Raw genomic sequence first — 144,179 nt, forward strand, 5'->3', positions numbered from 1 at the left:
GTGAAAAAGACCATGCATATTTTCATATCATGGGTATTTGATGGTTAGAATATGATATAATAAGGTTAAACATTACAAAACTGACCTCAGTGAATTCTTAGGTCAAGTATCCAGGTAGATAAATTTTTCCAAAAATTGCATTTCCAGTAGGGTGCGCGACAGGTCCACGATCCCTAACAGTGCAATTTTTTTCCCAAGTCAAAATCTAGCCAAATTCTCATTCTCTCAAAATTGGCATGTTAGGGAACAAGTCCGTGTCACGAACTTGGGTTAGATTTTAGTCTGATTTCAGTTTTTATGTAGGGATAATTTAGACTTTTTCCTAACTATTAGTTAATGAAACTGGATGTTTTCAGGACCTAATTCGACCCTATAAACTACCTTAAACCTCTATTTTCATTCATTATACCATAATTCATCTATTCAAATAATTCTCTCTTTGCAAAGGCTCTCAAAAACTCCATTGAAGTTCTTCAAGGAATTCTCTCAAGCTCTTCAAAAGTCCAAATTTCTTCAACTTTCTTTGATCTTCTCATTCAAGGTACGTGGATATTTCATCCGAGGGCACTTTTCACCCATGGAGCCTAACAAATTCTCATCTTTTTTGATAAATTCAAGTATGTATTTTTATGGGTTTTATGATCTCTATTTCAATTACATGAATTATGATTCAAATTATGACAATAAATCAATTTTAATATAAATTGATGGTTATTGCATTGAATTAAAGAATTTTTCTATGAATTTTCCTACATTGATCTTTAGAGTTCATAATATGGATTATGGGTATTTTCAATTATACATCCAATCGGTATTATTTTCATGAATTATGCATGGCTTAATATAAAGTATATGATTATGCATGTTTTTTAGTCAATTTCATAATCTACGTCAATTAATGGTGAATCCATGCTATATATTGTTTTCAAGTATGTTTTTCAAGGAAGTATGATCAGAAAAATCAAGGAATTTTCAATAAATGATTATAAATGACTCATGAAAGGTTTTGAATGATGTTTTAATGATGCTTTAAGCAAGCTAATGATAGGGTGACTTAAGACCCTAATGATACTCTTATGGAAGGATTCGTAATAATGGAAGACTTACACCCACACTACATGAATCACATGATAATGAGTACTCTTATGTGTAAGTTTTGTGATTGATTATCAAGGCCTATGAATACAACAACAATAATAACCCAGTGAAATCTCACAATATGGGGTCTCGGAAGGGTAAAGTTTACGCAGACCTTACTCCTATCAAGGTAGAACGGCTGTTTCCGAGAGATCCTCGGCTCAAAAGAAGCATAAAAAGAGGTCAGATAAAACTAAGAAGTTCAAAGTTATATGGAAAAAAAATAACGAATAACACAAATAACGAAGCGACACGGATAAAATAGAGTAATCAAAGTAAAGAAAGTAATAGAGAGATAATAATAGAAGTCAGAACACAAGAAATTATAGTGAGCTAATGCGCCTACTAATACGAAAGAATAACGAGACTATGTACTAGCCTTTTACCCTAATATGGGTCCTCTACACCCTCTTATCTAAGTTCATGTCCTTGTTAAGCTGTAACTGCGCTATTTCCTGTCTAATCACATTTCCCTAATATTTCTTTGACCTACACCTACCTCTTCTGAAACCATCCATAGACAACCTCTCACACCTCCGCACTGGGGCATCTGTGTCTCTCTTTTTCACATGCCCAAACCATCTTAGTTGTATTTCCCGCATCTTGTCTTCCACCGAGGCCACTCTTACCTTATCCCGAATAGCCTCATTTCTATTCATGTCACTCCTGGTATACCTACACATCCATCTAAACATTCTCATCTCGGCTACTTTCATCTTTTGAACTTGAGAGACCTTAACTGGCCAACACTCTGCCCCATATAACATAGACGGTCTAACCACCACTTTGTATAACTTGCCCTTAAGTTGTGATGGAACGTTCTTGTCATATAGCACACCAGAAGCGATCCTCCATTTCATTCATCCTGCCCCAATTCGATGTGTGACATCATCATCAATCTCCCAGCTCCCTTGCATGATAGACCCAAGGTACTTGACACTATTTTTCTTTTGGATGTCCTGGTTACCAAGCCTAACTTCCGCGCCAACCTCCTGAGGTGTCTCACTGAACTTGCACTCTAAGTACTCTGTCTTATTCCTACTCAGTTTAAACGTTTTAGACTCCAAAGTATGTCTTTAATCCTCCAGCTTGGCATTAACTCCACTACGAGTCTCATCGATTAGGACTATGTCGTCCGTGAAAAGCATATACCATAACCACCTCACTTTGAATTTTTCACATCAATCCATCCATCACCAAGAAAAATAAAAATGAACTAAGGGATGATCCTTGATGCAACCTCATCACAACTGGGAAGTGCTCTGAGTCCCCTCCGACTTTCCTTACCCTGATTTTGGCACCCTCTTATATGTCCTTGAACACCCTAATGTACGCCATAAGTACACTTTGGCCTCCAAACATCTCCATAGTATCTCGCGTGAAACTTTATCGTAAGCCTTTTCTAGATCGATGAATACCATATACAAGTCCCTCTTCCTCTCCCTATACTTCTCCACCAGTCTCCTCATAAGATGGATAGCTTCAGTAGTTGAGCATAACGATATAAATCTAAACTGGTTCTCTGAAATAGACACGCCTCTCCTAATCCTCATCTCCATCACTCTTTCCCATACTTTCATAGTATGTCTTAGAAACTTGATACCTCTATAGTTGTTACAGCTCTAGATATCCCCCTTGTTTTTGTATAGAGGTTTCATTATGCTTTACCTCCATTCTTTGGGCATCATTGCTATGTTAAAGATGACATTAAATAACCTAGTCAGCCACTTCAAACCTACCGAGAGCGCGCTCTTCTAAAATTCCCCAAGAATCTCGTCAGGTCCGGTCGCTCTTCCCCAGTGCATCCTACGCATAGCACTTTTAACCTCTTCGACCTTAATACTCCTGCAATACCTAAAATCGTGAATCCTCTCTGTATGTTCCAAATCTCCCAACACAATCTCTCTTTCCCTTTCTTCATTCAAGAGTTTATATAAGTACGACTGCCATCTCTGTTTAATGATGGTCTCCTATACCAATACTTTTTCATGCTCTTCCTTAATGCACTTCACATGATCCACATCGCGTGCCCTTCTCTCCCGTGCCCTAGCTAGCTTAAATAATTTTCTATCTCCGCCTTTCTTTTCTAGTTCAGTGTAAAGGCGTTCAAAAGCTGTCGTTTTTGCCGTCGAAACCGCCGACTTCTCCTCCTTCCTTTCTAACTTATAAAGTTCCCTATTCGTCCACTTCTCTACCTCATCCTTGCTTTCTATCATCTTGCCATATGCTATGTTCTTTTCTTCCACCTTTCCTTGCACTTCTCCATTCCACCACCATTCCACTCAATGCCGGCCACGGCTACTTGTTGAGACTCCCAACACTTTCCTTGCTACAATTCTAATACAACTCGCTGTCCTATCCCACATTGTTTTTGCATCCCCACTACTATCTCAGGCTCTCATATCCTTCAATTTCTCTCCCATCTTCATAGCGCTACCCATGGTCAAACTCCCCTATCTGACCTATCCTAGGTCGGTCATCCCCGACTCTCTTCTTCCTCATTATCTTGATCCCTAAATCCATCACCAAGATCTTATGTCGGGTCATAAGGTTGTCTATCAGAATGATCTTACATTCTTTGCACATACCTTTATCATCCTTCCTAAGGAGTAAAAAATCTATCTGAGTCTTAGCCACCACACTCCGGAAGGTTATCAAGTGGTCCTCCTTCTTTGGAAAACTCTAATTGGCTATCACCAACCCAAAAGCTCTTGTAAAATCCAAAAGTGAAACTCCTCTTTCATTTCTATCCCCGAAGCCAAAGCCTTCATGCACATCATCATACCCTTCCGAAATAGACCTGATATGCCTATTGAAATTCCCTCCCAAGAAAATCTTCTCAGTAGGCGGTATGCCTCCCACTAACTCATCCAAATCCTTCCAACAACTCCTCTTATCCTCCTCTCCTAAGATCGCTTGCGGCACATAAGCACTAATAATGTTCAATGTGATCCCTTTAACTACCACCTTAATTAACATCATCCTATCAGTGACTCTCCTAACCTCCACCACCTGATCCCTTAAATTACTGTCTACTAAAATACACTTCGATCTACTAGAGAACCAAAGCTTATACCCGTCTACCTCCTTAGCTTTAGAACTTACCCATTTGGTCTATTGTACACAAACTATATTAATCTTCCTCTTTTATAGAATCTTAACTAGCTCTATGGATTTTTTTGTCAGCGTCCCAATGTTTTAAGAACCTACTCTCAGTCAAGACGCTCCTCTAACCTACTTACCCTCGTCCCTGTCTCCGTCCCTTAGCGAGAACATGACCCTAGTCTATCATCACTATCCAAAGCCACAAAAATGCGTATGAACTAATAAATTATTCAAAGATTTAAAGTCAACAAAATTTAACTATAATTGTATGAGCAAATAATAGATATGGAAAGATATGGAAATCGGAGGTACCAACTCCAGTTAAAATAAACCTGATTGCCGCCAAAAAACACTTTTTACGTCGGAGTACTGTTCACTTTAGAGTTACTGTTCACATCCAAGTTACTATCCACAACGACCTTTGGGTAAAACCCAAAAATAATAGCATTTAATGAAGCAATATTTCATTGAGGAATTTCATCAAACACCTTTAAGGTACTGTCGAGGGTGCTCTTTCAACAAGAAGAAGAAGAATATCAAAGCGGATGCCAAGAGAAACAAATGGATCGAGAGACTGCAGTACCAGTCTTGAGATCTGAATTTGGAATAATGAGAGGGAACCCAATAATGGGACCAAAAGAAAATTTAAATGGGTTCCTAGAGACGTAAGTGTGGAAAACAAACTGCTATAAAAAGGGATGAGTTTTAAAAAATAACAATGATTTTGAATCAGTTATTTTCAATAAATCTTCTCTCACACTGAAAAGACCGAGAAATTAATAATTTACGCTTTGTCTATAAAGAGTTAATTTTCTTTACAAATTCTCTCTTTACTTTGTAATACTGTAGTCAGTACCTTTTTATATGGTTGTCTTCAAAATATTTCAAATTAAAAGTTAGGTCATTTATTGTGCTATAATTTTTTGAAATCTTTTCTTGATGTTTAAGTGATAGTGATCAACTAAGATTAGATGGGATGTATCAAGGCCTATAAATGACAAATGAAAAAAAATGAATGATGAATAATGAGTTATTCCTATGATGTATCTATGTTTTGAATGATATTCCATTTGGACTTGTCGTTAGCACAGAGTGGACTAGTGGCAATTACCCATGCTTATAGCTATGTGACACCATAGGAAAAGAGATTAGAGGAGAGTACCCAATTTCAAGAGAATAGAGGCGAGTACCCAATCTCAAGGACTAGAGGCGAGTACCTAGTTCTAATGATGATAATGCTTTTATGTCCTGGAAAGATATATTGCTCCCTTTTTCGATAGTGCATTGCATCGCAATTCCTGAAGGGGAGCCTTGGAGTAACTGGTAAAGTTGCTGCCATGTGACCAGGAGGTCACGGGTTCAAGCCTTGGAAACAGCCTCTGGCAGAAATGCAAGGCAAGGCTGCGTACAATAGACCCTTGTGGTCAGGCCCTTCCCCGGACCCCGCGCATAGCGGGAGCTTTAGTGCACCGGGCTGCCCTTTTTATTGCATCGCAATTCCATATTATAGCTCGCGTGGTCTTAATGTCGATTACGGTTATCGCCCAAATATGTATGGTCTGAAAAATATTTTAAATGGCTAACCTCTCTTTACTTTTATATAATAATCTTATGGTTTATTGTCCATTGATCTTTCTTATGTTTACTTATGATTTTACTATCTCTGCTATCATGCTATTTGAAATGGTCATTTGTGCAACATGGTTTTTCTTATGCATTGCATTGCCTACATATTTAGTACATTCAAATGTACTAAGTGTAATTCATTGCCTATATTATATCACAATGTAGGGACGGGCACTCCATCCTCTTCTTGTGGCTAGTTAGTGATGTATTGAAGCTCTATGGTGAGTCCTTACGCTTCGAGGGAAAACTGAGTCTATCTTTCTCTTTTTTCATTCTTATACTATGTTGGTAAATTGAGACTATTCCATATCAAGTCATTACTTACATTGAGGGTGAGCTAAGAACATGTCCAGTCCCCGTCTATGTAGTCATATAGAGGTATGTTACATATATGTATATGGAGTCTATGTTGTCTTACTTCATCCTAGTTACGCTATTTTTCTTCGAATTTTATGAGGTTTGCACTTATTTGTTACCTTATGTATGCTTATGATATGCTAAAAGAATTGGTTGGAGTTTCTTTGGAAATACTAATCGTCGTATCACATCTAAGCCATTGTTTGGATCGTGACACTGATCATTTGAGGACTGTCTTGCAAATTCTCAAGGACCGCCACATATTTGCTAAGTTTAGTTGCTTTCCTTGGCCAAATTGTCTCCGGTGAAGGTATTATGGTTGATCCTAAGAAGACTGAAGTGGTTGAGAATTGTCCTAGACCTTTGTCTCATTTTGATATTCAGAGTTTCTTGGGCTTAGCCGGTTATTATAGATAGTTTGTGGAAGGTTTCTCTTCCATTGCATCGCCCTTGACTACTTTTACTCAAAAGAAAGTAAATTTCCAATGGTCTGAGACATATGAGAAAAGCTTTCAAGAGTTGAAAGATAGGCTTTCTACCATTTTGGTATTGACTTTGTTGGAAGGTCCCGATAGGTTTGTTGATTATTGTGATGCTTCAAGAGTCGGTTTTGATTATGTTTGATTCAAAATAGTAAAATGATAGCTTATACTTCCAGGCAACTCAAGGTGCATGAAAAGAATTATCCAACTCATGACTTAGAGTTAGCGGCGATGGTTTTTGCTTAGAATATTTAGAGACACTACCTTTATGGTGTCCATGTTGATGTGTTCACTGATTATTAGAGTTTGCAATATGTGTTCACTCAAAAGAATTTGAATCTTTGACAAAGGAGATAACTTGAGTTGTTGAAGGACTATGACATGAGTGTATTGTACTATCTGCGTAAACCAAATGTGGTGGTGACGCTCTTAGTAGATTGTCCATGAATAGTATTGCCCATGTTAAGGATGCAAAGAAAGAGTTAGCCCGTGATATTCATAGATTAGCCCGTTTGGGTGTTTGATTGGTTGACTCTGAGGATGGTGGCGTTGTTATTCAAAATAGCTCTGAATCATCTCTTGTGGTTGAGGTTAAGGCCAAGAAATATAATGATCCCATTTTGATTGTGTTGAAGAAGGTGGTTGCCAAAAAAGTCGTTGAGGCTTTCTCCTAAGGGGGAGATGGTGTATTGATATATCAAGGGATTGTATATTCCTGATGTTGATGGCTTGAGGAAAATGATATTGTCTGAACCCAATATTTTGTGGCATTTCATTCATCCAAATTTTAGAAAAATGTATCGTGATTTGAGGAAAGTATATTGGTGGAATGACATGAAGAGAGATATTGTGGAGTTTCTGGCTAAATATCCTAATTGTCAATAAGTGAAGGTAGAGCATCAAAAACTAGGAGGTTTGGATGAAGATATTAAGATTACTACTTGGAAGTAGGAAGCCTTGAATATGTACTTCATTGTAGAGTTGCCTCATACCCATACATAATATGATTCGATTTGGGTGGTCGTTAATCGAATGACTCATTTTCTCCTCATTAAGACTTCTTATTCAGCTGAGGACTATGTTATATTGTATATTCGGGAGTTGGTTAAGCTTCATGGTGTCCTATTATCTATCATTTCAGACCGAGGTACTTAGTTTTTGAGATCTTTCCAAAAAGGTCTTGGTACTCAAGTTAAGCTTAGTACAGTTTTTCACCCTCAGCCTGACGGCCAAGCCGATCATACTATTCAAACCTTGGAGGACATATTGAGATCCTATTTCATTGAATTTAAAGTGAATTTGTATGATCAATTTCCACTGATAGAGTTCTCCAAAAATAATAGTTATAATTCCAATATTCAGATGGCTCCATTTGTGGCCTTATGGGGTAGGAGAAATAGGTATCCTATTGGTTAGTTTGAAGTTGGTGAAGTTGCCTCGATAGGACCCGAGTTTGTACATGAGGCTATGGAGAAGGTTAGATTAATTAGGGAAAGGCTTAAGACTTTCCAAAGTCGACAAAACTCCTATTCAGATGTAAGGAGAAGGGAACTTGAATTTGAGGTTGATGGTTGAGTTTACTTAATAATTTCACCTATGAAGGGTGTAATGCTTTTGGGAAAGAAATGGAATCTTAGTCCCTGCTATGTGTGTCCATATCATATTTTGAGGTAGATTGGAAAGGTGACATATGAGTTTGATTTGCCCTTTGAGTTGGCATTGGTGCATCCGGTGTTCCATGCGTCTTTATTGAGGAAGTTTGTTGGTAATCCTAGCTTCATTTTACCTTTAGAAAGCATTGGTGTGAAAGAGAGTCTTTCATATATAGAGGTTCCGATTGAGATCTTATACCGGCAAGTTAGAAAGCTGAGGAGCAAGAAAATAGCTTCAATTAAGGTGTTAGGGAAGAACCAAGAGGCTGAAGGTGCTACGTGGGAAGCTAGAGTTGATATGATGTCACGATATTCTCATATCCTTCCTTCCACTCCTAATTAAGGTATTAAGTTCCTTCATGATCCACTCTCTCTAATTCATGCGTTTTAGTCATTCTCGTATTTTCATATGCATACATGTTAATAAAATGAGTTTTTTAGTCATGTTTTAGCTTGGGATTAAATATTCCATGTTTTATGCATATTAAATAGGTTTTTACATTCATGTTAGGCTGATATGTCTCTTTTCTATTTTATTCATGCAAGTTTGAGTCCTATTCGAGGATGAATGATCCCAAAAAATAGATATTATAAGACCCTAGAAGTTGGAAAGTAGGAAAATAGAGGTTAAAAAGGGGATCACAAGAAATCGCAGCTTTTTGGGCATCAGGTGGACATCACAGAGCCCTTCACAGGACGTGAAGAAGACCTTGAGCGGTGAAGAGGCAGTGTGGTCCAGCCCTGGAGAATTTGGAAATTGGGTTAAATTCCACAAAAGGGTTCATGGATCATGTTGGACCTCACAAACCATAATCTCTTACGTGAACTGGATTGTCTAAGACTCTTGAGTAGGGTGAGGACCAGATGAGGATCAGGACCCATGGTGGGCACCATAAACCTTGGTAGCCCCTACGGGATTCAACCCTCCGACCAGACTAGCCCCTATTCACCATGAGAACTACCATGGACCGTACTAAGTTTCGTGGGTCATGATGGCCCTTCCGTACAGGTTCCCGATTCAGTTAAGCGTAGCGTGTTTTGGCCTTTTTCCTATTGACTCATAAATGAATATGGATGGTTTTGGGGGGTTTATTCTATCCTATTAACTACCCTATGCCCTCCTAACACTCTCATTCTCACCCTAACACCTAAACCCCAAAATCTTCTCTCTAAAGTTCTCCACAAGAGTCTTCTTCTTCCTCAAGCTAATTCCAAGAGAAATCAAGTCAAGAGGAAATTAGGGCTTCTAAAGTCTAAGGTATGTGGGAATTCATCCATGGTTCCTTTACCCATGGAGTCCTAAGGTTCTCTCCAAATTCTCTTTATGAATTCTTCTTGTAAAAGCCCTTGTTACATAAATTTAAATTGGTCTTCTTTATTATGATTTACCTTATGATTATTGACCTAATTATGCATAATTCATATTACATTGCATGATTTCAAGTTAAATTTCAATGACCCATGTCATATGATAATTTTAAGTATGTTTTTAATGAATCATGATCATGAATTTCACAGGATTTCAATGACTGTTATGACTGATTATCAAGGCCCATGAATGACTCTTGAAAGGTTATGAATGATGTTTCAATGATTTTTCAAGCAAGTAATTATAGGGTGAAAGTTAATTCTCACGCAATCATGTTAAAGAGGTAAAAGGACATTCTCACCAACTCATTAATTCTTATGAATCAATCATGTTAATAAGTTATTCTTATGATTAGTTTATGATGAGGATTGATGTTTTTATTTTTTTTTCTAATGATGTTAATGACTATGGTATATGACTTTCTGTTTGGATAATGGCTAAGCATCGAGAGGACTTTAAGGTGGAATTCAGTTTCGGTAGACAAAGTAGCTACCTAAGGAAATCCTAGTAGCAACCTTTAGTCCCTAACTACGTTACCCGCATAGATTAATGATGCCAATATGGCCTAGGTAGAGTATCCACATATAGCTCATGATGTTATGATGTTTTCACTGAGTCAATCTTGGCAAAGTAGCCTTTCCCTTCTCGATGTGGAAGCTACATCGAATTCCATGTTATAGCTCGTATGGTCTTATATGTAGGTTAAAAGTCCTATCCTACACCAAGGTATATGAAAAGGTATAAATTTCTCATGATGATGTTTTGATGCATTGCCCACATGACTATAATGTTTTAAGGTTTTCAAGGTTTTACTCATATTTTAAGATATTGCTCATGTATCGCATGTTCATAATTATTATGTCCTATTTTTATTGTTCATGCATGCTTCTTATATACTTAGTACATTTCATGTGTTAAAATATACTTTTGCCTACATTGTATCATAATGTAGAGGCCGACGATCATCGTGCACCTCCTATTCATGAGTAGAGTTGAGCTTGCTTACTCTTGTTGTGGTGAGTCCTCATGTTTCGAGGTCATAGTAACGGTTAAGGTCCTATCCCACACAAGTGATATTATATGGTATAAGTTCTCATGATGTTATGATGCATTGACCACTTGACTTTTATGATTGATATTCAAATATTTTCATGTTTTACCCATGTTCTTAAAATATTGGTCATGTATCTCATGATCATATTGCTTATGTCCTTATCATTTTTCATGCATACTTCTCACATAGTACATTTTATGTACTAACGCATACTATTTTGCCTACATTGTATCATAATGTAGGGTCCGACGATCACGCTCTTTCTGCTCGTGGATAAAGTCATATATTGGTATCATCACTTAATTGGTGAGTCCTCATTTATCTAGGGTATAACAAACATGAGTTTTATGTTCTTTTATTATGAATTTTCTTTCTTTCATTGGGTGAGCGAGGAACATGTCTTACACCCCCTATCTAGACTAAAGTAGAGGCATGTTTAAAACGTTCATTGAGTATGTAGCTCCGATTCTTTAGACGTGTTGCTTGACCTTTTTTTATATTTGAGATTTCAGTTTGAGACTTATCTTCCATTTATGCTTTGGATAATATCCTTGCCTACCTTATGTATGTGATGTATGCTAGTCTTAGTTGGAGTCCCATGGAATTCAGATTATCGTGTCACACCTAAGGACTAGCTTGGGGTATGACAAAGAATAACATCGAAACCAAAGAACTCACAACATATCGGATCAAGTACCTTGCTGAGTTTGTTGACGAATCGCCCTTCCTCTCCTAGAAGCCGCTAAACTATCCCTCATCTTATATCCAATCTCACCACACCCATAGAACCATCCTTGTCGGCCATGCACTCCCCTAGGTGATTCTTACCACATGTTTGACAAATGGGGAAAGGACGTCTATCCTTGTTGAAGTTAGGTACCGAATCACTAGAAAAAGATGAACTACTATCGGTTCAGGCCCTCTTAGATTCCCTAACACTTTCCTTAAGCTTCCCTTCTTCAATTTATTCATCATGCGTGATTAATCTTGATATATCCATCATTGCAGTTTTGCATTCTTTGGAAACCAAATCCGAAACTCCTAACACAAACTTGGTCATACGAGCTTTAGAGTTGGAAACCATGAATGGAGCATACTTGGACAATTATGTGAACTTCAAGGAATATTCCCTCACGCTCAAGTTCCTTTGTTTCAAGTTTATGAATTCTTGGATCTTAGCTTCTCTCAACTCCAAAGAGAAGAAACGGTCTAGAAAAGTATCCTTGAACTCCTCCCAATTAATGGGACCTGCATCCCTAGCTTTCTTACTCGTCTATTGACTAAACCAAATTTGAGTGACTCCCTTCAATTGGTAAGAACCCAAATCTGCCTTCTCCATCGAGGTCACCATCGTAATATCAATAATCTTTTGAATTCCTTTAATGAACTCGTGGAGATCCTCATCCAACTTGGACTCATGAAACTATGGGGGATTCATCCTAGTAAAGTCAAAAACTATTGTCACTTCCGTACCCATATTTGGGTTCACAAGAACAAAGACTTCCCTATTAACTTGAGCCGACATAGCTTGGGCAAGCACTTAGAACTCTGCCCAAAATTCCATATGAGTCACTTGTTCAGCCGATGGGTCAATCGGAGCTTGTTGCTCCTCCTCAATATTTCTTCTCACAGAAACTCTTTGTGGAGGCATGATTGTGTAATCGCAAAGAATAACCAATAGAAGGAAAAACCTTAGAGTTCAAGTCTATCGCACGATTAGGTCATGAAAGAAGTAAAGTTTCCTAAAATGCTTTATAGACTTTTATTCATAGATGTAGTGCACTTCACACTGATGAACAAGACTCTACTTGACGGCATGTTAGACTCCCTAAGAAACCTTAAACCTTATGCTCTGATACCAAGTTTTTACGATCCATGCTAAGCCCTAAGTGTGACATGGTGATCAGAATTTCAAATGACACCAACCGAGACTCTAAGCATATCATACATGAGTATATATAATGTAAATAAAGAAAGAAAGTTAAATGTCAAAATGCAGAATAATAGTCTCAAAATAAAGATCTCGATAAAAGAGAAATCAATCTCAAACTCAAATGGAAGGACAACCTAGAATCCATGACCATCTAACATGTCACTACTAGTCTAGAAGGGGGAATAAGACAAACTCCTAGCTCACCTAAAAATTTAGAAGTAAACTTCATAATCAATAGTGATCATTGAACATATAGATGTCTAGTCCTCGAATCATGAGGACTCACTAACAATAAGAGAATAGTGCTCAAACTCTAGCCATGAGTGGGAGGTGCAGATGAGTGTCACACCCTATATTATAATACAATATAGGTAAAAGTATACGTTAGTACATGGAATGAACTAAAGTATGTGAGAAACATGCATGAAAAATAATAATAGGACATAAACAATATTAACATGGGATGCATGATCAATATATTGAAATCATGAGTAAAACTTTAAAATATTTGAATATCATAATCATGTGGTCAATGCATCATAAAATATCATGAGAACTTTTACCATTTCATATACCTTTGTGAGAGATACCGTTAAATGGTATAAACCGTGTGAGCTACAACATGAAGTCTGGTGTTTACTTACACACCAAAAAGAGAGGGTCCATACTTGCCAAGCCTTAGTGGATCCACTAAGCTACTAAGAAATCAAGACTCAACTAAAGGGTGATCCTTTCTAAGGAATCAATCCTCTTCTAAAGGGTAATCCTTCTTCCTATGGTGGCATGTAGTTATGGAATAATGAAATTTCTGCTAACGGACTCATGCATCTACTAACGGGTGAGCCTCTATCCCAAGGTCCACTCGTTGCTACATCGACTCTCAACAAAATATCATATGTAATACATCATAAGCTTTGAAGATGGTAAGAATCTAGTAGTACCAAGTTCATCATAAATATTAAAAATCTTAAGAATAGCACCTTCAACATATCATGACATCATAACATATGCATAAACATACTTATCTAAAGCATCAAAATCATGATAAGCTTATTCATAGAAATTCATGGAAAACCTTCATGGTAGCAAACTTTACTTTGAAGTAACCTTTGCCTCATCAAAAATCCATAATTCATACTTCATCAATAAACATCATTTAAATCATAGTTTATAAGCTCATTATGCATGTATAACTTTGAATTATAAATTGGTAATCATAAAGTTATCATAATTCATGGGTCATTATAGAATACGTTGAAAACAGATAATTGAATTGAAATCATGTATGAATAGACCATTAATACTGAATAATAACATAATTGAGTTGACCCATCTACAATTGTTGGTGTCATAAGTATAAAGGCATATAATATAAAGTTTGAATCTGAATATATAACATAAGTCTCTAAATAGTACTAAAGACTGAAAAATAAAAGATAGAACTAGTGGCGATCCAGATACCGGGATCTCACCACTAATTTGAAGCTACAAAGACCACTAGAAGGATCAGCTGCAACGTATAACTCCTTGACATTGGATCTATATCAAAAAGGAATACAGAAGTAGAGGTGAGTACAATCCACATTTACTCGATATATTTAGCCGACCGAGTATAAGGAATTAATCGAATTAATAAAATAAACTAAGAATTACATCCACCTGCATACAGAAAAATCTAATTCCGACATCGGTGTCTCCCATTTATATAAAAAGGCATAATTAAAGTAAACACATAAGGACAGTTCATTATCACAATTAACTAGATAAGTCAAATAGTATAGATAGAAATGCAATTCAATGAAATATGATGATGCAATAATGTGGTGGTATAGTGGAATCAAGGTTGTTGCACAACCTGTTGTATACACCTGTTAAGCTAAATGTCATGACCCACCACTTGATCATCAGAAAGAATGGAGGATCTAGAGTCTTAGAGAGGTTAATTGAAGACTCTAGAACCTTGTAGAGAAGTCTTGAAAGCTTGAGAGTTCTCTAGGTGTCTAGAGAATTCTAGAATAGGAACTTGTTTGTAAATATGGAAGGACTTGTATAGTAATTTTTATTTACTCTTAAGCCCCTAAGGAGTAGTATAAATAGATGGTTCATTCATTTATAATACCATCAAGCAACAAGCAAGCTTCCAAAGTAATGTAGAAAGTCTTTTTCATAAAAGCTCTCTTGTATTTCTTGTAATCTAGTATTTTCTTAGCAATCTAGTCTAAAAGGCTTACTTAAGCTTGCAAGATCATGAAAGAATCGTGAGTAAGTTGTAACTGCAGCACGGAGGTCTTAGTGTCTATGAAAAAATAGTATCAGAGCACGATTTCTACTAAGGGGAAATGGCAAGTGAGGGAGACATGAATGCCACTAATGCTGCCAACGTCAAGCAACATGTTGGAAAGATCATTGCAAGGGAAGGAAGAACTCTAAGAGGAATGAGGAGATGTCACTTAAACGTACACCAAGTTAGGGCCTAATATCCTACTCACCCTAGGCCACTTAGATGAGTAACGGTGACCAAGGTGAGCAGCTCGTGGATATCATACCCGAAATGGAGTAGATTACAAGGGTAGATGCTGCAAGGCAGGCAGTAGAAATTTTGGGCAAGCGTTTGAACAAGTTCGATGGCAAGTTCAATACACTTGAATACTCCACCCTTGAGGATAATGACAACAACCAAAAATAGTTGGATGACCATAAGGTTGTTGAGTACAAGATGAAGGAGATGATTACTTCCTTGGAGTGTCGGCTCATAGATGTGTTAGGCACGATTGAGTTCATGAAGGCCGAGATAGAGGCACTCAAGGGAGAAATGGAAGCTAGGATATGCTCGACATCTAGTGGGTACTGGGAGGCCAAGATTGAGGCTCCCAAGCCTCCAATGTTCAAAGGCATCCACGATGCGCAAGAAGTGGAGAACTTCCTTTAGAACTTGGAGAATTACTTCAAATATAACAAAGTGAAGAATGATGAGACATGGATCAACACGGTCATACTATACCTCTCAAAGATAACTATGCTCTGATGGAAGTGCAAGGAGTCAGAGATAGGGAAGGGGCTATGCACCATTAGCACCTGAGTGCACTTCTAGGACGAGTTCAAGAAGGCCTTCTTCCCCAATAATTTCATGTATGAGTCCAAGCGCAAGTTCAAGGAACTAAAGCAAATGGGCAGCATAAGTGTCACAACCCAGACCAGGGGCCTAGTTGTGACACGGTGATCAGGAGCCCAAAAGATGTCAACTAAGCCTCTTAGCATACATTGCATTCGTAAGGTAAGATAAAACATTATAAAAACAAGCAGAAGAATAATCTCAAACATGGAAGTCTAAAAATAAAAATGAAATCTCAAGTCATATGTCCAAACAGACTACAACTCTATGTCTAAACATGCCTTTATCATACTAACATAGTTGGGGGCATAGAACAAGCCACTAGCTCCCCTAACAAGAAAAAAACATCACAAAATAGCAACATAGTCTAGGGGTAGAAAGAAAATAAATAAACTCGATAGGTAGTACCTGAAGCATGAGGACTTACCAAATCAAGTGAAATAGTCTTTTATCTATCCATGAGAATGTGTAGGGTGATCGATGAGCCCTACATTATAAGATAATTTAGGCAAACAAAAGAAGTATGTGTTATTACTTTGAATGTACTAAGTATGTGAGCAATGCAATACATGACATAAAATCAATGATGTAATGATCAAAGTTAGAACACATAATAAGTAAACTATTTATACGTGATAGTGAATCAAGAGTAAGGCTAATGTCATTTAAAATCATAATGCAATCTTATAAAGAGAACTTGTACAATGCATAGATAGTCATAAGTCATAATGAGAAATTTTCATAAGTAGTAGTAAAGATTTTAAATCATATTGAGAGTAATAAAACCATGGGTGAGAGAACATAATTTACTTTGTAAGACACATATTAGTCATAGTAAGAAATACCTTAAACATTGAAAGAGGGACCTTATACCTTTGTGAGAGCAACCGTTAACCAACATAAACCATGTGAGCTATAACTTGGAGTCCCAATGTTACCCCTACATCGGAGAAAGGGGGAGACTACTTGTCAAGGTAGACTATGTCATGCCTAAGTGGATCGACTAAGATATATGAAGGTTTGAGCCTCTACTACGGGTGACCCTTAAAGGAATCAAGACTCTTTCATGGGTGATCCTTAAAGGAATCGAGCCTCTTCTATAGGTGATCATTTATCCTGCAGTGGCATGTAGTTATGGGACAATGGGATCTTACTAAGGGTCTCTTGCCTCTACTACGGGAGAGAGCCTCTATCCCAAGGTCCACTCAGTGCTAGGTAAACTCTTAATGGAATAGACAAACCATAAGATATAAACTCAACATCATGTGAGAGGGGACATATCTATTACATGTCCACCATTCATAAGCATAATCATAGAATAGCTTCATAATCTTATCTCATGCAATGTGAGTGTAAACCTTTTATCATTAAACATTTATACTTAGGTGAGAAGAACCCACCATCATTCATTCTTGACTTGAATTTCATCATAAAACTTATTTCAAGCCTTTCATGTAACTTGCTTGAAAGCCTTATCAAATCATGCTCATAATATATATAGCTTATCATTGGAAAATATAGTCGCATGCTTGAATATATAGGGAATTATATTTAAATCATGTAATTGAATTGATACTGTACATAATCATGTGAAATCATATCAACTTAATCATAATTGGAGAGACTCATAAGGGAATTCATAAATTCATACTTAAAAATTAAGACAATACATGGGTTTAGGTAACACTTCATCGAAATCATGCAATTCCAACTTAAATCTTGCATAACTAAATAGAATTGAATAAATTTATAATCATAATTGAGTAACCCATACTCAATATCTTGAACCCTAGATATCATATAGGAGTAATTGAATGAAAATCCATGAAATCATGCAATTAAACTTGAATTATGCCTAATTGAATAGCTAAAATTTAATTAAAACTTAATTCATGCAATTGAAGATGAATTAATCAAAATCTCATAAAATTTATACTTGAAATCACTTAAAATGTTGAAGATAATTTGGGCTCCATGGGTATAAGATGCCCATGAATCAGACCCACATACCTTGGGTGGATTTCTTGATTGAAGTTTGAAAATTGATGGAAGAATTGGAAACCCTAGTTGATCTTTCAATGGAGACTTGTAGGAGAAGAGAGTCTTGAGAGGATTTTCTAGAGAGAGGGTTTATGATTTGAGAATTGGGTGAGAATGAGGGATTTAGAAGAGTTTAGGGTCGTTAATAGAGTGTAACTTAGTCCCAAAAATAGTCCAAATACATTAATGACTAGATTGGGAAAAGACCAAAGTGACCCCACATGAAATTCTGCCAAAACTCCTTGTACGGGACCCTATACTATTCGTATAGAGAACCACGAAATGTAGAAGGGTCCGTGAAAGGGAGCTGGAAAAGTTTCTCTGAACGGATGCTCACCATGGTACGTGAAGCCCACCACGGTCTGTGGTGAGGGCCATGAATAGGCGATTGCCTGGCAGGGCTTTACTAAAATACACATAACGTTTTAGTCTGAACTCAAAATGTGGCAAACTCAGTGGCATTGGAAAGTAAATTCAGACACCTTTGATTTTATAGGTTATGGGGTATCAGATTCTAGATATTAAAGGAGATATGATTTTTTAAATTTAACCCATGTAAAATCTTACATAATCGCATGGTTTGCGGTATTCGATTCATCCAGATGTGACCAATAAGTATCAGGATTTAAGATGGCTTTATCAGTGGCTCGGAATAAAGAAATACATTGTTGAGTATGTATCCAAATGCCAGAACTATCAGAGGTAAAGTATGAGCATCAAAGACCTTCAGGTTTACTACAAAGGTTGCCTAATCTTGAGTTGAAGTAGGAAAGGATAGTCATGGATTTCGTGGTGGGACTCCCTAAGACCTTGGGGAAGAATGACCCAATTTGGGTCATTGGAAAAATGTTGGCTAAATCATCCTACTTCATCCCAGTCATAGTAGATTACAACTCATAACAATTGGCTAGGATTTATGTCAAGAAGATAGTAAGGTTGTATGGGATGCCTCTTTCTATAATTTCAAGTTGTACCACTCAGTTTACTTCTAAGTTTAAGGGTAAGTTGTATGAGGCGTTGGGTACTCAAATCACTTTTAGCACAACCTTTCAACCATAGAATGATGGTCAATCGAAGAGGATGACTCAGGTATTGGAAGACAAGATGAGAGCGTGCGTGATTGACTTTGGGGGATATTAAGACCAATTCTTACCCTTATGTGAGTTTTTTTATAATAACAGGTATCACTCCAGTATTGATATGGCACTATTCTAGGAACTCTATTAGAGGAGATGCAGATCATCCATAGGATGGTGTGAGGTTGGGGATGTGGAACCTTTGGGTATCGATCTAATGAGGAAAGCTTAGAAAAGGTAAGGAACATCCAAACAAAGTTGTTGGTTGCTCAGAGTAGACAAAAGGAGTATGAAGACTGTATGGTAAGAGATATGACTTTTCATGTTGGAGAACAAGTGTTGCTGAAGGTATCACCAATGAAACGGGTCATGAGATTTGGTAAAAAGAGTAAGCTTAAACCCATTACATTGGTCCATTTGAGATTCTTAACAGTGTTGGGCTAGTGGCTTACATGTTAGCACTTCCAAACTTCCATCCTATTTGTATGGAGTTCACTCATTTTTAATGTGTCTATGTTCAATAAGTATAGTGAGGATGATGGTCATATCATCAAGTTGGATGCAATAGTACTAGACAAAGATCTTTAGTACGACGAGAAATCGGACACAATTCTTGATCGAGATGTCAAGAAGTTGAGAACAAAAGAGATAAAATTGATAAAGGTTAAGTGGAAGCACCATCCGATTGAGGAGGTTACTTGAAAAACTGAGAAGGACATGCGGAACAAGTACCCATACTTGTTTGAGGATTCAGGTACTACAATATTTCTAACTTAGCCTGGTTTTTCTTGTTGATCACTCAGAGACGAGCAATGGGTAAATTGGTATCTATTGTAATGACCCATTCTAGTCGTTATGGGTAGATCATTGGTGAAGGAAGTGGACAAGAAAACTTCTTGGGTAGTGACTTGAATTTTTTAGGCTAGTCCAGTCTCAAATGAAATCTGAGCAAGGTAAGGTCTAGGGCAATTAGGGAAGGTATTTGGGATAACATCTTTTCTTGGATTGGAATTTCTAGGAGCTAAGACATTAAGGAGTCCATAGGACCTTTCGAATCGAATTCGCGTAGGTAAAAATCCCAAAATCAAACTTGGCGTGAAAGGGTTGGTTTGGACCGTCAAAGGGTTGAAGGTATGTTGAAAATAGGGGATTTTGGAGAGGTTTATGAGTATATGATCCTATGTGAGTATCTATAGCGGGCGTTATCCTGCTATAGCGGGATAATTATTCAGGCGATATTGTGGGTATTCAGGCTCTATATCATTGTAGAGTGCTACGACGACGTCACTATAGCGGGATAGGATCTCTATAGCGGGGTATGTCAGATTTTACGCAGAAAAGTCTCAAACAATCTTATTTTCTGCAACTTCATTCTTGGAATTGAGAGGAGAGATTTAGGGAAGTTTTTATCTGTCTTTCCACCAAATTCTTCGGTAAAGATAAGTTTATTACTTTCACAATCTTGTAAATTAATTCTTAAACTTTAGAATCTAGAATATTATTCTTGGGAGAGGGTTTTGACTTGATTTAATGGTAGAAAAATTCCTATTTTGGGTAGAATAATCATAAATTGCTGGGGTTAGGATTTGAGTATAATCCAAATTTAATTAGGCTATTATCATTGATTTTTTGTATTATTTTTTTTATTTTAGACCAAGATTAAGCCAAGACACTTCAAAAGGAGAAAGTTCAAGTTCTTTAGTGTTTTCAAGGCTTGATTCGAGGTAGGTGATGGTTATGTATTTTCCAATGTATATAATGTTTGCATGTTAACTACTTATTAGTATTCCTTGCGCAATGTATGTAGAGAAAACATAAGGCAGGAATATGAAATGACACCATATTGATAAACTCATGCAATGAACCTATTTATTTTTACTTGTGGCTTCAAGTGCGATTGTTCATTTTGTATGTGATTTTACATGTGTTTGTGATTGGTGGTTGGCTCGGATACCAAGTATGGTACGAATATCTATATGATTTGCTCATGTACCACGCTAATAGAATTTACTAACAATAGTTGGCTCGAGTACCACGCCGATAGAACAGTTTATGTCTAGGTTCCATGAGAGGACCGGGTATGTGGATTTTGTGATCATGTGGCACATGTTTCATGCATTGGTTGTTTTAGGATATTGTGATTGGGAATATGTATTAAGTTATGACTATTGATAAACATGTTGTCTTGTATTACTATTTTGTGGTTACTTGTTTGCATCTTATCTTGGAACTGGCCATGTGATCCTTCTAGTACACTATGATTTTGTATTGATACTGCACTTGTTATTTCTTTATTGAGTATAAAGCATATTCAGTCGGTTGTTGAGAGACCTCAATTGTGAGACATCTACGATCTGAATCCAAGTGTGAGCTTTTTCGTTCAAGCTGTCGTGGATTCTGCTTAGTATTCTTTGTCTATCCTTTTGAACTCAAACATTTAGACATTAGTTTATTATTTTTTGGTTTGGGGTTTGCATCTCCTTTATTCTAGACTTTGTTTAAGTTTTGGTACTATTATTTTCAGGTTCTAGGGATATTTTCGCAATGTATTTTAATTTCATTGACTGAATTTATCAAAGCTCGGATCTTTTCCTTGTTTAAACCTATTTTATTCGTTTAAATTGCATGTTTTATTTTCTTAAAATGTTGTTGATGGGTTAAGTTAGGTTGCTATTGATTATCCTATCGGAAGGTTAGCGTGAGTGACCAAGGGTGGACCTACGTGGTTGCAAGCGGGTTCAGTTGAACCCACTTTGTTTGAAAATTTCTGTACATGTAAGGAAAATTATAGGGAAATTAACTATAATGAATACTTGAACCCATATGACATAAAACTTTGATGTGGAGCAATGGTCAGGGGTTTCAACTCCACGCCAGATGTGCGGGTTCGAAAATTCCTGCGGCATTTTTTCTTTTTTTCTACTTTTTTTGACTTTGCTACTTTTGATTCAGTATTAATTAATTGTCTTTGCTGCTTTTAGAAAAAAATAAAAAATTTATTAATCAGATTTGATATGCTTGCTCATAAATTTACTATATTTATATTTTTTTCCGTTTTTCTATTTCACCTTGTATATTTTATTTTTTTAATTACTCAAACTCAATAAATTTCTATAATCTTGTTACTTCAACAAACATTTTTTTTTGGTTAATTGAATTTTGGTACTCTCTTTCATTTATTTTTGCTAAAATGTGAAATGATTTCCGGTGAAATTATATATAGTCTATTAGTTTACTTTGATTTAGTTAAATAAACGTAAATAGGTTCTATGTAACTTTTTAATTTTTTTTCTATACTTTATTAAATAAAATAGTGTGGAGTTGTTAAAAAAAGGAGGTTACATTATTAACAAAAAAAAGAAAAGAGAAAAACAGGTAAATTGTTTGATGTGGTGATGCTGGTAATACTATTGCATATTACTATCGATCTCTATTTATTAATTGAACTCACTTATGTAAAGTGATGGGTCCGCTGTGACACTTATGATCTTAAATTGAAAATATGTAGATCTTGTATTATAAAACATAATAGGTGAAAAATTAAAATTTAAAAAATTATATTTAAAAAAAACATTTTTTAAATAAATGAAAAAAATAGAATAATTAAATTAAAATAGAGGAGGTAAGTCTTTCCAAAATTAATAATTAAAAATAAAACTGCGGTATACCTCCTCCAATCTAAAATAATTCATATTTTAGTCTCTAAGAGTTGATCCAAAACAATATGTGTTTCTCTTTGACGCATATGTACGACTGAAAATCTTAAAACAAAAATATAAGTTGGATTATTTTCATATTTAGAAAGTTGTTATTCTTTCTAAATGTATTAATAAAAAACGAAATGTTACGTAAACTAAAACCGATGTTACCTATCTTATAAGAGGGAGTCAACATGCCAAAGCAGGCACCAGGTCAATATGTTTGATTTGGCATGTAAGGATAGTTTGATTATTTTTTTAATAGTTTTTTTCATTTTAATTTGCTTATTTTATTTTTTTAGTTTTCTATATATGTAAAAATTGCATAAAAAATATTAACTCACGATAATTAATAACTTAAAATATTTAAGACATATAAAAAATTTGGTTGACTCTTGAAATTCTATTACTGCACAGCCCACATAAGTTTGGACTGAAGAAGTAATATGTATTATTTGAAAATGACGTAAAAAGTACTATAAATCTCAATAAATTAACAACTTAAAATATTTTTAAAAAATATATAAAAAATTTGGTTGACTCTTGAAATTATATATGTACCACATAAATTGGGACAAAGGTAGCAATATATATTATTTAAAAATAACAAAAAATATACTATAAATCACAATAATTAGCAAATTAAAATATTTAAAAGACACATTAAAATTTAATTAACTCTCAAAATTCTATTAGTGCCACATAAATTGAAAAAAATAAAGTAATATACATTATTTAAAATTGTGTAAAAGATAATATTAATCACCATAATTAATGATTTAAAACGTTTAAAAGACATATAAAACATTCGGTTGACTCTCAAAATTCTGTCAGTGCCGCATAAATTGGGATAGAAGAAATAACATGTATTATTTGAAAATGACATAAAAAGTAATATAAATCGCAATAAGTAACAACTTAAAACTTTAAAAAAAACATATAAAAAATTGATTGACTCTCGAATATTCTATCAGTGTCGCATAAATTGGGACAAAAGCAGTAACATATATTATTTAAAAATTATGTAAAAATATTATGAATCACAATAATTTATAATTTTAAAATATTCAAAAATTATATTAAAATTTAATTGACTTTCTAAATTTTATATGTGTCACATAAATTAAGATTAAAAAAAACATATATTAAATTTACTTAGCACATAATCTTGAATCTAATAGTACGAGAAGAAGACGTGTCATGAAGAGAGCTGTAGGAAAAATAATAAACACTCTTCCGGAAGATATAGGAAAAAGCAATCAGCCGCTGTCACCGACCTACACTCATCCCTATTCCCTGAGTCTAAGAGTCTTTTTTTTAGTTGTGTTTGACTGATCATAAAATTTAATAATTTTTTTATTATTTTGTTGAAATTTTTTGTCCAAAAAGTTATATAAATAAACATTTATGAATAAATTATATTTCATTAAAAATTCATTACAAATTTTTAAAAAATTATTTTAAAATATAGAAAGTTAAGGAATTTGAAAGGCAAACTTGATCATAATTTCATCATATCTCCCTTTCAAATATGTAGAAGTCAACTATTATATCTTACGTTAATTTTTTTGCATAATTATTAAATTTATAGATTTATTTAAACATCATATATTCAGATTGATAGGTTAAATTTAATATATATATATATATATATATATATATATATATATATATATATATATGTGTGTGTGTGTGTGTCATTTAATTTGATCTTAATTGATATCTACTCATTTCAACGTTAAATATGCACAAATAATTTTTAATTTAAAAATAATAAAAATATACACAAATAAATATTTAAATTTGTATAAAATTAAATAAGTAAACACGCAAATCACACATGACATAACACACGAAAATATCTTTTTGGGCGGGACTAACAAATGTTCCGCGTAGATCACAAAGGGAGTAAACACCTGTATTCTTAATGATTACGTATAATCAGAATAATGAACTCATTGATGACGTTATTTTAAAAGGAAAGCGGGCAATCAAATGTCTGTATTAGATTCTACGTACGATGAACAAGAAGATTACGTCCACGTAAATATATCTAATTACGTGTCTGCTAAAATAGTCAGAAAATACAACTTAAAATAGGGTGATGCAAGATGCACAAAAAACATTGACATAAATTAGTACGAAAACATTTTTTAGGGTTATTTTCGTAATTAAAAAGGGCTGAAAAGAGTGAATCAGTTAATTCATTTTATTTTTGTACTCAAAATGCCTTCTAAATTAAAATCATTAATTTAAATCACTAGAAAAGCCTCAATGTCAAACTTCTATTTCTCAAGAATTATTTCTCGGGAAGCGTTCCTTATTTCATTTATGAGAAAAAGTGTTTATCTTTTGTCTTTCATTTTTTATTCTTCCATTGTTTCTATTTTCAATATTTTCTCATCTCCCTCTATTTTTTTGTCTAAATCTCATCTCATTGTTGGGAGAGGAAGCACCACAACTAAAGTTTGATATGATGATAAATAGTGAAAATAAATTAGACACGAGAATTTTACGTGGAAACCCTCAAACAAATAGAGGGGAAAAACCACGGGGTAGAAGGATTTTACTATTTTGATATGGAGTACACCGCTCTCAAATACAAGGAGAAAACAACAATTAATATTCTCTCTTGTAAAAGGAACAACTACTAAAGAGGACACTCAAGAATACAATATTTATCTTGGTGTATAACTATCTTTGTATTCTTACTCTCTCTCTTTGTGAATTGTAGATGAGCTCTTGTTAGAAGGAATAAGCTTATATTTATAGAGTTATAAACTTTTTCCTATAAGGAAAGGACTAGCCAAATATATGGAAACTTTGTGTTTTCCTTTTAGGAAAAGAAAACCCAATTATACTAGGAGATTCTTTTCCTTTTCTGCTTACTTTTTCTGTCTATTTTTTTCTTCTTTGAATTGGACTTTACTTAGCAGCCTTTGTTGACTTTTCTTTTACTCATGACCAAGTATTTTTATGTGAATTTTAAGAGAAAAAATGAGGGTATATACTCTACTTGGCAAGAGTGTGCAAAAATGGTAATCGGCGCTAGTGAAAGCTTGTATCGAAAGTATGACAATTATGATGAAGTTGTTGAAGCTTTAAAAGATTGGAATCTCCGAATAGATAGAGTGAAATTATCCAAGGAATGTTTCGGGGAATCTCCATCTGCTACAGTAGTGGATGAAAAAAATTAGAACCTAATGAGCGAAATGTATTTATAAAAGGATAGTTCGATGCACTATCTTATCAATATTTTTGGCTGGGGTTTTAGTTGAAAAATTATTGAAATATTAATTTGCAATGCAAAGTATTAGGTCAATTTTTTCTGTTATTTTAGTTATGTTAAGTTAAGATTTTGTTATGTTTAACTTGTATGTATGTAAAATACTATGTTAACTACCTTTATATTTTCAATATATGTCTCACGAATTGCAACAATTAAGTCTTACGTTGTAATATTTTACTACTTTGAAGCGATAAATAAGCCTTAAGTTTCAACATATTATTCACGAACTGCAACACATGTTTCTTATGCTACAACAGATGATTTCGTTGATGATATATAAAATAATTATGTTTCAACATTTAACTCACGAGTTGCAATAAATGCGCATTATATCTCAACATATGAGATTTTTGTTGCAACATATGAGATACGACAATATAAGTAGTCATAGCATGTCACCAAAAAGGAACAGTTCACCAAAAAGGAGTTATCAACAAAATGTGCTACATCTATTCAACGACTGTAAAAATTTGATCTGGAGGTATGTTGTTGTTTCTAGGTTGTCTCTTTAGGTCTCCATTATAACTAACATAGCCTTTTGAGTCTTTAAAACTCAACTAATTCCATAAAAGTGAGGTATATCTGATGCGAAGTGATTCAGGGACAATTCCATATGATGGTACTTGCAGTCCATCACTTAGAAACTCAGCATATGCAGCAACAAAAAGTCCACAAACCCTACATTGTTTATCATCTATTTAAGAACTCATAACATCATGTAAATGAATAAAGGAGAGAAATGTGATACGTACAAACTATCACTTGCTTGCTGGACAATGCTATCAATGTATTTGATATCGAAGGGGAGAGATTTGTTATTGCCCTAGTAACATTCAAAGGCTGACTAGTCGGTTCGGTCTTTTTGCTCAAAAAAACCACTATATCGATGGAACATTGGCAACACTGTAGCCATCGTTTGAATCTCACTACAGCTTTTGATTCTCCTTGATGAGGAACTCGAATCATACACCTTAGTGCAACGTTCCTTCAATACAACGATTGTCAGGACCTAGTAAAACTGTCGATCACAATTTATCGGGACATACACCTCATCTGTTAGGTGTCAAGACAGTCTAGTGGCTATACGAAATTCTTTAATAATATCACAAACTCTCTTCTAATTATTAGCAACGCCATTGTCATTTTGAAAGTTTGTTTTGAAAAGACAATTTGTGGTGGTGTATTAATAGTGAAAATTATTCAGTTTCTTCGACTTCTTTCGCAAATAATACAAAAAAATATCCAAATATTGCACACATGCATAAGCAACAACATAACGTATCAGTTATTTGTAGGTATGCATCAGCAGATGTTAATTAAAAAATACGTGGGCATAGTTGTACCTCATAAGTCCAACACTTGCTGGATTGGAACATTATGTAGAACCAGTTCTTCGTGTTGGGGCTTGCAACGATAAAATTTAGCCGTTCGAATTCCAAACTCGAACAGTACATATAGTGCTCATCCTTTGCATTCCTGTAATTATATAAACATCAACTATATTTGTCCTGAAGGGGAGCCTTGGAGTAACTGGTAAAGTTGTTGCCATGTGATCAGGAGGTCACGGGTTCAAGCCTTGGAAACAGCCTCTGGCAGAAATGCAAGGTAAGGCTGCGTACAATAGACCCTTGTGGTCAGGCCCTTCCCCGGACCCCGCGCATAGCGGGAGCTTTTAGTGCACCGGGCTGCCCTTTTTTTCCAACTATATTTGTCCTGACATTTTATTTATAAGTTAAAAAAAAAGGTTACAACTTTTTCACAAAAATTTCTGAAAATCTGTAAGACCTTCTCAAGATTTAATTTCATTAACAAGGAAATCCATACCCATGAACCCGATTATTCATTATTTGTAAATACACAACGATTTGTATAATGTTCTTATTCACAAAATCATTAAAGTCCCTAAAAGAATAAAAGAATAGACTTATGGTCGATGACGATGCGGCGAGGTTGTGGTTGAACAAGAGGTGTCTTTTGAGTGTAGAGTGACAACGAAGACAAGTCGAGCTCGGAAATATTGTCATTATTTATTGGATATCCTTCGTCTTCTTCAGACCATATATCCTCAAAGTCAAATTCTTCTCCATCTGAAACACTTACATATGATTCTTGCTCCAGTTGATTAGACCTATTCAACTCTTCACGAAGCAAGTTTGAAAGATTTCATCCGAACTCTCCAAAACAATATCAGGGCCATCGCCATAGCCATCATTTGAAGCTTCATGTTGTTCGTTATCTGTGCATATCAAACTATCACTTTCAGCTAACCCAAAAACATCATTCAATATTCGATTTATTTCACTATTGCCATTACTAGAATCCATTTTGATAAAATTGTATTACTTGAATTTACAAATAGCCCAACATAAAACAAGGACGAATTTAGAGAGAGATCTGTGAAGTTTGGAATAATGCCAAAAAAATAAGAAAAGTCAACATGATATTGATTTTAGAAGAAAAGGTTAATAGTTTTGGAGCCAAAGGACATAATTGTCAATTAGCATTTTGTGCCTATTTGTGACAAATTTTTTCGTGCCATCTATATTTTCGGCTTAAAATAATAGTTCACTCAAAACTGGGCTTATCAAATGTCAGTATTAGATTCTAACTGAACAAGAAGACGACATTTCACGTGATATAATATCTGAGTTCAGACAATCTCAACCAAATGTGAGATATCCAATTCATATTTCCCAACACTTTATTAGGTTGTGCATTTTTACCTATTGTTGGTACCTTTTCATGTGTGCCTTCATCTGCAATACCATGAGGTAGAATGAAGAGTTGGCCAATGAAAGAAGTTATACCACGTGATGAGAAATGGTATAACTTTGTTTTGTACACAAAATGATGAACTTAAGAACTGATCAAACATGTGAATGCCTTGTGAATGTATTCAAGTAAATACAAAAAATTTGCGGAAGGGGTGACTAGTTACCCATGTATATTAGTTGATGATCTAAATTCTTCATCGATCTAAGATAAATCCTACGACACGTGTTGTTTATTGCCATTTAAATTTGAGCAAACACACGTTGGACAAAGCAGTAGCACGCGTGTGTATATATACACACTAAGTATCGATAGTCAATGCTACATCTATGGTGGCGAAGTCAGAATTTTAATTAAGGGATTCAAAATTTGAAGAAATAGACATATGAACTAGTCGAAAGGGGAATCGACATCTACTATATATATATAAAAAATTATTTTAACCATATATAAATAATATAATTTTCTGTCAAAGGGATTCGAATGAACCCCTGACTACCAGATAGCTCCGCCACTGTACATATAGTATTGAATTCAAAAATTTTATCAAGAGAATTCAAAATCATAAGAAATTTTGAATTTCTAAACCATCAAATCAATATCTTTTCGGAACCGTAATTTTTATAGCCAAACAACTAACTTAGAAGTAAAAAAAAAATGAGCGACTTTACGAACAATTTATTTATTTTTCCATATATAAAAAAAATAATTGCTATAACAAATTTCCTTTATCATTTGAATTTTTGGGTAATACACATTTTATTTTTGAAATATAATAGAAAATTGTTAAATACTTCCTTCGTTTAATTTTATTTGTCACTTTTAAAGCTATAAGTAATAATAGAGATAAATTTTATATGAATATATATGACATCAATATTTTTTAACTCATATTATTTTCTATTCAATTTCGTATAATTGAAAGGCACGCTTATCCTTTTTTGAATTAGATGAGATGAATTTGAGGCAAAAGTTAGAGATGTTGAGGATGCAATAATCAGAGAAAACTCAGAAGATAATAGAATCAAGCTAAATCAGATCAATGTCCAATACATCAGATGTTTGAAGATAGAGCACACCATCCTTAAACAAAAAACTCAGCTCCAATGATTTAAGGAAGGGGATGCCAACTCCAAATACTTCCATGCGATCATCAGAGGGAGAAGGAGAAGATTGTATATTCACAAAATTGAAGATGATCAGGGTAATATTAATCAAGGAGATGCAGAAATTGCTAAGGCTGCCTGTGGCCATTTTGAAAAAATATTTACTAGACACAGCAAGAAGATCAATGAAGATGTTGTTAAATACATCCCTAGAATAGTCAGTGACAATCAAAATCACTTGCTGCAAGAGGTATCTACAAAGGAGGAACTGCAAAAAGCGGTCTTCTCTATGAGTGCTACTTCTGCTGCAGATCCTGATGGGATGAGTGGCAAGTTCTTCCAGATTTGCTGGGACATTATCAGCGAGGATTTGTTAGAGATGATTCAGTACTTCTTTAATCTCCATGACATTTTCAAATACATCTCCCATGCATGTTTGGTTCTCTCTCAGCAACTTTACTACCAAAATAATCTCCAAACTCCTTAGTAGCAGACTGGCTCCCATCCTCCCTCAACTTATTTCTAATAATCAATCTGGGTTTGTCCAAGGTAGGAGCATATTTGAGAACATTATGTTGGCCCAAGAAATTATTCATAACATAAAAAAGCCTAAAATTGATGATAATATGGTTATTAAACTTGGCATGGCTAAGGCTTATGACAGGGTCTCATGGTCCTTTATTTGTCTAGTCATGAGAAAGATGGGCTTTGGAGAAATCTTTATTGACATGGTATGGAGAATAGTGTCCAACAATTGATACTAATTCATCATCAATGGTAGTAGGCATGACTTTTTCCACTCAACAAGAGGCCTCAAACAAGGAGACCCCCTCTCCCCTGCCCTCTTTATTCTTGGTGCTGAGGTGTTGTCCAGAATGTTAAACAATCTTCATCATCATTACTTGTACACTGGTATCGAAATGGAGAAAAAAGGTCTTCAAATTAATCATTTGAGTTTTGCAGATGACATAATTATCTTCACCTCAACCTCCAAGTACTCTCTTCAGCTGATCATGAAGACCCTACAGGGGTATGAGGACACTTCTGTGCAGCTTATTAATAAGAACAAGAGCCAAATCTTGATTCCTACTCACACACCTGTTGATATTATTGATAGAGTGGTGTCCATCACTAGATACAAATGCACTCATGGTCCTATGACATACTTGGGATGTCCATTGTATTTAGGAAGGCAAAGGGTCATTTATTTCACTAGTATGATTGCAAAAGTGATTGCTAAAATTCAAGGGTGGCAGACAAGGATGTCAAGCTATAGGGGTAGAGCAACTTTGATTAAATCAGTGCTTCAATCACTCCCTATACATCTACTCTCTATCATAACCCCTACCAGAACTACTTTGAAGAAAATTAAATGACTTATTGCTGACTTCTTTTGGGGTTGGGATAAGGAGAAAAGGAAGTACCATTGGGCATCATGGAAAATTCTTAGCTTACCATATGAGGAGGAAGGTATTGGTGTAAAAAATCTGGAAGATGTATGCTTAGCACTGCAATACAAACACTGGTGGTTATTCAAGGCTAAGAGATCTCTATGGGGAGACTTCCTCAAAGCTAAATATTTTCAAAGAGCTCATTCAGTCACAAAAAAGTGGCACACAGGCCAATCTATTATATGGAAGAACATGATGAAGAATAAGGGTGATATAGTGCCTCATATTAAGTGGACATTGTATTCAGGGAGTTGCAGTTTTTGGTGGGATGATTGGTTGGGTGTTGGCCCTCTGGCCAACCACAATGACTATAATCTAAGACTCAACAACTCTACTGTTTCTATGTTTGTGAGAAATGGGAGATGAAATGAAGAGAAAGTCAAACAACAAGCTCCTCAACACATGATACAAACCATTCTCAACACTGAAATCAGTATCAGTAGGACATTCTTGATCAAGCTCAATAAAAGCTGCAGTCTCATGGAAACTTCACTTGTAAATCAACTTGGGAACATGTGAGGAATAAAAAGAGCAAAATAGTGAATGATACTTTGATATGGAATACTAGCATCCCCTTTAAGGCTTCATTCTTGCTTTGGAGAGCCCTGAGATACAAACTTCCAATCAATGAAAAACTGACTTTCTTTGGGAGAGAACCTGCAGTGTGCTCTTGTTGTTACAGGCCTATTCTAGACAACATTGATCTCATTTTTGCCTTTGAAAGCTTTGCTAAACACATCTAGAAATACTTCTCCAGTTGGTGGGGAGTTCTGCAAGATCACAACTCCATCAGAAGCAACTTGATGAAATAGTGGACCTATAAACCAAATAATGTTGTACATAAACTCATGTTGCAAGCCATCTCTATACTTATTTGCTAAAATGTCTGGAAGAACAGGTGTGCAAGTAAATATGGAAGAAAGAAGTCTAGTACTACTAGAGTGAAGTTCAATATAGTCAAGGACATATACATGCTGATTACTAAAGTTTTTCCCTATATTTCTTGGCCAGCTGTTTGGAAGGATCTAATTACTTGGATAAAAAATTGCAAGCATGACATGAAGGTAACTCAAGTTAGATGGTTCAAACCTCCCCTAACATTGTTAAACTAAACATAGATAGGAGTGACATAGATAACCCAGGAAAAATAGGACAGGGGACATAGTAAGGGATCACAATGGTAATCTAATATATGCATTTGCCACTCATTTGGGAATTGGATCCAATAATCAAGCTAAAGTGCAGGCAGTCATTTTTGGCATTACTTGGTGCCTCCAACATGGTTATAGTAGAGTCATCTTGGAAGTCGATTCTGAACTTGTGATCAAGTGGCTGAAGATGGACATCAAACCACATTGGAGCATTCACAAGTTCACTGCAAAGCTGCAGGACTTGGTCCAACTGCTGGACCTCTTCTAATGAAAACATGTCTTCCGAGAAGTAAATTTTGTTGATGATACATTGTCTAAGTACAACCATATACTTGATAATACTCAGCATTTCTATAACCATCAACAACTTCCACAAGAAATCAAGGGCTACATCAAGTTGGACAAGATAGGGATGGCAAGCTTTAGGAGAAGAAGGCTAAAAAGAATTAAACAACCCCCTTGACTTGTTGTACTTTGTAATTTGAGTTAAATCTCTCTATTACTTTTGTAGCTTTTCCTACTTATTCAGCATGACTTTGCCTTATTTAAGTCAAATTTATTTTGAATAAGCCATAGGTTTAGATTTCCTTCTAATATAATTGTAAAGGGAGAGTCTCCCTCATTTATCATTTTCTTAGATATATTGTATTGAGCGTCTCCCTCATAGGTGCAAGAGCTTCCCCCTTTTCTATTTTAGTGCTATGTACGTCTTCACATGGGCCGTATATAATTGCAGTTATAGCTTATTGAAGATTATCTAGTTCGAAATAGATTGTAAAGGGGAGAGTCTCCCTTGTTTAACGATTTTCTAGATGCTTAGTATTGAGATGATTTATCTCATAAGTGAATAGTTATCTAGGGGCTTTTGTATCGTAATGGGGATGAGTTGACAAACCTTAGTAGGCTAATCGATCCATGTACCTCCATAGGAATGGAGGTAAGGTTCATGTCCCCCTCCTTGTATTTTATTTTGTTTATATTATGTGAAGGCTTGGGGGTGTCCGGCTCAACTTCTGACTACCACGAGGGGTGAGATCCTTGGGTTAGGTCCTTTTAATCCCAAAAAAAGAATTAGATGAGATGGAGTTACAATTTAGAAAGTGGAAAGGCCCGTCCCGCCATTATAGGTCCTTTTTAACTTTCCAGAAATAGGTTTGAGTTCTCAGTTTACAATTATTTATTGTTCAGTCACCTCATCAATGAAATCATGCAAGTAGGATTTTATGTGACATGTTTATCATTCCCTCTTTGAAAAAGGCCTAAAATATCACTAAAGTATTGAAAATAGTATAATAATATCTTCGTCTACTTATTTATTTCGTAATACCCCTGCCATCCACCTTTGGGTTCATAATTGACCACTTATTGTCAGACTAAAATTAAAATAATTTAAATATTTTTTTTAATTACGTGATGAGATACTATTGCTCACTATTTATTTACTTAAATTATTTTTTAAAACCCACCCATAACTAATTAAAATCCACCCGTACTAATTAAAATTCGACCCAATTAATTAAAATCCACCCTATTTTTCTAATACCCACCTATTCTAATGAAAAACCCCATTTTTAACATTTCAACCTAGGGTTAAAAGATCAGTTCTTCTTCTTTTCATCTTCTTTCTTATTTTTGTTGCTTTTTTGTTAAAAATGTCAGCCTCTTCATAGATTTCTTCTCCTGAAGAACTTCAATCCCGTACATGTAAGTGCGGATTCATGGCAAGACAATTTACAGCTACAACACTTGAGAATGGTGGATGCTGATTCTATAAATGTCGTCATCTTGGGTCAAATTCTTATGGTTATTGAAATTGAATTGATGACAAACTTTCACGTCGTGTGTCAACAATGATTCATAATCAAAAAGTCGAATTGGATTCAATTCGAAAAGAAAAAAATCATTTGAAGAAGATTGTGGAGGATATCGGTGGCATTGAAGATTCTAATTTGAAGGAAATGACTACTAAGGAAATGTCAAGTTGAATGAGATGGATACAAATGGGGCTAAAAAAAACAAAAACAAGAAAGAAGATGGAAAAAAGAAGAACTGATCTTTTAATCCTAGGTTGAAATGTTGAAAATGGGGGTTTTCATTAGAATAGGTGGGTATTAGAAATGTTAATCAGTATAGGTGAGTTTTAATTAGTTATGGGTGGGTTTTAAAAAGTGATTTAAGTAAATAAATAGTGGCCAATAGTAGCTCGCTGCATAATTTTAAAAAATATTTAAATTATTTTAATTTTAGTCCGTCAAATAAATGGTCAATTACGGATCCAAAGGTGGATGGTAGGGGTATTATGAAAAAAATAGGTAGGCGGGGGGGGGGGGGGGGGTAGGTATTATTGTCCATTTTCAATACTTCAAGAGTATTTTAAGCCCTTTTCCGTTGAATTTATGTGATACTATTTCTTAATTACTATTTAAAAAGGTATATTTTTATATATTTAATAATAAATTAAATTTAACATTTGTATTTTATATTTTATGATATTATTTATAATTATACAGATATTTATAATTTATTTCTAATTATATGCTTTTTTTAAAAATATATTTTTAAATTTTGTGTTAAAGAGATCCAGTGCACACGCAGCCATCCTATTGGCTACAACATGTGTCTTTAGGCAACAGGATTCAAGCCTCTACTGTGGAGAGTATATAAATAAATTTTGATTTTTTGATTAACCGAATTAAATAGCTAAAAATTGAAAATTCAACCGAATAACTGGATTTTTAGAATTTAAAACCAAACCAAATCGAACAAATCAAAAAATCAAAACCAAAATTTAAAAAAATTGGTTCAGTCAATTTTTTATTTTTTCTGTTTGAATCAGATTATGCCCAACCGGTGCCTTTGTTTTAAACGAGTTGAAATCACACAAAAGAATGTGGAGATTAATTGGAATGGGAGATATCAAGTAAACTTATTTGGAAATCTAGCTATTATATTTCTTTTTCATTTAAATTTTAGGATTAAGTTAATAAAAAGTGTAAAAGTGGAGTTCAATTATGGGGTCATGAGCCTCTTTAACATTCCAAAAACTTGAATTGCATGTGGAGTCATGGACCTCTTTAACATTTCAAATTTTTGGGAATAAAATATAAATTTATAAAAGTATGTTTGACTCAATACTTGAAACATTAAATAAATTCCAATATAAAAAAACATAATTACAATCCCAATATAAAAAATATTAAATAAACTTCAATCTATTGGAATTCAAATTCTAGAAACCATTTTGAACCTCTCCCCATTCTTCGCCAATGCCTTTTCATCTTTCAACTCTCTCCGCCTTTTCGAAACCATCAACCTGCATAAACTCACATTTCTCCAACAACCAACCTTTTCAAGAGCCCACAAATGTTTCCTGAAATTTCTAAATGTTATTGGAGTTCAAAGCTCTCATCTTCAAGTTCAAAACTCTCGTCGTTTTTCTCTCATGTAAGTTTAATAGTGCTTAAATTATTATTTTTCATGTTCTTAATTACACATTATTATGATGTTTTGCTTTGGATAATTCCTACAAAAAAATTATGTTTATCCCACTCGATTTTAAAATTTCTACGACATGGAGATCGAATTTAATGGTGTTTCTGGAGATTTTTGTCAATTGCATGATCGACTTTTATTGAAAGTAGTACAGTAATGACCTTCCCTAGATTTATGGATTATCCAATGGGGAAAAAAATTGTAACGACCTGTCTGCGTCGTTAGAAATAATCTAATAGAGAAGGATTTCGGGCTAGAAAATTTCGGTTTTAACTTCGGAAAAACTTAGCTTTGGCCAGACTTGGACGAATTCTTAGTCAGGTGAAGTCTAGGTTGATCATGTGAATGATGGAAGGTCAAACCTCTAATTTGATTGGATAGATTGGTAGCCAAGATGATACAAAGAATTTACGACTTTGCGGAATCACATTTGGGCGAGTAAAACTCCCAGAATTGAAATTGGCGTGAAGCGTATATTTTAATACATCTTTGAAAGGGAGTGTTGTGAAATGGGGGCTTGGAGCACAAACTCCGAGCTCATTGTTTCTGCATATCCCACCAGAGCAGGGCAGTCGCGACTTAAGTCGTGAAAAACCCTAGAAATAGTATTTTTGTACAAAATTAGTTTCTAAAACTTCAAAAGGCGGCCTAGGGCGAATTCTATTAATTTTCCACAGATTTTCATGCTTAAGGTAGGGATTTTAATCCCTAAATTTGTCCTTTCATTCCTAAAACCTAGAAAGTATGGTTGGTAATCATTGGGGGAGAGTTTGAACTGAAAACTAATGGTGGAAAATAGCCCTAGGGTGAGGTTAGGATCATGTGTTTGGCCTAAGGTGTGAATTGTATTATATTTCATGATAGTTAGGCCATTGTGTTGATATTTTACATGTATTTATATTTTATAGACCAAGAACGAGAGGAACGAACCTGGAATGGAAAGGCTCTTGCATTGTAAGGTTGTTGAAGCTTGAAATTGAGGTAGGTGATGATCTAGTTTCCCATACGTGTTTCATATACTTGTTAAATTTCTTCATGATATTCATGTGTGTGTATTAATAAGGAGACATGCTAGATTATGTGTGAAATGATCACTTGCTGGCCTGTTCTTGTGATGAACATGTTCTTGGTGATATTAAATATTGTAATTACTGAATGTATTTTTAATTATTATATGCTGGAATCAGGTGTCACGTTCCAATACATAATTAGATCGAATATCATATTCCAACACAAATATTGGATCGGTTTTTATGTTCCGATACAAAGTTGATTGTTTATAGGTCCTTTGAGAGGACCTTGTGTGAAGTTATAACATGTGGAAGGTATTGAGTTGTGATGGTGTTGAATATTGTTGAACTTAAGATTAGTTGACTTATTCTATATATGTATATGTTTATTGTGTTGAATTTACTTATCTATAATCCGCTTACTGTCTAACCACATGATCCTATCAGTACACCGTTGTTTAGTGTACTGATACTTATTTTGTTGAGTACAACGCAAATTCAGACGGCTGCGGAGAGACCACGGTTGGAAGATTAAAAGATTATTCAAGGTCCAAGGGTGAGCTATTTTGTCATGCTGCCGTGGACTTCCTCATTAGTCTTAGTCCTTCTTTTGGGACTCAGATATTCAGACCTTGTTCAGTAGTTTGATTTCTTTTGGAAGTGTTCCCCTTTTTCTTACATTGACATTTGTTAGAGTTTTGGTACGGATGACTTTCAGTTCCTAGGATGTATTTACTTTCGCATATTTTGGGTTGATAAGTAGGCATTTTTGAATTTATGGGAACTCAGTATTTATTTTTTATTTAAACCTGCTTTTGCATCTTTAAGATTGTGTATACTTGCGATTATTGTTGTTAGGCTGTTTAGAATGATTCTTCAACTAGAGAGTTAGAGTGGATGCCAGTCACGATAGGTCGAGATCGTGACAAAGTTGTATCAAAGCCTAGATTCATTGATCTCGTTATACCAAAATGAGTCTAGTAAAGTCTTGCAAAATAGTATGGAGAAACCAGTACTGTTCTTCAAGAGGCTATAGGATTTTAGGAAAAGTTTCACTGTCTTCTTTCCTTCATGCTATGACTTGATTCCAATTGGTATCTGGCGATCTAAATTAGTATCTAACCTCTTTCACTATGCAAATGGTCAATACTCTCTATAACGTTGTCAACCTCGTATTTCCAGTGGAACCAAAAGAAAAGCCAACCGTTTGAGGGTGTGACAAAGGAAGAGGCAAGAGAGGGAGGCGAGTAAGGCACAGAAGGAGAGCATCACCTTATATAGTGGAGGTCTATATTGAGGAGGTGCTGGTATGTGAGGCCCCTCCTTCTCCCTAGAATAAGTTCAAGGGAAAGGTGAAAGTTGGAAAAGAGCAAGAGCAGGTTGAACAGAAGGAGGACACCAAAACTGGGGTTGCTGGTATTCCCCCACTGGATCCAATATTAGCTCAACAGATCATGGCCTTCCTGAGTGGGCTGGCTAGCACTGGCGCCATCCCCACATGCTATAGCTCAGCAAGCGGATGAGGTGGTAGACATAGATGCATTTTTAGGGCCACTAATGGGTCCTGTGATGACTGATACAGAGCATAACATGCTCACCAAGTTCCTCAAACTCAAACCTCTAGTCTTCTAGGGTACAGAAAATGAAGATGTTTATGAGTTTATTTTGGATTGTTATAAGAGGTTGCACAACCTGGGTATAGTGCATCAGCATGGAGTAGAATTTGTGACCTTCCATCTACAGGGTAAGGCCAAGCAGTGGTGAAAGTATTCGCCTATGTTGACCCCACTCACTTGGATTCAGTTCCATGCTCTATTCTTAAAAAAGTATGTGCCCCTTACCAAGAGGGACAAAAGGAAGGATGAGTTTAAGGCCCTTGAGCAAGGAGGATTATCAGTGGCTGCGTATGATGCCAAGTTCCCTGCACTTTCTAGGTACGCTACTCAGCTGGTTACTATTGAGGAGCAGAGGATTAGGTTGTTTATGAAGGGGTTGAACCCCTAGTTGCAAGTACTTTTTGTCCATATGACTTTGGCTGGCAGGAGTTTCAACAAAGTCACAAACTTCGTAAAGAAGATTGAAGATGTGAGGAAAGATGGACAAGCTAAATCTTTGGCTAAGAAGACTAAGAGTGCCAGTAATTTCTAGAGATCCTATTCCAGAGGGTTAGGCAGGACGGTGATTGATACCCGACCAATTCAATCAGCACAGCTTGCTTCTACTGGCTGTTTTTCAGGTACTCCACAATAGCATCCGACCCATGAGGGTCAGGGAGCATCATTCCCAAGTATCCGCATGTCTATTAATCAGGATTATTTTAACTATGCAGATCTAAGACATATACGGAGGGAGTTTCGTCACCCCCACGGGACAGTTTTAGCACCCTAGCAAGCCAGAGCAGTGGTCCAAGTACGAGGGAGCAATGGTATAGAACGTTTATAGGTTGGGCGAGGAGGCAATTCGATAAGCTGTGGGGGATGAGGTAATGGTAGTGCAGGTCGAGGAGCAGCCTAGCCAGGTAGAGAGGTAGACCGTCAGGATGATCGAGCTTAGTTTTATGCATTTTTAGGTAAGATCGAGGCAGAGGCGTCTGATGCAGTTATCACAATTACTATTCTTATTTGTGACCGAATAGCTATTATTTTGTTTGATCCGAGTTCCACTTATTCTTATGTGTTTGTGAAATATGCCTTGGGCTTTGATGCACTGTGTGATATATTGGATGCCTCTGTTCATGTTTCTACTCCTGTTGGAGAGTCAGTCATAATCACCCATGTGTATCGTACTTATTCTGTTGTGTTTATGGGATACCAGACTTGGGTTGACTTAGTGATCCTAGGCATGAAATATTTTGATGTGATCTTAGGCATGACTTGGTTGTCCCCCTACTTTGTTGTACTTAATTATAATGCAAAAATTGTGGCTCTAGAGATCCCGAGGAGGTAAAGGTTAGAGTGGGAAGGGGTGTACAAGCCTAAGGTGGCTAAGGTCATATACATTCTCCATGCTAGAAAAATGGTGGGGCAGGGTTGTTTGGGTTACTTGGCCCATATCCAAAATATAGAGGTAGAGTCTCTTACTATTGAGTCTATTCCAGTAGTATGTTAATTTCTGAAAGTTTTTTCTTCAGACTTACCTTGTATGCCTCGTGATGGAGATATAGATTTCTGTATTGACCTAGAGTTGGGTACCTATCCAATTTTCATTCCTCCTTATCGTATGGATCCGTCAGAGTTGAGAGAGCTTAAGGATCAGATTTAGGAGCTTCTTGACAAAGGGTTTATGCATCCTAGTGCTTCCTCTTGGGGTGCTCCGATATTGTTTGTCAAGAAAAAGGATGGTAGTATGAGAATGTGCCTTGACTACTAACAACTGAATAAGGTCACCATCAGAAATAAATACCCTTTGCCTCGTATTGATGACCTTTTTGACTAGTTGCAAGGTGCTTCAGTCTTCTCAAAGATTGATCTCAGGTCTGGGTATCATCAGTTGAAAATTAGGCCTGAGAATGTGCCCAAAATAGTTTTTAGGATCAGGTATGGACACTATGAATTTTTAGTAATGTCCTTTGGGTTGACCAATGCACCTGCAGCCTTCATGAGTTTGATGAATGAGGTGTTCAAACAGTTCCTGAATTCGTTCATGATAGTGCTTATAGATGATATATTGGTGTATTCAAAGAGTGAACAGGAATATGTAGATCATTTTCGAATTGTGTTAGGTGTTTTGGGAAGACAAAGGTTGTTTGCAAAATTGTCTAAGTGTGAATTTTAGCTGCCTTCAGCTTCCTTTTTAGGCTATGTTGTTTCAAAACAAGGGATAATGGTGGACCCACAAAATATTGAGGCAGTTAAGAATTGGGCTAGGCCTAGCTCTGTGACCGAGGTTAGAAGTTTTGTAGGGCTGGCCAGTTACTATCGCTGGTTCATGAAAAACTTTGTTTCTATTACTACTCACTTGACCAGGCTGACTAAAAAGGAAGTGTCATTCGAGTGGACTGACAAGTGTAAAGAGAGCTTCCAAAAGCTTAAGACTCTTCTGACCACAACACCAATTTTGACCCTGCCGGTCAAAGGTAAAGACTTTATTATTTATTGTGATGCTTCACATTCTAGTTTAGGTGTTGTGTTGATGCAGAATAAGAATGTTGTAGCATATGCTTCACGACAATTGGAGGTAAATGAGAGGAACTACCCGACTCATGACTTAGAGTTGGCAGTGGTAGTATTTATACTAAAAATATAAATACATTATTTGTATGGTGTCAAGTGTGTGGTATTTACTAATCACCGTAACATACAGCACGTGTTCACCCAGAAGGACTTGAATTTGAGACTGCGAAAGTGGATGGATTTTGCTTAAAGACTATGATGTCACTATCCAGAACCATCCAGGTAAGGCTAATGTGGTAGAAGACGCATTGAGCCGAAAATCGATGAGCATTGGCAGTTTAGCTTGTTTGGGGGCTCTTAAGTGGCCCTTGGATAGAGAGATTCAGGCCTTGAAGGCTAGGTTCATGAGACTGGCATCTCAGAAAAAGATGGGATAATGGTCGGAGTTGATCTAAGCCCCACTTTTATAGAAGAGATCAAGACCAAGTAGTTTGAGAAAAAGTGTTGATGGACAAGGCTCAAGACTCAACACTTGATGTAGGTGGGGTGCTTCACTTTAGGGGAAGGATTCGTGTTCCCAGGGTAGATGGACTAATTCAGAAGATTTTGTCTGAATCTCACGGTTCACGATTCTCTATTCACCCTGGAGTGACTAAGATGTATAAAGACTTGAAATAATTCTATTGGTGGCCTGTATGAAGAAAGACATAGTAGACTATATAGCCAAGTGTCAAACATGCAAACAAGTGAAATATGAGCACCAAAGACCTGCAGGTTTGCTTCAAAGAATGCTCATTCCTGAATGGAAGTGGGAGAGAATATCCATGGATTTCGTGGTGGGAATTTCCAAGACCTTGGGAAAGTATGACTCTATTTGGGTAGTGGTTGACAGGTTAACAGAGTCAGAATACTTTATTCCGGTTAGAATGGACTACAAGGCACAATAGCTGGCCAGTACTTATGTGAAGGAGATAGTAAGGCTGAACGGAGTGCCCCTTCCTATTATTATTTCAGACCATTATATACAGTTCACTTCCAAATTTTAGGGTAAGTTGCATGAAGAGTTGGGTACTCAACTCACTTTCAACACAGATTTCCATCCACAAATAGACGAGCAGTCAGAAAGGACTATCTAAGTGGTGGAAGATATGTAGAGGGCATGTGTGATAGACTTCGGGGGACATTAGGATAAGTTTTTACCCTTGTATGAGTTCTCCTACAACAATAGTTACCACTTCAGTATTGATATTGCACCATTTGAATCCCTGTATGGGAGGAGATATAGGTCTCTATAGGGTGGTTTGAAGCTAGGGAAGTGGAGCCATTAGGGGTTGAATTAGTGAGGGATGCTAAAGATTATATAAGAAGCATCCAAGCTAAGCTTCTAGCATCTCAAAGTCATCAGAAGGAGTATACTGACCAAAAGTTAAGGGATATGACATTCGACGCAGGTGAACAAGTACTTCTAAAAGTATCACCCATTAAAGGGGTGATGAGATTTGGCAAGAAGGGCAATCTCAACCCTCGCTATATTGGCCCTTTTGAAATTCTTGACTGTATAGGGCCAGTGGCATACAGATTAGATTTACCACCTATATTGTCTGGGGTACACCCGGTGTTCCATGTGTCCATACTGAAAAGGTACCATGGGTATGGGGACTACATCATTAAATGGGACTCGGTGTTATTAGATAAGGAACTTTAGTATGAGGAGGAGCATATTGAGATTCTTGATCATGATGTTCGGAAGTTGAGGGCTAAGGAGATCAATATGGTTAAAGTGTAATGGAAACATAGTTCAGTAGAGGAAGCTATTTAGGAGACTGAGAAAGACATGCGAGACAAGTATCCTCAATTGTTCGATGAAACAGGTACTGCACTATCTTTACTTTAGCCCTATTTTTCCTAGTTAGTCATTCGGGGATGAGTGATCGTTAAATTGGTATCTATTGTAACTACATGTCCTCGTCTTTAGGAATAGGCCAATGGGGAAGGATTTCGGTCTAGAAAACTTAGTGTAGTAACTTCGGAAAAACTTAGCCTAGGCAGAGTTGGATGAATTTTGAGTCAGGTAAAGTCTAGGGGGATTATGTGAATGATTAAAGGTCAAACCTCTAATTTTATTGGTTAAGATGATAGCCAAGACAATACGGAGCATTTACGGCTTCGCAGAATTGCATTCGGGCGAGTAAAACTCTAAGAATCAAAATTGGTGTGAAGGGTATATTTTAATACGTCTTAGGAAGGGGGTGTTGTGAAATGGTGGCTTGGAGCACATACTCCAAGCTCACTATTTCCGCATATCCTGCTAGAGTGGGATTATTACCCCAGAGTGGCCCCGTCAGAGCTGGATGGATCCCGCCAGAGCGGGGCAGTCATGATTTAAGTATTAAGAAACCCCAATAATGGTCTTTTTCTGCAAAATCAGTTTTTAAAACTTCAAGAGGCGACCTAGGGAGAATTCTATCAATTTCCCACATATTTCCACGCTTAAGGTAAGAATTTTACTCCCTAAATCATACTTTGATTCCTAGAACCTAGAAAATATGGTTGGTAATCATTAGGGGAGGGTTTGAACAGAAAACTAATGGTGGGAAATAGCCCTAGGGTAAGGTTAGTATCATGGGTTTGGCCTAGGGTGTGAATTATATTATATTTCATGATAGTTATGCCATTATGTTGATCCTTTATATGTATTTACTATTTTCTAGACCAAGAACGAGAAGAACGAAGCGGGAAAAGGAAGGCTCTTACATTGTAACATTGTTGAAGCTTGAAATTGAGGTAGGTGATGGTCTAGTTTACGTGCTTCATATACTTGTTAAATTGCTTCATGATATGCATGTGTATATATGAATAGGGAGACATGCTAGATTATGTGTGAAATGATCACTTGCTGGCCTGTTCTTTTGATAAACCTATTCTTGGTGATATTAAATATTGTAAATACTGAATGTATTTGTGATTGTGATATGATTGTATCGGGTTTCACATTTTGACACATAATTGGATAGGGTGTCACGTTCTGACATGATATAATTGGTTCAAGTGTCACATTTTGATACAAATATCGGATCTGGTGTCACGTTTCAACACTAAGTTTGTAGGTCCGTTGAGAGGACCCTCGTGTGAAGTTATAGCATGTGGAAGCTATTGAGTTGTGATGTTGTTGAATATGGTTGAACTTGAGATTAGTTGACTTATTCTATATATATATATATATATATGTATCTATTGTGTTGAATTTACTTTTCTATGATCCGTTTACTAGCTAACCGTGTGATCCTACCAGTACACCATTATTTTTTGTATTGATACTACTCATGCTCTGCCATTTTATTGAGTATAAGGCCTATTTAGTCGGCTGCGGAGAGACATCGGTTGGAAGATTAAAAGCTTATTCAAAGTCCAAGGGTGAGATGCTCTGTCATGCTACCGTGGACTTCCTCATTAGTCTCAGTTCTTCTTTTGCGACTCAGATATTCAGACCTTGCTTAGTATTTTGACTTCTTTTGGAATTGTTCCCATTTTTCTTACATTGACATTTCTTAGAGTTTTGGTACGAACGACTTTCAGTTCCTATGATGTATTTACTTCCGCATATTTTGGGTTGATAAATAGGCATTTTTTGAGTTTATGAGAACTCAACATTTATTCTTGATTTAAACCTGCTTCAGCATATTAAAGATTGTGTATACTTGCGATTATTATTGTTGGGTTGTTTAGAATAGTTCTCCCATCGAAGAGTTAGAGTGGGTGCCATTCATGGTGGATCGGGTTCGTGACAGAAATTGGGCCAGAAAACTTTTGAGCAGCAACTTGACAAATTTGAGCCTAGACCAGACTTGGACGAAATTCGAGTCAGGTGAGGTATGGGGTAATACGGTAATGGATGGGTAATGATTGTATCAGTATGATAGTTAGAATGGATATCCAAAATATTAAGGAGCATGTATGACTTTATGAAATCGAATTAGGGCGAGTATAGCTCCCGTAATTGATCTTGGCATGAAGAGTTAATTTCAGGACATCATGTTTTATGGGCACGTTGCAAAATAGGGGCTTGGGACACAAATTCCAAGCTTCTGTTTCCATGCAACCCACCATGGTGGAATTATTCCCGCTGTGGTAGGGAGGCCATGGCCGGACAAACATAGTTTTAAATAGGTAAAAGTTCCAAAACTGATTTTACTCTTCCCACTTCGTTTTTGAGAGACCAAAAGCGACCTAGGCCGATATTTCTTCAATTTTCACCATATTTTATACGAAAGGTAAGTTAATTTCTCCCCTATCTTGTATTTTGATTCTTAGGACCTAGAATCTATGGTAAATTCCTTGAGGAAAGGTTATTGGCTTGAATTTACTAGTGGAAAAATCCCTAGTTGGGGGGAGGTGATCATGAAAGTGGCCAAGGGTTAGGATTTTAATGTAACCCAAATATTGTAGGATAAGAGTTTATTGATTTATGTATTTCTTGTGTATTTTTAGATCGAGAACAAGCCAAAGGTGTAATGACCCGAATCGTCGTTAATTAGGAAATAGAATAGGACCCACGATTCTATCATAGCGGGATAATCCGGCAAGAGTGGGAGGTCGTGGAACGAAACTTAAGTCACGATTTTCTTATTTCCCCACTCCTCCCAAAATGTAAGTTATGGGTGAGGGATATTGCAAAAACCCTCAAAAAGGCTACTCAAGACTTAGGAAGGAGGGAGGAAGAAATCTCATCCTCAGAGGATTTCCAGTTGGCAGATTTCAGGATTATCTTGCCCGTTAGACATGTGAAATCAAGGAGTGGAGTTATGTACCTCTCCACAGCTGCTTGGCGCTAAGATGGGCTAGAATTCTCTTATCTGAGTAGTTAAATATATACCCGTTGCATGGTATAAAGGAATTTAATAAGAGGTTTCATAATTAGGCTCTTGGTGATGGGTCACGAGCGGAAATACAGGTGTTTTTAGTGGTCAAACTTGATGTGACCTGGGTAAAAAAGTTGTATAATGATTTGGGGGAAATTTGTAGTGGTATTATCATATTTAAACGTGTGTTTTCGTAACTGCCATAATTGTACATATATTGGTAGGAAAAATGAGAAGAATTGTGATAAATCTTATGGGTTAACAACTTATCTTAATTGAGTGCAAGAGCCTGAGTAATTGTATATGTATTGATTATATTTTTTTTTGTAACTGTAAATGTGGATTGTTGTGGTTGTAAGGATTGGGTGTCACGTTCCGACATGTTCTTGAATCGGGTGTCACGTTAAGACACATTACTAAATTGAATGTCACGTTCTGACACGTTCTTGGATCAGATGTCACATTCCGACACATATATGGTTGAGTCTGGATTCAATGAGAGGGCCAAGTATGTGTGTGGATGGTCCCATGAGAGGACCCGGTGATATCTGTCATTTTGTTGGAATAGTGAGTGTAACTATTAGTGGACTAAAAGATAAGACTCTTAAAAAAGAACCCCATCGATTTTGTAGTTTTTATTAGTTGCGGACTGAGAGTCAGCATAAGCTCATTCGTGGGTAGGACTGCGGGGAGGACATATTGTGATATGTGTCATATTCTATACATTCGGGCTTAATAGTGGAGGTTTTTTGTTGGCAGGGAGTTGATTTCATTAGGGTTCAATCAGGTTTTAATGGTCATCGTCCTTGTTATGGAAGAGCCAAAGTTAGTTAAGAGGTGTCGTTATGAGACTAGGTCATGTCTAGTAAGGTAAACAGGTTAAGGTTAGTGGTAGTTGTGTTGCCCGTGAGTGGGTAAGGTAGCCGGTTGGCTTGATGTGAGGGTATTCTTTTAGGTATTTACACCCCGACTATACCCAAACTGTAAAATAAAAGTAAACATTCTTTAATAGCACCAAAAAGAGGTGGAGCTTACCAACTTACAGTTGAACCCTAAATCCTAGCAGAAGGGTTGATTAGAATCCCTACCCGAACCTACTCACATGAAATAAAAATGCAGCTTTCCTAGACAAGTGACGTCGGTATATGTAAAAATGTACTGGTATTCAAGGTGTTAGGTAGAATCAGAAATAGTTGTTGTTAAAAGGGTAAAGAGATACTACCTAAAATTCATACTCGAATAGCCTCTATGGCCAACATCTAACCTCATAACTACTAGGAGTGGTACCCGAGTCAATCAATAATCCGTACCAAGCGTGGTATCCAAGCCAATCGAAAATCACAAATATCACACATGTTCATAATCACAATGAATACAACCCCACTTGTAAACCACTAACAATTAATACAGTTTTATTGCATGAGATTAACAACAAGATATCATTTCGCATTTATCATTTTTTATTTTCTAAACATGTATTGTACAAGTAAGATTAGTGATAGAGTTAACATGCACACATAACGTAAATTAAAAAATAACTCAACCATCACTTACCTCAAAATCAAGATGAATGCTCTATTGAACTTGAGTTTTTTCCTTTAGTGATGCCTTAGCTCGATCTTAGTCTAAAATAATAACACAAACACACAATCAATTTCAAATGGCCTAAATATTTCTGGATTATATCTTAATCCCAAATCCCAGACCAATTTCATGATCTTTCCACCCAGCCCAGGGCTTTGCCACCAATAATTCACCTAAAACCATCACTTTTACTGTTACACTAGTGAATTGCGGTAAAACAAAATCAAGAACAGACACTTTTTTTATAATCAACCCAAGATTTTACATCTCACAATTCTTATTACATATGATTTTTCCCTCCTTAGGTTAACCTAAACTCTCCCCGAGGATCACAAAATAATGTCTCTAAGGCATATGGGAACTAAGTGAAGGGAAAATAAAAAGTCATTTCTCCATCATTGGTATAATAAAAAAAAATTGTCCTTATACTAAGAAACACTTCCTTTAGCTCTTAAAAGGTTAAGAAGAGAGTGCCCCTCATGTCGTCGTCATCGTCGCTCTGCTCGACTTTGGCTAAGACAAATGATGTGATTGATTGATAATTTCTTAGCCAAAATTTATTTATCATTCTCATTAATTAATTTCTTTTTTTCTTAGATTAATTTTCGGAATTATTTATTGATTAATTAATTTGCATATTATTTATTAGTTAATTAAATTCACAGAATTAATTTAAACTCACGAAAAATATTGAAAAAAGGGCTTGTCCCTTTCAAATAAACATATCCTTTCAAACATACATCAAACCTGCTCCGAATAGGATTTTATCCGAACAAGTGTTTCCGAGGATTACCTCACTTTTCTGCATCAAAAAAAATTGTCCATCTTCTACATATTTTTTTACAAATAAAAAATTGGAAGACTGACTCTTTGAGTTCGCTGAAGATATTGATGTTTGAGGTGACACTATGTAAATATAAGGTATATTTAATTTATTTTGAGAGAAAATAATCCACAACCTCGGATAAAGTGAGGCGATTAAATTCCTTAAGAACACATAATGAACTTTGTGGTCTCGAATACTCGTTTAATACATTTATTGTTTCTGTTTCTTTGTTCTTCTATTATTCTTGTTGAACATAATACATATTTGTTCCTTCACCAAAATTGTTCCTTTACGTCCTAAGCATCGCAAACATTATATATACACAACTTATGCTCACCTATTATTAATTTAAAATTAAGCTTAAATCGGCAATTTTATCATAGAATCATAACTTAATGAAACGTCCATAGAACTACATAAAACCGATCATAAAAGAACCTTGAGATGATACCTTAGCAAACTAAGTTTAGAGCTTGAAGAAACACCAATAACTATCAAGTTCTATCTTTCAAAACTAGCTCCAAACGTGGCTAATCAAAGGGGAAAATAATTGCCACACGTAGAAATTACTTTTCTAGGAACGGGGCAAACTTTAAAAATTGAAAACCCCTAAAAATGCACCTGGTCACTCAAAAACTCTCTTGGAACCCTCTCATATGTTTGCTCTCTGTTTTGGAACTGGCTTGAAATGCTGTAATGACTTAAAACGTCAGTAGGCAGTCTCATATGAATTTTTTACCTGACACGATTTCAGCATAGACAATTCGTATTAAAACAGGCATAATTTTTTACTCCGATGTCGATTTGACATAAAGTTTTGTGCGTTGAAAATTAGATTTGTAGATCTTATATTTGGTAGGTCAAGAGCCTTTTAAATAAACATTGAAAGAAAAGCTTTGAGACATTTGACACAAATTTTAATCACGTAGTTATCCGCATTTTTATTAATTATAATATTTTTCATAATATCAATTTCTCATTTTATTTGTTATTTTAATTTATTCTTATGTTTCAAAATTATCTTACAATTACATTAAAATCTTTTTTATTTATCATTCTGATTTACTTTTTAATAATTATAAAATATACTTTGTCTTGGATATACCTCATGTGTGGGGGTGGGGTGAGGGGAAGTGTAGGGTTTTCATAATATAAGGTTGGGGGGGGGGGGGTAAATGTTTGATTTTAAAGTACATGTATGTATTCGAAATTGAGTTGTATTACATGGATATTTAGTGTATTAACCCTTTAATTAAACACTTAAGGAAAAAATAATTTCTTAATTTATGATTATGATTTTTATTTTTCAATGCTTGGAAATTGAATGAATGTGATATTCATGGTTATCATAAAAAAATTAAAAATTATTGTTAATTAAAATTAATAATTAAAAACATCGTTGTTGTGAAATTTAAAAACTTGAAATCTCACAAATAAATGGATTTTTTTGATAAATTGTTGATTGGGGTCTATTGGGGATGTCAATTTGAAATTGCGCTTAAAATATGAAGATATTTGACAAAGACTAATTTGAGCTATTTGATGTAGATATTTTTGACCCACTTTTGATTGAGCCTCGAGGGTTAAAATTTGTGTATGAAATCCAATTTTATATAAATTTGTATAATTTTATATAACGACTTAAAAATATATATAGATATCTCTTATACATTTTTACATAATGTTGATATATTGTTTACAATAAATGTATGCTATTGTATAATATGCATATCATGCATAAAAAAATTGTTGCGGGAAAAAACAAGTTAACTATGCGGATGTAATTTTAAAATATGATTGTATAGGTGAAATTTGTTGTGTTAGGCTATATGTTTTTAAAAATTCCCTAAATTATATATGTTTAACATAATCAACCAAACGACCCCTTACATGATCTATTCTTTGTCTGCATTAGACGTCTTCAATGTTATTAGACCAACAACTTATACGTGACAGTTTTGATATATGTAAGTATTTAAGTTTCTTTTTTAGAATATTTTATCGTACATAGAAGATCAAAATTATTTTTCTACATATATAGTATATGTTAAAGTTTATTTTAGCTTTTTTTAATTTTCTTAAAAATATGTTTTGAATTCTTATTAATAAAAACTATGACTTTGCCACTACTACATTCTATTCTATGAGGTCAAGTAAAAGCAACGAAAAGTGAAATGTCAACAGGACAATAATTTTGTAGTTTATTTCATCATAATTCTTTTTTTTTCTAAAAAAAAAAAGCCACAGCTTTGATTAATAATATTATGCAAGGATTATAAGAGAGAGATTGTTTATAAAGTGATTAACTAACAAAAAGATTGTTAAAGCGGTCATTAATAACGAGGGTTTTGCTATATGAGTTGCTTAACTTTATAACGCACGGTATTGTATATATTTAGATATATGAGGAAATTTCACAAATAGCTATTATAAGTATCTAAATTATATTCTTTAACTATAGTTTGCATATTAACGGGCTGTAGCTATAATTTAAGCTAGCTCGTTTATATAATTCGCGGGTTTGTATAATTCACGTGTTTATATAATTCGCGGGTGAGTTGTATAATTGAGTTATTTTATTATAAACTCGAAATAACGAATTTATATAAACACAGACATCTAAACTTTAAAAAGTTATACAAAATTTATGAAAATAATATTATACAAATTTTGAATTATACAAACGTGTGAATTATACAAGCACGAACTGTAATTGACGTTATGTAACGCCCTAATTATTTAAGCTAATTTCCGCATTAAAGTGGTTATTTCTTGATGATATGATCAACTGCTACTGACTCGAATTTTGTTACGGGGAAAAAAAATGCTTTTGTTTAGCTATATTTTTGGGTGATCAGACTTAGGGAGGCCATAAACCCATTAGAATTTGGAAATTTGGGAACACTCATAAAATGAAAGTTGTAGATAATTGAAATATCTTTCCAATCATAGGTCGTGGGCTTATAGGCGACATTGGGATAAAACGTTATGGACGTTTTAACGCAGAAGGGTCAAGCAGGGTGATGATTTTGGGCCCAACCCGAATCCAAGTCGGGTCAGGCCCATTTTCTTTGACTTTTAAAGGATAAGTTCAGCTTATCTCTTCTATTTTTAGACCATAAGTTTCTAGAACATCATAGAGAAAGAGAGAAAGAGAGATCTTCTAGGCTAAGAAGCCATTTTTGACCCAAATCCGAGTCCCGAATTCCAAAACTCGTGAAGAAAAAGGCGTTGCACGTTACGTTGTCTTTACTTTGAGCTAAAAATCAGCTAGTAAGGAGTGTGCTGTCGTATTTGCTGCACACCTAAGGTAAGATTGATGTTCTTTTTCTTGTTAACAAGCTTGTTTAGAGATTTAACAGTTTAAAACGGAGGAAGTAAGCGTTGTAAACTTGTTGTTTGCTTTGTTGAGACTTATGGATGTGGGGCTGTTTTGGTTGGATTAAATGGGTGGAATTAGTTAAGTTATTATGTAGAATATTTGTTGATAATGTTGTTGATGTTGTTGATAAGTTGTTGTTGTCGAAATTGGGGGACTAAACTTTGTTTACAAACCCGTTTTTGAGATGGTACTGCTGTTAGTGCGTTGATGATATCTTTTTGTAAAAAATGAGTTTTGTCTTGATTTCTTTTGTATTGGAAACCTAAGACATAGATCTAAATGTTTTGTAAAGGGAATAAAGTTCAGTTTTGCCGTTTTCAGGTTGCAAACTTAGATACCATCGGATAAGTGTGGCTGTCCAGATTCTCGTTTTTAAGTAGCTGTTAGTATTTGGATGATATCTTTTTGTACAAAATGAATTTTGAGTTTATTTCTTTTGGATTGCAAACTTAAGAAGTATATCTAAAAGTTTCATGAAGGGGATAAAGTCCAGTTTTGCTGTTTTGAGTTTCGAAATTTAGATTCAAGCTGTGGTACTTGACTTTCCGAATTTACTGTTTTAGTAACATAATTTGGGTCGAAACATTCTAGGCTTATTTGCAATAATAAATCTTGTTTTATGTCAATATTATGGATATTCTGGAAAGTTAAATAAGTCATTTAATGGTATTTTCAAGGTTGTTTATATCGTGTACAAATTGAGAAACTTGAGACACGGGTTGGTCTACAGTTTGAACTCCTGAAGTCGTATTGGATTGTGGTTTTCTAAAAGGCTGAGGTTTGTGTATAAACTCTTGTAACCTACTAATATATTGAAAGTCTATCTTGGTATGGTTGCTATTGTCTTGAAATATGTCTTGTCATGTTGGTATCTTGGGAAATTTGCAAGACACTTGCTTAACTCGCTCACTTGTGCGGATTGCTCGATCACTTGACATTCTTGTGGACCTTGTCCTTCTTGTGGCTGTGACTTTGTCACTATTGGCATGCCTCTTGTTTCGGAACCTTTGCCATCTTGATTATGGATTTTTAGTTAGTCTTAAGTATGGAAGTTGTCCATTTTAAGTACGAATTAGGAAGCCATTTTTAATATGGTTCTTGGTTCTCTTGATTATTGGGTCTTTACCCTTCTTGATACAGGGCTCCGGTCCTTCTTGATACTTGATCATGTTGGTGTGACGGCATGACGTACATATTGGGCGAAACTTGGTGCTAAATCTTGTAAACGTACTTCTATGAATTATTTACACTTAAGCTTTTACATTTAGAACTTGATACTCGTGATATAGTTGTTGCCTTGTTTTAATTATTATTGTACATTGGTGCGGCTCATGACTTGAAAAGATTATAGTGGAAACCCAAAGGCTTCAAACTTGTAGTTTTGCACCACTAAGCTTTGTGCTTAGCGATAGTTGTTTCTATCGTAGGAAACGTCCGAGAAGAGGCTTGAGGTTGGCCATTGGAGATGAAGTTTTGGGAGCTTAAATGAAGATCACATTTGCATATAGGCATCTATATTTTATAGTATTTTGGGACGTGTATATGATTTATGGGTTGCTTGTATATTTGTATTTATGTACGTATTTCTGAGGGTTGTAACTTAAGGATGGTTGCTTGTTTTGTAAATTTTGGGGTATGTACATTTCTAAGTTTTATGAAGCACTAAATTTTCCTTTTGGAGTTGGAATATTTGAATGAAGCATAAATTATCGTAATACATGAATGTCTTGGAAGCTATTTTTTAAAAAACTATTTTGAGAAGTCGCATGTCCTAAATTGGAATTCTTATTTGATTTAATTGAGATGAACTCAAAAAAAATTTAGTTGGCAAACAACTTACACCTTTCACTATTTTTTTTTGGATTATATAAATGGGCCTTACGGAAAGTTATTTGTTTTTGTGTCACGAATTTGATATACATTTTTTTTGTAGTAGCATCCTCCCTGGAGGGTCGCTACACGCTAAATGGTGGCCAATTGTAAATTAGCTAACCTATAGTTATGTTAACTAATTAACGAGTATATGTTTACTTGTTCGCACAATTTTTCCTATTTAAATTGTTTAATTCTCGTATTGTTAATACACAATGTCACACGCCTTTTTTTATCTGGATTTTTCAATTTAAGTGACGGTATTAAAAAAGGATTATTATTTTTTTCAGAGTCGCCACTTGGAATTGAGTTTTGGTGTTCCAAGTCATATTATTTAAATCTCAAATCAAAAGAAAGTTGACCATTTATTTTATTGATCTACAAATTAGAAATTCGGCTAAGGAATTCTCTTGACCGAGGGGAAGGTATTAGGCACCCCTCGAGTCCCGTGGTTCTAGCACGGCCGCTTTTATTAACTTATACTTATTTTATACTATTTTGAATATATTATTATAGTCTACAATTTTCTTACATTTTTATTATTGAATTTTATTGTCTCAAATCAGATGCATAACTGCACTCTTGGTTTTGACATACAATAGCTTATAAGCATAACTGCTTTCTTCTCTCAAGTGCATCACAACTAATACTTTCTGTCTACAAATCTTAATTTAGCGTTTATTTTAATGTCTCAAAAAGAGATGTGTAACTACATTCTTAATTAAACCAAATATTTTTAACATACTTAAAACTTTGCCTAACGTTAAAACAATTATTCATCCCTTATATAAAAAATCAAATAAAGTAAAATAAATCTGAACTTATAGGATACAATATAAAATTTTGGATCATTTTTATATCTTTTATTTTTATTACTCTTAAAGTTAAGTCACACATATTGCAACTTCTTTCTAATACAACAAAACAATGACAAATTAGTAAAATAAATCTCATTTTTGTTCAATAAAATAAAAATGACAACAAATTTTTTTGAGACTAAGAATTTCTACTTCGTCATTATTGGCATCTAAATCAAGACAAGAACACCGCCATAACCCGTTCATTTTTAAGAGATAACAAAAACGAATAAAAATAAATAAATACAGATAATCATCAATTAGAGTTATCTTCATTCATTAAATAGAAATATAACACTTAACCCAATATTCATTTCAATCAAATTAAGAAGAAAATAAAACTTGCCATATAATTACATCAAACTCCGTAAATAATATCAAGAGATAAGATAAAATTGAACCTCAAATGAAGAAACTAAGTACCGCAAAATCTTGACCGAAGCTCGATTAGGACACCCACAAAATCTTTTGTTGGTTGTATGTAGTGATATATGTATTGTGTTTATATGAAAGTGATGAGAAAGGAAGAAAAGATATGAAGGTGTTTTTCTTTTTCTCTCTTTTTTTCCTTTTTTTTGTTTGTGTTGTGCTCTCTTTTTTCTCATCCTCTTTTTTAGATTATGAGTCTTCCTCTCTTGTATTGTGAAGAAGTGTTGTAGTATATAGGTGTAAATGTGTGAGAGGTGTGGAAGATGAGTGGAGTGTTGTGGGGATAATGGAGGTAGTGTAGATAAGTTGAGGGAAAGAAAATGTGAGTGGGAAGGTTTTAGTTTTTTTTTTTTGAAAGATGATAAAAATATTAATTATTTATTTTCATACTAATAAACTATAAAAAAGTTAAATAGATAGAACTAAAAATATAATTAAGAAAACAATAACTTATTCGTAAAAATCAAAATTAAAAGAAACAAATATTTTTTGTACATTTTCTTTTCTTTAGAAAAAAAATTTACTTTAAAATGTGGCCCTATTTTTTTGTAGTTTTCAAATCTTTTAAAATAAACTTACTAAAAATAAGATAAAACCAAAATATTAAGTTTAGATATAAAAGATATATTTAAGTACTAAATAGTGTAAAATCTTGGGTTCGATCGAAAATTACGTGTCTACACACAACTTCAAGAAAAAGTCTAAAATAGTGTCATTTATTTGGGCAAAGACAGAGTTCTTTTTGTTCTTTTATACGAAGCATTAATAGTCCTCTATATGTTTGTAATATTGGTGCACTTTATGTCCTCTCCCATACATTCATCTATTTTTAACATTAATTTTGTCCATAATTTAGCGTGTATGAATTATTTTGTTGTCTTTATTTTTGCTTAGTAGAAAAAATTACTCCATCTGAGAAAAGGTGAAAAGAAAATCGCTCCTTATTTTGTTCAACCCAAACATCGTTGCAGCTAAACTAAGAATCTATTTTTGTCTTTCGGACTATTCTCTACATTTTTCATACATTATATTGTTTCATAAAGTAATAGCATGAAACTCGAGTAAGTATGATAGAAAACTAATTCACTAGTTCCAAATCTCAAACATGAAGATTTGAGTAAATTAAAGGTGATATAACAACAAGAGACAAGATTAAACTTAACACTTTTTACTAAAGCAGGAACGTACAAGTAAAACAGGCATAGTAAATGAATTACTTTGCATTCACTTCATTCTTACAAATCAAGAACACTCTTCTTTTCGTGTTTGAATCCTACTTCATTAAAAATCTTATTTAGTATATATAAGACATACCCTAAGAGATATTAGGGAAGGAAAAATAAAATAAAAATTAGAAATACGCAATATTTTCATGCTTATTCAAGTTGATTATATACATACATCGATTTTATTTTTCAAGTGAAAAAATAATTTTAATATAGACAAATAATGTTGAAAAAGAAAAATAAATTATACTATTGCACGTGAAATTTGAGGTAACGAACCTCTCAACCATTAAAAAAGAAAAATAGGCAGAAGTTTAAAAGAGGACTAAAAATAAGGAACTATATTTAGTTTTTTTCACCAAAACATCATATTGCACATTCTAATTTTATCCTAAGGGAAAAAACATAAATTTCTCATTGAACTTATCTCGAAATATGTTTAAACTATTATGACGACTTATTACATATTTAAGTTACTTAAAAGTAAATTTATTTTCATCTTGACGCACATACAACCAGTCACATATGATGAGAAAAGATTTTACATTCGAGCCACGTCATCATCATGTCACTGCCACATCAATAATTATGTCAATTTTTTTTAAAAAAAAATAAATTCATGTCACCTAATTGCTTCTTTTTTCTTTTACACCATCAAACCACAATTAAACCACCATCATTGTTGTCATTATCATCAAATTCATATCTCCACCACCGTAGATTTCACCACCCACAATCAAATTCACCATCGGAATCTTCCTACAACTACTGCCAACATAAAAATTACAAACAATCATAATAAATATAACTATATTCACCATCGGAATCACATCACCGACATTACCACCATTGAAATTCATCACAATCATCTACAAATTTCAATATTGACCATCAAAATCACACGAATTTCATTATCAAATATCAAAATTAAAAGTCATACCATCATTAATTTTATCACCTATCACCAAATACATCACACAAAATGATCACAATTACAAATTTCGTTCAAGCTCAAAGAAGAGAATGGTGAAAAATAAAAAGTCGATTTATGAAAGAAAATAAAGTGATTTTGACAAAATAAAAGAAGGAGAAGAGATGATATATGACATGAAGAAAAATAAAAAGTTGAAGGGTTGTCCATGGAGAATGGACCATGTTTTCCTTTTCTTTTTTCTTTTTTGATTCAGTTACGCACTTTTTTTCTTTTCCTTTTAATTCTTTTGCCATATCAGCTTCTGGAGTGGAAATAAATTCACTTTTAAGTAATTCAGGTGTGTAATAGGTCGTTATGATAATTTAGTCGTGAAACATATTTTTTGTGACAAGTTCAGAAGCAAATTTATACCTTTAGACATGGATTAATTTTTATAATAGGTGTGTAATAGATCGTCATAGATCTCTCTTAATTTATTGTTAATATTATTTAAATAGGGATGGCAATGGGGCGGCGCGGATTGAGCTAAACCCGCATATTTTTTAAACCGCCCCGCCCCGCATAATATTTTTTTCCATTATCAACCCGCCCTGCATAAACCCGCCCCGCATAAATTTTTATGATTTTTTCTTTTTTAATTGAGTTTAATATGAAAAATAAAAGTCATAATTTTTTTCATTTTTTGCTAATTAACATCTCAACAACTAATTAATTATTTGTAGTTAATATTTCAACAATTGTTTCTTAATCGTAATTAACTCTGATTAATATTTGTCTAGTTTAATTTTTTTTTAAAAAGAAGAAGCAAAAATTAAAGTCAAAATTTAATACAAAAAATTTATATCTTTGATTTTTACTAATTACAAAGATTTATTTTTTTTCAAATTCCTATTAGATACTTTAAACCCGCAACCCGTCCTATCACGCATTAATTTTGATAATAATTACTTCAACCCGCCTCACATCCACCCCGCCCCACATAACTCTAAACCCGCCCCGCCTTGCCTAGCTCCAAATCCTCCCCCCCCCCCCCCCCCACACCCCATTGACATCCCTATATTTAAACCGCAACCAAATGCAACTTCAGGCATGGGTTGATATTTTTTCTTATGTGGCCGGCTACATATTGCATTATCAGTAAAGCTACAGTTATTTTTTTTCTTATCTAACCACTTAAACTTTATATTATTTAAGCAAAATATGTTACTGAAATTTTAATTATATATATCTGTATATATCTACATAATCAACCAAACGACCCATACATGATTTATTCATCGTCTACATTACACGTCTTTAATGTTCTAGACTAGCAACATTTACTTGACAGTATTCACTATTCTGGCATCATAATAAAATAAAAAAAATTCTCCTATTTATTATTTTCTTTAAACCAAAAAAAAATATAATAAATGAACTCAAGTCCAGATGGCATAAATTGGGTAGAAAAGAAGTTGGTTGCACAATTTAAGTACCACAAATCGAGTGAAAAAAATTAATAAAAAATATCTAGACAGTGTGAATCAAATAAGGATAAATATATTGGGTTAAGTCCAATTTAAATATTTTTCGTAATGAGTTCAATTTGTGTTGTTTCCCAAAAATACTCTCAAGTCCAGATGGCATAAAGTGGGTAGCAAATGCCCCAGATGGCTTTCCTTTGTAACAGTATATATAGTTTGTAACGCCTCTTACCTTTGCTCTCATGCGTTACAAAAAAAACATAAAAAAATTGTTCATCATCCTCTCAGATATGGTAGTTACATCTCATGAATCAATTCTCCCAAATTCTTCTTACATATTTATGACATATAATAATAATAATGATGATGATATTATCCCAGTGATTGACATGTTAGATCCTCAAGCTAAATTTCTTATTACAAAAGCATGTCAAGAATTTGGATTCTTCAAAATTATCAATCACGGTGTTCCTGATGAAACGATGATAAAATTAGAAAATGATGCGATCAACTTCTTTAATTTGCCACAGTGTGACAAAGACAAAGCTGCTCCTGCTAGCCCTTTTGGTTACGGTAACAAAAGAATTGGATCAAATGGTGATGTCGGTTGGGCTGAATATCTTCTATTTGCTATAAACAACGGACTTGTTTCAGAAAAATCCGTCAACATTCCTCAAAATTCTCAGCTTTCCTGGTAATGTAAAGAAATTTCCAAATGTGTTGTTTTCCTCGATTTCAGCGTATGTGGCACAGTTTTTATTTTGAAAGTAAATTAAGATTTTTATTGATTGGAATTTCTCTATGTTTTTTAAATATTTTATACTCTTTCGGTATTGTAGTTTTTGAATTTCAAGATTCAAACAAATTTATTTTTTATCTTAATTTTTTCATATATTTTTAAAATAATATTTAATTGTCAATTATTGTGATTTATAAAATTTTTACGTAGTTTTCGAATATATAAATTTTATTTAAAAAAACTTAAAGATTTTAGGTATAAATTTAAGGTCAAACTAAAACAGTTTAATTCTCCAAATTTTAATTATATCACATAAATTGAAAAACGGGAGTAGTTCTTTTTAGGTGATTTTTAAATATAATATAAATTTATTTCAAAAAATTTAAAATTACTATAGCTGATTCACGATTCAAATTTAAATATTTTTTATCTCAAAAGTTCATTATGCTGCATAAATTGATTTTTAAATATAATATATATATATATATATATAAATCAAGAACGTGTATTTTTCTATATATTACATAAATATTTGCTATTTTTTGTTCACAAATCTCTGTCACCGACTACACTTTTTTCAGTAAATATTGTGAATATCGGCGACTTTTTCATTTAACAAGTAAGGTTGATTGGATTAACTCACTTGTTTAAGTTGTTTATAAGTCATATGTTCACATGTGCGGCTTTTTTGATTTTCTTTAATTTGGACAAGTTAGGTTGCTATTTAAATTTATGTGTCAGCTTTTATATTCGATATTTAAATTTCTATATTAAATTTGAAAAAGCTGATATATTTTTTAAATTTAAATTTTTATATTTTGTTTGTGAATATTTAAGTAATCGATCCTCCATGGCTTAAGTCGCAAATATTGAAGTTGTTATCGAGTTGAAGGGCTCGGAAAATATTTAGTTTTAGTGTTTCAAATATCGGTGAAATATTTAAAAACTTGTCTAGCAATATTTAAATTAAGATAAAGAATTTTTTACTCACAAAATTTGTCATTTTCAAGTAAAATTCGTGTTAAAACACAAGTTAACTTCCAAATATACTTTTGTTTTTCAATTTCACTAAAATTTCACTATTTTTCAATTTCAACCAAGTACCGTCCATATGCCTACCTTAGAAGGAGAGATTCGTAGGATTCAGCTCCTACAAGTGATACCATATATAAAGAAAAAGTGGCAATTTCAAAAAAAAAACAAAAAACTTTGTGTTTATATGTTATTTATTTATTTAAAAGGATCAACAATATTTTCACTTATCATTTAGTATCTTTATATGTATGTACAGGTATGCTCTGAATGAATATGTGACAGCAGTTAGAAATATAGCATGTGTTGTGCTGGAAAAGATAGAAGAGGGTTTGAGGATTGAGCCAAAAAATGTGCTAAGTAGGTTGCTTAGGGATGAAAAGAGTGACTCTTGTTTTAGGATAAACCACTATGCACCATGCACAGAAATTGAAGCATATTTAAATGGTGGTAGAAATTTTATTGGTTTTGGTGAACATACAGACCCACAGGTAATATCTGTTATAAGGTCTAATAACACAACTGGACTACAAATATCACTTAGAGACGGTACATGGGTCTCAGTTCCACCTGATGAGCACTCATTTTTCATCATTGTTGGAGATTCCCTGCAGGTAATAATTACTAGTAACATTTTACATGTGATTTTTTTGGATTTGCACACTTCTTTTTTTTTTCATTCCCTGCAAATAATAACAATTACAAGTAACATTTTTCATGTGATATTTTTGGATTTGCACACTCATATTTTTTGGATTTGAAAAATTTAAGCTTTTAGTCATGGGCATTTTTCACTTTTTTTCTATTGAACTCTAAAAAATATATTGACATAAAATTTCATAATTCAAGTTCAGAATTTTCAAAAATTTGAATAACAACAACAATGTATTTTTACTTTTTTTTTTACTCCCAATTAGTCAAAAATAACTTCAATTTATATTAATGATCAAACACAATTAATTTTTAAATATCATTTTTTTCACTTTGAAAACAAAAATTACGTGGTCATTTGGCCGTTTTCATTGTAAAATTTGAAAAATAATAATTTTTGGTTGTCCAATTTTTAAATTTCGCAATGAAACATGGTTAAATGCCAACTTTTTGGTTTGTTCAAGCATGACCAAAAACTAGTACATCATTTTAAAGATTTTCCGACTTGGTTTGTCCAATTTTTCAAAAACTATTGATTGTGCAAAACAGTAATTATTTATATTTTATAACTTAAATGGTACATAAAAAACTAAATAATCCTTATTAATTAGGGGTTATTTTTCTCTAAATTGAAATTTTGGGGTTAATTAATTTTAATTTGTTTGTGTGTTGTGATGGCAGGTAATGACTAATGGGAGGTTTAGGAGTGTAAAACACAGAGTCTTGGCAAACAGTATAAAGTCAAGGTTGTCAATGATTTATTTTGGTGGGCCTCCTTTGAATGAAAAAATAGTACCTTTATCATCTTTAATGGAGGAAGAAGAAGAAAGTTTGTACAAGGAATTTACATGGCTTGAATATAAGAAATATACCTACATGACAAGATTGGGTGCTGATAGGTTGGAACTGTATGAAAAGAATATTAAAGTACCATATGATCAAAAATTACCAAATTTAGGAAAAATAATGCTGTAGGATTTTGTCATCCAATAGACAAGTTTGGAAAGGTTTTGGTTTTTGGTTGGAAGTTCCAAGGTAGTAAAAAACCAAGATTTTGTTTTTGTTTCGTCGGTTTTTTTTTTTTTTTTAATTTAAAAAACCATGGATGTTCAATAAAATGCCATGTAATAGTCATCGTGTTGCTTCTTTGTATACTTTTAGCAAAAGCGTGTGACATTTTTTGGTTATTTTTTTGTACGCTGATAAAGTAGAGTTTTTATTTTTATTCACATCACGTTAAAATGATTTACAATAGCAAATAAAAAGTTAATAATAATTGTCAGGTTAATGGAGGTTTGTTGGAGAACAGGGAAGAGACTATCAATAATGAATGTTAGTAGTTAATTTTAGTTTCTTAATTTCATTAGAAATGTTTCTTTTATTTCATTTTTTAAAAATTTATTTTCTTAAATAAATGTTTTCTAAATTTTTCGATCAATTAAATATAGAAAAATAAAAAATTCATGTTTAGAAAATATTTCCGTTCATACCAAACACATCCTTAGTATATATTATTATTATTATTATTAGGTACTACAACAAAAGAGATATTTAGTGGTAATAATTTTTTTTTTATTACTGCAAAACATTTAGAAGCAATTGATTTAATGTAATTGCATTCAGAATCACTAAAACTTTTAGTGACATTTGTATAGAATGTTGATTATAAATATCCATATTTATTATTGCCATTAAATATAATATAACGATAATTATATTATTATCATTAAATAATTATAGCGAAAGTATTTATTGTAGTGAGGTTGTCTATATAGTATAATCTCCTACGAACTCAATATTGTTGTAACCTATAATTTGACAATGATATACTGACCTCCCACAGATAAGTAAAGGCCTCCTCTAGATAAAATTAGTGTCTATTTACTACATTCAAATTTGGTTCCTAGATAAAATTGGTAATCTTAGATGTGAATCCAAAAAATAGAAACAAAAGAAAAGAAAAAACAAAAACAATGTAACACCTCAACATTATGCTGTAAAAGCAAGCAAATATCCATTTTTATAATTTCTTTTGCTATATTCTCTTCTTATGTGTGAGTGTGTAAGAGTCGATAGAATGTATGTATTCACTATCAAGGACCAGGTCTTTTGACAGAATAATAATGTAAAAAAATAAATAACATAAAGTAAAATCAACACAATATTTTATGTGGAAACTCTTCTTGCTTAAGGAAGGAAAGAATCACGAACTGTCTCACAGGATTTTAGCTTAACTTGATACGATTCAACCTAGAAAAACAAGAACAAATGTGGAATCGAAAAAATAAGGAATGAAAATATAAATAGATAGACACAAGATAGGAAATCGAAAGCAACTAAAGTGTATATTAAATCATATAACCTCAATCGAATTAACACCTAACTCTTATGATGACCTCGAGGAAATTGGATTCACCTCGCAACCAACTTTTCTAAGCAAAAAGACAACCAATGTTTAACTAAGCTCTCAAATCACACAAGGAGTATTGTTCATTACTAGTCAAAATAATCTACCTAAGAAAGAAGACAAGGCTAGCTAGTTATTAAAAAATAGCCCAAAAGTGGCCCTCAAAGCATTACAAAAGTGGCCAGTTTTGACTGGCGCCACTTTGACGATAGATGTGATGACTCGTCAACCTCACTGTCGCTCTTAAACAGTGGCTAATTTTACCAGCCATTTTCTAAGGCTGCATCTAACGGTCCGTCGGCTCTCTAAATGTCCATCGATCCCTCCGTCACTCTGAGGTAGTCCTTCAATTCCACCAACATGATGTAGAATCCCTTGGGTGGTCTCAAGATGTGCTCAACTACCTCCATCTTTGAGAATAAACCTTGAAGGGTTTGCAACTCACGTGCTTGACTTTTTGTGAATGGTCTTAATGAGATCCAGATCACATCATTCTCTCCTTCTTGAAAGGAATTTGTCCTCAAATCCGCATCTCCATCATCATGGGTATCAAATAAAGAAAGGTCACTCACATTGGAAATGTTATGCACTTGATACTCTGACGGAAGATCAATCTTATAAGAATTGTTGTTGAGTCTCTTAAGGACTTGTAAAGGACCATCACCTCTAGGCATCAACTTCTCCTTCCTTTTGTGGGGGAACCTCTATTTGTGAAAATGAACCCATACCCAATCTCCCGGTTCAAGCACAAGTTTCTGCCTCCCTTTGTTGGCTTTCTTTGCAATCTCGTGGTTCTTCCTTTCAAGTTGGATCCTCACTTTCTCATGCAACGTTTTCATGGCTTCGGCTCTCTTTTCTCCTGAGGTGTCTCACTGAACTTACACTCTAAGTACTCTGTCTTGGTCCTACTCAGCTTAAATCCTTTAGACTCCAAGGTATGTATCCAATCCTCCAGCTTAGCATTAATTCCGCTACGAGTCTCATCGATTAAGACTATGTTATCGGTAAAAAGCATACACCATGGCACCTCAGTTTGAATATATCACTTCAATCCATCCATCATCATGGAAAATAAAAATGGACTAAGAGTTGATCCTTGATGTAACCCCATCACAACTGGAAAGTGCTCTGAGTCCCCTCCAACTGTCCTTATCCTGGTTTTGGCACCCTCATACATGTCCTTGATCACCCTAATGTATGCCACAGGTACACCTTTATCCTTCAAACATCTCCATAGTATCTCTCGTGGAACTTTATCATAGGCCTTTTCTAGGTCGATGAATACCATATGCAAGTCCCTCTTCCTCTCTCTATACTACTCCACCAGTCTCCTCATAAGATGGATGGCTTCTGTAGTTGAGTGTCCAAGCATAAATCCGAACTGGTTCTTTGAAATATAAACGCATCTACTCACCCTTATCTCCACCACTCTTTCCCACACTTTCATAGTATGGCTTAAAAGCTTGATACCTCTATAGTTGTTGCAGCTCTGGATATCCCCCTTGTTTTTGTATAGAGGGATCATTACGCTCAACCTCTATTCTTCAGGCATTGTTGCAGTCTTAAAGATGACATTAAATAACCTAGTCAGCCACTCCAAACCTACCGAGCTCCCACTCTTCCAAAATTTCTCAAGAATCTTATCAGGTCTGGTCGCTCTTCCCCAGTGCATCCTACATACAGAACCTTTAACCTCTTTAACCGTAATACTCCTACAACACGTAAAATCGTGATGCCTCCCTGTATGTTCCAAATCTCCCAACACAATCCCTCTTTCCCCTTCTATTATATGAAAATTCAACTAAAGGCAAATGTTTATCCCAAGTAATTAATCTCTCTTTCACTATGGCTCGAAGCATAGAACACAAGGTTCTATTTACCACTTTGGTTTGACCATCGGTTTGGGATGATAAGATGTGTAAATCAATAATATTATTCCAAGATAGCCCCACAAAGCCTTTCAAAAGTGACTAAGGAATTTGGAATCCCTATCATTTACAATGGTCTTGGGAATACCATGCAATTTGACTTCTTGTGAATGGTCTTGATGAGATCCGAATCACATCATTCTCTCCTTCTTGAAAGGAATTTGTCCTCAAATCTACATCTCCATCATCATGGGTATCAAATAGAGAAAGGTCACTCACATTGAAAATGTTATGCACTTGATACTCTGATGGAAGATCAATCTTATAAGCATTGTTGTTGAGTCTCTCAAGGACTTGAAAAGGACCATCACCTCTAGGCATCAACTTCTCTTTCCTTTTGTATGGGAACCTCTATTTGTGAAAATGAACCCATACGTAATCTCCTGATTCAAGCACAAGTTTCTACCTCCCTTTGTTGGCTTTCTTTACACTCTCATGGTTCTTTCAAGTTGGATCCTCACTTTCTCATGCAATGTTTTCATGGATTCGGCTCTCTTTTCTCCATCGGTTTGGGATGATAAGATGTGGAAAATAATAATCTTGTTCTAAGATGGCCCTACAAAGCCTTCCAAAAGTGACTAAGAAATTTGGAATCCCTATCACTTACAATGGTCTTGGGAATACCATGCAATTTGACCATATTCTCAATAAATAATGATGCAACATGAGAAGCTTCATCACATTTGTTACATGTAAAGAAATGAGCCATTTTAGAAAATCGGTCAACCACAACAAGAATATTATATTTCCATAAATTGGTCCTTGGACCTAGCATAAAATCCATGGAGATGTCAACCCAAGGTCCATGAGGGGTGGGAAGATGGGTGTACAACCCTTGGGGAATGAGTCTAGGCTTGGTACGCTTGCACTCAACACATTGGCTACAAATTTTAGCAACATTGGATCGCATTTTGGGCCAATAAAATTGCTCATCAAGAATACTCAAGGTTTTAGCGATGCCAAAGTGTCCCATCAATCCCCCATCATGTGACTCTCTCACAAGGAGTTCCCTCCAAGATCTCATTGGAAAAAATGTCTCTTACCCTAAAACAAAAATCCATCAAATTTTTAAAAAGGAGTAGATAATCTCTCCCTAGACCACCTTTACCTTTCCCATTCTTCACAATCTAGCTAGAAAGATCTTTGCAAAGTAGGGGTCTTCGGGATACCATATCCTCAAACATTCAAACCCGAGCAATTTGAAAGACAAAGTATTTATCAAAATATTTTTTCTTGACAAGTCATTGGCCACAACATTTTTCTTCCCCTTTTTGTATTAGATTGCATAAGGGAAAGTATCAATAAATTCAATCCATTTGGCATGCCTCTTGTTTAACTTTCCTTGGGACCTAAGGTGTTTTAAGGACTCATGGTCGGTCTGGATGACAAATTCTTTGGGCCACAAGTAATGTTGCCAATTTCCCAAAGCTCTAATCAGAGCATACAATTCAAGATCATAAGTAGAATAGTTCAAAGTTTCTCCTTTTGTCTTTTCACTAAAGTAAGCAATGGGATTTTGGTCTTGCATTAAGACAACTCCAATGCCTACCTTACTAGCATCACATTCAACTTCAAACATTTTCTCAAAATTTAGAAATTACAACAAGGGAGCGGAGTTGAGCATGGATTTTAAAGCTTCAAAGGCCATTGATTGCTAATCACCCCACTTGAAAGGTTTATCCTTTTGGATTACCTCGGTCAAGAGAGTGGCTATAGTGCTAAACCCTTTGACAAATCGCCTATAAAAACTAGTCAACCCATGAAATCTTCTTACATCGCTAATGGATTTTAGGGTTGGTCAATTCTTAATAGCATCTATGTTGGATTCATCCATTTTGACTCCTCTTGAAATCACAACAAATCCTAGGAACACTTCATCCAAACAAAATGAGCATTTCTCAAGGTTGGCATACCATTGTTCTTTCTAAGCACATCAAAAACACCCTTTAAATGTTCAATATGTTCATCTAGAGATTTGATATAAACAAGGATATCATCAAAATATACCATAACATATTTTTCTATAAAGGGTTTCATCACATGGTTCGTCAAACACATGAAACTTGGAGCATTGGTGAGACCGAACGACATAAACATCCATTTATAGAGACCAAATTTGGGATTGAAGGCGGTTTTTCATTCATCACCGAGGTTCATTCAAATTTGGTGGTACCCACTCCAAAGGTCTATCTTTGTAAACACACAAGAACCATTCAATTCATCAAGCATGTCATCTAATCCAGGGATAGGATGGCGATACTTTACCGTAATCTTATTGAATGTTCGGTAATCCACACGCATGCACCAAGTCCCATTTTTCTTTGGAACCAATAAGACTGTTATGGCATATGGGCTCATGCTCTCCTTCACATATCCCTTGTTGAGGAGCTCCTCAACTTGTCTTTGGAGCTCCTTTGTATCTTTTGGTTGCTTCGATAAGCTGATTTATTTGGCAATTGAGATACCGATAAAAAGTCAATCTAATGCTCGATACCTCGGAGAAGGGGTAATCCCTTTGGGAGCTCCTTTGGAAAGATATCACCATAATCCTACAAAAGAAAGGAAATAAAATGGGAAAAAGAAGAATGAGATAGGTTAATTTGTAGCATATGATCCTTATGAGTGATAAGGATCAAAGAACTTTGAGCCGCCACTTTTTCCCTTATGTCCTTATACTTTGCCATCAATACTTGGGCCTTCCCCTTAAACATCCTCCGCTCTTCTCCTTCATTAACCTCAACTACCACATGCTCCTCTCCTCTCTCCTTCCTTTTCTCCTACAACTCACTCATGTTTTAATACACTTCATTGACTTAGGGAGGTAACATAGTGTGAACAACATAAATGTGGTTTTCCAATACAAGGGAACACCGGTTAGTCCTTCCATCATGCTTTGTTAAACGATCATATTGACAAGGTCTCCCGAGTAGTACATGACAAGCTTGCATTGGAACCACATCACATAGAATTTCATCTTGATAATTCCTAATTCTGAACTTGATAAATACTTATCTATGAACCCTCAATTCTCCACATTCTCTCAACTATTGAAGTTTGTAAGGTGTAGCATGTTTAGTGGTAGGAAGTTTCAAAAAGTCCACTAAGGCAGTGCTGGCAACATTTGCACAACTTCTACTATCAATGATCAAGAAACATACATTATCTTTAATGAGGCATTTGTAATGGAAGAGATTCTCTCTTTGGCTTGGATAATCCATGGCCTATCTAATTATGACTCATCTTACCACATACATTGGCATGGTAAACTCTCTTTCTTGAGACCAATCCTCTTCAATTGGACATTTCCTCATCAAACTATTTGGAATGGCAATATCCATTCCATCACATGGTCTTTCTCTCCCTCCTCATCATTTTCAAACTCTTTATCTTATTGAAATTCCTCCTCGTAATCCTCATCTTGTTCTACTTCTCCTTCGAGGTACAACTCCTTTTCTTGCATAAGGACATTTAAATGATTGGGACACTCATGCATCATATGATCCCATCTTCAACACTTGTGACATTGAATACCTTTAGGGAACTTGGTCGATTCTTTATTACCTCCTTCTCTCGGGGAATACTTAGGAATGTTTCTTTCAAAGGGCTTCTTCTCATAGGGCTTCTTGAAGTCCTTATTTTTGTTTCAAACTAGTGACTTTTGAACTCCTTCTTTGTTCTTACCCCAAGAATTCAAATATGAATTACCTTTGTATTTTTAGCTCTTTTGCTCTTTGAGTTCTCTCTCTATCTCAATAGCTGCTTCAAAGATGTCACTCAAACAAGCAAACTTGTGAATGGTCAACTTTAAAGAGATATCTTTGTTCAATCCCACATTTAAGCGAATAATGGCATGTTCTTCATTTTTGTGGTACTCAAGTTTCAAGATCATGTTTTTGAACTCATCGAAATAAGCTGCAACACCTTTGCTTCCTTACTTCAAGTTGTACAATTTGGTAAGCAAATCTTGTATACCTCGCCGGTACATATTTGACTCTTATAAGGGATCAACTGTAAGGGGTGAGTCACTTTTCCAAGATTGACCTTTGGTCCAGCTATCACCAACTAAGAGTGAGGGAGTGTGACATTCCCAAGACGGCATTACGGAAAAGGTATGGTCACTTCGAGTTTGTGGTAGTGAGTTTTGGGTTGACGAATGCACCGGTGGTGTTCATAGACCTAATGAATACGGTGTTCAGACCCTACCTTGATACTTTTGTTGTAGTATTCATTGATGAGATTTTGATCTACTCTCGGAGTGAGGAAGAACATAAGGATTATTTGAGGGTTGTGATCCAAACATTGAGGGATAAGCACTTGTTTGCAAAATTTAGCAAGTATGAGTTTTGGTTGAAGGAGGTGGCCTTTCTTGGTCACATCGTGTCCGACAAGGGGATTAAGGTTGATCCTAAGAAAATGGAGTCGGTCAAGAATTGTCCTAGATCATTGTTTCCTTCGGACATTAGTAGCTTCTTGGATCTAGCCGGTTACTATATAAGATTCGTTGAAGGGTTTCCTTCATCTCATCTCCTATGACAAAGTTGACTCAAAAGAAGGCAAAATTCATATGGACAGATGAGTGTAAAAGGAGTTTTCAAACCTTGAAAGATCGACTTTTCTCTGCTCTTATTTTGACACTACCAGAAGGATTATGAGGGTTTGTGATTTATTATAATGCTTTTTCAGATTGGTTTAGGTTGTGTGTTAATTCAAAATGGTAAGGTCATAGCCAATGCTTCTAGGCAATTGAAAGTGCATGAACATAACTACCCTACCCATGATCTTGAGTTGGCGGCCATGGTTTTTGCTTTGAAAATTTGGTGGCACTACCTCTATGGAGTATATGTAGATGTGTATACCGATCATAATAGCCTTCAATATATGTTCACCCAAAAGGACCTCAATCTAAGACAAAAAAGATGGCTAGAGCTCCTCAAAGACTATGACATGAGTGTGCACTATCATCTAGATAAAGCCAATGTGATTGCCGATGCACTTAGTAGAGTGTCTATAGGAAGTGTGGTTCATGTTGATGAAGAAGAGAGGGAGATGGTGAAATATGTTTACCGATTAGATAGATTAGGGTGTGAAGTTATGCGGTACCAATGGTGGTGGTATGGTTGTCCAAAATGGGTCTGAATCCTCTTTGGTAGTGAATGTCAAGTTGAAACAAGACCTTGACCCAACATTTGTCGAATTAAAGAAGTTGGTGAAGGAAAAGAAGGTAGAAGTCTTTTCACAAGGGGAACATGAAGTGTTATATAACAAGGTCAGTTATGTGTTCCGAATGTGGATGGCCTAAGGAGTTTAATCTTGATGAAGACACATAATTCTGCATACTCCATTCACCGCGGTTCGATAAAAATATATCAGCACTTGAAAGAGTTGTATTGGTGGGGTGGCATGAAGAAGGACATAGTGAGGCTCATATTCAAATGTCCAAATTATCAATAAGAGAAGGCCGAACCTCAAAGACAGGGTGGTCTATCCCAAGATATTGAAATCCTTACTTAGAAATGGGAAGATGTTAATATGGATTTTATAGTGGGTTTGCCTCACACTCGGAAGCGACATCAGTCTATTTGGGTGACTGTCGATAGAATGGCTAAGTCGGCTCACTTCCTGTTAAGACTTCCTATAGGGCTGAAGACTATGCCAAGTTGTATATTCTGGAGTTGGTGAGGTTGCATGGTATGCCGTTGTCTATTATTTCATATCGTGTTCCCAATTCACTTCTCACTTTTGGAGATCATTTTAAAAGGGCCTCGGTACTAAGGTAAAGTTGAGCACCGCATTCTATCCTCAAACCAATGGGCAAGCCGAAAGGACAATTCAAACACTAGAGGATATGTTGAGGTCTTGTGTGTTGGAGTTTAAAGGAAATTGGGATGATCATCTACCGCTCATCGAGATGGCGCCATTTGAGGCTTTGTATGAGAGATGATGTAGGTCCCTGGTTGGTTGGTTTGAAGCACGTAAGATGATCTTATTGGGCCATGATTTGGTACTTGATGCCTTTGAGAAGGTAAAGATCATTAGATAAAGGTTAAAGACGGCTCAAAGTCATCAAAAGTCATATTCTGACACTAGAAAAAGGGATCTTGAGTTTGAGGTGGGTGATTAGGTGTATTTGAAGGTTTTACCCATGAAAGTTATGGTTTAATTTGGTAAGAAGGGAAAATTGAGCCCTAGGTATATAGGGCCGTATAGAATCTTGAGACGTGTAGGCAAAGTTGCTTATGAGTTGGAGTTGCCATTAGAGATGGCCATGGTTCACCCGGTGTTCCATGTGTCTATGTTGAGAAAATGTATGGGTGATCCTAGTTCCATTGTTGCTTTGGAAGTAGTGAATGTTGAAGAAAATTTGACCTATGAAGAAGTCCCAGTTGAAATTTTGGGCCGGTAAGTTAAGAAATTAAGGAACAAATAAGTTGCATCTGTTAAAGTCCTTTGGAGGAATCAACAAGTTGAAAGTTCTACATGGGAAGCGGAAATGGATATGATGAAATGTTACCCTCATCTTTTTCATTCTACTCAAGTCTAAGGTACTAAGTTACTCATGCTCAATGTTTATGACTCCTATGTTTCAGTTTTCTTACGTCCTCATAGGCATGCATGTTCATGAAGTTAAATTTTAAAATCATGTTCTATGATAAGTTTAAAGATCTCATGTTTTATGCATTGCATGTGTCATTTTATTCATGTTGGGTTGCTAGTCCTCTTTCCATGTCCTTCCTAAGATAAGTTAATCTTATTCAAGTATGAATGTTTCTAAGAGGAGATATTGTAAGACACCGTAAGTCAAAAAGTTGGAACCAAGGAGAAAAGTCTCAAAATTTTGAACCCATTAATGTGAACGAGTCTCTCTACGGCTCATAAGGTTGGGTCGTAGAGCGACCCTTCGAGAAGAAAATTGGATTTCCCCTCAAGAGAGGTTCTACGACCTTATAGGATGAGTCGTCCTCGAGAAAATGGGTCATAGAAACCCCTCGTAAGCTAAGTTCAAAGGCCAAGTTTCAAGGAACCCTCTGGGTCCAAGTCTATCAACTTAAAGAACAGGTTGTAGAATCTCAGATGGGTCATAAGAATCACCCGTTCATAAACTTCAAAGACTTGAATTTTGCAGGTTTTTGGGACCTACAGAACGACCCTTGAGAATGGACCATTCCTGAGAGGACGGGTCGTATACAATGGTCATTCATAAACTTCAGAGACTATGTTTTAGGCTCTTTTCTCAGGCTTGCAAGATAGGTCATTTGCATGACTCGTCATTATGATAACGACCCGTAGAAGGGTCTCATAGGGCCAATTTTCCAAATTTAATGAAGGGCAATTGTGTCTTTTTTAAAGTTCAGTTCAAAGAATCTAGACACTTTTATGGCCAAGTTCTAAGTCTGTAGACACTCTTCTCTTCAAGACCCCCTCCTATTCAATTCATTCTCTCAAAACTTCCAAGATAAGAACTTACAGGGTCCCTCAAGATTTCTCTCTAAATTCAAGCTAGGGTTTCCAATTTCTTCATGGTTCTTCTTCAATTCATATTGAATTCAAGCAAGGTACGTGGGTTTTCATCCATCGGTGCTTCCACCCAAGGAGCCCAAATATTTTCTCAACCTAGTATTTCAATTCGAAATGATGAAATCTTATGGGATTTTACATGATGACTTTAAATGCATAGATTATGATATATTTGAAGTTTCTTTACATATATTGATGGATACTGACTCTTGATTTCATGAAGTTATGATGTTATTAAAGTTCATATATGAAGGCTGGAAAAGTGTTTTAAGACATATATGATGGGTTGTTTTAAGAATGTGTCTTTTATGCGTTGCCATTACTCTCATGCATGCAAGAATTCTTTAAAAGCATTGAAAGGTTTTTACGAAATGAACACACCTAGTTTCTTATGGTGAAGTAAAGTTGAAATGAAATTTGACTCCAAAGAATGTTATGAAGTAAATTCTTATGAATGAGAGTCTTTATAAAATGATTTATTGATGAAGGGCTTCTTAGCCAAAGTAAGGTTTCAATGTGAAAGAACAATTCTCGCATTGAATCAAGCAAAAGGTTTTATGAGCTATTCCACCGATTGATGTTTTAGTGTTAAAGTTATATGTTGTTTATGATATATTGATGTTTAAATGTTATTCTGTGGGACTTGACCTAGCACCAAATGTAGCATGTAGATGGGGACTTGACCTAAGGATTCCTTAAGTAAAGTCTTATTTTGCATTAACTATGTGCCACCATAGGGGCCCTTGTCGGCTATTTTAGGCTAGTGAATTCACAATTAGCCCTTAAAGTCAATGTTAAAGAAATTATTAAAATTAACGGAGTTCTACCCGGCAAGTAGTCTCCCCATGCCAACGTAGGGGGTTATGTTGGATTTTATGTAATAGCTCGTATGGTATTAAATGTCGGTTAAGGTCCCCCCCTTCCCCCCCACAAATTAAATATTTTTAAGGATTCATATGATGATTTCTCATGCATGTATTTATTTATGCATATTGCCTATACATGTTTCTTTCTTATGTTCTTCATTTCATACCATACTCACATACTTAGTACATTTAGAGTACTAATGCATATTTTTGCCTACATGATATCACCATGTAGGGACCAGCGTTGCCCCACACTCTCCTCCCCGTGGCTAAGTTAAGCATTGAAGTCTACCACTTTGGTGAGTTCCCATGTTCTGGGAACGACACTCCTTTCTTACCTAGTTTATGTTATGTTTAGACATTCAAATTAAGTTTTGTTGTTTTGACTTAAACTTGAGGGTGAGCTAAGGACTTGTCTTAGCCCCTGCCAAGAATTAATGTAGAAGGTATTATTGGACATAGTAAATGATGTTATGTTATCTTTGACTCTTATTAATGTGAAGCTCTTAGTCCCTATATTCCTTATTGTTTTGCTCGATTTTTTTATCATTACCAATGGAATGCTTAATGAAAGCTAAGAGGCTTGGGTGAGGTACCTCCATGTGTCTCATTCCCCGTGCCATGTCTAGGCCCTAGACTTGGGTCGTGACAGTCACATACTTGATGTCTAGTCAACCTCGCCGCTACTCTTAAATGGTGGATGATTTTATCAAGCACTTTCTAATACGGGATCCAACGGTACGTCGGCTCTCTAATGGTTTGTCAGTCCCTCCGTCACTCCGAGGCAGTTCTTCAATTCCACCAACATGATGTAGAATTTGTTGGATGGTCCTAATATATGCTCAAATATCTCCATCTTTGAGAATAAACCTTAAAGGGTTTGCAACTCATGTGCTTGACTTCTTGTGAATGGTCTTGATGAGATTCGGGTCACATTACAACTCCATTATCATCAAGGGAGCAAAGATTCAGATTACAAGCTCTTGCAATCTAGGAATTAAGCTCGTAATCCCTTCCCCCTCACTATAACAACTTGGTTACTCACAAGCTCAAAGCAACAACTTTATTGACTACTAAATCTACGAACTCTAGTCGACTTAGACTTCAAAAACTCACCATAGCTAAGTCTAGCTGCAACTCAGAGTGATGAAGAAAGACTTCAACTGATATAATTCCTTAATAGCTTAGGAATAGATCGACAAATACAAACACTGAAATATAAATCCTAAAACAACTAAGAATAGTGATAACTCTATCAGGTCTCTTGGTATTCTTCGAAGAGATATTTCTTGAGAGAATAGCTTTTGCAATTATGAAAATCAGGAATTCAAGAAACTAGGTTGTGTCAATGAAGAAGAGGATTATATATATGATGGACACAACCTTTGGATTAATGCCATTGGCTGAGAACCTGTTATTCTATGAATAAACGCGCACCAACAAACTGCAGTTGTGGTAGGGTGTGCAAAGTACTTTTTACAGTTGTCCTTTTCTCATATCAAAACTTCTCATTCTCGCATGGGATCAGATCCCTTACTAAATCTAATAGTTTGTTAAATCATCAAAACTTCATAATAACATCTACTTAGCCATTCACTATTCATTAAAACTGCAGATTATGCAATATTCTTAAAAATATCCTTACTTTCTGTGTTCATTTAGTTGTAGCATTCCCTGGTCATGTGGTCTCCAATGAAAGCATTTTTACAAGATTAAATCTGTGAAAAGTTGGCTTAGACACACGATTTGTATAAAGAGGTTAGAAGTTTTCTGGGTTTAGCAAGTTATTACATAAGATTTATAATCTATACACAAAACTTGAGAAAGAATGAAGGCGATTTAGACTGATTTGAATTCAAAATTCAAAGTTGAGAAACATTACTAGGAGGTTGTCTATCACATCTATATCATATGTATGTCATTTGTATAACTTATGTATATCACATATATGTCATGCATAAATGTAATGCCTATGCACCTGACAAACATATGCTATAGACAAAATATACATATGTTATACAATGATATATATGTGATATATTATTTTTATATCATATATATGTGTGTATCGGTGCGCACATGGCACTTGTATATGCACAAGTATACATATGTATGCTATTTGTATATCTTATGTATATCACTTGTATATCATGCATATATTTTTTTTGCTTCAAAATGAAAGGATTTATCTAATAATAAGGATCAACCATACAAAAGTGGAACTAGTCTAGGTTGAGCAGTTCCAATGGCATCTCTTTCAAGTTCATTCATTACAAAATAAGGAGATGCTTCAAAAATATAGGGCTTATTTCTGGCCAAGCTTGAATCCTTTAATTTCCTTCCATATTTATGTAATGACCCATTAGGTTGTTTTGAGTACTAGAGCTTTTTATTTTATAATAAACTTATCCTATAAATTTTTAATGTGTATTTTCGACTATACGATAATTACGGTTAATTAGTTGAGGGATAATTTTAGATAATTTATTTTATTGGTGGGCTAAATTTATAATTTATTTAATACCCTATACTACTTATCTCATATTATTAAAATAATTCAGGGGTATTTTCCACTTCTAATACATAAGAGTTTTAGATGAAAAAAATAAAAAAGAAGAAACTGACCTGCGGCGGCGAACAAAGTACAAGGAACCGAGTTCTTCAGGTCAGAATTTGTAGCCAAATTTAATTTTATATATGCCTATAGTGGATGTCTCGTGAATGGGTAATAAATATGTTTAATGGTTAGTGGCATTATGGCCTAATCATTTGGGACAATGATTAGGGTGTTTGGAATTGAGATATTTATAATATAAGCTATGAATTTATTTTTGCAAATTGTTCTCTGGTTGCGTCATTAACTTTCAATTAATTTTCATTTCAACTTATTCTTATAATTATTATATTATAATACAAATTTTGATATATTGAGATAGATAATTAAATATTAGGTGTATTGTATTATATGAAAATCATTAGAGTTATGATATTAGTGGAATTGAGGCTTAACCCTAGGCTTAAGTTTTAGGGAATTGATTATAGAGTTGGGTGAGTTGTTGGGTCAGGTTAAACTTATATATAATATTAGTGTCTATGAATTTGTTTGCTTACAAATATTGTATACTTGATAGGTTGAAAACGTGAGACTTTGAAGAAAGGAAAAATATTAGTGAATTAGCTTGCTTGACTTCGATTCTTAAATTGAGGTAGGTTATGATTTATTCTATATCATCGAAAAACTCTTAATAGTGATTGATAGTCGTTTAGTAATGTGGTGAAATTTTCTATGCATTTAATTATTGTGGTTTGGATGGTTGATATATTGTTGTGATTGGTCTGCAATCCCAAGACCATGAAATCCATAATCTTGAACTTATCCTATCAAAAGTGTTGCCTTGAATAAGAAAGGCTTGATGAAATATTGTTAATGAAGTAGAAAGTGATAATAAAGAATGATGAATTAATTATTTTTGGATCGGGTGTCATGAGCCAACATGATATAATTGGATCGGGAGTCATGAGCTGACATGATATAATTGGATCGGGTGTCACAAGCCAACACAATATAATTGGATCGGGTGTCACAAGCCGACATGATATATTTGGGTCGAGTGTCACGAGTCGACACGATATATTCTGATCTTTTCCATGAGTCGGCATGATCTTATTGGATCGGGTGTCATATTCCAGTACGATAATATTAAAGTAAAACATATTAAAATGGTTTAATATACTCAATCTCAATGAACCCATTTTCCAAAAGAGCATGGTATGGAAGCCTAAGTTCTCATTAGTGTTCTTGATATTGTTGATTTATTATGTACTTATTTCATTGTGCTATCACTTGATCTTGTTGTTGCCACCTGTTAAGTGCTATAGTTGTTTTCTGCTATTACTTTATGCATATTAGTTTCCATTTTGAGTCGGTCGATGATACCTACTCAGTACATGTTGCCTTGTACTGATCCCTACTTGTATTTTTCTTCATTTTCCTTTTGTGGAGTGCTGCGAGTGTACCAGCGACTTTGACTCGCCCTCAGCTCTAGCAAGTGTCCAGCACATCAATTTCTAGGGAGAGTTATTACTCTTAGCTCATGTTAGATTCTTTCAGACTTGGTATTTTAAGATTAGATGTCCTTGATGTGATGACTTTTAGATTTTGAGAATGATATATAATAGACCCTAGTGGATTGTTGTTTCTTATTTTCATAAATTGAGCTTCCACATTATTATCGTATTTTATAAGTTGGGTCAGTAATATAAGTTAGGGTTTATATTATTGGTTCTTTCATATAGGAGGTTAAGTGTGGTGTTACTCATCTCTCATTTTGGGTCGTGACAAATTTGGTATCAGAGCTTTAGGTTTGGTGATCTTATCACACAAGAATGAGTCTAGTAGAGTCTTACGGAACTGTACGGGATGCCTTTACTTTTCTTTTCTTCTTTCTCTCTTGCTATTACTTGAATCCAATTGGTATCTAGGTGATACAAATTTGTATCTAAATAACTTCACTCTATTTTTGCAAATGATCAGAACTAGAACAATAATAATGTCTATGCCATTTGTTAGAGCTTGTACTAAATTGGAGTATTGTAAGGAGTATGTGGTATTTGATAAATTGAGTATGTATACGATTGTAATGGGGACCAAAATGGTGGATTGTGGGTAATTAAAAATCAAAGAGATGGAGTCAGATAACTGGATATGTTTGATATAGGAACTAGGAAAGGAGTATCTAGTGTTATTCGACCTTGGTTCCGTACATTCTTATGTGACCACTTACTTCATTTCGAATATGGCTTGGAGTATGATTCGCTACATATGCCCACGTATTTTTCCATATTTATAGGTGATACCTTAGTGGTGAAAGGGGTGTACCAATCCTGTGATTGTCATCTTGGTAGGGTGACATCCTTGGGCAGACTTCGTCATTTGAGTTATGGAAGATTTGGTGTTGTTTGGGATAGTTAAAGTATACCAATGGTTATTTCTAAAATCACCACTTGGATTATAAGAATATATAGAAGAGCTACCATGAATACTTACAATTGCATGACGGTTTTAAGATTCATCTAGTTGTCGGAGTTATTTCCCTGCTATGTGTGATTAAATGTGGAAACCATTAAGTCTAGTTTTGTCACTCTTAAGGGTTGTTTACAATCATAACTACTGATCTAAAAAATTTTATAGTGTTTTTAGAGGTTCTGTATGACTTAGGCAGTGTTTTATGACTTCTTTATAGAGAAGTATATCCCTCGGATCTTGAGGGACAAGAGGGGAGATGAGTTCCTAAATATAAAGCAAGGAAAGATGTCTATTGCAGCCTATGAGGCCAGGTTTCGTGCCTTATCTAATATGCTACTCTGCTTTGCTTCAGTCCAAAATAGCGGATTTTGCCGCCTTGTGAAGGATTGAAGTCAAAATCTCTACTGCGGTTTCATAGATTAAGTGTATATCAAAGAGGGTTATGATACAACTACAACAACTATATCGATGCTTACTTAGTTAGAGTTATGAATTATGTTACTTCTGCTAGCGACCTAATCTATGAAAGAATGCATATCATTTGGGCTAGAGATGAAACGGATTAGATTTGGTAATATTTTGAAGTTACTCAATGGGTAGGAATGTGTGGGACAATCTTCTCGATAGGTATAAAATGTTCTATTGGTGGATCTAACGAACTTTCACGTTGTAGTACTAGTGGTATAGGGAAATGGATATGTCGATTGTCAAGTGCGAATACTAACTATTAAGAAGTTATCAGTGGTATCACATGCTCGTATAATTAGATACATGAATTCATAAAGATCTTCAAGGTATGAGCTAATGTTGATAGATAAAGGAATTAGGTGACACAGTTAGAGTTAGAGTTCAAGTTTTTCATTGTGAGTCTACATTCGTGGTAGTATGTTTTGTCAAGGTATGGGTTGATAAGGTAAGAAATGATCGATTTCATTGGATATTGAGCATTTAGAAGGACCTGTGAATGGCTTGGATCGTAAATTTGGTTACTTTTGATTGTTAAAGGACCTAAAGGAGGGTTTCACTTAAAGTTTTGGTTTATAAAATGAGGTAAAATATCATAGGTTATTGGTCAAAGGATAAGATTGGTAAACGAGTTAGCGAAAGGAACAGAAGTCTAGTATATTGAAGAGTTTAAGGTATTTGAAATTTGTGTCCTGGAAAGATGCTGTATTTTTATGTTGGTTTGGATTATTTGAATTATGGTAGATGTCTTATGGGGGAGCTATGGGATGAACCTACAGTTCTACATGATTATTGAGAATTTTGAGGGGATTGAAACTACTCTATTGATGGAACTACACAGACTGTTGTGATGCGTTACATAGACACTTGATGGTAAATAGAGGTTCTGTGCTCATATTATACAAAATTTTTAGGGTGACGATGAATCTCTATAAGTTTTTGCATGAGGTATATAATACTTTGAATGGTAGATGAAACTTGGTATGTGAAAGAATGAGTGAAGTTGATATTAGGTTTGATTCAATACTCTATCTTGAAGAAAGAGTGCTATCAGATTTAAAATTGATGTTATCGGTCTTGGGTGTGACCCTTACCTGTCATGGAATGCTTAAATAAAAAGAAAGGGATCCATAGTTTGAAATATTTGAAGGTGATTATGTGTTGTTAAGATGACTTTGATACTATTGACGGATTAAGAGTAAGGTAAATGACCGGTGTGCCTATGATGTTGTATTAGTATTAAGAGTGTGGGCTTCAATGGAGTTTATGGAGGAAAAGAAAGTGTTGTTGAAGGTTTCACCCATGAAGAGTGTGGTGAGGTGTGATAAGTGAGGTAAGTTCAGCCTGAGGTATATTGAGCCATTTGAAATTCTTAAGCATGTGGGAGAGGTGACCTATGAATTGGCTTTACATCCAGATTTGTCCGTAGTGTACCCAGTATTTCACGTGTCTATGCTGATGAAATATCATGATGATGGAAACTACATTGTTCATTGGGATTTGGTCTTATGTAAAGAGAATTTGTCCAATGAGGAGGAGCCTATAGATATTCTAGACAGAGAGGTTCGCAAGTTGAGATCTAAGGAAATTGCATTTGTGAAGGTCCAATAGAAAAATCGTCTGGTTGAGGAGTCCACTTGAGAGACTGAGACGGATATACGTGGAAGATATCCACATCTGTTCGTCGAGTCAGATACCCTTTTTTTGTACCCTCGATCTTCTTTTGATCATTCGGGGACGAACGGTGGGGTAAATTAGAATATATATATATATATATATATATAACCCATTAGGTCATTTTGAGAACTAGAGATTTTTATTTTATACTAAACTTATCCCATAAATATTTAATGGGTATTTTGAACTATTCGATAACTACGGTTAATTAGTTGAGGGGTAAGTTTAGATAATTAATTTAGTTGGTGGGCAAAATTTATAATTTATTTAATATCCTATACTACTTATCTCATATTATTAAAATAAGTTAGGGTTATTTTCCACTTCTAAAACATAAGAGTTTTAGATGAAAAAAATAAAAGGGAGGAAACTTACCTGCGGCGGCAGACACAATGCAAGGAACCGAGTTCTTCAGGTCAGAATTTGTAGCCAAATTTAATTTTATGTATGCCCATAGTGGATGTCACGTAAATGGGTAATAAATATGTATAATGGTTAGTTGCATTATGGCCTAATAATATGGGACAACGATTAGGGTTTTTGGAATTGAGATATTTATAATATAAGGTATGAATTTGTTTCTGCAAATTGTTCTCTGGTTGCGTCATTAACTTTCAATTAACTTTCATTTCAACTTGATCTTATAATTATCATATTATAATCCATGTTTTGACATATTGAGATAGGTAATTAAATGTTAGGTGTATTGTATTATATGAAAATCATTAGAGTTATGATATTGGAGGAATTGAGGCTTAACCCTAGGCTTAAGTTTTAGGGAATTGATTATAGAGTTGGGTGAGTTGTTGGGTCTAGGTTAAACTTAAATATAATATTAGTGTCTACAGATTTATTTGCTTGCGAATATTGTATACTTGATAGATTGAAAATGTGAGGCTTTGAAGAAAGGAAAAGCATTGGTGAATTAGCTTGCTTGACTTTGGTTCTTCTGTTGAGGTAGGTTATGGTTTATTCTATATCATAGAGAGACTCTTAATAGTGATTGATAGTTGTTGAGTAATGTTGTGAAGTTTTCTATGCATTTAATTATTGTGGTTTGGATGATTGATATATTATTGTGATTGGTCTGCAATCCCAAGACCATGAAATCCATAATCTTGAATGTATCCTATCAAAAGTGATGCCTTGAATAAAAAAGGCTTGATGAAATATTGTTAATGAAGTAAAAAGTGATAATAAAGAATGATGAATTAATTATATTTGGATGGGGTGTCATGAGCCAACACGATATATTTAGATCGGATGTCATGAGCCAACACAATATATTTGAATTGGGTGCCACGAGCCGACATCATATTATTGAATCGGGTGTCACGTTTTGAAATTTTATAATATTAAAGTAAAACATATTAAAATGGTTTAATTTACTCAATTTCAATGAACCCATTTTCCAAAAGAGCGTGGTGTGGAGGCCTGAGTTCTAATGACTGTTCTTGATATTAGTGATGGATTACGTACTTGTTTCGTTGTGCTGTCAATTGATCTTGTTGTTGCCACCTGTTAAGTGCTATAGTTGATTTTCTGCTATTACTTTATGCATATTAGTTTCTATTGTGAGTCGACCGATGATACCTACTCAGTACATGTTTTCCTGTATTGACCCTTACTTGTATTTTTCTTCATTTTCCTTACGTGGAGTGTAGCAAGCACACCGATGATTTTGATTAGCCCTCCGCTCTAGCCAGTGTCCAGCACATCGGGTTCTAGGGTGAGCTATTACTTTTATCTCATGTTACATTCTTTCAAACTTGGTATTTTAAGATTAGATGTCCTTGATGTGATGACTTTCAGATTTTGGGAATGATATGTAATAGACCCTAGTGGATTGTTGTTTCTTATTTTCATAAGTTGAGCTTCTGCATTATTGTCGTATTTTATAAGTTGAATTCATAATAAAAGTTGGAGTTTGTATCGTTGGTTCTTCCACATAGAATGTTAAGTGTAGGTGCCACTCGTGGTCCATTTTGGGTCATGACAATTTTGCTAGTATATCTGCTATAAAATTAGCCTCCCTCGGGATGAGCATCAATACAGTTCCTTCCATCTAAAGAATTAGTGACCTGCAATCATTATACATATGTGAGTATTTATAGCAACATTTTTAGTATTTGAGTATCAGTTTTCATTAGCAAGCCTTTCACATTATTACTTTTTGCAAGGTTGAGTCCATGTAGCAAGGTCAAGAATTCTGTGTGTAGAGCATCTTGTCCCTTGATTTTGCATGTTAATCACGCAATCTACTTACCGATATGGTCACTAATTACTCTTTCTGTCCCTCCGTTGGAAGATCCTAATTCAAAGGAGCCATCAATGTTCAGTTTGAAGTTACTGTCAGAGGTTTACACCAAGTTATCGGGATTTTCTTTTTGGTTCTTTTAGAGCTAGGGGATTGAGCAAGAAAAAAGTATTTCAAGACTTGGAAAGAGATATTATGGATGGTGCTAGGGATTCTACCAATGTTATTATTGTTATACATTTTTCTACTTCTATTCTTCCAAATATTTCAAAGAATTATTGGCATTAGAATAGCCAAGGGCACCGAACGGTGACAAGAGGTAGAACTATAAGTTGTAGAAGTGCATATTTTGTGGATACTTTCCTTAAAATTATCAGGGGAAGGTGTATATTAAAACTATTCCAGATATACTTAGAATTAGGGCATTCTACAAAGATGTGGAGGGTATTTTCCTCCATGTTGGGGCACGAAACGCAATTTTCAGAATTAGAAATTTTTCCGTTAAACAATTATGCGACTGTTGGAAGCCTTTGGGATAGAAATAGCCAAATGAAAATTTTTATTTTGTTTAGAGACTTTATCTTCCATATCCAGTTAAGGGTGAAGTTTTTATTCAAGTATGCTTCATTATTTTCTAAGAGGTATAATATATATGCTCTGTTTGTAGTAAAGTTTCCATAAGCACCTGTCTATTTTAAAAGGGGACATTTGAATATAAGTGTTCTCTATAGAATTTTTTATGCTTCTCGGAATATCAAAGGATATGCAAGAGAAATCCTAGAAATTACTTTAAAGAATGCAGTTTAACAATATGTTTTTTTCTTTTTCTTCCATAGGCCCTTGGATAACTTTCCATAGCGAGTATGTAGCTTCAATCCAACTTTTTCCATAGCTTAATATTATTTCCATGGCCTATGTTCCAGGAAATGCCTTTTCTAAATAGATTGTATGATCTAGCAAGGCTTTTTCATATATAAGAGTCGTAGGGATAGTATTTTTAGTATAGAGTGCTAGTTTCTATTATAGTATTTATTTGAGAGGACCTTGGCCCAAAGGTGATCTTTGTTTTTTAAGAATCTCCAATTTATGCTTGCTAGTAGGGCAAGGTTTTTCCCATCTGTTTTTTGGAGCCCCAAACCTCCATACTCGAAGGGGGTAGTTACTAGGTTTCAATTTGCTAAGTGAAGCTTCCTCTTTTCCAGTGTGGATCACCCAAAGAAAATTTCTTTGGATATGATCAACATACTTATGGGTTGATTGAGGTAGTAAATTACATTGCATTGCGTAGGTGGGAATGGCGTATAGAACTGACTTGATGAGTGATTCTTCCTGCTAGAGATAACAATCGAGATTTTTATCCCCCTAACTTGTTATTCATATGGTCGATGATGTATTGGTAATCCAAGCTCTTAGGATGATGATAAGTGATAGGTAAGCATAGGTATTTTCCTATTTTATTTTTTTGTTGTATGTTTAAGATAGTAAAGAAGATTTTTTCCTCCGAGTTAACATTTGTTGAGAAGATCACTAGTGATTTCTTAAAATTTACTTTTTGGCCGGATTGGGTGGATAAGGTATTAAAAATATGAATAATAGTATTTGTGTTGCTTTGTCTAGTAAGATAATATCATCTGCGAATAATATGTAACACCCCCTAAAAATGTTGTATGGTGGTGCTCCAATTTTCGACGAAAATGATACTACTTCAGTATTTTAGGCATAACTTTTCATAGATTGGTCGGCATTAGGTGATTTAAATTTCTGAATAACTCCAACATTGTTACCTATAATTTTGTGCAGACCATAGCTTAATATTCGAAGGCTAAATAGGTCAAATAAAATAATTTTTGCAAAATATAGTGTTGTGATAAAATAGAGTATTTGTAGAAGAAAAATCATATCTCATTGTAGGATGCTCCAATTCATTTGATTCTTGATCGACATGAAATTATACTTCTAGAGATACAATTTATATGAAGATACCAAATCGTAATTAGGAAGTTATCTTATTCAAACATAGCTCCAAAAAGGGTATTCTGTTAAAAGAATGTTTATCTCACCAACCATGGAAGTTCTAGATCCATTTGACATCACCAATGACATCAATATTCCTCCATTTGACATTACCCATGACATCATAATCCTCCATTGAATTTTCAAGATCATTCTTTGTAATCATTTTATTTATCTTAGGTCCCTCCTTTACACCTATAAATACCCACATTTTTTTCTCATTTTGTTCATCAAGTTTTCTCAAGTAATTCTTCTCTCTATACACTTCTTTACTCATTTTCAAATATAGTTTTAGTTTTTAGTAGTGTAAAAATACTATTCCGGTGATTCATATATATTTCGGGTGGTACACAAAATGCTCCAGCGAGGAGAAAAGGCTATGGTTCAAGATGTTTATTGAGTTCTTTGATTCTGAGTAAAGTTTTGGATTTCAGGTATGTAAGACTATTCATAGCATTGGATTGAGTTCGTCCATGCACCCAATATTTAAATTCATCATAATTGAGTTATAGATGAGTTTTACCCTAATTCTTCTTCTATTGAGTTAGATATATTGATGCATTGAGATTATTACTATTTTTATCTCTCATATTATCGAAATTGTTGTTCGTGGCTATTTTTCCATATATTTTGAATAAAGATGTTGGCTTTTAATATTCATTGACAAAAAGAGTGATTTGAATTAATACTAAATATGTATTTTATTGAGTTTTGAAAGAGCAAAAACATTGACTTTAAATGAATTTGATTATTTGGATTAAATGATGTTTTGAACAAGATATTTTGATGATATGTAAATGATATTTTGAAGTGTAATGATTGATGAAGAGGTAATGAGATGAGTTTGATGTTTTAAATTAAAGTCTAATGAGACTAGATGATGAAGTTAATATGAGCACATATTTTGGGAATAGTATTGAGCACTGAGTTGGGTAAGAGTTTAATTGACTCAAACTCCAGAACTACGTAGCCAGCGTAGGATGGAGGCTATGCTTCTTAAGTCCCAAAAGAGGACTTTGATGATTGGATTCAAGATGGTGATGTCCTTTACCCTAGCAAGGTATTGGTTGGATGTAGAAATGACATCGCTTCATTGTATCATCAGTAGCTCATAAGTGATGGTTGTTGTTTAGAGAAACTCCCAATTGAGTAAGCATTGCTTATTTTTTTTTTAAAACTTGCATTGCATATTGATGTTGAGATGATGTTGAATTCTGAGCTGAGTCTTTCTGATAGGAGTATCTTGATATTTGTCCTTACTTTTCTGCCATTTTACATACTCGTACATTCCATATACTGACGTCATTCGACCTGCATTATTTTATGATGCTGATACAGGTGTTAGAGATCCTCAATATGTGCATCGTTGAAGATCATTACTTTCCAGCTATTTTGGTGAGTCCTTGTATTCAGAGGAACTCTTTAACCTTTCATTATTGTTGAGTATTATATTTATTTTAAGGTAGCCATGAACATGTCATTGGCACCATTTGATAGTGTTAGAGGCTTTGTAGACAGAGTTTAATGATGTAATTGGAGTAATTTTCCTTTGAAACTACTTCTCCTAAGGATTATTTCTTTCCTTTGATGTTGATGATGAATATCCCATATAAGTATTCTTGTTTTTACTTAAGTCTTCCGCTGATGAACGTATGAGTGATAAGACCAATTGGTTCTCTCGGAGAACAGAGATGATTTTTGAGTATCGTCCATGCCTAGGGTACCCTCTTGGGGCGTGACACAATAAGTGTGATATGGGGGTACCTATTCTACCAAGTTTTACTGGTTGCCATAGTTTCTCCTGGATTGCAAAAGTTTATTAGTCTAGATAGGAACTCCGTACAAATAATAAAAATATAAGGAGGTAGAGGGTCTCCTTTTCTAGTGTCCCTTGTGGGAATAAAGTAGTTCGTAGGTCTATCATTTACTAATATTGAAATAGAGAAGGTGGAAATACAAGACATGATGAGGTCAATAAGTTTTTCGGAAATTAAGAATTGTAAGAGTTTTTTTAATAAATGACCATTCTAACCTATCAAAGTTTTTTTCAAGGTCAATTTTAAGAAATATTTTTCCAAATCTACCCTTTAATTTTTGTAAGGAGTGGATAGCTTCTTGTACTATGATGGCATTATCCACAGCTTTTCTTCCGGGAATAAAGCTACATTGTGTAGGATTTATGATATTATCTATATACGGTCTCATTCAATTGACTATGATTTTTGTAATGGTTTTATAGATTGTGTTGCAGAGGCTAATGTGTCTATAGTGTAATGTGTTCGGGTTTTTTTACTTTTGGAATAAGGTAAACATACGTTTTATTTATTTCTTGGGGGATAGAGCTACTACTGACCTTCATGCACAAATTAGTAACAGATTCTTCAATGTCATTCCAATATATTTTTAAAAATAATGGGTGAAGTCCATCAGGTCCAGGTGATTTTAAAGATTTAAAAGAGAAAATAGCATTTTTACTTCCTCTTTTGTAAGAGGTCTGCCAATGTTATTTTTATCCTCTTCAGAGAAAGCGTTTTTACATGTTGTTGGGTTTTGGTAGTCACTTTTGATAAGCTCAGTCGAGTAAATGTTTTGAAAGTGATTTAATATAATGCTATTTATGGCACCCTGATCAAAATTCCAATTTTTGATTGAATTGTTTAGTCCAAAAATTCTATTTTTTCGTCTTCTATCAGTAGTAGTGGTGTAGAAGAATTGTGTATTAGCGTCTCCCTCATTTAACCATTGAACTCTAGATTTTAATTTTCAAATTTCTTCTTCTCTTTTAAGAATTTCATTAAATTCAGCAATGAGAGTGTTTTCCAAGCTCAGATGGAAAGTTTTTGTGACAATTATTCATTTATTGGAGTTCATTAAGTCTACTAACGATACATTTATTTTGCTTAAATATGTTTCCAAGAGATTTTTGTTCCATATTTTAATTGCATCTAAGAAATTTTCTAAAGCATAATTATAGTTATTATTGTTCCTCCAAGCACCCGCCTCTATATTAGAGAAATCCAGGTGTCTTATCCACAAAGATTCGAATCCAAAAATTCTATTAGAAATGTGGAAATTTTTGAGGCAGTTAAGTAGCAGAGGGAAATGATCAGAGTATGTTCGATGGAGATGTAGAACATTTGAGTCGGAAAAAAGGCTAATCCATGCTTGATTACTAAGGAAGCAATTAAGTCGTTCCATTATAAGAGTTTTGCTATTTTTATTCTTATTTGACCATGTTTGTCCAACAAAACCTAAGTCAATCATTTCAATATCATCTAAGCAGTTTATAAAGGAAGAACATTTATTATTTTTATTGGCCTTCCTCCAAACTTCTCGGAGACACTAGTGATTTCGTTTAAATCACAACATATTAGCCAAGGTCCATTAATTATTTTTTTGCAGTTGTTCTTAAGTTTTCCCACATCCCACTCCGCATGTTATAAGTATTCCTAGCATATACTACTAAGAAGAACCATTTCGAAAAGGTAGTGCTTACCTCAATTGTAGCATGGATTTTCTGCTCATTTAATACAAATGGATCTATTGTGACTTCAGTGCTTTTCCATAATAGAGCAATCCCTCCAGCATATCCTATAGCAAGAACCTATATAACATCAATGAATTCAAGAGCATGAAGTAATTTATTATGATCCTCCATTTTTGTTTCAGTGAGTGCAAGTACAGTTGGATTATGAGTGTCCATCAGTGCCCGCATATTAGTCATGAAGCTTGCATTATGAGCAACTCTACAGTTCCAGAGTAATATTTTCATTGATGGTCCTTGTGGCATGTGTGAGATCCCTCATGGTGTCAGTGAGATATTCAGATTTATTAATTCTGATTTAGTGGTCCCAACTCCTTATTCCAAAGTCTGTTTCCCTTTTGTCATTGGGATGATAAAAGCTATATATTTCAGCTTTCCCTGATAGTTATAGCATCGTAAGTTCATTTTTTTTGTATGCCTCTTGTGGTGCCTTGATGAGGAATTTTCTTTCTATATTTATTGATATGTCCAGAGTCAAAGGATTCTTTAGATAAAGGGTTTTCATTAGGGGGTTGATGTTTGGTGGTGGGTGACAACACCCTTATTGATATTTCTGGCACAACTTGATCTTCCATGTATTCTTTCTCCTCGTTGTTCATTGTCTCCTCGTTTGACTTGCTTGGGTTGTGCATTTTTAGAATTTATTGTAAGGAGGATTTTACAAAATTGTTTAGTTGGTATATAAGTGAGAGATGTTGCATGTTCAAGTTGGATAGAGGACTCGAGTAATAGAGTATGTTATAGAACTCCTGAGTTGTGAGTTCCAATTTTAGTTTCAATCGTGATGATGCTAGTCTTATGAGACTGCTCATTAACCTTTCCTCTATCAGATTTGGTAGGGGAATGGGGTTGGTTTCATTTTGTGGAAGGTCTAGCATCCCCTCCCATGTTGCATAGGGTGATGTTTGGACTGCATTGGGAAAGGTTTCTAGTAAGTGAGACTTCATTGTCAACTAGTTCTGACAAATGGTGTAAGGGGTTTATCAGATTTTGGAATATAGGGCTCCTTGAATTGAAGTTTGGTATTTCTGGTATTAGATAATTTTTGTATGGGACTGGAGTATGGTAATGATTGGGGTAGTTTGGAGGGGGAGGTGAGTGTTGGTTGAGATTGTTTCTAAACCTTTGATATGGATATTGGTAGTTGTTCATTATAGTTCATTGATTTTGATAGAGAAGTCAGTTTTGTCTAGGATAGTGAAGTGGGATGTTGCTTAAATGGGACATAATTACTTGTAGTTTAATTATTTTCAGTGAATGGCAGAAGGGGCTTGAGTGTAGCTTTTAAGGATGTTATTTTGTGTAATAGCTTCTTGAGGATCTATATTAGGTTGTACCATTTTATTTTCTTGTACTTTGTCTTTGGATAAATCAGGTTTAATATTTTCCAACACTGGAGAAATTATGAGGTCAGGAAGGAAGTTTATGGATGTGCTTGTTGACATACTACATTCTTGTTCACTTTCAAGGGGAGTTGGTGTGGATAGTTTAGCATTTGTGAATAAAAGTGAATTGTGGTGTGTAGTACTATTTGTTCCAGGATATATGAGATTTGGTTGGTGGCCTTTTTTGTTGAGGTTTCATTAGTGAGGGTAATTATTAGTTGGCAGGGTATGAGAGAAAAACATTTCTGCAAACTTTTCTTTGTTGGCTTCCTTTTGGACATGGCTAAAATATCTTTTTCCATATTTTTCGTACCTTGAATATTAAAAGTAAATTTTGAGGCCAAATGCTTTACGTGGCTTATTTTTCTATAGGTGGTCACGTGATTATATTCACATCTGCAACATGGTTTTTACTTTCTATAGGTAGTGACATGGTTAAACCTTCATCTTGTAAACTTTTGGCTGCATTCCTAGGATCAATGATTGAATCATTTTTGTCGTCTGGTTGATTTTGGACTCTTCTACGTAATTTTAAAGCAGTATCTTGGGACTTATTGCTAGTCTTTTGGTTTTCTAAGAGTGTGTTAATTAGGATATGGTTGTGATCCACATTAATTGAAGCATGAGAAGGATTTTGATTGGTATTTTTTTTCTTTTTTGGGTAGGTTACTGTAGTCCAACCTCCATTATCATTTGGTTCTGAATGACTTTCATTTCTGATTGTCTTCATTTGGTTTGGATTGCTGGACGTAGATGGAATATCATTAGGTTTGTTTGGGCATGAGTGAACTAAATGACCAAGTTTCCCGCAAACAGTACATAATGGTGTTGAAGGTTCGTATTGGATACTTTGGAGGTGAATACCAATTAGTATATTTGTTGGTAAGATTTTTTATAGTGGTGCTAGGATACAAATTCTGGCGTATCTTCCTCTAGAGGCATTTGTAAACAACAAATTTTTCGAGCCGAGAAAAATAAATAATCAAGACCGGAAAATTGAAGTAACAAAGTGTAATATTTGATTTCAAAATGTAATGCGGGTTACACTCTCTATGATAATCCTCTGATTCTTCAAATAATATGAAACACGTTGAACTTGAATTTGAATTTGATTTAGAGTCAAGGGTTTGAATAGCTTGATCTTGAATCTTCGTCTTTGAATTTGGATTTGAATTATTCATCACGAACACTTGTATGATTATGACGAACAGTAAAGATGAACAAGTAACTTGATCTTGATCTTCTTCTTTGTTCTTGATCTTGAACTTGAATTTGATTGCTTGAACTTTGTAGCTTTGTAGAGAATTTGCGGTCTTTGATCCACGAGCTCTTTTCTTGCTTCTTGTTCTTTAAAAAAAAAACTTTCGGAATAATGAGGACCCCTATTTATAGTTGTAGGGAGTGGTATGAGGGTGTGATTTGATTGGTTGGTTTGAACTGACCAATCAGATTTCTTTGTTGAAGAGTTTTAATTTGATTGGTCAGAACATGTCACATAGACACGTGGCATTGTTCTAGTGGCATCATTAGTTTGACTTAGATTGCCACATAACTTTGACATGTGGCATGATTTTAGTGGCTTATCTGATTTGACTTGGATTGCCACCTAACTTTGACATGTGGCATGATTTTAGTGGCTTATTTAATTTGATTTGGATTGCCACCTAACTTTGGCACATGGCATAATTCTAGTGGCTTATTTAATTTGACTTGGATTGCCACTTAACTTTGACATGTGGCATGAAAATGGGCCTCTAGGATGAGATGATATTGGGTTTAACAAAGTGGAGTCATCTTTATAGCCCAAATCAATGGATTTAGATTTTTAATTAAATCCACATTTATTGGGCTTAAATAATTGACCCAATTTTATTAATCCAAAATATTTATTTGGACTAATATATCTTGAATTTAATATAAATTGAACCATTCTACAAATTTATATTTAATAAATTGTAAATGATTACAAATGCCCCCTACTTCAAATGTTGTCGAGATATTTTATCTTTTGAAGACTAGGCTTGAAGTATTACTTGTAGGATAATGACATGCCATGTATTTTGAGATATACCATGAATTCATACTATATTGATGCACCCCTTCATCATTGTTGGAGTAGAAATGTAGCAAATTAGTTATATCCAATGAGGATTAGGAAAGAGAAGAAAAAAAAATGATTTTTTTTTGCACTTTTTTTTAAGGGTGTTTACTTGTCATGCAAGATTCCACCATTAATTGGAATCCGCTTAGGAGTCAATTTTGTAGAAGTCTAATTCAAGTTTGAATCTAGTTATAATAGATGCTAATAAACCTCTATAAATAGATGTCTGACCTTCATTGTTTTGCAGCAATGTGGCTTGACGATCAGCGTCGTGGTACTTTCTTCTTTCTTTTCTTTGATTTTCAACAACCTTTTCCTCATCTTGACATATTTGTCGTAGAAAATTCATATCTTATTGTAGATACGTAGGAATCACGAACGGTGTGATTTTCTAGAAACTAGACTTCTCGATTTACAACATATCCAAAATTGAGAATTTAATACTTTCATGACCGTTCTAGATAAAAAAAAAAATTTAAAGTTAGCTCTAGATTTTGCCATGCTAGAGGTTTCAGATTTGAGTGATTTTATTAAAACTTTTGTATCTTCATGTAGGAACTTCAAAATCACAAGCCGCTTGATTATTTTGAATTTAGACACAGAGTTATACAACATATCCAAAATTTAGATTTAAACTCCTTCAATATCGTTCTAGATAATTTATTTATTTATTTATTCACGTTTTTTTTTTGCAAATGCCTACCCTTTATTCTGTCTTCCAAATCCAATTAGAATTCTGAAATGACACACTCCTTTTAGAATATGGATAGCCCAATTTTTTTACAATTTCACATCCAATTAGGATTTGAAGAGAATAAATTTGTATCATTTTACTAAAGTCCTACCCAAAAAGTAATTATAATTACTTTGGAAGAAGGACTCTCTCACCATCACTACTTGTCTATAAATAGACTCTCTCCTTCTATTTATTTTCATCATTGGTATTGACAGTTTTGATACTCCTTTTTGCATATCCTCTTGAGTTCATCAACATATGAGGTACATTTATATACATATATGTTTTTTTTTATTTATTTATTATTATTTTTTTTTTTTTGCAAATGAAAATATTACTTCATATACAATAAACTTTTATTCTATTGGTCTAAGTCAAAGACTTTACACCGTCTGAGACAAAGACTTTACATGATTTGTGGCAAAGAAAAGGCATTCCATAGTTCGAGCTAAAGACTTTACACCGTCTAAGGCAGAGACTTTACATGATTTATGATAAAGACTTTACACTGTCTGAGTCAAAGGCATTCCATAGTCCAAGCTAAAGACTTTACACCGTCTAAAACAAAGACTTTACATGATTTGTGGCAAAGAAAAGGCATTCCATAGTTCGAGATAAAGACTTTACACCGTCTAAGGCAGAGACTTTACATGATTTATGACAAAGAAAAGGCATTCCATAGTCCGAGCTAAAGACTTTACACCGTCTGAGGCAAAAACTTTACATGATTTGTGGCAAAGAAAAGGCATTCCATAGTTCGAGTTAAAGACTTTACACCGTCTAAGGCAAAGACTTTACATGATTTGTGGCAAAGACTTGACACTGTCTGAGTCAGAGGCATTCCATAGTCCAAGCTAAAGACTTTACACCGTCTGAGGCAAAGACTTTACATGATTTGTGGCAAAGAAAAGGCATTTCATAGTCCGAGCTAAAGACTTTACACCGTCTAAGGCAAAGACTTTACATGATTTGTGGCAAAGACTTTACACCGTCTGAGTCAGAGGCATTTCATAGTCCGAGCTAAAGACTTTACACCGTCTGAGGCAAAGACATTACATGATTTGTGGCAAAGACTTTACACTGTCTGAGTCAGAGGCATTCCATAGTCCGAGCTAAAGACTTTATACCGTCTAAGGCAAAGACTTTACATGATTTGTGGCAAAGACTTTACACTGTCTGAGTCAGAGGCATTCCATAGTCCAAGCTAAAGACTTTACACCGTCTGAGGCAAAGACTTTACATGATTTGTGGCAAAGAAAAGGCATCATAGTCCGAGCTAAAGATTTTACACCGTCTAAGGTAAAGACTTTACATGATTTGTGGCAAAGACTTTACACCGTCTGAGTCAGACATAGGTTTTGCTCAAAGAATATAATCGTCCATTATTGAGATTCATTACCATGATTATTGAATTACTAATTTAAGCGCTAACATTTTTTTTTTACAGATTGAATGATGATTTACTTTAGAGATTTGACTTCCTCTTCTTCAGAGTTGCGATACCTTTTGTGTTTCGATAGTACAAGAGATATATCATTGTATGAGAGCACCAAGCCAGGATAGGCTCAATTTATCAGAAACCAAGCTTCTTAACATATCCAAAATTTATAGTTCAAGTCCTCCAGGATAGTTCTAAGCAAACTTCAAAAATGAATTTCAAATACAGAAAAGCTGACAAATTCACATTTGCATGATCTTATTAAAAGAAAATATTTATATCTTAGCGTAGAGAATCCAAAAAAACTATAACATGTACAATAATCACAGCTAATAGCTTTATGGATTTGTATGAATATTTCTTTGAAGTCAATTCAAATTCTGTCTTGATTGGCCCTCTTTAATTCACACGTCATATATGACAATATACAAGAACATTGTGATGCTCAAATAATAGTGTGCCCCATTTCTTTTGAGCTTATGAGACTAAAATTAGGATGTAACTCACGGACTATGGTGGAGAGGGTCAAGAGAGACTATGAGTTCTTTGGATACTCATGCGACTGAACTCAGAATGTAATTCTAAGCGCCTACGTACCTTAGTGAAGAGGATCAAGTCATAACGTAGTTCTGAGAGACTGATTTTTTATTTATTTATTTATTTATTTTTATTTTTTTTGTGTCCTAACTTTTGCCTAGGACGCCCCTTTCGAGATTTGCAACCTAGCAGACAATTTTTATTTTTATTTTCGGTGCCGTGCACAGTTTATACTCTTGTGGGCCAGGAGTAACATGCAGTTTATACTCGTACCTTAAGGAGTGTGTTTCTTTTCTTCAAGGATAGTATCTCTTTATGAACTTTCCGATAATGGGGCCAATGCGCAATCCTTCTGAGTCAACCAGTTTATAAGCGCCACTTGAGTATACTTCTTGTACCACATATGGTCCATCCCATTTGGCGGAGAACTTGCTTCCAGACCGACAAGAGGTAATAATGGGCCTTCTTATAACAAGAATTTGATCACCCACTTGGAAGCATCGAAGACGAACCTTCTTATTAAAAGATCGAGCTAGACGAGCTTGATAACATTCCAGACTTTGTTGGGCCTCTAGTCTTTTTTCATCAAGAGCCTCCAATTCTTCAAGGCGCAACCGATCATTTTCTTCATCAGTGAGCCATTCTTGAATGGCAAGGCGCAATGACGGGATTTGATGTTCAAGTGGAAGAACTACTTCAACTCCATAAACAAGAGAGTAGGGAGTCGTTTGTGTTGGCGTGCGATACGTAGTCCTATATGCCCAAAGAGCCTCTTCCATTCTTTCATGCCAATCTCTCTTAGACTTGGAAATAACTTTTTTCAACAAGTTGCAGAGTGTCTTGTTAAATGCTTCAGCGAGACCATTAGCAGCCGCATAATACATAGAGAAATTGCGTTGCTTGAAGCCAAAAAGATCACATATCTTCGTCATTAACTTGTTATCAAATGGCTTGCCATTATCTGTCAATATGTATCGAGGAATACCAAAACGGTAGATAATATTAACTCGAATGAAGTTGGTGACATTCTCTTTCTTTACTTCTCTGAGAGAAACAGCTTCTGCCCATTTTGAGAAGTAGTCGGTTGCAGCCAGGATGTATAAATGTCCACCAGAGGACTTAGGCAATGGTCCAACAACATCCAAACCCCAAGCTTTAAATGGCCATGTGGCAATAGTTGGGTGCAATACTTCTGGGGGTTGATGTATAAAATTCGCATGGAATTGGCAAGCTTTACATCTTCGGACGTAATCCAAGCAATCTTTCACCATGGTTTGCCAGTAATATCCCATCCTTTTTATGTGAAAATGAAGTTTTGGTCCAAACTGATGCGCTCCACATACTCCAAAATGCGCTTCTTGCATAGCTTGAGTAGATTCATCTGCCCCCAAACATCGTAAGAGAACTCCATCGAACGACCGCCTATAAAGTGTATTTTTATAATAAAGAAAACGAGGGGCTCATCGTCGAATTTCTGTTCTTCTTCGAAGGTTTTCTGGCAATATTCCATAACACAAATAATCTATTATTGGTTGTCGCCAATCGTCAGTTTCAGCTTCCGAAGTGGCGATAACTTGTCGAAATTCTTCTTCATGCTCATTTGGAGGCGGAGTTATCCATCTTTGGCAAACCACAACTTGTATTTCATCAGGAGATACTAATGCAAAAGCTAAAGCTGCCAATGCATCAGCCTTTTTATTTTCCTTTCTTGGGACATGTTGAATAGTCACCTCTCCAAGCCACCCTATCATCTTTTGAGCGTAATTGCAATATGAGATTAACTCAGGCTTTTTTACTTCATAATTACCCAAGACTTGATTGATCACCAACTTGGAATCCCCAAAAACTTGTAGTTGCAATTGTTTCATATCAATGGCCATCTCAAGCCCAAGTAAGAGTGCTTGATATTCAGCAATATTATTGGAGCAGTTTTGTGTTAGAGTGAAGGAGTATGGCAAAACTTCTCCATGGGAAGTGAGAAATACCACTCCAGCACCGGATCCTTCACGATGTGCGGCACCATCAAAATACATCTTCCAAGGTGGCTGAATTTCCACTAGCATTGCGTCTTCATTAGGTAATTCATCAAATAACTCCCAATCATTCGGAATTGGATGATTGGCCAAGAAATCTGCTAGCACTTGTCCTTTTACTACCTTCTGAGATATATACACAATCTCAAATTGTTGAAACTGGAGGTACCACCTTGCTAGCCTATCACTTAAGACAGGCTTGGACATGACAAACTTGATAGGATTCGCTTTAGAGACAAGTTGTACAATTTGAGCCTGGAAGTAATGCTTCATCTTCTGAATTGAGAATACGAGTGCCAGACATAACTTCTCAATAGGTGAATACTTAATCTCGTTTTGTGTCATCATCCTACTCAAGTAATATAGGGCATTTTCTTTCCCTTTATCATTTTCTTGTGCGAGAAGTGCTCCTACTGACCTTTCTTGTGCTGCAATATATAAAATCAATGGTTTTCCAGGTATGGGAGCAACAAGTACTGGAGGTTTCATCAGATAAGACTTTATGTTCTCAAAAGCATTGGTACAAGCTTGGTCCCATTCAAAAGAAACATCTTTCTTCATAAGGCGACTGAATGGTTGACATCTCCCAGCCAGATTTGAGATAAACCTCCTAAGATATGCTAATTTTCCTTGTAAGCTTTTCAACTCATGAATATTTTTTGGCTTAGGCATCTTCAAAATAACATATATCTTATCTGGATCAATCTCGATTCCTCGATGTCGAACAATAAAACCGAGAAACTTTCCCGAAGTAACTCCAAAGGCACATTTTAAAGGATTCATTCTGAGTTGGTATCTTCGAAGTCGTTCAAACACCATTCTCAAATCTTTCAAGTGGTCATCACTCTTTTTTGATTTCACTACTAAGTCATCGACATAACACTCAATATTTTTATGAAGCATGTCATCAAAAATATTCTGCATGGCTCGTTGATAAGTGGCTCCAGCATTTTTTAAACTAAAAGGCATTACTTTGTAGCAATATATACCTTTAGGAGAGCGAAATACAGTAAGTTCTTCATCCTTTGGTGCCATGCGAATTTGATTGTATCCAGATGAACCATCCATGAAGGACATTGCCTCGTATCCAGTTGTAGCATCAATCATAAGCTCAGGGATTGGAAGAGAAAATTCATCCTTAGGGCATGCATTATTAAGATCTCTAAAGTCAACACAAACTCGTATTTGGCCATTCTTCTTTCTTACAGGTACAATGCTTGAAATCCATGTAGGATATTTGACTTCACGAATGAAACCTACTTTAATGAGCCTGTTAACTTCAGTTTCGATCAAAGGAACCAATTCAGGTCTAAAGCAACGTTGCGCTTGTTTAACAGGACGAGTGCCTCGTTTTACAGCAAGACGATGAACTGCAACTTTAGGGTCTAACCCTAGCATCTCTTTGTAACTCTAAGCAAATACATCCCTAAATTCTATAAGCAGCTCAATATATTTCTTCTCTTCATCTTCATCCCGCGAAGCACTCACATATGTAGGCCTTATATCATCATCAACCCCAAGATTTACTTTCTTCAATGCATCAACAGTATTCTTTATCCCTTTCTCGAGTTCAGGTGGCGCATCTTCAACATCCTCATCTTCTTGAGGATCACCATCATTAAAAGATATGTGATGGTATGCATGAATATCAACAAACCCATCATCAATTTTTGCATATAGTGGAGTACTTTCTTCATCACAAATTGTGATGTGATTTGATGATCCCACACTTTCTTCATCTTCATCTCGCTCCCTAGTGTGCACTATGGTATGAGTTCTTGCTCTCAGGACATCTCCACATGAAACTATAAGTTTTGTTTCCTGCCTCATTCTAAAAGGGATCAAACTGGGCTAATTCTTGGGTGAATTATGCTCCCGAGCATATACCCATTCTTCCATTGTTTTATAATTTCCTTGGCGCTTGTATTTCTTCTTCATTGGTCCCAATCGATCAAACAATGAAATTTTTGGAGTTGATTCTATTATCTGATCAGATGCAGAAACGTTAGGAGTCATGCCACTAAGTCGATCAAACACAGAAGGCTTCTTGTTGAACATCATTGATTCTTCCACAGGGGTAATGTAGTTGATGCTCATCCTTTTTATAGAGATTCAGACTGGTGACGGTTGTTTGTAACCCAAGCCTTCGCGTGATTGCTTGACATCAAACCCTCTCTCTATCATCATCCTTTGATTTGGATTTAGGCCATGATTTGCCCTTTCAATAACTTCATTTGGAAGCTTCCCTACTTTAGAAGCTTCATTGGGATTGTATCCTGCTTTCACCAATAACTTATATGCATTCGGGTCAAAATCCTCATTTGTACGATTTTTAGGGAGTGATTCATGTGAATCATGATTCGATGGTCTGACAAATCCTTGTATTATTTTTGAAGGTGATTTGATTGCATCAATTTTCTTGATAGGGAATGTCAACTTACTACTCTGCAACTTAGAGGGTGGGATCTTGACTTTGTTTGTCTTTGGGATATAGTGATAAATAGGAATCATTCTCTTACTTGAAGATGCCTCACTTGTCTTAGGTACTTTACTCATATCTGAAAGCGTTTTATCCTTTTCAATCATGCCCCTCGCATTATCAGGTGCTACATCAACCCTTTTTGTGATATCAGTTGGTATCGCGTTATCAACTTTAACTTCTTTTGAAACATGATTCTTTAAGAAGATTTTTGCATTAGCAAAGTGCGCTTCCGTCTCGGTAAAAGGTTCATCATCAGCAACTACCTTCTTTTGAACTCTTCAAAGTATTTGAAATATTGATGGTAGGTGGACGGTACCACTTTATTCTCATGTATCCATGGTCTTCCTAACAAGATATTATACGAGGTCTTTGAGTCAATAACATGCATTCATGCACTCGAACGCATATCCCCCATCGTTATATCTAATTTGACAGCACCAATGACTCTCTGCCCTCCTTGGTTAGAACCTTGAATCATCAGACGGCTTTCAGACAATTCATTTATCGATATTCCAAGTTCTTTCACAGTACGAATAGGGAGAATATTGACCCCAGATCCATCATCCACCATGATCCTATTTACTTTATGTCCACGCACAAAACCTACCATATATAAAGGACGATTATGCAACACTTCACCCAATAAAAGATCATCATTAGTGAATGTAAACTTTGCATCACAAGTGTCCACTTCTTCAGAGTGAGGCTTTATAGGGCCTTCATGTGATGGAGGTAATGATGGTGATGATCTTTCTACCATCGTCTCTTCTCTATCAATGTTACAACACGAGGACTTGGTGTCACGATGAGAAATCTTTTCACGAAACCAACTTGGCAAGAATTCCTCTAATGTCACCGGAGGACGTTGCTTTTGATAGTAATTTCCCCCAACTCTTGACTTCTTCACATTCTTCTTTAACCTTTGAGTTTTAGGGGTAGGTGGATGGCACCACTTTGTTCTCATCTTCGCTCTAGTCACTTGCTTATTTGGTTCTCTTTGCAAGCTCGTTTTATGATGTCTTCGTCATGTCACTAAAATCCATCCTTCATCATCAGTATAAGCACCGCAAGATTGGTTTTCCTCTAGAGGTTTATCTTCCCTTATTACTTCATTCATTAAAAGAACAAGCGATGATACGTTAACATCTATTGGTTTGAAGTCACCAAATTTAATCATCTTTGATGGTGATGTGGCTAGGTCATCACCACTATCATGTATTTTGACAAAGTTGCAAAGAACTATGGGGTCGAGTGAACCAAAAGTGACAAAGACTTGATTTGAACTCTCCTTCTCATCTTCAAGCAATATCTTTCCTTCACGGGCCAAGTTCATGATCTTTTCCTTAAAAATAAAACACTTTTCAATAGGATGGCCCATCAAACGGTGATATTTGCAGTAATTTGGATCATTAGTCCTCCCAGCCTCATCTGGACGCTTCATTTCAGGTAGCTCAAAGAGTTTTAACGCCAGAAGCTCTTCGAAAATTACTGGAACATCTGAGTCCAAGAAAGGATACTCTTTTGCCTGCATTTCCTTTAAAGTCAGCTTTCTACCAGCGTTATTCTGAAAAGTTGTGGTCTTCACCCTTTGATTCTTGCTTAGATTTGTAGCCACTTTCAAAGGTACGGCATTAACACTCATCGACTCCTTGTTTCCAAACTTAGGTGCGGATTTTCCCCCTTTCTTTACCTCCATTTTGTCTTTTTCCTTGCGAGGCCTATAAATAATTGGTCCTTCAATCCCGCTTGCAGACATGCTCAACTCCATATCATGAGCACGTGTGGCTAGTTCCTCAAATGATTTGGGTTTAATGCCCTGTAGGATATAACGAAGTCCCCAACGCATTCCTTGAATACACATATCTATTCCGGAAGTTTTACTAAGCCTATCCTTAGAATTGAGGCTTGCATTTCTCCATCGGTTGATGAACTCAATGACGGGTTCATCTTCCCATTGACGTGTATTTGTGAGTTCAACCATGCTCACAGTACGCCTTGTGCTATAGAAACGATTAAGAAATTCATGCTCAAGTTGTTCCCAACTATCAATAGAGCCTGCCTCGAGATCCGTATACCAGTCAAAGGCATTTCCTTGTAAGGAGCGCACAAATTGCTTGACCAGATAATCTCCATATGTTCTAGCATTATTGTAAGTTTCAACAAAATAGGCAATGTGTTGCTTTGGATTTCCCTTTCCATCAAATTGTTGAAATTTTAGAGGTTGATAACCTGCAAGCATCTTCAAAACATCGATTCTTGAAGTGTATGGCTTTGCATATGTGAATGATGACTTTGAAGACACGTCATACTTATCTTTGATAGTTCCCATAATGAAGTCCTTCAGTTGATGAATGGGAATTCCTCCTTCAGCAGATACTTGCAGCTCATCACCCACATTTATTTGCTTTGTAACTGAATCTCCCTTTTCTTGTATCATCGAACATTTTCCAGGTGCATGACTTGAGTCCCCCTCCATGACATTCTCAACTCTGTCTGTCAACTTGACAATTCGATTATCCTGATCTTGCACATATTTTGTTAGACCTTCAATTGCCTTCATCAAACTCGCCAGTTGTTCTTCAACAGTTGAGGTGTTAGTTATCATCGCTTGGATAGCCGTTATGGATGATGGAGCAAAGCATGGATTTTCCCTCAAACTAAAATCTGTCTGAAATAAGTTACGTGGAGTGACTGAGGCAAATCTAGTGATCAAGACATCATCTTCATCTTGAATAGTGCAATTCCTCGTGTTAAAAGGACTAAGTCGAGCCAACGTCTTTTCAACAATATCAGCTATATTCTCTCCTTCTTCCAATTTATTCGGAAAGAATCTTGCCCCCTTTGAATATGGAAGATCAAAAATAGGAACTGATGCAGACGGCACTTGAAGTGCTTGTTGTCCTAGCAAGTTTGCTTTGTTCCTAGTGATGGGTCCCAAACTTCCCATAGTAGCATCCAGTATGTTCTCCACCTCAGAGGAAAACTTGGAATCAGTAGCCTTAGCAATAATAGTCCTGGAGTCAAACTTCTTAGATGCCATTTAAGTGTTCTTGAAGTTTGATGATCGATGTGAAGAGATGAGAGGTAGAGATTGTCCCACTGGGCGTGCCAAAATTTGTAAACAACAAATTTTCCGAGCCGAGAAAAATAAATAATCAAGACCGGAAAATTGAAGTAACAAAGTGTAATATTTGATTTCAAAATGTAATGCGGGTTACAATCTCTATGATAATCTTCTAATTCTTCAAATAATATGAAACACGTTGAACTTGAACTTGAATTTGATTTAGAGTCAAGGGTTTGAATAGCTTGATCTTGAATCTTCGTCTTTGAATTTGGATTTGAATTATTCATCACGAACACTTGTATGATTATGACGAACAGTAAAGATGAACAAGTAACTTGATCTTGATCTTCTTCTTTGTTCTTGATCTTGAACTTGAATTTGATTGCTTGAACTTTGTAGCTTTGTAGAGAATTTGCGGTCTTTGATCCACGAGCTCTTTTCTTGCTTCTTGTTCTTCAAAAAAAACCTTTCGGAATAATGAGGACCCCTATTTATAGTTGTAGGGAGTGGTATGAGGGTGTGATTTGATTGGTTGGTTTGAACTGACCAATCAGATTTCTTTGTTGAAGAGTTTTAATTTGATTGGTCAGAACATGTCACATAGACACGTGGCATTGTTCTAGTGGCATCATTAGTTTGACTTAGATTGCCACATAACTTTGACATGTGGCATGATTTTAGTGGCTTATCTGATTTGACTTGGATTGCCACCTAACTTTGACATGTGGCATGATTTTAGTGGCTTATTTAATTTGATTTGGATTGCCACCTAACTTTGGCACATGGCATAATTCTAGTGGCTTATTTAATTTGACTTGGATTGCCACTTAACTTTGACATGTGGCATGAAAATGGGCCTCTAGGATGAGATGATATTGGGTTTAACAAAGTGGAGTCATCTTTATAGCCCAAATCAATGGATTTAGATTTTTAATTAAATCCACATTTATTGGGCTTAAATAATTGACCCAATTTTATTAATCCAAAATATTTATTTGGACTAATATATCTTGAATTTAATATAAATTGAACCATTCTACAAATTTATATTTAATAAATTGTAAATGATTACAGCATTTACGGTGGCAATATCTATTTTTAGTACACTTCCTATTTGATTACCTATTTTTTGTAAGATGGTGAGGTCGTTAAATTCAGTAGGAAGTTCTGGCAATCTAATCCAAATGGTTGAGAAGTTTTTTTATTTTTTTTTATTTTTTTTATGGGAACAGACCCTACACGAGGCTCCCACCCCTCGTGCACAGTCAGGGGTTAAGCAACACCCCCAAGCCTTAACATAAATAATCAAAATAAAATACAAGGAGGGGGACATAAACCTTACCTCTGATCCTATGGTGGTTCATAAGTCGGCTAACCTATTAAGGTCGGCTAACTCATCCCCGATACAAACAGGGACTAACTATAACTAGAAAGCAGTAAACCTGTGAGAGGACTCCTCCCGGTACAATTCAACTATGAAAGCATAAATGAGGGAGACTCTCCCCTTCCATGAGAAAAAAGGAAAGTAACCTACACTAGTCCTATTCCAACTATGCTACGTACCAGACATAGCTACATTGAAGAAGAACAAGTATACGAAACTTCTATCTCGCATGGGATGGGAAATTCTTTTCATCTTTGCTCTTTTTAGTCTTATCGTACCAAGTAAATCCAGGTGAAGTGTGCCTTTGTATCAGTATCATGATTACCAGCTAAGGAGGCTGAAAGGAGAGGAAGTATATGGAGCTATAGTAGCCAACAGCCTTAGAGTTGTTGTGGAGTACAAGTAGCCAAGGAACATGGTTGTTGTAGTTCTGTAACCAGCTCCTTGCTGTCTCTCTAGCTGCAGTGATTAGGTTCAATAGAAGATCCCTACTTTGGATGATGGTCAAGTCCTTGGGATACCTGCACAGGCAGACAAAACCAGAAACACACACAAACAACCAGATCTGGAGGCTGCTGTACCAGGTACTAGTGACTTGTAGTTTCTCATTGTGGGCTACATATGGGATGGCTGCATATTTGTTTCTTGTCTGCTGCAGGTTGATGGAGTTGTTGCTGGGGTGTGTTGATAATGGAGAATGTGGATGGCAAGCTGAGTGTGCTGCTCCATAGCAGCCCCAGGTTACTGCAGCCCTTTTAGCATTTCCAAGAAGAGTCTGCCAGCTACATTGGTGAAGCTGAGGGTGACTGATCTTGGGGATCAATGCAGTCAAGGAGCTGCAGCTGGGGTACCTTGCATGTGTGGATGTTGTCTCCCTTTTTCTGAGACTTTGTGTACCTGCACAAACAATTAACCAAAGAGCCAAACAAGTATGGGAGCTGTGAGGGCTGTTGCAATCCTGTAGGCAGCTTCTTGTTGCCTCCAAAGGAGAGTTGATCAGCTCCTTTGAAGGTACCTTATGTGCCAACCAGGATGGGCTTTGAGTACAAGGTTGTCTCCCTCTGTTTGACTCTTTGTGGAACTGTACACAGCTTCTTGTTGCCTCCAAAGAGAGAGTGATCATCTCCTTTGAAGTGTTCAGCTCATTAAAGTACCTGCACATGTCCACAAAAACAAGACAACATGCTAACAAGAATTGTAGATGGTCCTTCTGAGCTGCAGGGTGAAGTTGTTGGAGTTGTTGAATACTGCTGCTGGGGCTGTTGTTGTGGAAGAAGAAGGACTGAATCACAATGCTGGTGATGCATCCCTGGCTTAAAAGTTTGACTGAAGGTGGCTTGCACTTTGGAAGGGTCCATTGTTGCTGTTTGATGTGCCTGTATACAGCTTCTTCTTTCCTTCTTAGCTGATGTGTTCGACTGCTTGTTGTTGCATGTTTCTGTTCCTGCACATAACAAGTGGACATAGCAAGGAGCTCCAAGAAGCTTGAGGTGTAAGAGAGCTGTTGCAGGTGCTGCATCAAGGAATTTGGCATGAGAGTAATGTTGGTGTGTTGGTGAATTCCTAAGCTGCCAGGTTGTTGTCTCCTCAGTTCAGAATGTGAAATGGGGAATAAGTGGGTGGGATTATATGTTGATGAATCAATCCAGCAACCTGCAACAATACAACAAACAACCAAAAGCAAAAAAGAATTTGCACCAGCTAGCAAAAAGGAAAGTTCTTCCAGGAGTGCTTTGGAGTCTGTCAGAATTTTTAACGACGCTCGACTAACGTCTCCAATTATCCGATTGAGTTGAAACTTCTTGAGATATATCCAAATAGCCCTTTCTTTATTTCTGCAAGGTTTGAAGACTTTTTGCCCAAGTTGGAAAAAAGGCCCTCTCTTTAGGCTTAAGGCAGCTGAAATTTTCAATGTCGCTCGCCTAACTCCTCCAATTGTCCGTTTGGGCTGAAACTTTTTAGGCCTTGTCAATATATTATTTTCTGAAACCCTGCAAAGATTGGAGCCATTTGGACAGGTCCACATGCTGCATCTCACCCTGCACATGCTGCCCTGCTGAAGCTTAGATGTTGCAGGGTGGTTGGAAGTTGTATTTGTGCTTTTCTCTATGTATTGGTTGTTAAAGAATGTTGATACATCACTCCAGTCACCTGAAATAATACAACAACCAAAAACAAACAAAACAGAGCTTGCACAAACTAGCAAAAAGGAAAGGACCTCAGTAAGAGCTTTAGTTTTGTCATTGAGGGATTGAATTTTGGTTTCCATTTCCTAATCGATATGAAATGTGAGCCTAAGAACTAGGGCCCTAGATGGAGAAATTTCTCATAGTTTTCTGATTTTGTTAGTTTGATGAGGTAGAAGTCTTCGCTAAGATATATAAAATTTATTTTTTTTAGTAGGTTTCCAAAGAGCTTGGAGTCGATTTTGAAAGTATATGTAGCCAATTTATTTCCCACTAACTTAACGATCAAGAAAAGTTTCCACGGAGAGTATAGCTTATATTTGTCTTTTTTGGATATCAGAATGAAGTTTGGGTGATTCTGAGTGTTTTCTTGTTAATCTTGGAAGCTAATATTATCTAAGTTTTGTGTAACATAGTTAAGAGAATCTAGAAAACTTAATTTACTTGTAGTAGTCGTGGATGATTCCGTTTCCTTTGGTTTTTTTTTGAACTTCGACAAATTAGATCCGTTTCTTGTTTGCTTATGTCGTGATCTTTGTTTTCCATTTCGCAAGTTTTTAGTGAGAGTACCTATGCACCTGATAAACATATGATATACACAAGATATACATATGTTATACATTAATATATATGTGATATATCACTTTTATATCATATATATGTGCGCATATCGGTGCATGCGTGTCACTTGTATATGCACAAGTATAGAACATGCTGTTCTTTGGCTATTCTTCTTAATTTTTCAATACGTCTCATTTTATCTACCAAATCACCATCAGATGTTTTTAAGATAATATTTTTTTGCTTACTTATCAACTATTAATAAATAAGTAGGAAATCGACTTATTTTTTAAGAAAATATTTTTCGTGAAAAACATATCCTTCGTACCAAGCACACTCTAATCTTAACAACTTTTAGGTGAATTGAAAGAAAGATTACAAAAATGAAAAAGATTTAAAGAGAGAAATATGGTTTTATTTGGGAGTTGGGAGGACCGAAAGTATAAGAAAATATCCGAAAATAGGGGATACGTGTTTCTACTATATAGAAACATAAAGGTAGGAGGGAGACCAAGGGCAAAAATGTCAATTTCTACTATATAATATCTTCCTATGTGGCTATCTTTCATCCACACATTAAAAATACTTTTCTAGAATCAAATAAAGAGACTTGCTTCCTTCCTCTCTCCTCATTTCTGATTTCTCACCCCTCAGTCTTCAATGCTATCTCCTCTCTCAAACAGTAAGTGTTGTTTCCTCTTCTTATTTTTTTTTTTCATCATCAGTTCTCTTCCTCTCATCTTTTTCCTGAAATGGGTACTTCTTAAACTGTAAATTGCTTAGTGAGTTTGGAATCAAGGTTTTTTTACTTGTAATTGTTTGTTTCTACTTTTACTAAGTAATACTGTGATGTTTTGATATAGTGGTGGAGGTAACAAAGTCAAGGAATAACAGCACAATCAATAACAAGTCCAAGAACCCAAATCTTACTTACAGATTAAGGGTCTGATTATTGAGCCAAAAAACTTTTCAAAATAGTAATTTTTTTAAGAAAAATGAAGAAAACCCAACTCGAACAACGAAACAAGGTGAAGAATAATTGAGATGTGCAGATAATAAAATCAACAAGAATGATGGTAGTGCATTTGGAAGTTTATCAGAAATTGCCCTAATATTTGTGCTCTAATTTTGTTCTATCTGTTGGAAAGTTTTTGTAGATTAGTATTAAGGTGGGAGATAGGATTAGAATTTGTTTTGCTTTTGAACTGCCTTACTCAACTTCTCTTTCACATACTCCTTCACAACATGTGTTAATTGTAGTTGCACCACAACAATAAGTCACCACTTCACATCCATGAGCACATTTAAGGCAACAAAAAAGTCAATCTGAGCAATCAATCTGCTAATACTTCTTCTTTCATTGTAAACTAACTATTGTACTTCCTAATGTTTCCAAGAGTCTGACAAACTAATTTTGTTTAATCTCAATTTATACATCATATGATTTACAATCACTATGGCTCAATCACAAACAAATTTGCATGGCTATATAAATCCTCATTGACCATGTCCCTCCATTTAAGCTCATCTCAAACTAGCTAATATTCAGCAAAATAAAAATAGAAAAAAGTGTATATTTTCTTCTAAATAGATGCACTAACATGACTACTATATAAATTCAACTAATTTCTATCACCTAAATAGATTTTTCTTTCATTGTGCCCTATTTTTCAACTTAGGCTACATGGATTCCAAGAAAGGGTAGATCCAATAAAAGTTAGATTGAAATAGAGACATCAGATTCTTTAATTAAAAAAATCAAATTTACACACTTAAAAGCTAAGTCATATTTTTTATGATTCAAGCATGAGGAAACTACCCTACTACAACATCAACAAGTGTAATCTTGCAAGGGTATTAGCTTTACACATCAGTTAACTATTTTGCAGAAAACCTACAAGAAAGATTAATCTATTAATTAGTAAATCGAATCTTCTTTGTCTTGATAAATAACTTAATTCTCTAGTAAATCCATAGTGCATCAACACGCTTTCTTTAGTTAAATAGTTACTTTATTGTGACTTCTTATTAGGTACATTGTTATGTTAAAGGATAAATAAAAATTGATACTCTGTATCTGATTGTGCTCTTGAAATCTTTAAAGATCAGTATGTCGCATTACATAACATTATTGTACTTGTCCATTAATTTGTCTCCACGTAGCTAAATAAGAAACAGAAATACTAAAATCAGTATGCCGCATTATATAGTATTACCATCTACTTGAAGGCTGAACTCTTTTTACAAGTTTGTGTGCTCTTCTGGTTCTTTCAATTTCAGATAAGTTCTTTGTCTTCTTTGTTATTCTCTCATACTTGTTTGATCTTCATTAAAATTTAAAATCATATAGCTTGACTATTCTTTAAAATTAGGTAAACTTTGTTTCCTATTAAGGTTATGATTCAGCAAAACTAACTACTCACTATTAACCTACCAGTGCAGACAGTTTATACAGATTTTCAGTTAACGTCTACTCACATGATGTCTACTTCAACTGTTTCTTTTTACTTTATTTTAACTTATTTAGCTTTAATTCATAAAACACCTCAAACTTTTAACTCCAACAGAAGAAGTAGGGATCGTGAACGTAATAGCAATTTAGAAAGAGAGATGATATGACATGTTATCGTATCTCATAGGAGAAATGGCAACTGGCTAATCTAAAAGAGGAGCAGAGCATATTTCACAGCCGAAATAACAATCTAGAATACAATAACTATTTAACATTAGAATTATTACATAAGTTAGATGCATTACCCAGGAAAGCTAGATTCATGTCATATTTATTTGCTTACATTACATTAAGTTCTTTAAATTATTATTCAAATTATGAACATTTTGACTTGTTTATATTTCCATATGAACGAACAAGCTGAAACACTCAGTTCTTACGTGCCCATATTCACAAAATGTGTCGAGACGAACGATGCCAAGGTCTAAATCTCCAGCTACCAACTTCCACTCAATGTCTTTTGGCCGTTGAAACCACACTTCCAAATTGGTTATCTACAACAGAGAGAAATTTTTCATGTAACCCAAGTAAATCATGGGTTTTCCTGAAATATAAGCTCTAGGTTCCAAAGATTTAATCAGAAAAATTCAATGTTCAAATACAGAGAAAAGGCAGCACCTATATTCTTCCTAATTACTAAGTGTGAAAAGGTCAAACAAAAATCAGAATTAGAGGGGAAAAAACATTAATAATGCATTTGAAAAAAAATGAAACCTGGATATGTTCTAAATTTGTAATCACCAAAAAGCTTATGAGCTAAGAGCTCAATTAAAAGACACATCTATTAGCTAATAATATATCTATGTACATAAGAAAGGCAATACCTACATTCTTCCTAATAGCTAACATATCCAAATAGCTAATTCAAAATCTACATTCTTCTCATTTAATATTGAGAAATTTGACAAAAAAAAAAAAGAAGCAAAAGTCAAACCGATTTTTTATGGATGCTCTCAGTACATTCTCTTTATATATGATTAACTTCCTTCATTAAAGATGCAGGGATTAGAAGAAAAATAAACTATATCTTGATTGTTGCTTACTCTTCTGCTTTAATTTACTACTTCCATTCCATATTCTCTTTTGCAATTGTTAACACTTATTACTTTTTTCTTTATTAATTATTTTTAATTTTTAATATATGTTTTTAATTATTAACTTTACAGATTCTCCACTTCGTTTAGATAGCTGTTTTTTCGTGTGTTCTTTTTTTACTTTTTCCTTTGGTAATTATTTTAAATTTTTAATATATGTTTTGAACAATTAACTTTACAGATTTTCCACTTCGTTTGGATAGTTGTTTGTTCGTGTGTTTCACTTTCCTTACAGTTTGTGGTATGTATAACTCATCTAATCCCTTTTTAAAAATTATTATTACTATTATTTACGTCATAATTAGTTCGTGTTAATGTACATTATTTATGTCTTAAGCAATACTTCTTGTTGATATATGCCTATGTGATTTAAATTACATATCTTTATTTTCTTCAATCCTTCATAAATTATTCTGGTTGCAAATATGTCAAGCAATAGAAACCATAAGAACACCCACGCTTTTCAAAATCAAATGCTGGCAAAAATGCTAGGCGACGCGAGCTATACAGATTGATGCCACCTGAGGAAAAAGAGATCTTTTTAGCACGTCGACTAGCAAAGAGAGCTGAATTGAGAAGACATCATTTGTCTGAAATTTCAAAGAATAATGATTTGGCTATTGTGTCGTCTTCTGATTCTACCAATAATTCTGCTGGACAGAGTTATGTTCTTATAAGAGATTCCATGTTTGTCCTATCAGAAATAGGTAATACTATGCCATCAGAAATTAATTATATCAAGTTAAATGTCAATTTTGTAAAGCCATAAAATTTGAATATGAACCACCTGCATTTTGTTGTAGCAATGGTTTAACTTCACATTAGATTCCAATAGAACTAAAGAATCTTTATTTGGGAAACACTGAGCAATCAAAACATTTTAGAACTTTCATTAGAACATACAATAATATATTTTCTTTCACCTCTCTTGGAGTAACTTATGATAAGGAATTAGCAAAAAGGAACAATGGTATTTATACTTTTCGAGTTCAAGTTCAAATGTATCACTTCATCGATGAGCTGATTCCTACTAATAAAAAAGGAAAAAATCTTCAATTATATTTCTTTGATAGTGAAAATGATGTAAGAAATTGAATGGCATGTTCAAATAAACTGAACGAATATGTTATGAGAACTCTTATGGAAATATGAAAAATTAATGCGTACTCTCTGTTTTTTAAAATCTTTAATAGTGTTCCACAACTATTTGAATTTTATGTTGCACTTAATTAAGTGATTCTGGGTTAGATCAGCGTATTTAAAACCTATCAACAGTATTAGAAGTTGCAGGAATATGGGTAAAACAAGATATTACTAATTCTGTTCCGACACCACATATTCGAATATATACAGAAAGTGATAAAGTCAATCGGTAAATTATTATTACAGCTGTTATGATCTATTGCAATATCCATTGCTATTTTCATATGGTGAAGGTGGATGGCACTGTGGTATTAAGAAAATTAAGCAATCTACAAGCACATCAACACAAATTTATTGTGAACAAGAACAATTACCAAGTGTAAAAAAAAATGTGTTCAATAGATGGACTACTTAATATAGAAAGTTATGCAAAGAGGAAAGCACAAATGAGATACTATTTTTTGTCGTGAATATTATTGTTACAAACTTCAAATTTGAGATGATGAAAACATAATCTTACATGCAGAAAGATTATTCCAACAGTATATAGTAGATGAATGGATAAAAATTGAAAGTCAACAATTAGACTTTGCTTCTTTTAATCAAGATTTATTCAGGACTGATGTATTAGAAGGAATTTTGGATGTTTTACGTAACGGGGAAAGAGAAGCTTCACATATAGAAAAACAACTCATACTTCCATTTAGTTTTACTGGAGGTCCAAAAGATATGCATAGATGACATATGGATGCAATTGCATTAGTACAACGTTTTGAAAAATCTGATATATTTTTTACTATAATATGTAATTCTTCTTGGCCTGAAATAGAAGAAAAAATTATATCGACAGATGAGGTACAAAATAGACTTGATTTAATTAGTAGGGTGTTTAGAGCAAAATTAGAAGAATTGAAAAATGATATAATGAAAAGACATATATTTTGGTAAAGTTGCACCATTTATGTATATAGTGAAATTTCAATAACAGGGACTTCCCATGCTCATTTTCTTATTATACTTGATGAAAATTATAAATTACTAACTTCAGAAGCGTCTGATCGATTTGTATGTGCTGAATTGTCAGATGAAAATATAAATCCCTATCTATATTCACTTGTTACACAACACATGATGCATGGTTCTTGTGGTAATTTGAATATAACAAATTCTTGTATGAAAAAAAAAAGTTATTATAAAAATAAGTATCCTAAAGAGTTTGTAGAACAAACAACTAAACGAAAAAATTCATACCCAATTTATAGAAGACAAAACACAGGAAAAAGTGTGAAAATTAGGGGACACTTTCTTGATAACTCATGGCTTGTTCCTTACAATCCATCTTTACTTTTGTAAGTTCAATTGTCATATGAATGTGGAGATATGTTCTGATATTAAAGTTGTTAAGTACATTTATAAGTACATTTACAAAGGACATGATAAAATAGCATTTCATGTACTGACTAATGATGCAAATCTAGAATTAGATGAAATAAAAAAATATCAATCTGCTAGATGGGTATCATCATCTAAGGCTGCATGGAGAATATTTGCTTTTTCTATTAGTGAAATGTGTCCAAGTGTATATCATCTTCAACTACATCTTGATGGAAGACAATTTGTTTTCTTTAAAAGTACAGATAACATTTGTAAAATTGTAAATAATCCTATGATAAGAAAACAATGTTAACTGAATTTTTTTAATGAATAAATTAAACGAAGAAGTTATGAACCTAAATTTATTGTATCGTGAATTTTCTCAACAACAAATAAAATGTGTACACGTCCTAAACGAGGGCATGTTATTGATCGTGTAGTGACATGTCATCCAATCGAAGAAGAAAGATACTATCTTAGACTACTTTTAATCAATGTATGAGGACCAAAATCATATGAAGATTTGCGAACTGTAAAGGGAGTACATTATAATTCATTTACTGAAGCTGCATAAAAAAGAGAACTACTACTTTGTGATAATAATTTAATAGAATGCATGTCTGAAGCTGCAAGTTATCAAATGTCATCCAGTTTAAGACAATTATTTGCTATGTTGTTGATTTATTGTAATCCAACAAATCCTATAGAATTACGGGAAAGATTTGAAAGCCCAATGTCAGTAGATTTCAAAAGGATTTCGAATATAAATGCAAGAGAAATCCGTTATAAAGTTCTAAGTTTTATTAATGATATTCTGCATTTAATGGACCGTGATATTAACAAATTTGAACTAATTTCAAAATTTATCAAGCTATCATCAATACCAAGAGAAGCTAAAGAAGTTCATTACGAAAGAAATATTATTGTTAGTGAGGAAGATTTATTATTAAAAAATAACGTAAATATGGAACAAAGAAAGGCTTACATTATGATTCTTGATAGAGTATTTTCAAATAAATCAGAAGCATTCTTTATTGATAGTCCTGGTGGAACTGATAAAAGCTTTGTACATCGTACTTTATTAGCTACAGTGAGACATAAGGGGTTTATAGCTTTAGCAACTGCAAGTTGTGGAGTTGCAGCTTCACTTTTTTTCGGAGGTTGAACTGCTCATTCTCGATTTAAAATTTCTATTGATGTTAATGAAAATTTCAGTTGCAATATTAGTAAACAAAGTTCACTAGCATCTTTAATTCGAGATGCAACACTAATTTTATGGGATGAAATTTCAATGGCAAAAAAGAAACTGGTTGAAGCTTTTGAGAGATCTAATGGAAATAAATACTTTATTTGGTGGCAAAGTAATTATTTTTAGTGGTGATTTTAGACAAACTCTCCTGATAGTTCACAGTGGCAAAAAAAAAGAAGATTTTATCGCAAAAATTTATTGTACTCTGAAATTTGAAATCAACTTGAAAAATTAAAATCATCAGATTGTCTAACATGGCGGAAAAAATTACAATCAATATGATGACTCCCAATACGAAAGATTGGACTTGCAAGATTCAAGTTGTTGATAAATGTCGGTCAAGGGATAACAACGATTAAAATAAAAAAAATATCAGCTTTTAATTCTGCAAGACAAAGAGGTATTAATTTTTTAATTAAAATTTCTAAATTTAACTACATTACTAATTAGTCCATTTTTATAATTGTTACTTGAAAAAACTGAAATCAATAAGCAACTTGCAGATTTGATATTCACAATTAATTAATTTTTTTGATTTTTTTTATAGGAAAATCAAGTTCAGATCATCATTTTTAATAGTGATATAACATATTTTGAAGATCAATTTGCTCCTTTCAAGACTTATTTGGTAGCTGTTGCATATGTGAAGGATCCAACTCTTGGATGTGAAAATTCAATTAGTAAATTCACCTGGACACTTGATAAAAACACCATTGTTAAACCAATTGAAAAAGTTGTTCCTCCTGAAGATTCATTACCACCATCAATACGTTTAACTCTCATTACATTTGACACTTTCGAATATCAACCCAAAGAATATGAATTTTTTAATTGTGCACATAAAATCTAATCATTAGTATAAATGAATAATTTTCATCATCTAATTTTATTTTATTTTTTATTTTGATTGTCGTTTAATGTAAGATGTACTTGCCATTGTCATTAATGTGAGTTATCCAACAAAGACGGCAAATGGAAGAAGAATTCAGGAGTTTATTGTCATGGATAAGCTATAAGTATATAACAAATACCACTTTTGTCATTTCTTTACACATCCGACTACTTGTTTTACGTCTCTTCCTCTTTAAACATCGACTCTTCTTTTAATTTTTGAAAATGTGTTTTCATCATCATATATAGGAAAAAACCAATAAAATTGACACTTTGGGAGGATTTTATTGATCATGATGGAAACAAACTTTTTAATCAACTTCTTGAATATCCAATCATTCTTTCTAGGAAAATTGGGAGATCATCCTCAGGTGAAAATACAAATAGAATTATCTTTTCTCTATTTTCGAAAAATATTACATCCTGAAAATTAAATCAAATATTCTAATGTATATAGGAACGGCAAATAGATTCAATGGTTTGACGAACAGATTCAATACCTCAATTGATATCAATCCTCCATACCCGCAAGTTGCCGTATTGAGGACATGGTATTATGCATTTGTTTAAATTATCTACATTGATTAGTTTCTAATTAATTTATTAACTTAAGTTAAGCTTTCTAAAATTATGTCAGTAAATGAATATTTAAAATACGAAAATTATAAACTGACTATCAAGTAATAATTTGAATCAGTTGTTTACAGTACTTTTTGAAATGATTAATATGTGTGTGTGTATGATTTAGATTAATTAAAGTGATTTAGATGAAAGATGATTTTTCGGAATGATGGTAGAGGTTTTATCAAATAAGTTGAAAATTCTATTCAGTACTTCCTCTCTCATATTGTCTCATCATGTTTGTCTAGTAGTTTACACCATGTTTTTCCCAATTTTACTCTCCTTTTTTTTTAAACTTACCCCGTTCATTTCTTTCTCTTAACTTAAGTTCTTAATAACTTCATCTTTAACCACACCCCGGACATACATCTGGCAACAAATTTGTCCTTTGTTTATATAGCGTACTTTCAAGACCAATAATCCTAGGAATTTACAGGTTAATCCATAGTCGTTATTAAGACGTTAAGAAGCTAACCATGTACTGGGGGTAAAGAAATAAAAATGTGCAATAGTTTACATATAAAGCAGCAAATCAAAGTAATAGCATATTTTTGGGGAAATCGGGTATAACACAGTACAAGACTTACATGATTTAACTGAGAGATGTTTTCTTTTCGGGAACCCCAAAGAGTTTTGCAAAGGAGTTGAAAACTTTTATACCAACACACTTGTTATTACTTCAAACTTTAGTACAAGCCAGGGATGATTGGTTGGAGGAGTGGGATATTGTACATGAAGGGGAGGGGAATATGGTGGAGGTTTGGCGTAGGCTGAGTTTTTGTAAGTGTTCTCACTATTCTCTCTCAACTCTATCTTCTTCTAGCACATACAACTATCTCTTATATAGGCATAAGAGGTAGGAAATGAAAGGTGTAAATTAAACAATGTGGCCCAATTATTGATGGCTGACAACTTGATAATTTTTTTTTAATAATGTGCGTCGAATACTCATTGGGCCCCATCGTCACATGCATTATTAATTTCATCTTTTTGACTGACATGGACAAATGCGTGCTTATTAACAGTATTTTCCTCTTTTGGAGGATAGTGATAAAGTGACAACACTCATTTTTATAGGACGTTTGTGGGCATACCCACATGGCAGACTATCATACACTACTTTTTTACATTATTGGTCTGCAATCACCTTATCTCTTTAGCATCTTGGTCTATTCTCAGTACAAATTTTTATCCATTTGTCTATATCATCTTTTGTCTTTGTCCTCTGAACTTAAATATCTAGATTATGCAAGGCAATAGAGTCGAAGCTCATGCCTGAATCATCATCTTCATATGGATCTTGTGCGTCTTGATAATTATTGCTTCCATATTCTTCATTAGAACTTGGAGTTCTTATCGGACTGATGTTGGTGTCTTCATCTGAGTTTGGGACTAGTCTATCATCTTCTGGAGTTGGATTGTCTTTACTAATAACATGCTTATCTTGTTCTTGATCTTTAAAAAATTGTTCTAAAGTCTGTTTAATTATAGCCTCGATTTGGTTATTTGTTTTTCTTTTTCAGAGCCATAGTCTTTCTGGAACTATCTTTCTGAAAGGATTTTGGTAATCTTCGTGGTGAGGAGGAAGATCCCTCTTCTTCACTTTTTGCCAAAGTAACAACCATTAATGGATTTGATATATCTTTATCGGCTACCGTTTGAACTAGACTAGCTGTATCTTGATCTGATACAGTAGATTTCTTAGCATTCAGAGGGGAATGCACACCTTTCTCATCCATTTTTGAGAGAGATGGAGAACTCTCGTCTAGAGTTGGAGTACTCATGTCTGCCTTAGAAACATATTTAGCTTGGAATGTCTCTAGCTGCTTCATAAGTCTCATATTTTCTTGAATGAGGACTTCATTTTTAGCATTTTGAGTCTTTTGAAGGCCTCAATCATAGTAAAACAATAATCATAGAAAATTATTTTATCTAAATCTTTTTGGATATTATACTAAGGAGTTTGGGTTGGGCTTTGTCTGAGAGCTGGAGAAATATAGTAATTTGGCCCAAGCATTCCTCTGGCATAGTCTAGAGCTTCGATAAAATTATTAAAGCCTTTGAAAAGAGGGGTTTTTACCCCGTTTATTGAGTCTACTATGTTTATCCAATTCTGAAAACACCATTTGTTTTACCATGTATAACAACATAATATTTAAATTTATTTTCTCTATTTTTGTTTAAAAAATATTGACATAATGCATTTTTTGCTGCAATAAAATATTTAGTGTCTTGATTATTATAGGCTATTCATAAATTGCCTACTAGACATTTCTGCGATTTATCTACATTACAGTTTGACATTATTCTAAAAGATAGGTGTGACACCCCGGAAATCTCTTTCGCAAAGACTCGAATATTTTTTCACGTGAGTGTAGACTCGGACCGGAGGACTTGAAATTTTTCACATGAGTTAGGATGAGTTCCTAGGTAATTGAAGAGCGTTAGAGGTGATGTGGGGTCATGAAGGACCCCTAGGACCAAATCAAGCCAAAGGATTCGTCGTGGCTAAGTTTGAGGAGGAGTTCGCATGAGGGGTTGGCTTCTAACGACTCTATCTTTTGAAATATGACGATCTGGGTGGCCCACGACCTACCAAATTAAAGGTCGTCGAGTCTTCTTTCCAACGCCACCAAGATTGCAATTTTTGGAGTTCGGAGTCAAAAGTTATGGCCATTTTACTACGGACTAGCACAGTAAAGATTTTCAGGCCTGGGTTGCAATTGCTGGAAAATTGGGCTTGGCGCCGCAGTGGCGCGATGTGCCACTATCGCGCTAGAAACATGCCTCAGTAGTTTGGGCTTTGGCGCGGCGCGCCACTAAAAGGTGTGCAGGGTTTTTCAAGCCAATTTCCAGAACCTAGAAAATATTGGCTTTGGCGCTGTAAGGGCGCAACGCGCCACTATCGCGCCAAGAATGTGCCTCAGTAGTTTGGTCCTTGGCGCGGCGCTCCACTACGAGGTGTGCAGGTTTTAGGCGTAATCATCCTGGCGCTGCAAGGGCGCGATGCGCTACTATCGCGCCAGGTGCATTTTTAGCCTATTTTCAGAACTTTTGAGGAGGGGTAATTTGGGAACTTACCCAAATTATATATGTATCACCCTAGACTATTTTGAGATCATATTTTTCAGCCCCCACTCTCTCTCTCTAAAAGCCCTAGGAGCTTCTCTCTCTCTCTCTCTTCTTCTTCTTCTCCATTTCCAACAAGAAGGGTCCAAGAGCCTCAAGGTTTGAGTCCTCCATTGAAGACCCAACCACAAGGTTTTCTTCAAAGTCTTCAAACAAGGTATGTAAGGCTAACCAAAAATATGGATTGAGTTCTTCCATATGCCCATAGATGTGTTGGTTAGGAGTTGTGAAAGAGTTGCACCTTCTAGAAAGGTTTTCTTGAAAGTTTTCCCTAAACTGTGGAATGTTTTTAGATACAAATGGTTGATTGATGATTTTAATGACTTGAGTTTCTAAATAGTTATTTTTCATATTATTAACTACAAATGTATCTTTGTATATAGATTTATAGGTATTGACGATATTCTTGGGTTGAGTTTTGTTGAGAGTATGGATTCATGTTTCATTCACATGAACCCAAGATGAGATTTCTTGTCATAAATGTCTTGAGGTTGAGATGGATAGTTGTGTGTATATATGTATTGATTGGAATGAAAAGAATGAATTGGTTAGTTAAGAATGTCCCTTTGCTTCTATAAAATGAACATAGGACAAAAATAAGGATTTTGGAGTAGATGTTTGATGATAGATATGATGATAATACTTGACAATGATGTGATAATAATGTTTGATGATGATGTAAATGATAATATATGATGATGATGTGATGATGATGTTTTGATGACGATGTGAGTGATGACGTGAATGGTGCTTATTTAAAATGTGTAGAATGATTGATGAAGAGGTGTATTGATGAGGATGTTATGTGATGGAGCGGATTGGAGTCTAATGTGATTATGTGATATGTGATTTGCATAATCTGAGTTGATTGAAGTCTTATGAGTATTTTGGAAATAAAGAATCTTTTGAGAAGGAGTTTTAAATAAATTATTTGTGAGCATTTTTGCATAAACTATTTATACACTATTTTTGAGTTTAAGAAATGATTATTTTCATCTATGATTTAAAAAGAGTTTAAGCATGAGTTGAGTACGAGGAGCCTTTAAATGAGTTGAGTATTTTTACATTAAAGTATCTATTTTGAGTTTGAGTTGAGGGGTTGAAATTATATTTTAACGCATATAATATTTTCTGCATTCATCGAGTTGAGATTGTACAAGTTTTAAAGAGAAGAATTTGATGATTTGAGTTGAGTTTTGAAAAGAGTCCAATGAGACTTGCCATTATGACTTATTTGAGTTAAAATGAGAACAAAGTTGATGAAGTGGCAATGTTCCACATGAAACTAGCCGTGAGGGCTTGTTTGAGATGATTGGAGGAGTTTTATGAGCATGGAGTTATGAGAGGAGTATCGAGCACCGAATTGGGCAAGAGTATAGTCCATACTCGAACCCAATACCTGTGTTGCCAAATGTAGGAGGAATTGAACCGTTAAAGTCGGATGCTTCCCCGAGAGTTTTGTCCTGACATTATAGGACTTTGTTGGATTGGATCCATGATTGGTTGATTCATTCATATCCTGGCAAGGTATGAACGGACGCGGCAACAACGTCAGTTTGTTGTACTTTCACTGGCTCATAAGTGATGGTTGTCGGTTAAGAGAAACTCCCATTTAGGTCTTGATAGTACTCTGAGTCAGTTGAGTTGAGTGAGTTGCTATATGATTATGAGTTAGTCATGTCTAAACTATTTCTTGTTAGACTTAGGACACTTGAGTGAGTTGTTACATATTTGTTGAGTTGAGTCCTTTGAGTTGAATTGTAAAATGTTGCATAATTTGATTTGCATATTTACTGAGTTGAGTCCTTTGAGCTGATTGTTGAGTTGAATGTTGAGTAGATTGTATATGGTCGGATTGGAGTAGATGAATTGTGATTGGCTTGAATAGAATGGTATGTGACTAGATTGGATTTGATTATTGAGTTGATTGTTGAGTTGAGTGTATATAATCGAATTGTAAATGATTTGATTGAACTGTATTGTGTATGATTGGATTGGACTGTATGGTATATGATTGGTCTCTGTCTAAAAATGTATTATTTTGAGTCTCTCTTATCTTTATGATTTGAGATATTTGGACCGTTGCTACTCTTCCTTGAGGTATGTTTCATTCTGCCATATTACATACTCGTACATTTCACGTACTGACGTCCATTTGGACCTGCATCGTTTCATGATGCAAAGACAGGTTTAAGAGATCGTCAATTAGGAGCATCATTGGGGATCTATTTCACACTCAGCGTATTGGTGAGTCCTTCCCTACATTCGGAGGACACCGCTTATGTATTCTTGCGTCGAGTTAGCCCTTTCTATTTTGATTTGAGGTAGCCATGAACATGTCATTGGCACCAATTAGGTAGTAGTGATAGAGGCTTCATAGACTAAATAGGGATGCGTCGATTGAGTATTTCTTTCCTTAAATTATTCTTGTCAAACTATTTTTAAATGACAAATATTTTATTTGATCTGTCGGCCCATGACCTTTATTCTTTGAGTTGGATGGGTGATCTGAGTTGCCCGCTAAATTATTCTTTATTTTTAAACTTTCCGCTGAATGAATGAATGAACGGAGGTATGATCAGGCTATGTGGTTCGCTTGGGAGCCAGAAATGGTTTCTGAGTGCCGGTTACGTCTAGGGTACCCTCCCGGGACGTGACAATAGGTTACATTGAGGATAGGAAATTAAATTGAACTTACCAAAGTAAATCCTTTCCATCATCTCAACTGTATCTTGGGGTCTAAAATTAATCTTACCTAGTAATGTCTGTGCATATGAGTCTGGTTGGGCTATGCCCTTTCTTTTGTCTGTTGACTGTTGGCCAATTGGGCTCATGCTAAAATAATATTGTATCAGTTAGTTGTTGTAGTCTACTTAATTTATCATCTAAATCATTGTTTTTTCCTTTAACATATTCAAAAACTATATTATTATAGATGGATATAACATCCATAAAATTTAGCCATCATCTTTTACTACTAGCTTTACTATTTATTGTCTGATGAAATTTAACTATTGCTTCGCAGTCTATTCTTACTAATACTTCATCTTTGTTGAGAATGTATAACTTAAAACTATTCAACCTATAAATTATTGCTAGTACTTCGGCGTCTATGCTGCTCATATTTTCTTTTTCTTTATATCTACCACTCTGGTATGCACATATTCTTTCTTCATTTTTACTACTATATTTATTAGGTCTTGCTTTTAAAACTGCTCCCCATCCTAACTGACTTCCATCCGTTTGGACTATTAAGTAGTCTGATTCTAAGGGTATTTTGAGGTCTGGTATATTCTTTACTTTGTTCTTTATTTATTGTACCAACTTAATATCTTCTATATTAAAATGTTTTTGACCTTTACTTCCTGTTTTTGCATATAAGGGTCCTGCTATTTTCCCTAAGTTTTATGAAATTTCTAGCATAGTTTACAAGGCCTAAGAATTTTTGTAAATCTGTTGTATTGTCTAATTTATCTGGCATATCTAGTACCTTTTTAGCGATATGTGGTTGTAATTTTATTTTGTCTTCTCCTAAAGTTACTCCTAGAAAATTAATATGAGTCTTACATAACTTCATTTTCTTTTTACTAATTATTATTCCGTATTTTACAAATAGTATAAAAATTATTTGTAGGTGTCCTAAGTGTTCTTGAATATCTTTATTAAATACTAAAATATCATCTACATAAACTAATACCAAATTCTTGTAGTCTCCAAATATATCGTCCATTTTCCTTTGAAAAATAGGCGGTGTTGTTTTTAAAACAAAAGTCATGGCGAGGTATTCAAAATGTCCTTCTAGACAAGTAAATGTTGTCCACTCGATGCTTTCTGGGTGCATTTTTACTTGTCAATATCTAGATTTACAATCGAATTTGCTAAATAATTTTTTACTTTATATTCTATTAATTAATTCATTTTTGTCTGGTAGCTTATATGCATCCGTTCTAGTATTATCATTTAATCTTTTATAATTTATTAGCATTCTAGTTTTTTCTCTTACTTGCTCACTATGGTTTCTTACCATAAATGCAGCAGATCTGTGTTTAGAGGCAGATCGTCTTATTACTTCTAATTTTAATAGTTCTTTAATTTGTTTACTAAATTTTTTTGTGTCTTCATTATTAGCTTCTATAGCGGCTGTTTTTATGGTATATTCTGGATTTATTATGTCTAGTTTACACATGGTTTTATTAAAACCCAATGTATTAATGATTTTTCACCAATTATTTCTATTTCATCTAATATTGTTATTATAATATCTAAGTCTTTAGGTTTTTTTATCTTTCCTATAGTATTTATTCCTTTTTGAAAATTATAAAATTCAGTTTCTACATTTATTAAGGTATAATCTTTTTCTATGTCTTCCAAATATGATTGTTCTAAGTAATCTTCACTTTCTTCATACAGGTTCTTTGAAGAGCAATTACCGTTATCACCACACTCTTCACAACATGGCATTGTACTCTTTTTGGGAGTTGTTATGTCTTTAATTTGAGATCTTCCTTTTGTAGGAGGGTTTATAGTTTGTACTGAAGTATAATTTGTATTTCTAAATAACATTATTCCATGTCTAGAAAATAAACAACTTCCATTATTTTGTATAAGGAAATGTAATCCTATTACTAGATCTGTTTTGATGTCTAAATCCTTTGCTAGTATTTTGTACATGTTGTAGGTTGGTTTGTAAAATTCATTACCTATATTAATAAAATTTATTTGAGCTTTTTCTATATAATGATTGTAAAGGTTGTATGTTCCGTCCATTTGTATAGGTGATATGGGTTCTGGAAATATTTTGAGTATTTTTGTTGGTAATATCCTTTTATTTATAAGACAACTAGTGCATCATGTATATACAAGTGCTAAAGTTTCTATTTCTATGTCTTTAATCCTAACTCTGGCATACTTTTATTGTTCCAATTTTTTTGTCTTCATTACATATAAGACTAGTATTATTTTTTTCAATATTCATGAGTTTAGTTTCTACGTTGTCTAGATGTATCGTTCCTTGTGTACAAGTTTCATTTAAGTCTATTTTTTGTTTTCCTTTTTCTAAGGTAATTAGTCTTTGTTCGAACTCGTTTAAGCTTGTTTCTAAGGTTATTAATCGTAGATTAGTAGACGAGTCTTTTACTTGTGTTTGCTCTTGTTGTTTACTTACTTTTATTTTTAATTTATCTTCTATGCAGGTAATACAAGCTTCCATTTAATATTTTTGACATTTAACTCTATTATTCTTACAAGGGTACCGTTTACATATGCTACATTGATTACTATCAATTCCTTTATGTCTTTCAAAATTATGACTACATTCTTGCTATATATTCATCATAGTACTTAATTGCAAATCATCTAAATTTAACATTCCTCTTTCTAGTCTTATTTCATTTATTAGATTTTCTTTAGAATCTGAAGATTCTGATTGAGTCTTTTCGTCTACTTCAATACTCATAATAGAGTATATACTTTCAGTATCTGACATGTATTCGTCTACGTTTAACAAGGTTTTTTGTAACTCCTCCACTAGTTGGGAGTTTCTAGTTTTACTATTGTTTCTTTTGGGACATATATTTGCTAAATGTTCTATACTGCACATGTATAATATTCTAATTTATTTTTGTAATTTCTATCATTTCTGTATTTTCTAACGTTTCTATCTTTATTTAAATAAGGTTTTTTGGCAGATGATTTTCTTAAGTAGTATTTCTTACATCTGTATGGATTCTAATTATACGAAGATCGTCTTTTGTATTTCTTTTGCTTACGTGGTTCTTTATCATAGCTCTGAGTCGTATATATCATTGTCTTACAGAAATTTATTTCATTCTGTTTAAGTTGTTTCTGTATTTGTATATTAATACATTTTTCTTGTAGTATTTTCATTACATGTTGTATTTTTTGTCCTATTGACCATAAAGTTGTAGAATTTTTTTCTACACATTCTCTTTTGTACTATCTTTCTTCTATTTCTCTTCCTAAGGCTCCAGGTAATTTATGAAATAACTTTTTACCTAGTTCTTCGTCAAAAGTGTTACCACTAATAGTGCAATAATAAAAATAGTCCTTAAGAAAGTCTTTTATATGCATCCAATTTGGAATACTTAATTGTTCTAATTTTGTAACAACATTGCTTTGTAAAGCTACTAAACCGCTATTTGGGTCTTCTCTTGTTAACAACACATGTATTTTATTAGCGAAATTATATGGGTTTGGTCCTAAGTCTACTAATCTTTGGAATTCTTGGGGATAAGTTTATTTATATGTTTCCCATACCACTTTACATGATTCTCCTAAAAAGGTTTCTAAATATTTATACATTGTTTCTGTGTCTGTTTCACGGTAGCTTTTTATAAAATCTGCTACTACTATTCCTTTCCATAAATCTATAACAGTATTCCACATTTGTGGATCATGAGCAGCTATGTTAAATAGTTTACCCTTATTTCCTCCTTCTTGTAGTCTAATAGGTTCTTCTATTGGCATTCTTCTTCCAGGTGGTTTAATATTTTTTTTATTTCTGTGGCTGGTGTAGACCAGGCTTTCCTAGGCAGATTTCCAGTACTATAACCAATAGTCGGAGCTTGACTGGTTTTTTGAAAAGGGCTAGCACTATGAGCACTAGTTGCTTCATTCATTAATTCTTTATGACTTATTAGTGATGTTATGTCGTCTTCTTCAGAAGTCTCATCTAAACACTCTGTTTCTTCTATCTTGTACGCTAAATTATCATCTCTTTCTTTACATAGTCTAAAATGTTCAATTGTTTTCATTATATCCATTTTACTCCTTTTGCAAACTTTACATTGAAAACACTATAATTATTTTCTTTGTATAGTATTTTTACTTCTTCGATAGCATTGTCTACTTCATAGCCTTCTTGTATTAATTCTATGTTCATAAATTCTTCTTGTTCTGTGGCTATTGTACTTTCTGTGTATGTATTATCTACTTCCTTTTGACTAGTATAATTATAGTCTGTAAACCTAATTGAGGTTTCTGGTGCAAACACCTTTGGTTTGCTTAGTTTATCTAGGTTCCATTCTAAGCCTGCATACTCTTCTGGATTAATTTTAATCGATTTTATTAATTGTATACCTTTGTTACCCATTACTTCTACGACATCATTTACTTGAAGCTTAAATTTTGTATTTCTACTTAGTGTCATTTTTCCTATAAAGCCTATACACATCAACAAATTATTTCCATAATTCATTTCTTCGTATCCTTTAGTCTGTATTCCTATCTTGATATGTTTTCTGAATTCTTTTAAGTTTATTAAAATATCTGGGCTAATATAAAATATTCCTCCATTATTTATCATATCTACCTCGGTTAATCCGATTATGGATTTCTTTAAGTTTGACCATCTATCATCATATAATACTACAGGAGTGTTCGAATGAGACCGAAAAATCAGTCCAAACTGATAAACCAAGTCGAACTTATTTAACAAACCGAAAACCGGCTCAGTTTGGTTTGATTTGGTTTTAGATTTTTAAAAACCGATAATATTTGGTTTGGTTTGGTGTTACCCATAAAGAACACCGCACTAAACTGAATCGAACCGATAAATATGTACATATTTAAAATATTATATATATTTATATATGTTTATTAAACTTTATCTATTTTTTAACTTCTTCATAATTTAGGACCATTCCAAGAAAAAAGTCTAGCCCATGTTCCCCAAGCCCATTTACGTTTAAAGTAAAATAAAAAATCCTTACTGAATAGTTAGCATAAATAATTTTTTCCCTCGTTAGATTTTCAGTTCCCTCTTATTTCCTCCCAAACCCTGTAGACCTCTATTCTGCTCTCAGTCTCTCCCGATAACAATTGAGTGCAAGAAGCTTTAATCCCTGTAAGTCTGTAATTTTTTCTTCCTTTTACTTTTTTGGTTACTTTTTGTATGTTTCCTACTCTTTGTTTGTGTAGTTATTTTTGTGTCTTTGAAGTTTTACTTGAATGAATTGCTTCTCTAGTATTTCATCTTGTATGTGTTTTTTATTTTATTTCTCTGTTATTTTAGATTTTCTCCATTGATTTAGGTTTTTTCTGTTGATTTAGTTTTTATTTAATGATTTTGGATTTCTCTATTTATTTAGATTTTCGAATACTTTTTTTCAGATGGAAACTACAACTACTCAAAAAGAGGTGGATCCAATGGAGGTAACCAACAAAGTATCTCCAACTAATTCGCTGGAACTTGAGCTTGACGGTGATAAAACTCGTAATATTACTCCCAATCATGCTAAAAAGCGGAAATAAACAACTCTTTGCGATCCTGATCGTAGCCTTGGGAGTAGTGACAGGAGAACATCCGGCGTTTGAAAATACTATACTGAATATCTTGATAAATGGGGTGAGAAAAGGGCGAAATATAACTACTTTACTATTAAATTTGCTTTTGAAAGTACGAATGAGACCTCAATGCTATGGAGACATTTAAATGAGGTTTGTCCTAATTTTCCTCTTAGAATTATTGATAGAAATCAATCAAAAATTAAGGTAGTTAAAAAAGGGGAACAAGCATATAGTACATGTACTGTAGAAAAGGTTGTGATTAACGTCAATGAGATTAGGAGAGCCATTGCTGAGTTTGTCATTACTGACGAACAACCTTTTAAAGTTGTTGAAGGAGAAGATTTTAGGAGATTAATGGCAGTTGCTTTGCCTAATTTTCAATTACCTTCTCGCTTGACTGTTGCTAGACAATGTTTCAAAATATATCAAGAAGAGAAACAAAAGCTTAAAAAGCTTATTCATAATCAACGTGTATGTGTTACTAGTGATACGTGGACATCACTTCAAAATCTAACTTATATGGTTGTCACTGCCCATTGGATCGATGATGAGTAAAATCTGAAAAAGAAAATTCTCAACATTTTCCAAACATCAGATCATAAGGGTGAAACAATTGCTAAGGGGATTGAGGCGTGCTTATTTGATTGAAAAATTGATAACATATTCACGGTGACCTTAGATAATGCAACTGCTAATGATTCTGCAATTAAACACTTGAAGAAAAGAATTGAGGATTGGAAATGAGGCATCTTAGGAAATGAGTTCTTACATGTTAGATGTAATGCTCATATTCTAAATTTGATCATGAAAGAAGGACTCGGTTAATAAAATGAGTCTATTTCTCGGATAAGAAATGCTATCAAATATGTTAAGTCCTCAGCTGGAAGGTTTGATTTTTTTAAGTCATTTGTCGAGAAGGTTAAGATTGTCACTCATGATCTTTTGACTTTAGATATTGAGACTAGGTGGAACTCCACGTATATGATGCTAGATACAACTGTAAAATTTGAAAGGGCATTTTCAAGAATGTATGATGATGATCACAAGTACTTCAAGTATTGTTTAGAAACAAATAATGTGGGAGGGCATCCATCGATTGATGATTGGAAGAATGTTAAAGTTTTCATAAGTTCCTTGAGATTTTCTATTAGGTAACTTTGAAATTCTCAGGAACTTCATATGTTACTTCCAATTCTTTCTTCCATGAGATCTTTAATCTTTAAAAAATTATTTGCAAATATGTTCGTAGTGAAGATTCTATTTTGAGTGGCATGCCTAAAAAGATGGAGCTTAAATTTAACAAATATTTGGAGTACTTTTGAAGGTATGAACAAGTTATTATTCATTGTTGTTGTTTTGGATCCCCGATATAAGTTGAAATATGTGGAATATCTGTTTAAAAACTTTTATGGTTGTTTGGTGGGAGCCAAAAAATTAAAAAAGGTGATGGATACTTCGAGTCTCTTGTATGATTATTACATGAGTTTTTTTTGTGGGACTCATATTGATAAAATTGGTGGGCAAAAAAGCTTGAATGATAAAATTGATACCATGCATAGTGACGAGATGTGGCAATCACAATGGGAGAAATATTTGGCAGATGAAGACAATAATGAAAATAAATTAGAACTTGAGAAGTACTTGGTAGATGATTTGGAAAAGACCAAAGAGTTAGATATTTTGTCTTGGTGGAAAGTTTCTTCGACTAGATATCCAATTATTGCTAGGATGACAAAAGATGTTCTTTCTATTCCTATTTCTACTGTTGCTTCTGAATCAGCTTTTAGCACCCGTGGTCGTATTCTTGACTCTTATCGAAGTTCTTTATCTCCAAAGATAGTAGAAGCTCTTATTTGCACTCAACAATGGTTAAGATCAACTTCCAAAGAATACAAGCTTGAAGATCTTTTAGAAGAAATTCAGAAACTTGAGATAGTTGAAAAAAGTAAATTTACACATTTAACTCTTTATGAATATGTCTTTTATATTTTAAAACGTTTTAACGTCTACTTTGTTAAACTTTCTTCTTTCTTTTTTTAGAATATGCTGGCACAACCTTGAGCATTGATTAGTTTGGATGTTGCAATTGAAATTTGTAGTGCAACTGGTTTGCTCTTTGGTAGTTAATTTTCATGTTTTTGCTGCTGCTTCACCTTAAGTACTTTTGGATTATGCTATTGACTTGTTTTTTATATTTAATCTCACTTTTATGCAAGCAATTAAGTGATCTTTCTCTAGTGACAGTTGGGTATATGGTTTTTTTGTGTTGAATGTTGATCATTCGGAGGACTGTTCAAAGACCTTGTTAATTTTCTCAACTTGATTAATGAAAAAGTAATGTATATAATTAACCTTTTATGGGCTAGCCTTCTTAATTTTGTTGTTGTAGAGGTTGTACTACTATGCAGTAGTTGCTATCTACGTCGTGGTGGAAATTTTATAATTTCTTTCGAGGCTCCATATGCTACTGTGCTGATCCCTGCTTTCAGTTTTCTTTCAAATAGTTTCATCTTGGAGAAAGGTAAAGTAGAAAGTTTTTTATTGGCCACGGCTGGAATGCTTTAATTACTTCATGCAATAGTGAAAAATGATGCTTCTTAAAGGACTTTTTTTTGTTTTGGTGGTTTCTCTTCTCAGATTCGGTATCGAACTTGGACAGTCAAAACAGGCTATCAATTCTTTATTTTTGAAGTCATTTCCATCGTGGACCGTAGGAGTTGAACAATCCACCAACTTATGGATTTATGTTACTGATATTTTGACCTCTTTAGAGCTTATTATTTTAGCTTATATACTTTACAAGAACATCAGACATAGTTCCATTCAGGACATATTCAAGTTTGTCATTATTGGAACCATATTTGCTTCTCTCTTATAGCTCTAGCTTGAACTTTAGATTGTAACTTATTTAGCTTATATACTTTTTGTTCTGTCCTCACTATCTCTGAACGAGTTCAGGTATCTTTGAAGATTAATGGCAGTTGTTTTGAAATTTTATTGATTTGCAGTATGAAGGTAGTAAATAAGTTTGATAATTTTTTTACATTATAAAATATATTATTTCAACCCATAAAAAATGAATCAAACCAACAAAATCGATAAAACTGAAATTGATAAAATTTATACTATAATGGTTTGGTTTGGTTTGAATATTAAAAAAAATCTCCTTAATTGATTTGGTTTAGTTTTAGCCAAAAACCAAGTCAAACCGGACCATGAACACCCCTATAATACTATTAGGACTTTAGATCCTAATTTTTTTCTAGTTAGTCCTTTTATTCCTATAACTATTAATTCCATGTGCATTAACATCATTTTAGGATGTCTAATCGTTTGCAAGAAAGTGGGGTTAACTAAGTTTAGAGTTGAAAAGTTTTCTCCTATGGATGATATTTGCTCTTCTATGTAATGTCTATATAATTGATTGTCTTTAGAGAAATATCTAACATTGTATAATGTCTTAGGAGTTAATAGTTTTAATTGATTCTGTTGAAATATTTGTAAATCTTTATCTACATCTATTATTTCATTTAATGCTTGATTTTTTTCTTCACTAGGGTGTCGTCGGGATAAGATTCTAGATATAAAATTAATTCCAATTCTGTTATCTGAATAGCTTACTCTTTGTCTGTCTCTTTGACTATTTTCTTCGGCTGTCCTTCTTGGTCCATGTGAAAGAAAGTCCATGGTTGTGGTTTTTTAACTAATTGTTGTTTTTCTTTTTGTGGGGTTATTTCTATCCTTTTTAATTGACTAATTAACTCGTCTATCTCTGTATTGTTAGGTGCTTGCAGTTCGGGTTGTTTTTCTTTGATTAATTTATCGACTTTGATATTTAATTCTATTAGCAAAGCTATTATTGTGTTATTTTATTTTACTATAACTTTGTATGTTATACTAGACGGAATATGTCCTGAAAATCCGATTGGATCTGAATGATATTTTGTTGTATTTTCTAGAGATTTCTTATAATTTATGTCTTCGTCGCTCATGAAAGCAAGATCTCTTCGAGTCTTTTAATTATTTCTTTTAAGTCCCTAATTTCAGTAGTTATTTGTTCTACTTGTTCTATAATTTTGGTTACTACTTCGGTGTTTTTATTTCTAATTCTTTAGGTTTTTCAATAATTGATTTTACTAACTTTTCTATTTCTATTTTTGTAGGTAGTTTTTCAATGTTAAACTTGGTGTTAAGATATTGAATCTTTTTATCGACTTCTAGTTATTGAGATTTGAAAAAATCAAAGTTTTGTTCTAATTTATTTAGTATCTTACTTTGTTTATTTATAATAACTTCTAAGGTTTCTAAAAGGCGTATTACTCCTTTGTCTTTTAACTGAACGTTATCACTAAAATTTATAATTAAGTCTATCAAGGTATTGTAATGTTTATCTTCGGAATGTAATATGTGTTCTCTTTGTGCGAAATTGAACCTAATAGTATTAGTTTTATATAAAGTCCTGTATTTCTTTTTAGGATGTATTCGTAAATTTAAGTATTTAAGATGTTTTAGTGAATTTATTTTGTTATCCTAAGGAGTTAACTTTCCAAAGTACTTCGTATAACTCTACTCTATAAGTACTAAAGCTAATGTTGTCTTGTATGCTAGAGATTTCTCGAAGTAACTCCGCTCTAAGCTCAGTCTGTTCTTTGTACAGAGCTTCTGTAGAATAAGATTGTATGTGAAACACTGGTTTATCTAACCGTTCTTTTAACCACACAAGGTTCTTTTTAAGTTCAGATCTAAATTTTCGTTCTTCGTGTATCCAGTTTTTTCTTAATCTAATTCTCCATATATATTCTAATGCCATGAAGATTATCCTAATGGAATAGAATGAAGTATTTATTTGTAGCATCTTATCCGAATATTAGAATAACTAACTTGTCTTTCTAGACTGTCTAATTGTCTGTATAAATATCCTGTGTATTGATCTGGATCTGCTTTAGAATGATTTAAAAATTGTCTTAATTCATTTTCTGCCTTTGTTACTCTTGACTTGTGATGTAACTCCTATTGAAGCCACAAATGTACTTGTTTAAATCTTAGAAATACAGGTTGATTTTGCATAGATTTATCCTAGCTGATAAACGTTTTCTCTAATACGCATCTTACACCATCTAATTCTATTATTACTATGGTATATATCACTCTGACAGCTCTATATCTCCCACTTTAAGGCGCTTATAAGATCTCCTTTAACTTTTAGTTTTTTTCAAAACCAGTTATATTTTTTTTATCTAAATACTCTACTATTTCTGCTACCTTTAAATATTCTTCTAACTTGCCTTTTAATTGTACGATGGTCTTTTTTATCTTATATTCTCAATACAATAGCCAATATCTAGATGTTACGTCTCGGTATGCAAGATGTCTTTTCATAAAAATTTTTATCGTGTTTTAAGCTTATGTTATAAAATTATAATCTTTTTAACACTTCTGCATTGCGTTTGATAGTCTTTTAAAGGAACAAATCTTATAATATTTATTATTTGAAGTTGACTTTATTTTATTGTTAACATTTAAATATTCAAATTTATATCTTGAAATAAGTTAGGTTGTTTTTATATTGGTTAGGAGAAATTTAAAGGATTACAATACTCGCAATTACAACTAACATTTCAAGAACTCATAAGGTTAAAATACGATTATGAAGCAAAAATAATAATCATTAATATAGAAATTGCACCTCATATTCATTAACTTGTGTATAAGATAATAAAATATTAATCATTTTTCATAATTTTACATGTTTATAGGTCAAAACAATCGAATCAAAGCTTATTGATTACAAGATGAAAAGCACAACAGCAATGAGCTCTATTTTATTGATTCCATTCGATGAAGAGGTCACATCTATCGCTAATATCCAAGAGCAACCTCCCGTAAGTATTACAACAACCATACTATTTCACTATTCCTTCATTTTTTATTTATTTATTTGTCTTTTAAAAAATTAATATTGTTAAATTTTCAAGGACAAGTCTTTTATATTGAAGCTGAAATGTCACTTACAAATAAGGTTCAACGCTTTTGTGTGTTAGCCTGCTCAAACAGTAAGAAATTGTTCACAAAATATAATGTGCAAAGGAAAATTTACTGCATAAGTTGTCATCAATCCACACATCTTATTCTCGGTATAGATCTTATTCACTGGTCAACATTATTTATTTTATTAAATAAATAAATAAAAACAAAAGTAATTTAATTTGTCTTTTTTGTTTCTAATTTAATTTATCACTTTTATAGATATCAATTTGAAGTTACTGTTAAGGACAACAGTGGTGCTGCAACAACTATTATTTCAGATGAAGTTGCGGAAAGAATATTGTACCTCACTTCAGAAGAAATTTATGAAGTCTTTTTTGTCAAGGTATATGTCACGACCCCGACCATCCGTGACTGACACCCACAATACTTATTTCAGTGGGAGAACCATTTCTACAATCCAGCTTATCAACTCAAGAAATAAATATTAAAAACCTTGCGGAAGCAGGAATATAATCAGAAAATAGTTTGAGTTCCCATAAACTCAGCTAATAATTTTAATAACTATGAAAATGCGGAAGTCAACACATCCTAGGAACTGAAAGTCATCCGTACCAAAACTCTAACTAGTGTCAATGTATAAAAAGGGGAACAACTCCCCAAACAGAAGCCAAAATACTAAAACAGTGTCTAAAAAACTGAGTCTCGAAAGAAGAACTGAGATAAATGGAAAAGTCCATGGTAGCATGACAAAATAGCTCACCCTTGGACTTTGAACAAACTTATAATCTTTCGACTGAGGTCTGTCCACAACCGATTGAATATGCCCCGTACTCAACAAAAAGGCAAAGAAAGAGTAGTATCAGTACACAAAGACAATGGTGTACTGGTAAGATCACACGGTTAGCCAGTAAGTGGATCATAGACACCAGTAAGCAGATCATAGACAAGTAAATTCAACACAATAAACATATGCATATACAGAATAAGTCAGCCAATCTCAAGTTCAACTATTATTCAGCAATATCACAACTCAATAACTTCCACATACTATAACTTCACACCAGGGTCTTCTCAAGGGACCTACAAACAATCAACTTTATGTTGGAATGTGACACCTGATTCAATTATGTATCAGAACGTTACACCCAATTCAAATATGTATCGGAACATGACATCCAATTCAAATTATGTGTCGGAACCCGATCCAAAGGTACCACAATCATAAATACATTCAGTATTTACAATATTTATATTACCAAGAACAAGTTCATCATACAAACAGGCCAGCAAGTGATCATTTCACATATAATCTAGCATGTTTTCCTATTCATATATACATACATGCATATCATGAAGCAATTTAACAAATATATGAAACACATACGGGAAGCTAGACCATCACCTACCTCAAATTCAAGCTTCAACAACCTTACAATACAGAGCCTTCCCTTTTCGGGTTCGTTCTTCTTTTTCTTAGTCTAGAAAACAGTAAATACATATAAAGGATTAACACAATAGACCAACTATCATAAATATAACATAATTTCACACCCTAGGCCAACCCTTGATCCTAACCTTACCCTGGGGCTAATTCCCAACATAGATTTTCAGTTCAAACTCTCCCCCAATAATTACCACCCATACTTTCTAGTTTCTAGGAATCAAAGTATATCTTACCTTAAGTGTGAAAATCCGTAGGAAATTGGAAGAATTCTCCCTAGGTCGCCTCTTGAAGATTTAGAAACTGATTTTGTAGAAAAAGACTATTTTCTGACTTTTTCACGACTTAAGTCGCGAATATGCCGCTCTGGCGGATCCCATCCTGCTCTAGTGTCCTCGCTCTGTCGGGAATAATCCCACTCTATCGGGATATGCAGAAATAGTGACCTCGGATTTTGTGCTCCAAGTCTCCATTTCACACTCCTTATAAAGATGTATTAACATTATACCTTTTACGCCAAATTCAATTTTGAGAGTTTTACTCTTCCGAATGTAATTCCGCGAAGCCGTAAATACTTCATATCATCTTGGATATTATCCTGTCTAATAAAATTATAAATTTGACCTTTTACCATTCACATGATCGCCCTAGACTTCACCTAACTCAGAATTTGTCCAAGTCTAGCCTAGGCTTAAATTTTTTGAAGTTATTACCCAAAGTTTTCTAGCCCGCAATCCTTCCCATTGGCCTATTCCTAACGATGGGTATAGGTCATTACAATAGATACCAATTTACCCATCACTCATTCCTGAGTGACTAACTAGGGAAAATAGGGCTAAAGTAAAGATAAAGTAGTACTTGTTTCGTCGAACAGTTGAGGATACTTGTCTCATATGTCTTTCTTAGTCTCTCAAGTAGGTTTCTCTACGGAACAATGTTTCCATTGCACTTTAACAATGTTGATCTCCTTATTCCTCAATTTTCGAACATCACGATCAAGAATTGCAACTGGCTCTTCTTCATACTAAAGATCCTTGTCTAATAACATCGAGTCTCATTTAATAATGTAGTCCCCATCCCCATGGTAATTTTTCAGCATAGACACAAGGAACACTGGGTGTACTCCAGACAAGATAGGTGGTAAGGCCAACATATATGTCACTGGCCCTACACAATCAAGAATTTCAAAAGGGCCAATGCAACGAGAACTGAGTTTGTCCTTCTTGTCAAATCTCATCACCCCTTTAATTGATGACACTTTTAGAAGTACTTTTTCACCAGTCTAAAATGTCATATTCCTTACTTTTCGTCATCATACTCCTTCTGATGACTTTGATCCGCTAAAATCTTAGCTTGGATGCTTCTCACCTTATCTTGAGAATTCCTTACTAAGTCAACCAATGGCTCCACTTTCCCAGCTTCAAACCACCCTTTGAGAGATCTGCATTCTGTCCCATACAGGGCTTCAAATGGTTCCATATCAATACTAAAGTGGTAGCTATTATTATAGGAGAACTCACACAAGGGCAAAAACTTATCCTAATATCCCCCAAAGTCTATAACACACGCCCTCAACATATCTTCCAGCACCTAGATAGTCCTTTCCAACTATCAGTCTATCTGTGGGTGGAAAATTGTGCTGAAAGTGAGTTGAGTACCCAACTCTTCATACAACTTATCCCAAATTTTGGAACTGAACTGTGTACCATGGTTTGAAATGATAGAAAGGGGTACCTCGTGCAGTCTTACTATCTTCTTCACATAAATTCTGGCCAGTTATTGTACATTATAATCCACTCTAACTGGAATGAAGTGTGCTGACTTCGTTAATCTGTCAACCACCACCCAAATAGGGTCATGCTTTCTTAAAGTTTTAGGAAGTCCCACCATGAAATCCATGGCTATTCTCTCCTACTTCCATTCAGGAATGGGCATTTTTTGCAACAAACCTGCAAGTCTTTGGTGCTCATACTTCACCTGTTGGCAGTTCTGATACTTGGCTACATATTCAGCTATGTCTTCCTTCATACCCGGTATTGGATAGTGACATCATAGTCCTTAACTAACTCCATCCACCTTCGTTGTCTCAAATTCAAGTCCTTCTGGGTGAACACGTGTTGTAAGCTACGGTGGTCAGTAAAAACCTCACCTTTGACACTGTATAAATAATGTCTCCAGATTTTTAAAGCAAACACTACCGCTGTCAACTCCAAGTCATGAGTTGGGTAGTTCCTCTCATGTATCTTCAATTATCACGAAGCATATGCTATAACATTCTTATCTTGCATCAACACAATACTCAAATCAAAATGTGAAGCATCACAATAAATAATGAAATCTTTACCTTCCACCAATAGGGTCAAAATTGATGTTGTGGTTAGGAGAGTTTTGAGCTTTTGGAAGCTCTCTTCAGACTTGTCAGTCCACTCTAATGGTACTTCATTTTTAGTCAACCTAGTCAAATGAGTAGCAATAGAAGTAAAGTTTTTCACGAACCGACGATAGTAACCGGCTAGCCCCATAAAACTTCTAACCTCTGTCATAAACTGGGCCTAGCCCAATTCTTAACTTCCTCACTCTTCTGTGGGTCCACCATTATCCCTTCCTTTGAAACAACATGGACCAAAAAAGGCAACTGAAGGCAGCCAAAATTCACAGTTAGACAATTTTGCATACAATGTTTATCTTCCCAAAACACCCTACACAATTTGAAGATGATCTGCATGTTTCTGTTGACTCTTTGAACACACCAATATATCATATATAAACACTATCATTAATGAATCCAGGAACGATTTGAACACTCCATTCATCAAATGTAACACCCCTTAAAAATTTTCCATAAGATTCGGACCTTTCTTGTATATGGGTAGGGTCAAACTCGAGTATTGAGAAGCGTATGCATGAGCTAGGATGAGTCCCCGAGAAATTTAAGGATTTTGGAGGTGATGTGGGGTCACAAGGGGCCCTTAAGACCAAATTAAATCCAAGAGATTCGTCTTGTCTAAGTCTTGGGATGAGTTCGTATAAGGGGTCGACTTCTAATGACCCTATCTTTTGAAAGACGACAATCAGGGTGACCCACGACCTATCAAATTAAAGGTCGTCGAGTCTTCTTTCCAATGCCACCAAGAATGTAAATTTTGAAGTTCGGAGTCAAAAAATATGACAATACTAAGACGAACTAGCATGGCAGGAATTTTATTTTTGGGCCTGGGTTGCAACTGCTGGGGAAATAGCCTTGGCACTGTAAGGGCGCGACGCGCCACTATCACGCCAGAAACATGCCTCAGTAGTTTGGTACTTGGCGCGATGCGCCACTAAAAGTTAGGCAGGGTTTTTCAAGCCTAATTTCCAAAACTCAGGAACAATGGCCTTGGCGCTGTAAGGGCGCGACGCGCCACTGTCGCGCCAGAAACATGCCTCAGTAGTTTGGTCTCTAACGCGGTGTGCCACTACGAGGTGTGCAGGTTTTAGGCGAATCGGCCTGGCGCTGCAATGGCGTGACGCGCCACTATCGTGCCAAGAGCAATTTTGTCTATTTTTGGGATCATATTTTTCAGCCCTCTCTCTCTCTCTAAAAGCCCTAGAAGTCTCTCTCTCTCTTCTTCTTCTCTATTTTTAGCAAAGAGTTGTTCCAAGAGCTTCAAGACTCAAGTTGCCATTGAAGACCCAACTACAAGGTTTCTTTAAGAATCTATTCTAAGGTATGTAAGGCTATCTAAAACATGGGTTGAGTCCACCCATGTGCCCTATACCTTCTTTGAGGATAAATGCCCATAGAAATGGAGTTTCTTGCTAGGGTTGTGTTCAAATGAGTTTTGTTGTCTATTAGAGTGATTCTTGCTATGTTGATGAGGTTTAGTCAAGAACTTCCAAAAAGAGTCTTTGTGTGAGTATGAGTTGATGTAGATGAGTTGTTAAATACGTTTTATTGATTTTCTTAGCTATGTGGATTATGATAAAGGATGCTATTTTCTTAAAAATGATGCTTATCTTGAATTGTTGATTTAAAGCTTTGGAGTTGTGATGAGTTTCAAAGATTGATTAAATGGATAGAGGAAATGATTGGTTATGTTTATATGTTACTATAAATGTGCCTTTAAATTTCTCTTGAAATATATGATTTAGAAATGATTGATTGTGCTAGAGTGGATGAGTTGACAAGGTTTAAATGAGACTTGTCGATATGATTTGATTGAGTCAATTGGATGAAGTTTTATGAGCATTGAGTCTTGGGAGGAGTATCGAGCACCGAATTGGGTAAGAGTAAAGTCCATACTCGAACCCAATAACTACGTCGCCAAATGTAGGAGGGGATTGAACCATTAAAGTCGGATGTTTCCCCAAAATATTTGTCCTGACATTATAGGACTTGGTTGGATTGGATCCATGATTGGTTGACTCGTTCATGCCCTGGCAAAGCATGAACGGACGCGGCAACAACGTTAGCTTGTTGTACTGTTTATGGCTCATAAGTGATGGTTGTCGGATAAGAGAAACTCCCACATAAGTCTTAATAGTACTCTGATGTCGGTTTGAGTTGAATGGTATGTTATTGGTCCCATCTAAACCGTATTTTTGTTTAGACCTAGGACACTTAATTGAGTTGTTATTTCTTTTGAGTTGAGTTCCGAGTGGGTTTGATGTTTCCTTTATGTCATTTCATTCGTCCATTTTACATACCAGTACATTCCACGTACTGACGCTATTTGGCCTGCATCATTTTATAATGCAGAGATAGGTACTAGAGATCATCAACCGACGCTCCATTGAAGATCCACATCCACTCCCAGCTAGCGGTGAGTCCTCCTAGTTTCGGAGGATATTAAGCCTTTTTTGTATAGTTTTGATGTCATTTACTTTGTCTTGATTGTTGGTAGCCATGGGTTTGTCATGGGCACCTTCTAGGTTGTAGATAGAGGCTTCATAGACCGGAGTGTAGAAATGTTGAATTATTCTTTTGAGTAGCCGTTTTTAAAATTTCTTGTCGAGTTGATGATTGTTTGGCCTTTGGCCCTAATTTATGAACAATATATCATTAATTGAGTTTTCTGCTAAGAGAATGTGATTGAATGAATGTGTGACTAGACCAGGTGGTTCACTCGGAGGTCAGAAATGGCCTTTGAGTGCCGGCCACGCCTAGGGTACCCTCCCGAGGTGTGACAAATATGGTATCAGAGCACAGAGTTCAAGAGTCCTAGGAAGTCTATGAAGCCGTGTCTAGTAGAGTCTTGCTTATGGTTGTGTTGTGCACCACACTTATAAGTAGGAGGCTATAGGACATTAGGAATTGTTTCCCCTCTTTCATACTCTGAATTTGTGCGATGGAGTTAAACTCTATGAAACTTCCTTTCTAATTCGTGCATTTATACATTACAGATAATGCCTCCAAAACGTACTGCCAGCCAGAGAAATGCCGAAAATGCAGAAATGCCCCAGTCTGAGATACGCTCGGCAAGGGCTAGAAGCCGACCTGCGAGGTATGCGGAGGCGCTTCAAGTGCCTGCTACCCCGCCTACACCCACGTCAGAGGCGGAATTTAGAGGGGTGATTGCAATGCTCACTCAGTTAGTGGCTGCTCGAAATGGTAACCAGAGTTCGCCGACTCTTAGCTCTAGTCCCCAAGAGCCGTCTGCTGCCGCCAGAATTCGAGACTTTCTGAGAATGAATCCGCTGGCATTCACGGGTTCGAAGGTTGATGAATACCCCCAAAATTTTATTGATGAGATGTGGAAAATTCTGAAAGCTATGCATGCTATAGAAATTGAGGGGGTTGAGTTGGTGTCTTAATAACTCAAGGATATGGCAAATATCTGGTATAACCAATAGGAGCAAGGTAGGGGTGAGGATGCTAAACCTGCTAGGTGGGATGAATTTGAGGGAGCCTTTCTTGACCACTTCTTTCCCAGAGAATTGAGGGAAGTGAAAGTGGAGGAATTTGTGAACCTGAAACAAGAAGGTATGACAATTAAGGAGTATGGCCTAAAGTTCATCCAGCTGTCCAGGTATGCTCCAGAAATGATCCTATATATGAGGTCAAAGATGAGGAAGTTCATCTCCGGATTAGGGAGGCATGTGAAGAAGGAGTGCAAAGCAGTATTGTTGATCTCGGACATGGATATTTCGAGACTAATGGTGTATGCTCAACAGGTGGAGGATGAGAAGAGAAAAGATAGAGAGGAGCATCTGAGCAAGAAGGCAAGATCAGCTGGGCATGAGAATGAGCAGAGGCAAAACAAGGACAACAGGTCCTTCTTCCAGAAGGGGCCTCCCAATTATGCCTCATCTACCGCAAGTGCACCTATGCCGCAGAATAGGTATGACCGGCAACGACAAAATCGCCAGAATTTTAGACCCCAGGGTTCTCAATCCCAAGATAGCACGGGTCAAGGTTCGCAAGGGAAGCCACCATGCGTCAAGTGTGGTAAGCTCCACTTGGGAGAGTGTAGAGCGGAGAGGGCCGGTTGTTATAAATGCGGCCAAATAAACCATTTTCAAAGAGAGTGTCCAGCATGGGGAGACAGGGCCCAGTTCTCTACTACCACACCACCGGCTAGGGGTGATCAGAGGGGCACTACTTCAGGCACGAGGGGAGGTACAAACTATTTATATGCCATGGGTAGTCGCCAAGATCAAGAGAACTCTCCAAATGTCATGACGGATATGATTCGAGTCTCTTCTCTTGATTGTTATGTATTGATGGATCCGAGTGCCACCCTATCTTTTATGACTCCTTACGTGGCTAGTAAATTCAATAAAATTCCTGAATGCCTTCTTGAGCCTTTCAGTGTAGCTACTCCGGTCAGTGATTCTATCTTAGCTGAGAGAGTCTATAGAGATTGCACTGTGTCAATTCATCACAGGAATACCTTGGCCGACCTAGTTGAGTTGGACATGGTTGATTTTGATGTGATCCTTGGCATGGCCTGGCTTTATATCTGTTATGCCTCTATTGATTGTAGAACTAAGGTTGTCAAGTTCAAATTCCCGAACGAAGCTGTCATAGAGTGGAGGGGTAGTCCTGTTATGCCTAAGGGTAAGTTTATTTCTTACCTTAGGTCCAGGAAGCTAATATCAAAAGGGTGTATCTATCACATTGTCCGAGTGAAAGATGGCAATGTTGAGTCTCCATCTCTCGAGTCGGTCCCAATTGTCAATGAGTTTCCCGACATCTTTCCCGAGGATCTTCCTGGAGTCCCTCCTGATAGGGAGATCAACTTCGGGATTGATGTTCTTTCTGATACCCAGCCTATCTCAATCCCTCCATATAAAATGGCTCCAGCTGAGTTGAAAGAGTTGAAGAAGCAGTTGAAGAACTTGCTAGATAAGGGATTCATTAGGCCGAGCGTCTCACCATGGGGTGCTCCCGTCCTATTTGTGCGAAAGAAGGATGGGTCCCTTAAGATGTATGTTGACTACAGGCAGTTGAATAAGGTCATCGTAAAGAAAAAATACCCTCTCCCCAGAATAGATGATTTATTTCATCAACTTCAGGGTGCCACGTGTTTCTCAAATATAGACTTGAGATCCGGCTACCATCAGTTGAAGGTGAGGGAATCTGATATTCTGAAGACCACTTTTCGGACTCGTTATGGCCATTTTGAATTTTTGGTCATGTCCTTTGGGTTGACAAATGCCCTCGCAGCTTTCATGGATCTCATGAACCGAGTATTCAAACCATATCTTAATATGTTTGTGATTGTATTCATAGATGATATCTTGGTCTACTCCAAGAATGAGGAGAAATATGCCCATCATCTTAGAGTCGTCTTGCAAACTTTGAAAGACCAGGTATTTTATGCAAAGTTCTCTAAATGTGAATTTTGGCTTGCATCAGTGGCTTTTCTAGGCTACATTGTATATGGAGATGGTATTCAGGTTGACGCTCAAAAGATTGAAGTTGTGAAGAATTGGCTCAGACCTACATCCCCGACAGAGATAAGGAGCTTCTTGGGTTTGGCTGGCTACTACCGAAGGTTTGTAGAGTAATTCTCATCCATATCATCACCATTGACCAAGCTGACCCAAAAGAAGGCTAAGTTCCAATGGTCCGATGCTTGTGAGGAGAGTTTCCAGAAATTGAAGACCAAGCTAACCACTGCTCCTATTCTAACTTTGCCCGATGGAACAGAAGGCTTTGTGGTCTACTGTGATGCATCCAGAATTGGTTTGGATTGTGTGTTGATGCAAAGGGGGAAGGTGATAGCCTATGCTTCGAGACAACTTAAGGTTCATGAGAGGAATTACCCAACTCATGACCTTGAGCTGGCAGCTGTGGTATTCGCCTTTAAAATCTGGCGCCACTACTTGTATGGAGTGCATGTTGATGTATTCACCAATCACAAGAGCTTACAATATGTCTTCAACCAGAAGGAACTCAACCTGAGGCAAAGGAGATGGCTCAAGCTACTCAAGGACTACGACATGAGCATCCTCTACCATCCAGGTAAAGATAATGTTGTTGCTGATGCTCTTAGCAGGTTGTCCATGGGTAGCACTGCCCATGTGGAGGAGGGAAGGAGGGAATTGGTGAAGGCGGTGCATAGATTAGCCCGATTGGGAGTTTGACTCGAAGAGAACCATTAAGGTGGAGTAAACATTCGAGATGGGGCTACTTCCTCACTTGTAGCAGAGGTAAAGGAGAAACAAGATCAGGATCCCATCCTCCTCCGATTGAAGGAAGTTGTTCACAAACAAGGGGTGATGGTTTTCACCAAAGGGGGAGATAGTGTGTTGAGGTACCAAAGTAGATTGTGTGTACCTGATGTCGATGAGGTTCGAGAGAGGATTATGGCTGAAGCGCATAGTTCCAGATACTCTATTCATCCAGGCTCCACAAAAATGTATCATGACTTGAGGGAAATCTATTGGTGGAGTGGGATGAAGAGGGATATTGCAGAATTTGTTTCCAAGTGCCCGAATTGCCAACAGGTGAAGGTTGAGCATCAAAGGCCATGTGGTTTAGCCCAAAACATAGAAATTCCGGAATGGAAGTGGGAGATGATCAACATGGACTTTATCACTGGTTTGCCAAAATCCCGAAAGCAACACGAATCGATTTGGGTAATTGTGGAAAGGATAACAAAATTAGCTCACTTCTTGGCGGTTAAGACTTCTGACACCGCAGAAGATTATGCAAAGTTGTACATTTAAGAGATCGTCAGACTGCATGGGGTTCCCTTGTCTATCATCTCAGACTGAGGAGCTCAATTCACTTACCAATTTTGGAAATCCTTTCAGAAGGGACTGGTTCGAAGGTGAACTTGAGTACGGCTTTCCACCCTCAGACAGATGGCCAGGCAGAGCGCACCATCCAGACATTGGAAGATATGTTGAGGGCATGTGTGCTTGACTTCAAGGGAAATTGGGATGATCACTTACCTCTCATAGAGTTTGCATATAATAATAGCTATCATTCAAGCATTCAAATGGATCCTTATGAAGCCTTGTATGGGAGGAGGTGTAGTGTAACAACCCCTAAAATGTTGTATGTCGGTATTTCAATTCTCGACGAAAATAATACAGCCTCTGTATTTTGGGCATAACTTTTCATAGGTTGGTCCAAATTAGGTGATTCAAATTTCTGGGTAACCACAACATCCTTACCTACAACTTTCATGAGAACATATCTTAAGATTCGGAGTATAAGTAGGTCAAATAAATTAATCTTTGCAAGATATAGTACTGTGGCGGAATTGAGTGTTTATAGAAGAAAATTCATATCTCACTGTAGGTTGCTCCAAATTGGTTGATTCTTGAACGATATGAAACTAGACTTCCATATCTACAATTCTTATGAAGACACCAAATCCTAATAAGGAATTTATCTTATTCAAACGCAGCTTCGAAAAAGAGTATTCTGTTAAAAAGAACTCATCTTACCTACCATGGAAAGATCTAGATACATTTGACATCATTCATGACATAAATTGTCCTCCATT

The 144,179-nt window shown here is 34.9% G+C and overlaps 1 protein-coding gene, 1 long non-coding RNA gene and 1 pseudogene across 2 annotated transcripts; 2 read left to right on the plus strand and 1 right to left on the minus strand.

Moving 5' to 3' along the window:
* The first annotated feature begins 58,746 nt into the window (after positions 1-58,746).
* On the plus strand, positions 58,747-61,853 carry LOC129890419 (gibberellin 2-beta-dioxygenase-like). Its single transcript, XM_055965976.1, has 3 exons — positions 58,747-59,150; positions 60,487-60,841; positions 61,560-61,853. The coding sequence occupies exons 1-3, from the start codon at positions 58,747-58,749 to the stop codon at positions 61,851-61,853; spliced, it is 1,053 nt and encodes a 350-aa protein (XP_055821951.1).
* A 3,144-nt stretch (positions 61,854-64,997) lies between these two features.
* LOC129890463 (uncharacterized) lies at positions 64,998-106,471 on the minus strand (annotated as a pseudogene).
* A 619-nt stretch (positions 106,472-107,090) lies between these two features.
* Positions 107,091-110,894, plus strand: LOC129889025 (uncharacterized). The gene is made up of 2 exons (XR_008766776.1): positions 107,091-107,168; positions 110,274-110,894. It is a non-coding gene; the product is annotated as an uncharacterized LOC129889025 (long non-coding RNA).
* Positions 110,895-144,179: the final 33,285 nt, after the last annotated feature.

Source organism: Solanum dulcamara, chromosome 5, assembly GCF_947179165.1.
Source record: "Solanum dulcamara chromosome 5, daSolDulc1.2, whole genome shotgun sequence".
Taxonomy (NCBI): Eukaryota; Viridiplantae; Streptophyta; class Magnoliopsida; order Solanales; family Solanaceae; genus Solanum; species Solanum dulcamara.

Coding starts and splice junctions, on each gene's coding strand:
- LOC129890419 (XM_055965976.1), top strand. CDS start 58,747: ATGGTAGTTACATCTCATGAATCAATTCTCCCAAATTCTTCTTACATA. Junction 59,151..60,486: donor CAAAATTCTCAGCTTTCCTG/GTAATGTAAAGA, acceptor ATGTATGTACAG/GTATGCTCTGAATGAATATG. Junction 60,842..61,559: donor TTGTTGGAGATTCCCTGCAG/GTAATAATTACT, acceptor TTGTGATGGCAG/GTAATGACTAATGGGAGGTT.